Source organism: Eumetopias jubatus, unplaced genomic scaffold (assembly GCF_037043125.1).
Source record: "Eumetopias jubatus isolate StellerSeaLion01/CBP00866 unplaced genomic scaffold, mEumJub1_p1.0 scaffold_7, whole genome shotgun sequence".
NCBI lineage: Eukaryota > Metazoa > Chordata > Mammalia > Carnivora > Otariidae > Eumetopias > Eumetopias jubatus.
In genome coordinates, this window is record NW_028274813.1 from 17,774,705 (window position 1) to 17,918,883 (window position 144,179).

Genomic DNA, 144,179 nt, shown 5'->3' on the forward strand with positions numbered 1-144,179 from the left:
TGCCATAATTATAAATTTCTGAGAAGGCTCATCTCAAATATACTGAAGAAAATCTCTGAGCATAGGTACCAGGTCTCTGCATTTTAACTGAGTCCCTCCTGGGAGTGCTGAGCTTAACCAATGTTTGAGGTAACTTCTAGATGCTAATAGTTACACTAGATGACTTGTGCATACTCTTCTGGATGCCTTTCTTTTGGACTCCACATCCAGATATGCCAGTATATTCAAAACAGATCCAGTCTGAGTCTTTCGCTTTTTCCAATCTACAAGTCAGGCCAAGCCACCATCATCTCCTGCTGCAAGAGATGCAAGCCTCCAAGCTGCTCTCTGGCTTCCATTCTTACTCTACTTCAGTCTGTGTCAACACAACAGAGAGAATGTTTTCTTTTAGAATAAGTTAAGTCATATCCCTCACTGCTCATAGCCCTTCAGGGGCTTCCTGTCTCTCAGAGTGGAGTCAAAGTCATTACAATGGCCCACCAGACCCTTGTGTCCTGGACTCTGTGAACTCCCACCTCCCATCCCCTGTTGCTTGCCCTTTGCACATTGCTCTCCCATTCCACTGCTTCCTTGCTCTTCCTGGATGTGTCAGACTAGCTTCCACCTCCTGGTTCCTTCTCACCCTGGACCGCCCAGCTTGCTCCCTTACTTTCTCCAGATCTTTGTTTAAACTCTTAACAAGGCTTGTCCCGGCTATCCTATTTACAATGGAATTGCTCTACTTCTGGACACTTCTTACCCACCTACTCTATTCTAGGGCTCACCCAAAGATACCACCATTTGCTATTCTGGACATCCCTCCCCCAACTAAAATCCATAATGGCTAGAATTTTTTTTAATTAGTCCAGCCCTTAGAACAGTGGACTATGCCACAGACTCAATAAATATCTGTTGAATGAAGTGAAGAAACCATCTCATCTTAATGGCTCTGGACCATAGGATCTCTTCTCATTATTGACAAACAAGAAAAGCAAGGCTTGTAAAAGAGAAATCAATGACCCACCCAAAGTCACACAACCTGTGCATAGCTGGGTAGAGACTTACACTATGCCAAAGCGTCCGTTCTTTCTGTGAATCCTCAGTGCTTCTTAAGGATCCTCTTGTTCAATTTCTTTGTTCTTCAAATAAAAGAGTGCTTTTAGCCCAAATACCACATTTTCAGAATGAAGGAGAGACCTATACAGCACATGGTTCTAAGTGTCGAGGATAGACAAAGTATTTCCCTGCTTCCTGACCTTTCTCAGACCCTTGCACACCCACCCACAGTCCCTCTCGGAAGTTCCTTGTTGTGTCAGTCTACACAAATCTAGCTGAATCTAAAACACATTTTATTTTATTTTATTTTATTTTATTATTTTTTTGGCTCTTGTTTTTCAGGGGCTGAAATTTGACTTAATTAAACTTATCCATTTATGCCAAATTATCATTGTGGATTCAAGCAAGTGTTTGTCTTACTTGCCTTACCTGTAGTTTTCCCCCTTCATCCCTGACCTCTGCCCCCATTCCTTTCATCCTGTAGACATTTACTACAGTGTTTGATATATGTCTTTAAATACATATGTATCCTTGTAAGAAAAATTAATATGGTGCTGTTGGTGTGTATGTGTTAAATTTACATAAAGGGTATTGTGCTATAAATATTATTTCTCACTTGTTTTAACTAAGTATTGTGTTTTTGAGATATATCTGTTTATTGCTTTCAATATATAGTATTCCATAGCATACATCCTTGACATTTTGTTATTCATTTCCCCAGTTCTATCTTTCAACGCCATGAAGAATATTTATATACCTGGACCCTTACAGACCTCTATGAAGAAGGTGCCTGCAGATCACAGGGTATGTGCTCAATTCATTTCACTAAGTATTAACAGACTGCTTTCCATATGGAGTGTTCTGTTTTACACACTCATGAGTGTATCTCTACACATCCTCTCCAGTACTAAGTTTTGTGATTTAAATGAATATAGAATAGCATCATTAAACTATTAATTTATCTGATTACTTACTAATGAGTTGATAACCCTCATCATAGAATTACTATTTGAAATTTCTCTTTTGTGAATTACTTATTTTAATATTTTTTCCCACTTAAAAATTTTGGATTTATGTCTTTCTTTAAAATGTGGAGTTCTTTGTCTATTACAGATAGTCATAGTATGTTTATTTTAAGACATTTCAAATATCTTTCTCCAGTCTCTTATCTGTCTGTTAACTTCATGTATATATTGTCCTCGATTAGATAGAAATTCTTCTTGTTTAAGTTTTTCTCATTTTTGCTAAGTCAAGAGATATTTACAAAGGTATTCTTAAATATTTTACTTTATTAGCCTTGATTATTTTTTATAATCTTTATGGGGTATGCTTTTGCATTTTATGGAAGGTAGAGGACTGGTGTAATTATTCTCTATACAAGGAGCCTTTTTTCCCAACACTATATATTGAGCAATCCATCTTATCCTCTTTGTTTTGTAGCATCATTTTTATCACACTTTTTTTTGGTATAACATAAGTTTCTTTGTATAAGTAGGTCTGTTTATAAGCTATGTATTCTGTTTCATTGACATTTTTGTTCCTGCTTATATGCCATACTGCTTCTCTTATTATAATCATATAACATATTTTAATATGTGGTGAAATAATTCAAACTAAGTCAACCTTATTTCATTCATTACAAAACTGACATAATTACTTGCAGACCATCATTATTCTATATTAATTATAGAAGGAGTTTTATCAATTTTCTATGAACATCTGCTGAATTTTTTATTGTAATTATTTTGAATTTGTAGAACAGTTTGGGAAGAATTGATGTTACCATGGTATATTGCCTCATCCATATAATTGGTTTCTCATTGTTTATTCAAATTTTCTCCTATGATTTTGTAAATGTCTTCTTCTTTGTATAGTTAGTAGCTAAAAGTTTTGGTGTGATTATGAGAGAATTTATCTTCCAGTTGGTTACTCCTAGGAATAGCTAGTTATTGAAGGGTGGGCAGGACTTGGAATGTTGGAGATAGGCAAAGGACATTCCAGTCAGAGGACAGGCTTTAGTGAAAATCCACAGCCTGCGGACTGGAATATATATTAGGGATGGAAAAGAGTGTCATTTCTCTGGAGCCACAGAGATGTGGAGAAAGCTTTTGAAAAATAAAAAAGCAAGTGGTTGAAGGATATACATGGCACAATAAGAGTTTGGTTTCAGAGGTCATATAGCCTGGTGGTTGGAAACGCAGATTCTGGAGTCAAACTGTCCATATCTTGGCTCTGCTTCTGATTAGCTAAGTGAACTTGGGTCTTTCTGTCCTTCAATTTCATCATCAGTAAAGGAGAATGATGTTATTATTAGCATGTAGTAAAGATTAAGACGTGTAGCACCTGGCCACCTGACTTGGAATAAGTTAAAATGTTAACTTTTATTGTTGTTATTGCTATTATTACTATAAAATAGTAAACCATTAAAATTGTTTATTGATTTGCCCGAGGTCAGAAAACAGGTCAGTAATGTAGCTTCAAATAGAGACTTAGCTCTCCAGATTCCCGCTTTTAAGATTTGAGAAAAGTAAAAAACAGAGATAAAACTGCTCTTAAAGTTTGTAGAAACAAACATTTTTTTTGAAAAAATGGTTATTTTGTGCAATTTTTTAAAGGGTCCACTAATATCAAAACTATAAACAGTATAGTGTTCTCAATAAATGAAATGGCATAATACACCCAAAAACTATCTACATACATTTTTATTTATTTTTAAAGATTTATTTAGTTATTTTAGGGAGAGAGAGAGAGTGCACAGGAGCGTGGCAGGGAGGGGCAGAGGGAGAGGGAGAAAGACAATCTTAAGCAGACTTCCTGCTGAGCATGGAGCCTGATATGGGGCTCCATCTCAGGACCCCAAGATCATATCCTGGGCTGAAATCAAGAGTCGGACACTTAAACAGCTGAGCCACCCAGGTGCCTCATGTCTACATACATCTTTTTTATTTTATTTTATTTTATTTTTATTATGTTATGTTATGTCACCATACAGTACATCATTAGTTTTTGATATAGTGTTCCATGATTCATTGTTTGCGTGTAACACCCAGTGCTCCATGCAGTACCTGCCCTCCTTAATACCCATCACCAGGCTAACCCACCCCTCCATCCCCCTCCCCTCTAGAACCCTCAGTTTGTTTCTCAGAGTCCATTGTCTCTCATGGTTCCTCTCTACATACATTTTAAAACACAAATGATATTTATGTACTCAATAATTGAATATACATAAAATGTCATAAAATAATTTATGTTCTGACAAGTGAAGATGACGCAGGTATACTTTTAAAAATCTATTTAAATATGTCACTGTGTATTATATTATGGAGAAAATGAATTCTTAATCAAATATTTATTTTAACTAGTAAAGATTTCAGTAGTATCTTTAGGAGTTGAGGGCCTCTTGGAAACTGAGAACAGAGTAGTAAAGAAGGATTCAACGTGTGGTTTCTTCACCCGAACAAAATGAGCATGTCATTGAAAATTAAACTCAAATCGGAGACCTTTATAGAAGGTGGCATATCAAGGAAAGCTGACTAGCACTGACTAGCTATAGGACAGGCTTTAGTTTCTTTTTCAAACTAAAAAATATATGTAAATTATTTTAGCTTTTCTAATGAGTACTGTAAATATGAACAAGATGAGCTTATATATCTTTATCATAACACCCCATATCAACTTACATAGGAATTATTTCTGAATTGAGGAATTGATAGTAAGGAAACTTCCTTTGTTTTTTTAAGTCAGCATTACAGTTTGCTCCTTCCTGCCAAACACACACACACACACACACACACACACACACACACACGCATGTGCACACTTTGTTATTTCTTGTGTGTTACATCTGTGTCCCTTGTAGCCTGTAGATGACAGGCCTCTTTGAGGACAGGAAACATGCCTTACAGACCTTGGAATTTCCAGAAGGCCCTGCACAGGATAGTTACATGGTAAATCCTCAATCAAAAAGTAGTGACTTGTGCCAGAGAGGGCCAAGATGATTTGTGCTTAGTTGACTAACTAACGTTTTTGATTGAAGAGGCTTTAATTTAGTTCAAGATCCAGAGAGCTCGGGGACCCATGGAATATTACTTCCTATTGGAGGTCACAGAAAATGTGTGGGTCAGTATAGAGAGTGGTTAGTGACAATTGATATGCAGATTTACCAGACAAGGTTTGGAGTTGTATAAGCCAGATGATAACAACAACTCACTAGGTCTAACATTCTAACACAACCCTGCAACACCAAAACTGTAGTTATCAATTCATCAGTGACCTCTCTTTTGAACTGAGTAGTGACCCTCCCTCCCCAAAAATCATATTCTGAAGCCCTAGCCCACCAATGTATCTTTCTGCTTTGTCTTCAGACCACTAAAATCCCAACTACCCTACCCCCACTCTCCGCACGCAGGCACACACAATCTTAATCCTTTTTTTTTTCCTTCCTTTTTTGGTTGTTCTCCCTAAAACACTGATAAAATAAAGTGTTGAAAGCCTGAATGGCTTGCTTTGAACAGAACAGCACAAATTCATACACAAAAGCTGTTTCCCCTGAATTCCCTCTGGGCCTGATTCTAGGACCTCTATTCTTTGGGTAATAACTCTAATTTGGTTAATAACTAGGATAGAAATAGAAAGAAAGAAAGGAAAAAAAAAACAGTTCAGATAAAGCAACTACCTCCTTACAATGTATCTTTTAATGGATTTCAAATCTGAAGTCCAAGGACAACTTTTCTTATTCCATTCTTTTTTATATTTTACTTCTTTCGTTACTCTCAACAGGAAATGTAAACCATGTGTACACAAAAATATGTATCAATTTGGCCTTTATAGAAAACTTATTTCTCTTGGTCTAATACTCATTTAAATTTTAACTCAAGGTAATAACAAAGGTGTCAAATTTTCCAAACAGCATACCATACTCTTTCAAAGATATATAGAATAAATACTACTGATCACATTTAAACATTTTTCAACTAGCAAATTTATGCCCCAAGCTCTAGAGATTTTAATTACAAGGGTTTTAAAAATGATTCATGTCAAAACCCAAACTGACAAAAAAATACAAAAACCAATTTTGAAGAAATGAGTATCGTCCATTGATAAGTGCTTTTGTTGCAAATGGAGAAAATAGACCTTTCGTCTGCCTTGGCTCTAGTATTTAACAGTTGGCATCTAATTAATGAGTTATCAGGGGTAGAATCACACAGCGTAGCAATTCCCTTTTCTCCTGATTATGGATTGCATTTTGATGGTAAAATTGTTGGTTGTGTCCCTCTTTAGTGACAGATTTTGTGTGATTAATGTCGTAGTGTCTATTTTTCTTTGTTCCCTTCACACAAAAGATGCCAGAAAAATCAGCATCACCAAAGAAAATATAGTTTCTATCCCCTTAAAAAAAATCACCTTCCACCTTCTCTTGCTATGGTTGATCTTCAGCTTAGTGTATTTGAACATGAAGAGCAAAATGAAAGACCACGGAGTTGCTATACCTATTACTGCTAGTTCAAAGTAAATTATGGCTGCATAGTTCTGAGCTTCACTAGCCGTTTTACATAGATGAGATCATTTGTAAAGAGTAGTTCATTAAAGGTTTAACAAAATGCCATTCAACAAGACATTGCTTTCTGCACTTGACCTAAATATGCAACCATTTAACCATGGTTCTCTACATTGTTGTTTGTTGACACCCGTGGATAGATACACCTGATTTCACAAGCATGTGCTCAAATGCATGAGTAAGATCATTTTTTTTACATAGTTAATATAAATATAGCCTCATTGTGCACTTAGCTGATGAGTTTGTATCCTAGCTTGTTTGCAAGGAAGAGCGATCTATTCAAGTTACCTTAAAAACAGTAATTTATAGACAGATTGGTATGTTTAGGAAGCAAGACTTCTCTAGGGACCTTGTTTTATTATCACAGCTTCTGTGCTCTTCTTTTGCTTCAGTTTCATTTCCCTGTGAATTAATTTCCTGTGCACATTGTAGCCCCCATCTTTGCTTTCCCCATGGGCCTTCATTGTCACCTCTAAGTCATTCTCTTCTTAAACTCTATCAGGTAGCTCAAACTCTCAGCTTCCACAAACCAAATGCTCAGGAGAGGACTCTTCCTGGCTCATCTCACTTCCTTAGATGAGGCTCTAGTGATAAGAGGTCAGTCGATATGACTATGGATTTCTCTGCCCTGGAGTTGTGGCTCATTCCTGGTCTAATCAGGCCCAAAAAGAGCATTAACATGTAGAATGCAATATTGCTTTTGTAGCCAACTCTTTAAAGTTGTGTGGGTAAGAGAAGTCCCCTTAGAAGAGGGGTCTTATATGAATGATGCTATCTACTAAATGTTTGTGTTCCCCCACCCTTGCAAATTTATATATTGAAACCTAATTCCCAGTGTGATGATATGTGAAGGTATAGCCTTTGGGATGTGATTAGACCAAAAGGGTGAAGGTCTCATGAACAGGATTGGTGAGAAGAGACCCCAGAGCACTTGCTTCTTCTCTCTCTCTCTGCTTTTTGTCGTGTGAAGATACAATGAGAAAATGGCCATCTGTAGACCAGGAAGGGGGCCTCCCCAAGTACTTAGAGAACCAACAGCTTTGCTGATGGACAGGATCTGAGATGTGAGTAAAATACAATTATTTTGGCTTCAGCAAAATTTGAGTTTTTATTAACTGAAATAGGAAAACTGCAGGTGGGATAGGTTAGTTGAAGAGTAGTGGTTTATCAGAAGGCCAGTTTGGAATATGTTAAATCTGAGTTCCTGTTAAACATTCAGGTGCAAATATCTTGCCAGAAGTTGGGTATAAATTTTAGGTCTGGAGTTCAGGAAAGAGTTACAGGTTGGTGATATAAAGTTTGTAGTCATCAGCATATACGAGGTAACGAAAGCCAGGAGACCAGATGAGATTACCCAGGGACTGTGTTACTTGGTAAAGAGATTGGGTCACTCGATGAGGATGACATCGACATTTAGAAGTAGAGAAATGAGTGTGACATGGACACTGACAAAGAGTTAGTAGAAAGATAAAAGCTTAAAAAACAAAAGAAAAAGCAAGCTAAAAGCTTGTTGATTATGGTGTCCTAAGAGACACAGTTTAAGAGAATGTCAAATGGCATAAAATGCTCCTGATAGGTAAAGTAAGATGCTGACACAGTAAAAACAAAAAACAAACAGAAAACAAACAAAAAAACCTGATGATTGGATTTAGTAACATGGAGGTTATATCAGTCAGCTCCGGCTGCGGTAAGAAAATACCACAGACTAGGTGGATTAAACAACAGGATCTTTTTTTCTTTTTTCCTCACAGTTCTGGAAGCTGGAAGTCTTATTCCAGCTGCTGCCTGGGTTGGTTTCTCATGAGTCCTCTTGCCTTGACTGGTAGATGGTACCTTCTTACCTGTCCTCACAGGGCCTTTCCTTTGTGCTCACACACTCTCTTTCTCATAAAGACACCAGTCCTACTGGACTGGAGCCCCACCCTTATGCATTTAGCCTCAATTGCTTGCTTCAAGTTGTATCACCAAATGCAATCACACTGGGGCCTAGGGCTTCAGAATATGATTTTTGGGGAGGGAGGGTCACTACTCTGTTCATAAGAGAGGTCATTGGTGAATTGATAACTACAGTTTTGGTGTTACAGGGTTGTGTTAGAGAGAATGTGACTTGAATGGCTGCAAAAAAGAATAGGAGGAGAGAATTAAAGGCAGTGGATACAGACAACAACTATAAGGAATTTTGTTAACGGAGGGTAAGAAGTGGGGATGGACATGAGGAGAGAAGACAAAGGGTATATTAATTGTCTTCCTTCCTTCCTTCTTCCTCCCTCCCGTCTTTCTTCCTTCCTTCCTTCCTTTCTTTCTTTTTCTTTCTCTTTCTTTCTTTCTTTCTCTCTTTCTTTCTTTCTTTCTTTTTCTTTCTTTCTTTCTTTCTTTCTTTCTTTCTTTCTTTCTTTCTTTCTTTCTTTCTTTCTCTCTTTCTCTCTTCCTTTCTTTCTTTCTTTCTCTCTTTCTTTCTTTCTCTTTCTCTCTTTCTCTTTCTTTCTTTCTTTCTTTCTTTCTTTCTTTCTTTCTTTCTTTCTTTCTTTCTTTTCTTTCTTTCTTTCTTCTTTCCTTTCCTTTCCTTTCTTTTCTTTTTTCCTTTTTCCTTCCTTCTTTCCTTCCTTCCTTCCTTTTTTTTTCTTTCTTCTTCTACTGGATGGAAAAGATACAGCTTGGTATTTAATTATCTCAAGAGTAAGCTGCCTCTTGCATTGGAGAATTTTCTGCATTTACTTTGTGTTGACATTGAGTGACCAGCAGAGCTGCTGGAGGCTACAGAATGGACATGGGGCTTGAGAGATGGGTGGAGGATAATTGATAGGTTTCATAATTCTTTTGAGTATTTCAAATTTTAGTTATTTACAGGACATTTTAAGATATTAATATAATATACACTTCTGTTAGTTGGTTTATATAAATATAATGCAGCATTTATTCATATAAACATAATCAACAAGACCTTCATCTTATTGAAGATCCCAAAAGATGAACGTTTTTGAAATGCTTGTACAATTTGTTCCCTATAGACACTTCAACTCAAATGTACATAACCACTGTATGTTTAGGTGCTTAAATTGCATTTTGTTTATGATTGGTAATGAGTACATCAATACTTGATTAACTATATATATCCTCAGAAAATTCCAATGTAATAGTAGTATGTGATTTATTTATTTATTTATTTATATTATTTTTAAGATATTTTATTTATGTATTTGACAGAGAATGAGAGAGAACACAAGCAGGGGGAGGAGCAGAGGGAAAGGGTGAAGCAAGTTCCCCACTGAGCAGAGAGCAAGAGCTCGATGCAGGGCTTCATCCCAGGACCCTGGGATCGTGACCCGAGCCAAAGGCAGATGCTCAACCCACCTAGCCACTCAGGTGCCCCTGTGTGTTCCTTTTTATAATCAGAGGAAAAAAGAAGTGTTTACTAACCTGGTGTTGGATACTGACTGTTCCCCATGAGTAGTTCTCTCTAGAGGTAAAATGCTTTTGCAACATGGTTTATTAAAAAGACCTTGGAATTTGAAGTCATCAAACCCAGATCCATGTTTTACTAGCCTTATAAGCTAGCCTGTCTTATTTTATTTCTTCTCTTCAGTTCTACATGTGCACAACAGAGATAGTATTACACGTTACTATACATACTGTTTGAAACTATGTTTATCTGGCCCACACTTATGCCATTTTTTTCCTGAAATGAAACTCAAAGTATGCGGGTCTTAGTATTTTAGATCCTTTTGTCAATAATATGGTCTGAGATTTCCTGTGAGTTACTGCTCATCTTACTAATGTAAACCAAAGGTCTTCAAGATAGAAGTTGCCATTGAAAAGAAAAAGGGAAAGCAAAATTTCAGTGGTTACTCTAGGAATAGGGATCCTATGGGGATCAGAAATTTTAACTGGGGAGTACCAGTAAGGAAATGTGAAAAGGCCAGTCCTGAAATTGATGGTAGACCTATAAAGACAAAGTGAGCTAGAGTCTTCCGCTAATTCTACCACCGTAGGACAACAAATCTGGATGGATTTGCCCTTGGTTTTCCCATCTTACAGAAATACAGTAGCAGATTTAGAAGAAATTGAATGAAATCAATTTCATTTTTTGCTTTTATAGACAGAGATGCTTGGCGGGAGGAAAAAAAAAAAACCTGGGAAAATATCTATAACAAAGAAAACCCCACATTGTGATTTATCCCTCCTTTAGTTTTTGGATATAGATAAAGGTCACTACAGAGAAAAAAGCAGAACATAAATTAGGATCTTTTACAGAATGGTATTATTCCGATTTTCTATTATTCCATCGTTATTTTTAGCTACTTGCAATGTAACAAGTTCCTTAATTATTCAGATAGTGCAAATATATGCTTTATTCTCATATACAGAGTAAACTTCTTTCTGCAAATAATAGGCAAAGCTAATTAGCAACTTATCACTCTTATTTAGGCCAGAAGCCACTTCTATTGAACTCTCTACCTTGGGAATATAGCCTAGCTCTAGGAGTGTTAATTAATCTGTTCTTTCAATAGCCATACACTTTTAAAAGGTAAGGTTAGTGTATTGTCACAGAGCCTAAGGCTTCTTGTTCCTCTTTCTCAAAAGGATTGGAAACGTTGTATTGTATTTCTTTATAGGGTTTTGTTAAAGAACAACTCTGACTTTGAAAGCTGAGAAATTTGGAATGTTTTGAACACCTGAGAAATCTAGAGGTTTCTGGCTTATATGTGAATGACAAGGAAAGAAAATGCCAAATGTTGATGAAAGTTAGAATCTTATGACATAACTAGATAAGTAATTCATCTACGTTCTATTTATGGAACACAATGGAATATATTTTGCACCAGCCATTTGGGGATACAGTGAATATAGTGAATACAATTAATAAAGTGGCATCCATTAAAGCAATGGACTTCAAACCAGTTTCCATGTACCTTGGAGACTTGCAGGCCTTCAGTGTAGATAAGACAGAGTGGAAAGTTCTACAGATATCCATGTCTAGACAGTCTACTTAATCATCACACGTTCCTAAAGTTAATCTGCCTGAGATGGAACTTTCCCACCTTCCCGTTCTCTGTAGCCCTTCTTCTTACAAAACTGTCTCTTAGGTTCTGCCTGGAGAGTTAAAACTTCCCTGACCCATCAATGGTAATAAGAAAATGAATCTAATGACTATGTAACAAATTTCTTTACAAGTCTGGTGGTTTGCAATTATTTGCTTAAAAAAAAAAAGTGGAATCTGATTGAGTTGCTGATGGATTGTAAATATTTTTAGATGGTAGATCATTATGTATTTTTTGCTGTAAAACTCAAATGATGGGTCTATAAGTTGACTCTCCCAAATCTCTCTCATTTCCAAGTACTTATTTATGGTAATAAGGTTTCTCAGTACCGCATCTAAAATCAAAGATAATAATGAAAAATAAGGGGGAAAGCTCAAGGCTGAGCCTGAGTTATTCTATGCATTCATGACACGTGAACCTAGGGAAATAATAGATGAAAATATCCCAGTCCATCTCATTATGGATCTTTTTACAATAAAGTTTTCCTTTTTATTAAATTTTTAAGGTTCAAAAATATTTATTTATAAAAATGCAATGGGTTAGGTTTATGCTGAGAAATGCAGCAATAAATACAGTTGAGGAAAACAGAGCAACTCTGCATTTATATATTGGCACAAACAGGAAGAGCAAACGCATCACACCGACCTAAATGTCTGCAGGTTGATTTTGTACATGCCCTTTAGAAACAGCATTTGGAAAATATCTTGTCAGTTTAGGTAAGAGAATGAGTACACAAGTAATCACAAATGCACACTGATCATGAATTTTTTTAAAATTTGGCAAATAATACTCTAGAGACATTGATATGTAAATTTCTAAAATGTTACATCTTAAATTTAGTTGGCCAAGACCACATTTAGCTATAAGTGTGAGTTTAGTCTTCTATGTAGAAACCAGATACTAACTTGTAAACCAAACAAACAAACAAACAAAAAACCCCCTTATTGTTTGAAAATCCCAATTTAAGTAGGTGGTAAAAATGCATGGGTCTTTAATCAGAGAACTAGCTGTACAAGAGTACTTCCCTTTCACAGTATTTCTTTTTACTTTGTATGTAAGTTATTGCTTATGCTGTAGCATTTAACTATTATAGCACTAAAAGGCAACTATTTAGGGAAGAGTCAGAAAAAAGAAAAGGGAATAAAAAACTTAATAAAAAATTATAAATTAGTCACACTTATAGTCAATTGAACATTAATGATAATTGTAATAATACCTCATTCCAGAAGAAAAATATGTAATATTTGTAAATTTACAGTTATTGGAAATTTTAAAATAAATTTTAATTCATCTATGTATTTTTGTTGTAGGTTAACATCATTGGGCAATGAATAAAAGATTTTGTTCATAAAACATGAGATTGGGATCAAATTCTGCAAGAGAGGAGACTTGGAACTTTGAGTTTAAGGATGAATGATTCAATGATTTAAAATGAATGATGGGGGTTTTCCAATTGCTGTTATTAATTCCAGTGGATACACTTAAAGTAGACATTATAATAAACACATGACACACTTTGCAACTATTTAAATTCATGGTTAGCAATTTTAGATGTCATTTAAAAATTGTGTGAGGTTTATATGGCTTTACAAATTATTTGACTACTGACTTCAAAAGCGATGACCTAAGTTTGATTCTTTTTTTTTTTTCTTATTTATACTTCGTTGTACTTGGAAACATTACATCACATCACTGGGCCTCAGTTTCCTTGTATGTAATAATAGATGTGAATATAATAGGCTTTTGTTGTTGTTGGGTTGCTGTGAGGGTTGAGATAATGAATGTAAGATGTACAGCATATGCCCCATAAGCACACATTATATTTGAATTATTAATATTAACATCATTTGCATGAATATTTTTACTTTTTACTTTTAATCAACAGAGAGCTCTGGCTAAGTAGCAATAGATCTGTAATAAATTCGCTGTGCTTTACTATTATTTTTGATCTATAGACTAGAAGGCCAAATAGCTATTTGAAACTCACTGGTGACCTCCATCTTGATCACTATTGTCTGGTAAGAGGAAAATTATTCTCCTGGGTATTGAGTCTTGTCCTTTTATTTGATCGAATCAAATAGCCAAGGGATTCCTGAACACAGTTCTAGCTGATTTCAGATCCTGCCTGATTCTCTAGTCTCTGCAACCTCCCCTTCCTCACCACTGGGGTGTCTTCATCCCAGTCTCATAAGTAAGTCCTTTCCCCACTTCCAGGATCAATTGGAAACTGAAGTTGACTAAATTTGAAGCAGTTCCAAGCTATTTCCTGGTTCTTCGCCTGGAGCATCCCAATTATTTTTTGATATCCCCAGAGCCTTTCCCCAGAAGACCCGATTTATTCACTTCCATCATATTTACATTGCATGCCCACTGTCTTCCTCCTCATTTCTCATTCTAGGAACTTCTCTAAGTGCCCGCATTTCCCTTTTGGAACTGAGGTTTTGATTCTTGGAAGATTCCTTTTCAGAGTATTTGTATCTTGCTTACGAATTCCAGTGATGTTGGGTAGAGTCCTGCCAGTTGCTAATAGGGTCCCCGTCTCTTTCTACAGGCTATTTGGCCTCTCCTTCTGGGGAGCATTGACTTCCCCAAATTTCTTCATGGCTGTGATTCAGTTGTGTGGGCTGTCACATTGCTCTGGATATTTGTTGTGTACATTTTTGCCAGGACTGATATTTGATTTTGAATCATGTTGTCTAAGTTTGCTCATCTGCAAAATGAAACCAATAATAGTACTTACCTCATAGAATTGACATGAGATTGAAAAGAATTAAAGCACATAAATACTTAGTGGAACATCTGCATAATCAGTGGTCAGTAATGCTCAATAAATAATAGTCATTCTTGTTAGAGCTCTCGGATCAGTGTTTCCAAACTTGTCATTTGAGTCATGTAGTTATTTTACCCATTGTCATACTACCTGTACTATTATTTCTTAATATATTTTTCATAGACTTTTAAAAGAATAAATAAATATAGCCTTCTCCTAAGCAGTTATTAGATCCAGGTTGCTTTGATATATCATCTTATTTCATTGGATCTAAGATGTCACTAATTATAAAACACCATTGTTTTTTGTAACATGAAAAAAAGCACTGTCAATTAATCTAGGATCTTCCATTAATTTCCAGAGGCATTCTGATATCAGAGATGTTAAAATGCTAATATCTATCTTTGGAATCAAGTTATCAGATTTTCCTTAGAATCACACCCCACCAAACTTTTCAGCACTATACATACTATCTCGAGGAGTTCTTAATAACTCCCGCAATTTTATAACCACTTACACACTGATGACTCCCAGCTCTACCTGTCCAGGACGACCTCTGTCTTGAACTTCAGAAAAGCTGTGTTTATCAACCTGCTTGACATCTCTGTGTAGACACCACAAAGACACACCAGATTCAGTATGCGCAAAATTAATTCCTTCTCTTTTCCCTCATCTGTTTCTTGGTCTCTATTCCTTATCTTGATGAATAGCAGCACCAGTGAATAACTACTCCAACCTGAAAGATGGGGCTGGTCTCTGACCCTGTGTCCTCAGTCTGCAGGTACTGTGATGTCATCTCCTTTGCTTGTCTCTGCATCACTCCCTCCATGTCATCATGAGGACAGCTTCGGTTTTGCTCCCGTTCTTCCCTTTTTGGTCTATCTGGGTCCACCTCCTGCCAGAACAACCTGCCTTCAATGTAACTGCCCTCCCCTACCATTTGTCCCACACTGCTGCCAGGTAGCCTTCCCTACCCACGTCGCACATGTGCTCCATTAGATCTTTTTAGAGAGATGCATGGCTCCCCGTTACCTTAAGCATAAAGCCTGACACCCTCAGCGTGCCATCCAAGGCCCATATGATCTTAGTTAGGGCTCCTCTAACCCAGCCCCCCTCTTAATTATTAGCCCTGGCCTCTCCCCCAACCCGCGAATACCCACCACACTCCTCTCTTAGTTAAGCTGACTTCCTCCTCCTCCTCCACCTCTTCGGGAATGAGCCAGGGCCTCTCTTGCATTCCTTGGCAGTAGCTTCTTCTCTCTCCTTCCTTCCTGTGCCTCCTGTTCTCTCCTATCGATCTCCATGCCACCTGATCCCCTCTTCCTTTATCTTACTCTTTCCTTCTTCCCCTTTATCTTTCTCAGCCATTGCCACTTCTAAGTCTGAGGTAGGTGCTGCTCCTTTGTGCTTCCAGAATCTCTTTTGTTAATTATAACTATAACATATACTGAATTTCTAGGTTGTATTTGATTACCATGTGACTGTCTCCCAATAGAGCTGCTTGCAGGTGGATATTTTAGTTTTATATGGCTATATAACAAATCACTTCAAATTTAGTAATTTAAAACAAGCAAGCACTTATTATTATTTCTCATACTTCTGTGGACGGACTGAGCTCAGCTGGAATATGGTCACTTGGCATCTCATTTGGATGAGTCAGATGGCAGTTGGGGCTGGAGTCATCTGGAGACTATTCTGGGCTCATTCCTATCTCTGGTTAGTTGATGGTGGCTACTTGTCTCAGCTGGGTTTGTCTACCAGAGAACCTACCAGTATTCTGACCATATGGCTTGGACTTGTCTCAACATGGCGGCAGGTTCTTAGAGGGCTCCAAGAGTGAGCATTCCAAGAGGCCCAGGCAAGAGCTTCCGGTTCTCCTAAGATCTGGATTCAGAAGTTCAAAGTTCCAGACCTTCTGCTATATTCTATTGGTCAAGGCAGTCACAGAGACTACCTGAGTCCCAGGGGGAAAGAACAGGCTCCAAACATTGATGGGTGTGGCAAGAACACATTGCTACTGAATACGTGGGATGGGAGGTGGTGTTGTGCCCATCTTTGGAAACTCCGTATACCTAAGTGGGGCATTAACTTTGAGCTCTGTCTTTTCAGAGTCAAGCACTTTGCCTGGTACAGAGTTAGTGCTGGCAGTCCCCCAAACAGAACAACATACTGGTTAAAGGCATGGCTTCTGGAGCCAGGTATGCCTGGGTTGGTATCCTGGTGGTCCCGTTTTCCTAGCCCTGAGATCTTTGATGAGGTGTGCCTCAGTGATCACAGCAGTAAAGTGCAGGTAGGCTCTACCTCACAGTACAGTGATGAGGTATGACCAGATTAACATATATAAGTTATATATTAACATATATAAGACAGTGCATGGCACATAAACTCCAAAATTAGCTGCTTTGACAGGGTGGAGGGGGAGAGGAGGGAGATGGTTGTTTCTCCTTCCTCAATCCTTATTCCATACCTTCCACATATTTTCTGTCCCATTGTAGGCCACTGGGCAATACTTGGCTGAGCCCCCAAGTCTCCACTCTAATTAAGTCCCTATGTGTGACACTCCATTTTGGCAATCGAAAGCATACTGAATATTCCTCCAGTGACATACATAATAGTGACAAATATCTCGAGATTTGTTTGGTGTGTGCTGTATTCTCATTAGTTATGCTCTTGTTTCAAAGTTTATCTAGTACTCTCAAACAGCTTTGAACTTCTTCAAGGACTAAGGTTCTGCCTTATGGAGCCTGTGTATGACTGCCTTAGAGTCCAGTACAGTGCCAGAGACACACCAGGTATGGAGGAAATACTTGCCATTAATATATAATATAACTGACATACTGATAATTAAAGAGCATTTATAAAGAAAATTCTACTTATCACAATTTATTAAAGAGATAGTTTCTGGGATTTTCAAAGGGAAAAAGAGGTCATGGGATATCACCCCAGAGTCATGCATTCAGTTCTATTTCCATGGTTTTCAAGTGAGTAATCGTATTGCAGATACACCTGCTCACATCTTGTGCTGGCTCTTTACCAAGAGAATCACTGAGTAGAAACATGTAGCATTTGGCAAGAAGGGTTCCCTCCTGAAATGGCACTCAACCTTAGCTGGAAATCGTTTATATAATTAGTGTGTGAGCCTTTTTTCTTAAACTCAGTTTCTTCAGGAGTTCTGAACACCCTGATATTATATGCCAGACTTTATGTGCATGTGTAAAAACATATTTTTTTCAGAGAAAGCCTATGTTCTTCATGAGGTTCTCTGAGTGATCCCTAAGAAAGAAAAAGTTAAGAACCACCGGTTATGAAAACTTGGGCAGAATTCACTGATCCTTGACACATCCTGGAAGTTGTTTACATCTGACCAAAAATTTACTTAATACTTCTCTCACTTTTAGCATAAAACTGGAGGGTAGCATTTACAAAAATCCCATAAAATCCATTAGTGGTATTTCCCCATCTTAGTGGTCTGGACTGTGGTAAACAGGAATTTATTGCAGTGTAATATTGGTTTAAAATTTGGACCATGGGAATTTATGGGCCGAGTGCATGTCTCTGATTATGCACTTCTCTTTAAAAGAATTTGAGAACATAAAAAACATCAAGAGAGACAACTCCAGACCATATCAATTAAAAAAAAATCTTACCATTTTTCTAATATAAACACAAATACACACACAGACTTCCTTCTTTCTAAAATATAGTTTCTCTCATAAAATGCCACAGAATTATTTGTTATGTTTTTAAAGTATTCTCAGTATGTGCGATTTATCGGAAGACAGATTTATTTAAAAATGATCGGAGGCTCATAAATTCTGTTAACTCACAGAAAAGCTTATAAGTATAACTCTATACCAGAAAACCCTATCTATATTGTCTTCAGAGGTATAATTCCTAGGGATTTTAATGCTTAGTGAGCTTCTCCTGCTCAGGAACCACATATAATTGGAAGTTGGTTCCTGAGAGTTTCCTTTTAATTAAAACCTAATATTTATAATAATAGTATTCATAATTATATTAGTAGGTTTTTATTGAGCATCTATTATGTACCAAGTTCAATGCTAAGCATTTCATATGTATAACATCTAATCCTTTATATATGCCATAATAGCATTCAGAAATTGCTTCCCCAGATTTAGGCAAGAATGGCATTTCATTACTTGCTTTTTAACAAAAGTTGATTGCTAGTATAATAAACACACACACTGATATGGTCATGTCTCCTATGAGTAGTTGAAAACTCCTGTGGTTTCCTCCAGGGACCTTATTTTCTTAACTTTTGTTGAGTATCTACTATCTTTTAGACACTGTATTGCTCTCTAGACTATAAAAGTAAACAAGGTAGGCATTGTCCCTCCTCTCAAGTAGCTTATTTTCTAATCCAGATAGAACACAGCATGAAATGTGAGCATAATTTATGCAAAGCTAAGTCAAATTTATTTGTATCCAGCTCTTCAATGGGCAATAACAAATTGAATTATTTTTCTTTGAACTCCATGACTTTTGGGAGGTATGCTGTTGTCATTTCTTTCATTAAGTATATCAGAAACACATTCAAATTCATGCAGGTGTGATTATAGATGTAGTCACGGTAGACTAGAGTCACTGTGGTTGCAATAAAAAGTTTTGAAGACATAACTGTTCCTTGGCCATTTACACACATTCTCACTCAACACAAAACACATATGTAGGTGTTAGACCTAGGGGGAAAAATCAACATGGTAAGTAGGAGATAGCAAGAGAGCTTGGGTTCTGAAAATTCCTTTTTAAAAGTATCCTGGGTCCTAGCACCGGGTGGCTCAGTGGGTTGAGTATTGGACTCTTGATTTTGGCTCAGGCTCAGGTCATGATCTCAGGTTGTGAGATCAAGCCCTGGGTCAGTCTCAGCAGGGAGTCTGCCTGGGATTCTCTCTCTCTCCCTCTCTCTCTCTGCCCTCCTCCCCCCCATCATGTTCATTCTCTCTCTAAAATAAATAAATAAATATTAAAAAAAAATACCCTGGGCCCTTGATAAAAATGTAGATTTCTATGCCCCATCTAAAATCTACTCAATTTAATCACTGGGTTTCACAATACAAAATATGCATTTTAATTATATTGGTGGCTTCCTAGACTAGGGAAGATGTCAACAACTCAGCATGGTTACAAGAAAACCTCATTGTACTAAGTGTTGAGAGAATTAAATTTTTCGCCCCACATAGGCAGCTAACTAGCAGGATGTCTTTGGGCGAAATCGTTTTAATTATTTGGCATCAGTTTCTTAGTACTCTCCCTCTATATCCTCCAACTCTTCCCATTAAGTTGTATCAAAACATGACACTCTGATAAAAATGTATGAATAATTAAGCAGTGTTATTCACAAACAGGGTCACACGAGGACAGATCCTTCAGCCAATCAATTGGCATCCAGGGATCATATAATGTGGGAGATTTGAGAGATTTATAAGACAAGGTCAGTGTTCTCAAGAGCTTACCATCAGCTTTTTGAAAATAAAATTCATTTAAGCCGGGACAAATAATATAAGGCTGAAATGGTTAATACAGACAAGCACAGTCCTGAGCTAGGATTGTCAGATAAGATATCATCAAAACAGACTTCAGATGACCCTTTAGGGCAACTGAATTTAAAATTGTTGGGAAGTACTGGGCGCCTGGGTGGCTCAGTCATTAAGCGTCTGACTTCGGCTCAGGTCACGATCCCAGGGTCCTGGGATCAAGTCCCACATCGGGCTCCCTGCTTGGCAGGAAGCCTGCTTCTCCCTCTCCCATTCCCCCTGCTTGTGTTTCTGCTCTCGCTGTGTCTCTTTTTCTGTCAAATAAATAAACAAAATAAAATAAAATAAAATTGTTGGGAAGTACTGATTTTCTATTCCATATGAAAATCCAGAAAACTGTCATTCAGTTCTCAAATGAGAAAACACTGTAGCATAGAAAGAACACCCTTAAGTCAGTAGACCACAGTGCTAAAAGGATGCTAGCTGTAGAAACTTTGAAAGACTATTACCTTAACTTGCCTGGTCATTATGTCTGTTAATGGTAAACTATACCAATGACATTTTAACTGGAAGAAATTGTCCTTGGATACCGCTTGTCAGAGAGTCAATATTTACTGGTAGGCAACCAGCAGCAAAAGAGAATAGAAAGGTGTATCTATAGACCGCTGAGGGCCCAGAAGGAGAGTAGAGAGAAGAGTATCCACTTTGGCCTACTCGGAAAGGCTAAGAGTGCCAACATTTCATGCCCTTCCTCTGGATTATGCTGTGGAACTTGGATTGCCAAATGATCACTTTGAATGAGTCCTTTCAAAGATATCATTATAGTCTGGAAGCACACATGGGAACGCAACCTCTGGCAGAAGAGGGATAGATCATGGTATAAGCCATCCATTATCCAGAAAGCTAAAGAACACTGGGCAACCACTTTACGGAAGAAACTAGAAGGTTAGAAGAAGGTAGTATTTTCAGAGATTGATATGAAAACTCTGAACTCCTAAGCAAAATTAGAAATTGGGGACATCTAGGAGCGCCTGGTTGGCTCATTTTGTTAAGCGTCTGACTTTGGCTCAGGTCATGATCTCAGGGTCCTGGGATGGAGCGCTTGTCAGCATCAGGCTCTGGGCTCAGCGGATAGTCTGCTGCTCCATTTTCTTCTCCCTCTGCCCCTCCCTCTGCTCATGCACTCTCTCTCTCTCTCTGTCTGAGTAGAGCCTCCTGTGAGATGCTTAATTCCTAGAAATCCTATCATTTGTTCTTGCAGATTCACTTCTTCCTCACTCCTCTGGCTTCTAAGGAAGGAAGTTTTTCCCTAAGCATTCTTGGCCCCTTGCCCCACTCACGGACTCTTCCCCCAGAGAAGGGAAGTAGTGGTCAGAATGCTGAGTTTGAGTAAGGAAACACATAAGCCCAGGGTAGCCCCTCTCCCTCTGTTCTGCTTGAGAACTAGCCTGCTCACTCAGACAGTGCGTTCCAGTCTTGTCCTCGCGCTCCAGGTTTGACAGGGACAGACCCTGATGTTGGGAAGCCTGGTTTGTCCAGTGCTTTCTGGCCTTGCAGGCATTAGGCTCATTCTGGGATTCATTGGTGACAAATCCATTGCAATCACTTACGTAAGCCACGATTTTCTAGTCCATTTTTTATCAGTATAAAGTGGCTCTTTTCATCCCCACTTGCTTGACTTCATTGTTTATCTCTCAAATGTTTCAAAATTGGGCAGGGAAAATATTGTTGACTGAGCCACAGCTAACTTGGGCTGTAGGAAAAATATGTTTCACATACAGTTTTATATTATTTTACTCATTTTTGTTGTAATTCACTGAGGTCAGATGCATTGGCGATCAACATGTCAAGATGTTTTGGGTGTGGCCTCATAATTACCTGTCCTCTGGAGTCTGTACAAACAGCAGTTTCCTAAAGAAGAAGATTTTGATAGAGATCTGGTGAGGCTGCAGAGCGTTGAAGGCTGAGTGGGCCAGTTTACTAATTTTCTGAGTGATGCAGCCACGGATACTTCCAGAAGTTTTTAAGAAAAGGCTTGAAGATCAAATTCTGATAATTCCTAAGAGATTTAAGGTAGCTTCACTATGATAAACTGAGTCGTAGGTTTGGAAATATTCCCTGATGAGGTGAAATCCCAATTCAGCTATTCACTGAGTATATGACCTTAAGCAGCTCCTTTAACTTCCACTTTGGTGCTTTTCTTTTTAATTTATAAAACTGGAATAATAGTATCTCTTATAGGGAGGTCATCCATGTGAAAGTGAACTGCATGATACATGCTCAGTGTATATTAGTTAAATTAGATGTCGGAAAGGACAGAACCTCAGACCTGGAAGTCTTTAGTGACCATCTGTCCCTCGTTTTAAGGGAGAAAAGAATGATAATCGTGGAGGGGTCTGAGGTTTTATAGCATTATAGAGACTCAGTGCTGGAAGGCACTCGAGAATATTTACTGCAGTGCTCTGTTTTGAGAATCTTAGGTCTATGGATATTGAGCAATTTCTGGTAGTTGCACAAATCAGAAAGTGTGGAAATGGGCCAAGAAGCCAGAATACCCATCCCAGTTTGATGCCCTCCCATGATTTCAGGCTTAAAGCTTTATTCTGTAGTTAAAACAGCAGCGAAGGCACGGAGATGTGACATCTCTGAGGAGTGCGGAAGAATCCCAGAACTCTCGTCCAGAATTTCACTACTGCCAAAGCCAGAGTAAACACATTGTAGAGACTTCTTGGGCTGGACAGAGGAGAACTCCCCCTCCTTAGCGCACTCTGATTTCCAGGTCAAAACACAAATGGACAGCATTGGAAATCAGAGAAATTATTGAATTTACAAGCAGGCTTATTCCTAGAATGTGGATTGTTTTATTTTATAGGATTATACTAGGGACAGTTATACAATAACTTAAAACCATTGGCCTCTACTTTTTCACTAGGAAAACCAAAATGTAGTTCATGGAACATAAACTGATGGAGGTCTTGACATTTTTCAGACCACAGGAGCGTACAGATTTTCAATATAATGTTTTAGATGATTCGCAGAGAGACTTGCATATGACTTTGATGCAAAATCCCTAATATGCTGGTCATAAGGCACATTATTTATATTACCTTTATGTCTCTGGGAACTGTCCATAACTGTAAGACAGTTAGGGGAAACATCCTCACTTATCTGTGGGTGCCAAAAGATTTATGCAGTTCCAAGAACTCGAAACACAGAATCCAGGGTGTTCTCCATCATTGGAGATGGAAGTCATGATAAATGAGTGGCAGTACCCTAACTCCTACCAGATGCTGCATGGTGCTAACCTAATTGTCAGACTCTTCTCTTGGCACCTCTGGGGACTTGAAGTCATCACGTTCTAAATTTCATCTATACAGTCTTCTTCTGTCTTATCCACAATCCTGATAGAAAGTCCACAAGCTAGCAGGAAGGGGCAAGAAGCCATACAGCCAGGCTAAGTACTACAAACGTTTTCTCATCAAACAATTTGGCCGACGGCAAAGGAATAGGATGCCTTTGAAGCTGTCAGCTTCTATCATTCGGCCCCCTGCATTTGCATCTACTCACAGTAACTAGACTTACACTTTTCCCAGGCTTTGTTCATTTTCACATTATTATGTATTGTGACAGGAATACCAGGCATCAGATTTCCAGCCTGTCAGCCCACAACATTTATTTCCAATCTACTGCCCTTTTACCAGCTCTTCCCCACTCCTGGGTGCCAGGCTGCAGATACTATTGACTCATCTATTGACTGAGCATCAGTTTCCTGGAAGCCCTTTTTGTAAAAGTCCTTTGTGAAAGCATGGCTCTTTTTTCTTTTGGGTTTGTGAACCACCGTCTCACTTTGCTAGTTTCTTTGTTTTTGTGATGCTGGAAAACTAACAGCTCTAGGAAAGCCTCTTCAAGAAAGAGCGACTGCCGAACCATCCTTGGAGAAAGGGAGATCTCAGGAGAAAATCGTCCTTGGATTCAGTGGTCATTAGGGGCATCTCAAATTTTCAAAGCTTTTGAAGGTCAAAATGTCACAGCATGATGCCATGCTTGGACATACACAGATAATGATTTCTGCCTACCAAAACACATGATGGACGATGTTATCTAGATGTCCTTGCTACATTTTCATCCCAAATGCAGGTGAAATAAAGCACATTTTCTTGTGAATTAAGCATTCTAAATGAGAGTATACATGGGAAGGTTCTTGATAATTTAATTTCATAAATAAGTAAAAAGATAGATTTAAAATTAACATATAGCTAACTTCACAGTGTATGCATTAGACACCCTGGGAAAGAACACAAGGAACTTTCACCATCACCAGTGTTTCCTAAAAAAGGGACATTTTTACACCAAAAAAGGCAGGAAATACATAATGATAATTCTTTAAATTAAATTCACTTGGCTTTCTGGACATTGTTTTTATTATTCTCATTTTCACTAGGGATGGCTTAAAATTTAGCCATGGAACATAAGCAAACTGTCAAGCTACACATAAGAAACACTGTATATTCTCTCCATTCACAACATAACTCAATTCCAGCCCTCTAAATTGAAACCGAAGTAGCATTTAGAGTGGCCATTTTCATCCGCTTGCTGATCCAAGTGAAAAAAAATAAAGTGGGATTTGTGATTACTTTAATTAACTAGTAAAAAACATATTTGGCACTAAAGGTGTCATTAAAAATTCCCCTCTGCAGTCTAATCTTTTCCAGCACCTACAATTGCTTTTCTGGGTTATCTTTCCTCTCATAAATATGTTTTTTTTTTTTTTTTTTTGAAAAATGAACTTACCTGGCTTAGAAAAATAAAAGAACCACCTAATCAGTTCTTACTCTTTCTACTTAAAAGCAGGTTTATTTTCTGGGGACCAGGGACCCTGGTGTTCCAAATTTGTTTTTCTTTCCTCTAGGGGAATGTAAATTTGGTGTCTAAACAAGCTGGCCAAGCTAATGGCTAATCTTGCTGCTAAAACTTAGCTGAGGGCTTTGAAAGTTCCCTTATCCTAGGTTTTCTCAGTGGGTTGCCACTTCCCCTGCACCATCCAACTTTCTTAGGGACACAACACATGATCTTTCAGGCATTATAGGGCCCAAAGGACTGCAGGTAATTTCTTTTGACTAGAAGAACCTCTTTATAGTCTCTTGACCAGGACCTGTACTTTAAAAAGGAGGAAAAAATAAAAGTCATCTTTTGCAGTATTTCATTTGGTGGAAAATTGCTATTCCAGATTTGTTACAAATTACCCATGGAGATAAACATATTGAGGGCATTTAATTTGAAATGTTGCCTTTCAAGTTTCTCTCCTTAAGCTGGTGCTTACAGGAGACCCTGAGAAATGGATATACAGGCCAACACCCTGGGATGTTTGAACATAAAAAAAAAATGATTTTATTACTCTCAGATCCAGTTCCTTTAAAACACTACCACAGGATCTCAAAATTTGTGGTGAATTCTCTTAAAAATGCCTCAGCCCATGTAAAGTTTCTAGTTTTTCATCTAAAATAAAACAACGGCCAATATACAAAGCGATCAGGTACATTCTCATGTACATTATCATTTGTATATCACATTTACTCCTTGTTACAAAGCAAACTGCCTTAGCTGGTAAAATATTTCATGGCTACCCCTTGTATCTGTGTGTTCTTTGAGAGGTTTTTTTTAAGTGATCTTTGAGGATCTTGAGTTCAGACTCTTATACCCTCTCATAGGTTCTCAGTTAAAAAATAGTCACCTATCAAGTACCTAAATAGGACTTTGTGCTCTTGTTATAACTTAGCATGGTAATTGTAACCCAGGTAGAAGGCGGATAGTGAGTAAAATATGGAATTTCAGTCCCCAGATAGCACACCCCAAATCACATGAACGTGTCCAAGTTAATACCTTTTTTTTTGTCGTAAAGGCTTCATCCATCTTTTCCACTCACTCTGTTCACACTGCTGATAGTTGAAGGTGAAATCCTGCAAACCATCATGTAGGCTGCTCAAGACATCTTTATTCTTGGGAATAAAGTCCATAATTATAATACTGACAGGGTGCATGTATTGAGTGCTTTTTTGGTACCAGGCGCTTGACTCAATTTTGTGCACACATTAAACAAATCGGTCCTCACAATTCCATTATGAATGTCTCCACTTCACAGATAAGGAAACTGAAGTTCGGAGAAGTAACTATCATGGTACTCCCCACCCAGGAGATAGACAAGAAGCAATTTTAAAATATATACTTTTGACTTTCGTGCTCGAGTTGAGGGTCTGAAGAACTTGCATGGTTAAGGACAAATCTACACATGCAGTATTTGGTTCCATGTGTCTTCCTGAATGCTGCCAAGGGCATGGGGAATGGGGGAAATCTAGAGAAATCTGGCCTCAGTGCCCTCAGCACTCAACATCACTGCTCACATGGCTCTGCCTGCCCCCCAGACCCTCCAAGATAGCCAGGTCATCTTCCATACTATCTTCGGGACTTGTCCCAACCTAGCATCCTCCAGGAGACGTCCTTGTCTCACAATCTCAACCCTCTCTCTACATCATCTACATCCTTGTTTGTAGCATAGCCTCAAGCTGCACTTGAAATGTGGCTTCAGAAATGGGTTTTTAATTTAGTTTATGTCATTTCTAGTTTCCCAGTCAGCAAATAGTTTCCTTAAAAGCAGAGTTGAGATGTCCCATGTCCACCCCGTTTTCTTCTCCAACCATTCCCTGCAGTGTTTGGTCCTGGGCTTAGAGTAGTGACTGTGAAATATGTACTTTTGTCCATGTGATTATTCTAAGTCTCAAAGGGAATTTCCTTGAGTTTTAGCAAAATGGATATAAGTTATATCTTCTCCTGAGGAAGTGTAAGGAAACACATGTCTTAGAGTATCTTTTAGAAAAGGCGGTTCTGGGTTGTTCTGAAAAATTCTACCAAAAAGCAGAATACTCTGCATCCAACAAAGAATGAAGGAACACTTGTTTCTTTCCATAAAATTTTCTTGTTCAGAAACCTTTTGAAAAACAACTTGTACATAATCATTATGTCAACACAAATTGGAAGTTTTAGAAACTCCTATGCTTAGGCCTATTACTTTGTGAATTAAAAAAAATACATTACTGTTTTTAATCTTGTGGTTTCATGTTAAAAATCCAAGCAAACTTAATCAACATTCTCCTTTTATCTTTCCCCTGGCCCACTACTAAAAAAAAAAATAAAAATTTAAAAAAAAGTAAGGGAAAACTCTTTGCTATCAGTTTCTGAGCCAACAGAAAAACACTCAAACAAGGAATATCAGCATCATGAAATACTGAAAGAGGGATTTTACATTTTAAGATGAGTGTTAAATCTTATCCTTTACTTCTAAATAAAGCGGAGCCAGGGCTCATATGATTAATCTGCTGAGTTTCCTGAAGATATCCTCTAATATCTGTGGAGAAAAAAAGTATTTCCTGTACCAAAAGCATTTTTAATAGCTCTCCTCGTGAACAAAGAATGGCCACTCTTATTTCCCTGTTCAATGTGCCAAAATTGCTGGGAAAGTTGTTTCTCATTGTTTCAGTATTAAGTTAATATTTGAAAAATTGAGAATTTTTTAAATCAAAGGATTAATATCCAGGTCATGGGTAATAGAAATCTCACCAGCTTTGGTGCATTGGGCTTATGAAATTGAAACAAGTGGTTCTATTCATTATTAATAAAAAATATATGGTTGTGTTTAAACTGAATATCAAAGTCCTGGTTGAGTCTTAGGGACCGAGTGACTCCATGATATAAGGCCCCCTCACTGCCCTTTTATGATTTTCTGCAGAGCTCTTCACACAATTTACAGCCTTGTAATCAGTGGGGTCCTATAGATCAAGGTGTAAGCAGAGTAAAATATGTTTTGTTAAACAAAAATTGTGAAACACTCCATTGTGACTTATAAATTACTATTTCTTCTCTACTTTTCGGCTTTCAGATTTATAACATTTATCTGACAGTTTTTTATACAGAAGAAAATCCAATTACTTACATTTATTTAAAAGAGAGCTGTGGTTTAAAAATATCATTACTGGGATGTTAAATCCATAAACCCAACACTACAGTCATCCTTGAGCAATGTGATGTCTATCGGTTATTAGTACATCAAAAAGTAGTTTTCCTACAATGTATTTGTATAGAAATTGGCAAGGTAATGGGTATCAGTTAGTTAAATACACTACAGAACACGTTAACTTCTTTTTATTGCAAGGAAAACTGGACACTATAAACAACAAACTTTTCACTTGTGAACCTATCATTTTAAAATGCTACACCAGATTAAATAGATAGATAGATGATAGATAATAGATAGATAGATAGATAGATAGATAGATAGATAGATAGATATTCAGACAGATAGACTGACACCAGGTGTAGAAAAATTATTGGTCTAGATTTTCCTATATTTGTCCATCTTTATTTGGAGTCATTGAAAATCTGGTAAATTATTTGCCCAATGCTCTGCATTATTGGATCCAAATGTTTGGAGATGTGATTAATTTTAGGCTTTGCATGTATAAATTATAAAAAAAAATATGTGAAAGGAGTATTTTCCTGTTCATCCTGCGTTCTGGATCTCATCCTAACATGGGATGCTATATTGACATTAACTTGAACGGGTGCCACTGGTTGGAGATTTAGATAAGACACAAGAAAGGGGAAATTGGCAAAGACTTTCAACATGAATTAATATTTAAGAGATGATGAGGAAGAGACAAATCTGTGAGAAAGTAAGAACCCTAACACTCTAAAAAGAATCAAGGTATTCTCAATTGCTTTCAAATCATTTCATGTTGTTCATATTAATACTACAAACTTTAAAGTAACATTTGTTGGGGCGCCTGGGTGGCTTAGTCGTTAAGCGTCTGCCTTCGGCTCAGGTCATGATCCCAGGGTCTTGGGATCGAGCCCCGCATCGGGCTCCCTGCTCAGCGGGAAGTCTGCTTTCCCCTCTCCTGCTGCTTGTGTTCCCTCTCTCACTGTCTCTCTCTCTCTCTGTCAAAATAAATAAATAGAATATTTAAAAAAAATAAAGTAGCATTTGTTAAGTTTGTCTTCTCTGCTAGGACAAGTGATTTACTCACATTATATCATTTAATCCTAGTATAATTCTGTGAAACAAATACGGTTATCCATTTTACAGATGAAGGAACCAGGTCTGAAATTTCTATAAATTAGCCTTAAGTTGCGATAAAAGCCAGAATTGCTTCTCATCAGAGCCTCAGTTAATTTTTATCCTGTAACATCCTTGGCCTCTGAGCTTCATCCCCACACAATCCTGCTGTTTGGCAAGTCCCCCTAAATTTTCTGATAAACAAAAGGGATCTAACTTTTGTTGTTGCTCATAGAAACTCACCTTCGTTTCTTTCTCTCTTTCAATGGGACAAGACTTGTTCATGTTTAACATTAGTTTTCCTCCTTTTCAGAAGACAAGGTATCTCATTGTGGGTTAAAATTTCCAAAACTTGTGCGAGGTCAGTGAAATTATTCTCTAAGTAGCTTGAAGGTAAATTTGACTGAATTGGAATCTCTGGCAGTTGTACAAGAGAGTGCAGGAAGGGACTTGGGATCAATCAATTATTTGTTCTTCTTTAATTCCGGCCACTGTATCATTTAAACTTATATCATTTAAACTTCATGGGAAGCTGGTTAGAAAGGCTTCATTAACGTCATGTAAGAGAAAACTGAGATTCAGAATGAATTCGAAGCTCCCTAGATGAAGCTAAATCTAGCTCATCTGGCAATGAGTGCCCCATCTGTGTCACGCTCTCCTTCAGTGCAAACCCATTGACACGCGTAACTTTGATTATTTGTCTGGTTTTCCCTCAGGCATTTTCAATATCTTGTCAACCCACTCAATATTTTACATGTTGCCATCTTGCTTTCTTAATGGGCAGAGGAAAATATCAGATTTACTACGTGAGAAAGATAATAATGATTGATAACATTAGTATTCAGTAATTAGTTTCACAAAACAAATATGCTCTTTTTGTTTTTAGTTGAAATGTTACCAAACGTCTAAAGACATGGCTGAACAAAGTGTTGGAAAGATTGAGCTATTTTATAATTAAGCCATGATGCTTTGAGTCTACGTTAAATGGTTCAGTGAAAGCTGAAATACACTATGTATCAAAATGGATCTTTTTTCCCCCAATGTGATAACCTCTAATATTTCATGTCCATTTAAGTTTGGGATGTTTAAAGAAGATGAACAGAAATGCAAATACACTCCATAATGATTACGTTTTTCTTTTTCTCCGTATATTCTCTGCTTCTCTGTAAAGACAACATAATTCATTAATTAACACAAATGGTCATAAAAACCACCACTTGCCGTTGTGTTATTCCCATGTAATGTTTCTATATCGTTGCATAACGTGAAATTTTGCACAACACTCCTCGGCTAGCCTGTCAGCAGCTGAATCACCGAGTGTTGGCAGAATCTGTTAAGACCTGATGAATGTAAGTTCTGTGAATAAGATGTGTGAAGCATGCAATAAAAGAACGCTGACCTATCTACAATAAAATACATTTGCTTCTCACTTCTGCTGCGAGTAGTGGTATTTAGCCCGTCTTACAGAGATTTTAAGTAGTACCCTAAGGCACAGAATAATCAGGTATTTCCCTACATTGTAATAAATGGCCCTGGAATATTTGTTGTTGTTGTTCCTTCTGTGGCTTTTGCTATTTTATCTTTTGTGTTAAAGTGAAAGGTACCTGGAAAGGGAGTACGATGGAATGGGTTGGTTCATAGGAAGCCCATAGAGTTCACTTCAGGCATCTCGGATTTATGGGATCACCGTTCCCCGTGTTAGCAAGAGTCCTATTTCCCTCAAATATCATTATCCTCTTTGCCAGGAACTCTGACAAGCTGAATAAATATATAAAGGGGGAATCTTGGAAGTGGGTAGACAGACTGGTGACTCATGACGGGGTCAGAGCCTTTGCTAGTTGCATAGAAACAGATCTCTTTCCCGGGCTGCCATGGGGAGGAAGTGATGATGGAGAACGGTTCGTTCCAGAGCAATGTGGTCCAGGCAGCTGGGAGGTCAGGGGTTAAACATGTGCTATCTCAGCTATGCTGGGTACAATAACAACATCAGGCATCAGGAGAATGATCTATCAGGGCAATTAGTCAAACAGGCCTTGTGGTAGCCCAGATAGGCCGGGCTCTGTTTGCATCTGTTTATCACTTGGAGATAAGAATCCTTGTGAACCTTTTTTGTTACCTTGAGAAAGTAGACACCTAGAAGGTAAACATAAGACAACAGTGTCTCGAAAAGTTGATTTTGAAAAATGACTACAGTTCCCAGATGGGATTAAATCCTCTTTATTTCTGGCTACTAAAAAGAAGACGATGAAGAAGAATTTCTTGGCTTTTTTTTTTTCTTTTTTTTTTACCTACTTCTTGGTCTATTCTCCTATGAGCAGAAATTATAGAATTGGGCTTCTTTTGATCAAGTATGAAACTTGGCCCAGATGCCCTAGGAAGTGGGAAAGATAAATTATTGTGGTTTGCTTTTTGTCCTGAGATTCTCCTATAAATGCCGCATTTTGCCATGGTCCACAAACTGACCTAGATGTTCAAAACATTTGTTTTTCTGGGTTTGCATTGGCCTGATTTAATCTTTCTTTCTTTTCTTTTGATTGCAAACTCCTGGAGGATACTGATACAACCTCTCTTTTGTCCTGATGCCATTGCATTCAGCCACAGAGTCAGAAACTCATGAAGGGGATTTTCCTTAGAACTACCTGTGATAGGGCGCTTGCGTGGCTCAGTTGGTTGGGCGACTGCCTTCGGCTCAGGTCATGATCCTGGAGTCCTGGGATTGAGTCCTGCATCAGGCTCACCGCTCAGTGCGGAGTCTGCCTCTCCCTCTGGCCCTCCCCCCTCTCATGTGCTCTCTCTCTCTCATTCTCACTCTCTCAAATAAATAAGTAAATAAAATCTTTAAAAAAAAAAAGAACTACCTGTGACTAATTTTTTTTTTTTTTTTTTAAGATTTTATTTATTTATTTGACAGAGACACAGCGAGAGAGGGAATACAAGCAGGGGGAGTGCGAGAGGGAGAAGCAGGCTTCCCGCGGAGCAGGGAGCCCGATGTGGGGCTCGATGTGGGGCTCGATCCCAGGACCCCGGGATCATGACCTGAGCCGAAGGCAGACGTTTAACGACTGAGCCACCCAGGCGCCCCTACCTGTGACTAATTTTAATCATAGTAGAAACTCAGGAGTTTTCAAGTTGATAGTTAAAGATTTATTTTGAAGAACAATTTGCTACGCCCTGAATATGCATAATCACATCTTTGGTCATGTGCTTCCCTGTGCCTAGCTTCTACCCACACTGACATAAAACTGCATTTTCCCGAAAGCATAGCCAAGAGCGGAGTCTACCTAGGCTTTCAACGGCAGCAGAAACACTGACGTTTGCATTCCTGTGCATCTTTGCCAACCCAGTTTGAGCTTCCTTCAGGATCTAATGGTTCCATCTGGCATTAGCATTTCTGATTATCTTTATTTTATTTTATTTTATTTTTTAACCTTTCTGGTTATCTTTGAATCTAGTTTCATAAAGTGTACCTACCTTAGGCAGACATTTAACCCACTGAGCCACCCAGGTGCCCAGGAGCAGTTTTAGATCACAGCAAAACTGAGTGGAAGGTACAGAGATCTCCCATGTAACTCCTGCCACTGCAACATCACCCACCAGAGTGGCACGTTTGTTGCAATTGATGAACCTGCAATGACACACCATTATCACCCAAAGTCCATAGTTCACACTGCAGTTCACTCCAGATTAAAATTTTAGGGTGCTGAGTATACTCTCAGTGGTATCCAGTCATTCATTCAATTATTCATTATTGTTTCTACTTAGCAAATTTACTTTTCCCCAAGCTGTGACATTTATTGTGCTAATAAGATATGATCTAGGCCGTAAAGGGCTTATAATCTAGTGTTTATCACTTCTATCTAAAATCTATTATGTTTAATTTATTTTTGTAAAGGGCATGCTATTCTACCACCCATGTGGAACATGCTTCTACCAGCCCCATGTCCTCTGATCGCACACTTACAAGGATTATAACATGCAGGTTTCTGCCAAGATATAAATGAATGTGTTTTCTGAGCCTTACTATTCATCCCCATAGTAAAAAATGAAAGAAGACAATTTAAATCACAACTCTGGTAATTTCCCGTGCAAAGCATTTTAAATAAGACCCTTTAAAAGTTCTTCTAGACAGATGCTTGTCTTCATTTTTAAGTTATTATTAGATTCTAAGAACACATCAAAGACAAGTTATACAATACGATCTGCTTTAGCATAGAATTTGGAATAATCGGACCTGTTTTGGCCCTCAGATTTCCATTCAGAGTTATCTTTCCAGAACAGGCCCTGATATGAAATCCTGCGCTATCAGCTCTACTCTTGAGTGTAATAAAGACCCAAAGATATTGAGGAAGTGAGTCTGGGTGAGGACAGGGCATCAACGTGGATGGACAGCAGTTTTCATGCCCGAAGCTGAACCAACTAGACCAGACTGTCAGAGATCAGGGCCCAGCCTTAGCTCTATGTGGGATACCAGGTCCCCACCTTTTCAGAACAGCTGCCTCTTTTAGGGAGTGGGGTAGAAGTCAGGCAGATGGAATAGAGGCTTGGACAATACAGAATGAATGCCATGACAGCACCACCTTCCTCAACCTTCTTGGCTCCAGCCACTCCGGCTTTCTCAGTGTTCCTCAGGGTGACAGGCTTCCTTCTGCCCTGGAACCCTAGTCATGCTCCATTTTGTCCGCAAAGCAAACCTTTCCTTTAACCTGGTTAAAGAGTTCTCCTTTTCAGTTCTCAAAGGCCAGGAAGGTGCTCCTGATCCTCAGACTAAAGCTGGTATTCCTCTCTTGTTCATAGTTTGTAATAAGGTATTAATGAGATTATTCAACAATTTTTTTTCTTTCGCCCAGTAGGGTAGAGTTCTCATGGCTCAGGTCTTGAATCCCCGTGATGTTTGTATCAATAATACCTGGTTGTGGAATTAATGAGAGAATGTATGTTCTGGTAGCACTAATAGGAAAAAAAAAGGAATTATAAGTCATACTTCTACCGACTTCTCTAAGTACATAAAGTGTTATGTGAATTAACCAAAACTTAGAAATTTCAAGAGTTTTGAATATAATACAAAATGAAATAAAAAAGTGGAAAGGTGGCTTTATTTGTGACAACAAAACAATATTCCACTTCTGATAAATTAACGAGTTTAAAATCAATTTAAGCAATGGTACTTATTCTTTTCATCATAAATGTTTAATTATCTGCCTTTTAAGATTAATAAGCACATTCCCCTTTTGACCTCTATTTATCTTCTTAAAGGAGCCAAGTGAAATCCAAATTTGAATTTGGACTGAGTTTTCAAGAATAACAAATTAAAAGTCTGCAGTATTCTAAATACTTTAAACTTTACCTACAAACTGAGCAAAATACAAGCACATTAATTCTTGCTAATGGTTTATGTTGTAGAGCTATTGAGTCAATAATCTATTTATCAAAAATGACATGCCTTCTGTAAATACTCTATGTTCCCAAAGTGACAATGGAGCAAAAGACAAATAAAAGTTTGAAAACCATAACCATTGGTTACTTTCGGATTTTTTTTTTGCTCAGGTTAGTGAGCATTGAAATGATATAGGAAAAATGAGGAAAATCAAGTTCCATGCTGGTGGGTAAAGAGTGTGTCACCAAAGATTTAGGATCAATCAAATTGTTCAGGAGAGAGAAGATAAGTTAAAGAAATCCTCATCCAAAAATCCTGACTCTGAAATGATTTACCAGGCAGAAAAATCTAAGATACTTTGTGATCTTTATTTTATAGCAGCTGTAGAGTGTACCATATTTTGAGATGAGTTATCACGATTTAACATTTAATTGCGAAGAATTGCCATGCATAGGATGAGTAATGGCAGAAAGTATTGGCTCAAAGGAACATGAACTATTGGTACAGTAAGGTAGGAGGAGAGCAGCAGGTGATGTATGAAGGCTGGGAAGTAAAGTATAGTGGAAGAAACCAATGACAGCATGGATGAGTCAGCTAGTGACCAGAGAGATAGTCAGGTCAGGAAAAACCTAGCAGATATCATGAGTCAGTCCATCAAGGCCAGGAGATGATCCAAAAGGAGAAGGGTAAATGTGACCGCAAACTTTTGGAACAGTGGGTTTTGGGAACAAGTTGCTGACACTCTAACTCATTATCACCTTTTGGCATCTGTTTGACCTTTCAGAAGATTAGTAACCCATATTAATTTCAAATTTGCTATTTGATATAAATAGAGATAGATGATATATAGATAGATAGATAGATAGATAGATAGATAGATAGATAGATGATATAGATATAATATTTTAGGTTAAATGACACAGAGGAGTTTAATCAAGAGTATGTCTTTCAGTGTTGCCCTAAAGATAAAATGCTAGATCTTCTTGTGGTAGATAATTCCAACTCTAATGTATTTCCATGATTTGTAGAAGTGGGGATCATTTTAGTTTTAATATTCCAATTCTCTCAATATTGTTCATGTATTATGTAATCAATATTCTGTAGACAGTTGGCCTTGGTAATCCAAGATTACCAAGTTGTGAAGATGAACTCCCCAAATTAGTACTTAAGTGACTAATATAATTTTTTAATATAACCGAACTTCCCATCCCATAATGTTTTGATTTCTCAGTTTTCAAGGGCACATGCCACTCATAAGAAAAAGATAGATAAACCTCTGTAGATCAAAGTATCTAGGTTATGATAAGAAGCTTATGGTCTAAATAAGATTCTAGGGTTAGAAATTTGCATAAATTCCTATCTAGCTGATCTCATGGGATTCTGTGAAATCTCCAAGGATTGGAACTTAAAATGAATGTACTTTTTTTTCCCCTAGTCCAGTTGAGAAATGAAAACAGTCTTAATTATTTCAAGCCTGTGTAGTAGTGTACAGTGTAATTAACTCTGATGTGTGTTTCACACCCAATTAGAAGATATTTTAGCACCAAGATAATTGGACCCAGCAGCACCTGGGATGTGTAATCAAACAAGTTTATCACCACATATTATAGTCCTATGATCCTCTGCACTTTATGGTAGGCATAAAGAGAATGGTCAAGACATTTGGGCAAATGTTGCTCATTATTGAAACTTTACTAAGATCTAAATCCAGTTCAAGGTATCGCTGTTTATCAAAAAGCCCTTAACTTTTTCCTATGACATCACAATGCTTGTGTTGCTTTTACTAATGAATTCTCCATTGCTAATCAGGTTGATAATAACTATTTGCTTTCCTTGTTAGTCAATGTTTTGTGATATTTTCTTGGTAATGGGGGTAATCTGCTAACATATTTTTCCTTGGATTTCCCGGGGATCAAATACCAAACTGGAGTTGGGGGTATAACCTATATTCTGGAATTTTCAGATGCCACCCACCACAGGTTCAAAGCATCCACACTAGAACCTTGTGTAGAATAGTGTGATCTCTGGACCTGCAGACCAGAAGTTCACTAGAAATGCAGATTTTAGGACCCTGCCCTAGGTCTATTGTCTCTGCACTTTAAGAAGATCCCCAAAAGATTCTTATCTGTTCACATAAAAGTTTGAAAAATATAGTCTAGCTAGTGTAAGAAATCTTCAAGTACTATCTGAACACAGTTGATCTCAAAGTTCACCCCTCTTATCTCGATCCCTGTTCTTTCTAGGCCTGATGTTTCCAATTTGCTGTTGACTCCAGGCTCTTAGAACCTGATATTTAGATCCTTAGTTCAGGCTTGAGCTGTCCTTTGTGAGTCCTGACCCTCTATTATCAACATGAGAGTCACATGACTTTCTGGCTTTAGACAAAGACAAGGCCACAGTCATCATTTTTTTAATGGATTTACCAAAAAGCAATGGCAACTCACTTAATCAAGCATGCTTAGATACAAGCTTTTTCATTTCCTTGGGTTTTTGTTGTTGTTGTTCCTGATTTAAGTGACATGTCATGAGAACATCCTGACAGAAAAGACACTATCCATAAGCAAAAGCTATAGTATTCTTTGCTGCCTCATGCAGGAAAATCTAATTTTTCCATAGCATGGCTTTTACACAAGGGAAACACACCAGAGTCCTGTAAATCCTGGCTTTGTTCCTGTAGGCAAGTAAGACTTCTTTTTCTTTAACACATTTTTTGAAGGAACTATGTAATCACTTATAATTACATTAGAATATTTTGTTATTATATTAGAGCACTTTAAATGATTGTTAATACTAGATTTTGACCCAATTTTAAAACAATCACTGAGCCAACTAATAAAAAGTTTACTAATGCTAATATTAAAGTTAATGGATGCTGAGGAAATGCTTTTAGAATTTATTGCCTTGGCCTATTCATTTGTGATTTTAAGTTCTTGAAAATTAAAAATCTACTGGATGCTGGATAAAAAATACATAAATATAAACAAATATAAGTAAATATAAATACCCATTGGGGTGCCTGGGTGGCTCAGTCCATTAAGCGGCTGACTCTTGGTTTTGGCTCAGGTCATGATCTCAGGGTCATGGGGCCCAGCCATGCACTCAGCGCAGAGTCTGCTTGAGATTCTCTCTCTCTCCCCCCTTCTGCCCCTCCCCCAGCTCTCTCTCTCTCTGAAATAAATAAATAAACCTTAAAAAATAATTACCCATTGGCTTTGAAAACTAACAATATATTTAAGAAAATAAAATGTGAACATAAATTATATAACAAGAACATGATAAGTGTCAAGAGAGACTCTTAGGCCTCAGAAAAACAGGACCACTGCCAGCTGGGTTGGTATGTAAAAGATTCACTTAGGGGGGGACGATGAACCCCAAAAGGTTTTATAGGCAAATACCATAACGTCTTACCCAGAAATTAGGGGAAGAACTTGCTGTGGCCATTTTACACTGGAAAAGTTATTGAGTAAAACATGAGAGCACAGTGATTTCTAAATAGCACAGCCAAGCAACCTCTTTAAAAATCACTATATTCCATCCTTGGACCTTAAGACAGATGTATTGCTAAGAGGTAGGGGGGAAAAAAAAAGAAAAAGACAAATAAAATCTTCTATATTCTTCAATAGATTCAAATGGTCATGGTGATCAGAAAACAAGTCAGCAAGAAATATTTTAAAGATATATTTATTTCAACAAAGTAGCAAAATCTACTTAAAAGAAAAGAAGAAAAGCTTTATTCCGTATGACAGTCAGGGATTGCGTAGGTGCATGGGGGTGTCCATATTTCATATAAAACCCAAATGTCTTTTCTTATTGAAATGCTTACTTTTCCATGGGTGTAGACTCATAGATACGTTTTTGGTGTGTTTTTCACTCTCTAGTCAGTAGCCACATGTTTAGTGTTTGGCAAATTTCCATAGGTGAAGTGTGGGGAAAAGAGTCATGAAGAAGTTCCCCATTATTTGTTTCCTGTTGTTAACTTTACTGGAAGCCAAAATGGGGGTTTCCAAGCAGTAAAGTTTTGTTTTCAATAGCACATTCCATTTCTTAGTAAAAGAAGAAGAGGAAGGAGAAGAAGATAAAGGGGCAAGGGGAGAGGGAGGAAGACCAGGAGAAGGAGAAGAAGGAGAAGGTGAAGTAAGGGAAGGAGGAATGGGAGGGAGAAGAGAGGAAGTAAATAAAAAAGGACTTTCAAAGTTTTGGGCCTCATAGACATTTCCATAAGGAAAACCAACACTTCTAGATATTGATCCTCAGGGTAGAACTTCTAACTCTCGGTCTCAATTTCCCTGTTGAGAGCTTGCTTTTATGCCATCCAAGGCAGATCCTGGCCAGAATGATTTCATATTTAATCACTTCTTTGACGTAGAAAAGTGTTAAAAGCTTATTGAACATCTCCAATTCTTCTACCTTTCTGGATTTGCTTTCCTCTACAACCATAGAGACCTTTGTTGTTGGATCTACAAAGCTTTTGGAAGTTTTTTTTCTTTGACTCTTTTGCCTTCCATGTTCTAGCCACTGTCTCTTGACTTTTCAGATTTGCAACTAGCCAGAAGAGATTTTAAAAACTCAACAGTGCTTGGCCAACATAAACTAATATTCATGGACTATCAACGCACTCAACTATGTGACATATAGTTTCTCTGGGTCTGATATCTTCACTCCCCTTATGTTCATGCTTCAAGGCATAGACTTAATGCTTTGGGGCTTCTGGAATGCCATTTTCAGTAGCAGATGGGCTAATAAATGTACTTAATATCTCAGAATCCAAACAGAGAAGCAGGTTTAATTTTAAAGCCCATTCTCCATGAAAGTATAAAATTTGAAAATCTGACTCAGGGAAAGACTCTTTAGAGTCTTAATCCTTGAAATATTTCCATGTAGGTGTGTGTTAGGAGAAGGTATTACTAGCAATAGAATATTCTAGAATAACATATTCATAGTAGGAAAAGTGTGGGGATCTCAGGTAGTTCTTATCTGAGTGATTATGGTTGTTTAACACAACACAGAACAACAGAGAAACATTTTAAAAACATTGGAAGACAGGTAACTTTCCAACCTTTTTTTTTTTTTTTTTTTTTTTTTAACCAGTGTAGAGATTAAGTATGAAATGTTATGACATTTGGGGCCTGCTCTTAAGAAGGCTCAGTGTTAACAAGGCAAGAGTCTTGGTTCTTCTATCATTTGATATACAGCTGTTTAAATAGAGTAGGCTTAGACTTGTGACCTGAAGGAACATTTGCACTTGAGTTTGCTTCCTCAAAGGTTAAAATGAAAGTTTTACTTTTACAGTAGGGGAAAAGGGCACCAGGAATCTTTCTTCAACAGAGGGAATTGAGGAGAAAAGATAATAACTTTGAACAGATTCAAGCATAGGCTTCCAAAATACATGAATGCCTTTCTTCTGTGCTGCTATCCTTTCATAGCCCACCTGATCCAGCAGGTGCTCTGCTTGCAAAAGTAGAAAATATTTCATCAAATCACCATGAAAATAACCTCCTCTGTCAGACTACCCCTGGCTCCCTTAGATTTTTTTTCCTCCAAGAAAAACATCAACACCTTACTGTGGATCCCTGGAGTTAGTTTCAGTGCGTGCTTTTGTACAGATAGTTGACTTCAACTACAGAGTTGTTTGGGTCAAAACTTTCAGAATGGATAACCATCAAATACAGTTAAATGTAAACATAAGGAGGGGCATCTGGGTGACTCAGTTGGTTAAGCATCTGCCTTTGGCTCAGGTCATGATCCCAAGGTCCTAGGATTGAGCCCCGCATTGGGCTCCCTGCTCAGTGGGGAGTCTGCTTCTCCCTCTCCCTCTGCCCCTCCCCCTGTTTGTGTGCTTTCTCTCTCTCAAATAAATAAATAAAATGTTTAAACAAATAAATAAATAAATAAATGTAAACAGAAGGAGGCAGCACTGTGCAGAGGGTCTTCTTCATCTTCTGCGGGTCTCAGTGTCCATAGACTGCAAAGATTCTGTGTAGGTTTACAATTTTATTCTTTTCCAGTTTCCAATAGACCCTCAGACGACACCTAAAGGAGGCAGACTATCTGTCATGTCCCTTGCTATGTTGTACCTAAATCTCCAGGCTTTTCCTACTTGCCAAAGTCTTTAATTAATCCTTTCCTTGTGTGTGCCCCTTCTTTTTCTGGAAATTTCCATAGTTCTCTGTGCCACCACAAATAATGGGGTGATGTTTTATTCACACACATATTTAGCTGTGTGTTACTGACTTGATAACTACTCTTGTTATCTTCATGCACTGGGGAATACATGAAGGCTGCCAACCTATTCCTTCAAATAAAATATTTGTCTTCAGAAAATAGAAGCTTTAATAACTCTAAGGAAGAATTTGGATTGTAATGGGAGGCTGGCAGAGAGGAAATCTGAGATCACAGTGATGGTTGAGGTATACTGATATAGGCTGCCTCATTCACTGTTGGTAGGAGGGCACATTGTGTGGCCATCCCCAAAGGCAAATGCAGGTCAAGAGTCTTCAAAAGGTTCATTAACTTTGGCCCAATTATTCCACTTCCAACAGCTTATCCTCAGTAAATGATCAAAAGTTCACATAATTATTTATCTGCTAATGATGAAGAAAGAATAATAATATTTTTAATAATGCTAAGAAATAGGGATGCCTGAGTGGCTTAGTCAGTTAAGCATCTGCCTTCAGCTCAGGTCATGATCCCAGAGTCCTGGGATCGAGTCCCGCATCAGGCTCCTTGCTCAGTGGGGAGTCTGTTTCTCCCTCTGCCCCTCCCCCTGCTCATGCTCACGCTCTCTCTCTCTCTCTTTCTCAAATAAATAAATAAAATCTTAAAAAAAATGACGCTAAAAACTAATTTTATTAAGTGTTTACTGTAGACTGCACTGTGAAAAGTACCTGGCATTCCTTATCTAATTTAGTCTTCCCAAAAAGACTCTGAATGATGTATTATTTCTATACTAACATTAACAGTGGGGAAAAGGAGATTTAGGAAGGTTAAAATATCAGATTTAAATTAAAACAACTGGGAAGCTAAGGAGGTAGGTTGTCTGACCTGGGTTTGGAGCTCTTGTGCAGTGCACAAACTACACACTTGTACATGGAAGCCATGGTCTGACTGTAGTGGTCTCACCCTTAACCTCTACAGTCAAACTGCCTTTTCAAGAATGCACGCAGTCACTGGATGAGCTTGGCCTGAAGTGCTGCTACTGCAGCCGCATGTTGCTGGAACACATGGACCTGATCCAGAAGCTGCTCAACTATGCGCCTCTGGAGAAATGACTGAGTTGGAGCCTGCCCACCGACTGTGCTCACCAGAGTCAGTCAGTGTCTTGCCCAGACTTCATCCCAATGAGGTGTGGATAACATGGAGCATGCCCATCCACCACCTATGGTTATGGGTCTTCTGCCCTGAAAGGAACAATCCAGTAAAGGCCTTTGTAGAACCACAAGGAGGTCCAAAAAAAAAAAAAAAAAAAAGTGCACACAGCCACATTTATCCAAGAGTTCCTCTGCATTGTCTGGTTAGATACTGCTTTAAGTCTTAGAAACAGTAAAGGTCTGGGAGAAGCAGAGAACTGGGAAATGGGACAGCAGTGTATTATCTCTCAGACACATAGATGATACTAATAGATTTCTTGGTCCCCTGTGGTTGGTCAAACTCTTGAACATGGGCCTCTGATTTCTTGTCTGCAAATTGCCGCTACTGAGACCTTACCTTATAGGTTTGTTGCTCTGATCAAATGAGATAAAGTACTACACAGAAGATGCTACTAGAGGAGATGCTTTGTTCCTTTGTAATTTCTGTAATTACATCACACATTAGTCAACAAAGCTAGTGGTAATTCAGGGTAGTTTTGCAGTTATTTATGTTTGTAGATATGTTTAAGGCCTGTACATATTTTTATGCTTTTTAACACTGAACATAATAACATGGTACTTTTCTTTCATAAATGATACTTTCTTGAGCTGTAGTAAATAAGAAGAGGAGATTGAGTATCTAGATTAAAAGCTCAAAAGTTGGTGGGCTATTAAGGACCATGGATGGCTTCATGAACATTTGAGTATTATCTGTGACAACAGTTTAATACCAATAAAATCATAGTTAAAATTATTATGATCTGGAGATACTGCATTTTCAAAAGAGAAAACATTTCAGCATTCTATTCAGAAAATTAACTTAATCCATTATTTGAGGGTAGATTTTGCATCTTAGCTGCATTGGTGAGTATATCAGGAAGTTATCCCATTTAGAACTGTGAAGGGATTGAGCTTTCCTTTTAAAAATTCTGTCCAAGATGTTTTTTTCCATTCTTTGATATTGCAGATGGTTAAAGAAACTAAAAGTTGCTTTAAATATAGTTAAACTCAATTCAACAAAATGCCTGTTAGATGTCTAGCATGGGCTATATCCTTTGTTAGGTACCAGAAATTCGAAGTAGAAAAAACAGACAAGCTCTCTGCCTTCAGGGATATTATAGTTTATAAAAGAAAATGGACATTAAACATTTTATTACAAGTGATACAAATCTAAAAAGGGCTATATTTTGCCTGTTATAATGTTTAGGGGTTTCCCCTCCAAGTGGCTACAGGGAAGCCTTTATGCAAATGGGAATATTGGTTCTTTATGGACATATAATTGACATTAACATTGTGTAAGTTTAAGGTGTACAACATGATGATTTTATAAATGTATATATTACAAAATGATTGCCACAATAAGGTTAGTTAGCACATCCATCACCTCATAGTTAAAATTTTTGTGTGTGTGGTGAGAACTTCTTACTCTCTTAGCAACTTTCAAGTATAAATACAGTATTGTTAACTATGGTCACTGTACTGTACATAATATCCCCAGGACATGTTTGTCTTATGACTAGAAGTTTTTACCTTTTGACCAACTTTACCCATTGTATATATCACATTTTTTTTAATCCATTCAGCTGTCAGGGGACAAAGGTTGTTTCCATGTCTTGGCCATTGTGAATAATGCTACAATGAACATAGGGGTGCAAATATCTCTTCAGGATAGTGATTTCATCTCCTTCAGACATATACCCAGAAGTGAGAATGCTGGGTCATAGGGTAGTTCCATTTTTGCATTTTGTGGAAACTTCATATTGTTTTCCATAGTGGCTGTACCAATTTACAGAGAATATTGGTCTTGATTCTCAAATTTCAAAACAAATGTTTAGCTCTCTCTGCTCACCTGTTCCTTAAAACTTATGGATACTACCTTAAGTAGCAATTGAAATAAATATCTTTGCATTGTATGTTATAAAACATTCTTACATTAGAAATTATATTTATTATAGATAATCTTGGGATCATTCTATTTACTTAGCCTTCTAAATATTCTCATGATATCCTTGCATGAAATTAAATAAATAGAAAATTATACAATGGACTTTATTGGCATAGGCCCTAATTCCCTTTTTTGTGCTTCAACATAATGGTATTGGCATTATCAATACACATGTATAGTTTGAATATACGTTACTTTTTTTCTTATACATTATGCTTAAGATACATACTCAGGTTGAGCTTCTGTTTCAGAATAAGACAGTAGAAAATATTTCTTTTAAATAAATGCTATATTAACTTCTATGAGATAAAAATGTATATAATTTATTATATTTCCTTTGTTTCCCCAGCTGCCAGGAGGCTCCAATTCAAAAGTCAACTGGATGATAGTATTACTGCGGTCTTCCCTAGTGGTTGAATCATTTGCATCTCTTTTTAATTTATGACTTTAATCTCTTTAATAAGAATTGTATTATTGAATATGCCTTTTATTGCATATCATCTCTAAACTATTTTATATTGAGAAAAGTTACAAGGCAATTGATGAAATAAAGTTACAGTGTCCTAAACACTTCATTTTGCCATACAGGGGTGTTCAATTTGGTTGTTAACATCTGCCTGGGTTTTTGAAATATTTTAACCCACTGTGTAGTTTAACCTCCAATACCTCAAGGCATCTTAAAATCCAATTAATACCCTATCATTTTGTGAAATAAATAAGGAAAGTCACAACTAAACAGCTTAGACAAAGGTAAGCCAGAGACAAAATTAATTCCTAAAGTGTTACTTTCGCTTGCAATGAAGAAAGAGAAAGTGCCACTGATTTATTAGTAATTGATTTAAAATGACCTAGGGTCGGTTCTGTTGAAGAGGTACATTTCACAAGTAGAAAAGATGAAAGAAATCCTCTCAGGTTTGGATTTATAGCTCAGGCTTTGTAATTCAAAGAAAAAGCATCACAAACTGAGTCACCAGCTGTTTTGTAACCCATGTGGCAATCAATAATTCAGGTAAACATTAACTCAGAGTAAATCCAGTATCTTGGTACTTTCATGTCTACGGTTCTGAAGAGGCCAATCTGCTTCTAGCGAAGACAAGATCTGTTTTTATCAGTGCTCTGAATAAAGTGAAAGCAGCCACCTGAACTGCCTGGCACATTTTCAGTGGAAAGTTATCTGTGTCGCCTCCTGTCCTGACCAGACCACTGAGTTGACCCTGTCCTCCCCCTGAGACCTCTGGGACCCCAGGTACTTAGGATCAACTTTCAACTCTTGAAATAAAATTTCTAACCCTGGAGAAAGTCATGTAGTATATTTCTTGATTGCCACTAATGTGGCAATTTACAGGGGGCTAAACGGAACGATATTTTATTATTCAATAAAGTCTCAAAGATAAGAGTAAAAACATGAATGAAATCATTGGTTTCTTAAAACACACCCTAAATGTCTTTTTTTTTGATATTTTTAAAAACAAAATGAAAACTGCAAAGGTTTTCCATAGTTACTGCATCAGCAGAGTCAGATACACTGCTGTTATTGTCATAATTCAAATCTCAGACTTGCTGTCAGCATCTATCACTCATGGTAACAAGCAGCTACCTATCCCGCTAGCGCAAGTTTCAGCAGACAGAATTAGCCATCTTTTAAATGAATCAAGAATTTGCCAAAATGCCAATAGAAATATCAAATACAAAGAGGATTTGCTGAAATATTTCCTTGAGACTGGTTTTGAAGTAAAATTCTTGGCACAATTAAAACTGGAAGCTTGTTACTGCTCTGATTAGTCATTTGCTAAATGATGCAATTTGAATTTCCTCCTCCTCCTTTTCTTCTTCTATATATATATTTTTCATATGGATCATCTCCATTTGGATTAAAGTTAATTCTGCTATTCAAAGAGGTTAAGGTTTTGCTAAAATCAACCTTGCTTCTAGTAATAACAGTTTCCTTTATTAAGGTTCTTTTCATTGAATGGAACTCATAGCAGTTAGAGGATTACATAAGATCCTAGTCTGTCTTGTTAAAATGCAAAAGACCTTCAACTTCTTTTTGACACACCTACAGCTTTTTCTTGGCACTTCTACTCAGCGAAATGGTGGCAAGTTCCAGATTTCTCAAAACAAGCCCCAAGTTCCCTCCCTACTCACCCTGTTCTTCAATCTGGAAAATGTCCTGATATGAAGTACTTCCTGATTTCTTAAGCCCTAGATGTTTGGTAGCCAAGGAATGTATTACTATTTCTTAAGTAAATAATTGAGTCATCAAAAAAAAAAAAAAGGAAGAAGAAGAAGAAAAAGAAAAGAACAAAACTCTGAAAGAATTAGAGCGATGTAGTACTTGCTTCCATTCCCTTTTTCATACCGGCTCTTTATAGTTTTATGCCTCTTTTTCCCTAAAAAACAAGGGGAGAAGTTTTTTAAAGCAATCATTATTTTTTTCATTTTGCCTCTTTCTTGAGGTATAATTTACATACCACGAAATTCACACATTGTAAGAGCAGAATACATTGATTTTTAATAAATTTAAAGAGTGTGAAACTATCACCACAATCCACTTTTAAAACATTTCCATAATCTTCCAAAATTCCCTACAGCTTATTTGTCATGAACTAACCCCATGCAGCAGGAGGCTAAGGGAAAAAAGAATCTGTTCCTGGTAAGTCAGGCGGCACCATTTTGAGGGCTGTATGATGGCAGAATGAATGCTTGAACAGTGAATTTACAATGAACTTGGAGCAATGGAAGGTATTGTGATGGAGAATTCCTTTGAATTCATAAGTTATCATGCAGACTAAGACTTTGTGGAACACACAGAAGGTAATGAGAACAAATATTCACATAGTGCTAATACTGTACCAGGTACCATTCTAACCACTAATGTAGGTTTCCTTATGTAATATACACAATAATCTTATGAGAATGTACCACTTTACCACTACCATTCCCATTTCTCAGGTTAGGAAACTGAGGCCCAGATAGATAAATTAAAAAAACACATAAAGGATGGAACTTGGGTTCAAACTTAGTCTCACTCTAAATTCTACATGGTCGCTGACTGCTCTATTCTACTCATCAGTGTAAGCTAAGTTATGAAGCCTGGCTAAGCAAAAGGAAAACATTGTCTAAGTTGGAGCCAACCGATTAGCAATAGTTGAGGTTCTGGGACTCAGAAGAAGCAGACCAGGAAGAGGTGTCCTTGTGCATTGCTAAGGCTATTTCAACCTGGCTGCACCACCGGTAACACAAGCAGACATGCTGGTGTCAAGTTCAGTGTTTTGGTGAGAGTGAGAAGGAAGCAGGAAATGGGTAGGAACTAGGCAAGCACACTCGCAACAGCTGTGTCTTGGAACGGGTCTTCTCTGGCATGAGCCTGTGCTCTCCATTTCTGCAAACAAAGCAATATCCGCTAATGACTTTGTGTCCACGTTCAGCTTGATATTTTTCTATTCTCCTTTTTTTCTTGATCTACTCATTAATATCTTCCTTTTTCTAGGCTCCCCCTCCCTACCCAGCCCACCATGCACTCTTTTTCCAGATGCGTGACAACCACTTTTGGTCTCTAAACAGATTTCAGACTAATTTGTTTAATGGGTATGTGTTCTCCATTTTGCTGATACTGGAGGATTTTAGAAATCTAAGGAGACTTCCATGGAAGCTGTTCCATGGTAACTCAAGTTCCAAGTGTGTGAAAATATGTCCTGGCAGCTCTGTGGACTCAAGTACTTCCTGGAGCCCAGGGCCAAAATGGGAAATGCAGATGGGGCAGATGTGCTGGACGTAGAGTTGCCTTCTTGGTTTTAAAAGCTGATTCAGATCGTTTAAGGGTCTCTGCAAAGCTAAGCCAGGTGAAACAAGGGAAGCCGCACCAATAAATTCATTTCCATATACTAACTGCTCTGGGCTGTTAGGATTATTTTGGCAACAGTTTGTGAAATAGCAAGCATATTTGATACCTAGGAAGGAAAAGAGAAAAAAGAAATGAAGATGTAATGTTATAGACAACAACAAATGGACATCCCATTGGAATGACATGCAAGCTTGGCAGATTGAGTTAAGAGAAACAGATTCACCCATAGTAAAATTGTCTACAGGGAGCCTGGGTAGCTCAGTTGGTTAAGCAACTGCCTTCGGCTCAGGTCATGATCCTGGAGTCCCAGGATCCAGTCCCACAGCGGGCTCCCTGCTCAGCAGGGAGTCTGCTTCCCCCTCTGACCCTCTTCCCTCTCGTGCTCTCTATCTCTCATTCTCTCCCTCTCAAATAAATAAAATCTTAAAAAAATAAATAAAAACATCACAGCAAAGGCATATTTTTCAAACACAGACAGGAAAGAATATCCATTCCAGTGGTGTTTCTTTCCAAAGAAGTAAGTACTCATTGCTTGTTAATTTTCATTAATCAAACCACATCATCATAAAATGTTGGGTTTCTGAGACCCCATATAGAGAATTGGATGCTTGCCCATTTAATGTCCGTACAATTCTCTTTTCAGGACATTGCTTCATTTTAGCTCTTATTTTCTAAGATGAAATGTATTTTGTCATTTCTGAAAAACAAAGGTTATAAAAAATGTTTCCCAGGTTTTTGCCTCTTCTTAGCTTTTTAACCACTGTACAAAATTTCCTTAATTGTTGTTGAATAACTGCATAAACCCATGCAAGAGCACTTGCATCGATCACCCATTTCAAACTGTGGCCTTATAGAAAGCATGCTTTAAAATTATATAACAGAACACACAAAATAGCAAATTAAACTAATGTTTATTGGGTATCTTCAGTGTGTGGAGTTACAAAGCTCTCTAGACTGGGTGCGGTAGATCTGGCCTCTAGCTCTGATTCACTTTCTAGTGATGCGGTTGTAAGCAAGCTATATGACTTCCAGTTCCTTGGTTGCTCCATGTGTAGTAAATTTTAGTTTATTAGGGTGCATCTAGATTTGAGCAGAAACTATCTCTGGCTAATGTAAGCAGAAAATAAATGCATTGAAAGTTTGGGGTTAAAGGTGGATCCCAGATCCTTGGGGATGGCCATGGACCTGGTCTTGGAAGTTAAGGAAGAAGAAACAACATTGGCAGTGCTGGGGGTGGGGGGGCAGGCTCAGGGGCTGGCCCCTTGAAGACAGCATTCCACAATCTTTGGGCATGGACTTTACCATCTTGCACCACTGAACCAATCAGAGCTCACTGCTAAAACCACTGTCATTTCTCCTCTGGAAACTGAGTGTGGTCATTACGGCTGCCACTAGACTTATCTGCAAGGATATGGAGCATCCTCTGCTTCTGTGCTCCTGGTCTGGGTTGAGAAGGTCTGACTGAGAGGGCTGAGTTGCCATGCCTATGTCTCAACTGCAGTGGGGTGGGGGGAAGAAGGGATCAAAACAGAGCTCTGCTTTGCTCCCTTCAAAAGATGATGAATGCCCCAAATATAAACAGAGGGTTGCAGTAGTACACAGACAAAAATATTGATGCCACTAAAAGAAACATTTCAAATTCTAGCATCTTCTAGAATACTCATTGTAATCTGGGTGATCGCATTCCTGATAAAGTCCTGATGATTGCGTATTAATGACTGACTGTCATCTTGTTGTGTTTCTTAATAGTATCTTATTTCACTCTCATTTATGTCCTGGTGTATAAGATAAATTTTAAAGTCCACCTACTTATAATGGATAACATCATTTCACATACTAGGAGTATATATTTGCAATTCTTACCATATTCCTATAGGATTTTATTTATCTCACATTGAGTTTGTCGGTAGCAAATTATATTATCCCAGAAATACCCCACAGTGCAGCTAGGGAAGGTCTTAACAGCTCATTTTTATCAGGGAAACCAACAAACAAACCTTGTTACTTGACAAGGGTATGTCAGTGTTCATCTCTGGATAGCAGAGAGGGTGCTAGACCCTGTATCTTCTGATTGCTCCAACCAATGATACCAAACATGCCAGCTTCACAGTTATTAAAGCAGAATATCACCTTTAAATCATGAGGCTTGTCTGAGGAAGGCAGAGTGAAGATGACTGAACAAGTAGAAGGATGACCTGTCATACTCTGTGCTTTGAGCCAGAGCTTCTTATTTTGGGGAGGGGGGATGCCCCTCCATGCTTGGGTGTGGTGGATGGGTGCTCCTTCAGTGGTCCACCTCAAGTGGACAAACTGCCCATTCTTTTTTCTATGGAGCTAGCTGTACGTCCTGATTTGAAAATGCTTGGGAAGTACTCTTCTAAGCAATTGAGCAGAAATACTCTACTCCACTTGAAAGCTATCTCTCACCTGTTTATTCATTCAACACCTGTGTGTTAAGGGTTCTGATATTCCCGATGTGATGTCAGATATGACAAATAAAAGGTGAAAGGACTCAGCTCCTGCCCCTGGCTAGTTTTCTGTCTGTTCTTGCAAGGCAGGCAAGCACAGGGCAAACTCGGATCAATGAGCATGATCACATGGATAGGTGCCGGGTCTGTTGGAGCAATTAGAAGGAGCTCTTAGCCAGGTTTGGCTGCAAGGGGTGCATGGGAGCCTTTTTAGAGTAGATGAGTTTTACTTGAATCCTAAAGTCGTGGAAGGAGTTTTTCAGGCAAAAGAACAACAAGAGAAGAGGAGACTACATTATTCTATGCAGAATGAGCAGCTGTGCAAAAGCTGGAAATGCCTAGAGGCATTCATCTTTGTAGGACGTGCAGACACTGCAACACAGCTGAAGAGCATGTTCAAGGTGTGGAGAGCTCAGAGACCAGGCAAGGAAGTCCCAAGTCATGCATGGCCTTGTAGACCATGAAGGGCCTTCCATGCTAAAGCCACAATTTCTAATCCTATAGTAATATGTAGAAAAATAGAATTTTTCTATTCTGTTTTTAGTAACATTGATGATAATGGTCTAACAGTTGACTCAAGTAGTTCCAGTGAGAGTACAAATAATATCTATTAAGCATTGGCTTTGTGATAAGTACTTTGTAGCTATTCGATAACTTAGGCCTCCAACAATCATCTACAACCATATCGCAAATGAGGAAATTGAGACATAGATATGAGTCTTGCCATAGGTTATGTAGAGCTAGGATTTGAACCCATGTAGTTTCCTTTCCAAATCTTTGCTCTTAGAGATAATACTACAACTTAGTTACAAAATTCCATTTAAGGTATCTCCTTCATGAGAATATGTTTAACTCTGTTATTTATTGAATTATTTAGAATTATTTTTCAGTTATTACTGAATTATTTAGAACTTCAAGCAGTAGAGAAATATTACTCACACTTCAGAGTCATCAGGTTTACTATTATTATAATAAGGCCATCTGATTAGAAAGCATGTCCTTGTCTCCTAAAGGGACTATTTCTCTTATAGCACCTAATCACTCTAAGCTTTAGTTTTTCATCTAAAAAACTAAGACAATAATTGTTGTTAAATGAGACAATTTGGGGACAAGTAACAGGTACAAAGATTAGAATGTGCCACTACATAGTAAAGCATTTGCAACAATCTGATGATGTAAGAAGATGGAATTTTGAATGAAGTTTATTTGTAAAACAATGAAGTAAATATGTTACCTTCTTAACAGTTATTTAGTTTCAAGTTTACTTATTCATTCTTTGATTTTTTTTTTTTTAATTTAATAAACTGGCTTTGAGCTACTCTGTGTCTGCCTCTATCCTGAGTACTAGGGACACAACAGTGAACATTAAAAGGTCCATTTTCTCAGAGGTCTTTCAATCTTGTGGAAGAGTCAGACACAGGCGTACTTAGGAATTACAATGCAATATGCCAGATAGACTGATAGTGCAATGTATGGAGTTAATGGGAGTCCCAGGTAAGGGAACGGAACATAAACCAACCTAGAGCTTCAAGGGAAGAATTCACAGTAAAGGGGAAGCCTCCAGATAGTGTCAGAATAAGTATCAGGAAAACAGTAGTGAAAGCAAGATAGAATTGGTTACTAGAAGAGCAATATATAATCTTTCCCCTTTGCTAATATACTCCTTTGATAAGGCAAGTTGGGGAAGCCAACTCTAGTTCTTATTTTTTTTCTCCCTCTAGCCATATTCTCCAGACCTATTCCTATAACATCTAAAAGCTTGATCAAATTCAGTCTGGAATTGCAGAAGGCCCTGTGTACTTTCCCCAAAACTGTCTTTCCACTGATCATTATCCCCGGTATATGGTTCTTCATTAGTTCCCAATAGTCAACGCAAAGACACTCAGGCCCCTGAATGGGTATGCAATGTCCAACACAAATGCTATCCGAGGTTTCCCAAATCACTTTTTGAAAGCCATTGTTGGACACATGTTGGAATGAGATGAATTTTTTTAAGCTAGCATTTTAACATCCAAATATTCCTCCAGGGGATTTATAGCCCAATGAGGGCTGCTAAGACAGCACTTGTGTTTGGTTTATCAAAAATACTGTTTTAGAAAAATGTGCAAAGAATGAGAAAAGAGTGCAATAATATCTCTTCATCCCGAGGGTTGTGGGGGTACTAGCCTTGTATAGTATTTCCAACAATGATGTTATGGTCATAAAAGTGTACAGTTACCTATAACTGGGCTCTTTTATATTGAGAAGAGATATTTTGAGTAAGTTCCCATTTTATAATTGTCACTCTGAAGCTCACTATTTCCTAAGTTCCAATTGTTTCTGATACTCACTTTGAATTCTTTGGGAAGTTTCTTTGTGGTCTTCCAAAACTGCCAAGTAAATGTAGTCTCTACACTTGGTTTATGCTTGAGATTCCAAATTGCTCTTCTCGGGTTGGTTTTCTCTTTCTTTATGGCCCCGATCTCATCCTCCTTTCATCATGAAGCTTTATCTCTGTTCCTTGTGACTTGGTTTTATGATGCTATCTCTAGTTTATGGGTTCCTTTATGGAGAATAGGCTTTGTGGTCTCCATACATCAGGATAGGTGAAGTTGGTTGTGGGAACCAACAAACCCCCGAATCCCAGAAACTATAAACAAGAGAAATGTGTTTTGTTCCAGTGCTGCTCTGAAGATTAGCAGGGGACTCTCTGGGACTCTGGTTGATAGCGAAGCCCCTGGCTAGAACCTTGCCAGTTGCCAGGGCCAAGGGAAAGAGAACTCTGGAGAGTCTTGGGCCAGCACTTACATACTTTATTCAGGAGAAGGTATGTGTCTCTGTGCTTGCAACTGATTAGCTACTACTAGACCCATGATCCCATCCAACCACAAATGAACAAGGAAGTACCTACCTACCATGTGCCCAGAAGGTAGAGGGCAATAAATATTTGGTAAATTGCACTAGTAACAACCACAGAGCCCTTCAGACTGAGATTTGATTGGGGGCTTTGGCACTCACTAATGATATATCTTAGTCTGGGTAATGGCTTAGCTGCTAAGCTGCTCCATGTCTTAGCTTCCTGTTCCACAGGAGAGAAAGAACCATTATTCTCCAAAGGCTTCTGGTAAGCAGCCATTGACTATAGAACTCATCTCATTTGCTGTTATCCTTTGGTCCTAAAGAGTAACATGAAAGTAACTTATTTCCCCTTTAAGAACATAAGCTTCCTCTCTTGAATTGAGCTTCTGTAACATTAAAGGAACATTAGGTGAAAATAGTTTATTGTCCAAATTGTCAACAAAACTGGCAAATGAAATTTGGCCATGATCTTCGTTCTTTAAGGGAAGAAAGAAAAATTCGAAGGGACGTAGGTTGAATTCTCAGCGCAATCAGAAACTCATCTTTTTGTCTCAGAAAAAAAAAAATTGTCTCATGAGTATCTCATAAAATGTCCCTTACAATTCAGTTTTTTGAAAGGATATTTTGTTTAGTTCCTTCTTCTCAATGAAGTAGCTGTGTATGAGTCAGTGAATGGTGCTGGGTACTATGGGTTTGGTAATCATGTTCCAGTTTCTGCTCGGTCATTTTTAATCGACACCTTAGTTGCGTCTGTTGCTAAAGAACAGATTTATGCACTGTTTGTTTCAGATCGATGAGCATTACAAGCAATCAGGGTGAAGAGTTACAAAGCCCAGTGTTTTTCTTCCCTAGGCATAAAACAGTCAGTCGGCTTCAAGTCGGAACAGGGTAAATTACTCATTTTAATATTGTTGATTTAGGCCCACCTGAAGATATGGCTTTGCCGACCTGCGATAAAACAGGCATGATTAAATATTTCTCCCATCCCCAATATTTCTGCAGTTATTCAGGCTTTTGTGTGCCACAAGCTCAATAATTTTGTATGCATCAAAAGAACAGGCTGGGTCATAAATAGCCATCATTAATTGAAGCTGCTTTCACACTTAGTTTGCAATTTCTCATCTCTATAATTTAGACAATGTGTACTCTGTAACCAGATGTGAAATTTTATTACACTTCATGGGACTACTTAATATTGAGCTTTAATTTTAAATATATTATAGTGCTCTCTGGACTAACACTTGTCTAGCCATCTTTGAGCTGCATATTAAAATATTTTCATCTGCAGGTGAGATTAGTGCACTCCAATATTAGTGTATTTTGGAACCTGTCCAATTAATCATATCCCTTAGACTGAGATGATTTTGACCGGTTGTTTATTGGACTGTTGACCCAATTTGGACAATGAAGTAAGGAGTGTCATCATGCATTTTTTTCTTCCCCACACGTAGTCAGAACTGAGTTATTGGTCCTCAACAAAAGGGACCATCATGGTGCTGTCGAAAAGTAGAAACTGGGAGAAGTTATGGGATCGGTGTTTAATTCTCAGCTTGATTTCCTCACAGCCCCTTTATGTATGCTTCCTAAGCTCTTCACACCTCCCATTAGTTTCCCAAACTCCTCAGGCCATTATGTCTTTGCTTTTCTGCTTCCTCTGTTAAGAATAGCTGATTAACATAACATAAAAAATAGAAACACACACGAAAAATAAAATGAAACATTACAATTTTTCCTATAAAAAAAAAAGAATAGCTGTCTCCATATCCTCTTCTAAGTGAGTCATAAAGTTGCAAAACTCAGCTCCAGCAATACTCCTTCCAGAATGCTCTTCCCAGAACTCCTTATGAGTTCCCAGGTCCATGTTCTAATATATAGCTCAGTAGACAGCACCCACCAGGAATATATGTGTCTGTTCTTCCCACTATAATGCTAGACCTTAGACAAGAGGTCCCTTGAGTTATTCAACTCTTTACAGCCAGCTCTTGGCCATGGTATGGACTTAATAAATATTTATTGAATGAATGAATATTTATTGAATTAAGGCTGAATATCATAGAATCCTGACTTTATTTAAATACTATTTTTATAGGAATAATTAATCACCAGCACATATGGAATATCTGCTATATGCTAGTCACTGTTCTTTGCAGTTTATCTGTTGTAACTCGTTTAAGGTGTACAAAATTCGTACAGAAAAGACACTGTTACTGCCCCATTTCACAGATGAGGAAACTGAAGGACAGAAAGAATAAATAACTTGCCTAATAGCACACCACCGGGAAGTTGCAGAGCCAGCACTCACAACCAGTCTAGCTCCAGAGCTAGTAAACAAAACCACCAAGTTTCCTCCTCACAGTATATATTTCTTTCCTTTTTATTTTCTTTTATTATGTTATGTTAATCACCATACGTTACATCATTAGTTATTGATGTAGTGTTCCATGATTCATTGTTTCCATATAACACCCAGTGCTCCATGCAGAACGTGTCCTCTTTAATACCCATCACCAGGCTAACCCATCCCCCCACCCCCCTCCCCTCTAGAACCCTTGGTTTGTTTCTCAGAGTCCACAGCCTCTCATGGTTCGTCTCCCCCTCCGATTTCCCTCCCTTCATTTTTCCCTTCCTACTATCTTCTTCTTCTTTTTTTTTTTTTAACATATAATGTATTATTTGTTTCAGAGGTACAGGTCTGTGATTCATCAGTCTTACACAATTCACAGCACTCACCATAGCACATACCCTCACCAATGTCTATCACCCAGCCACCCCATCCCTCCCACCCCCCACCACTCCAGCAACCCTCAGTTTGTTTCCTGAGATTAAGAATTCCTCATATCAGTGAGATCACAGTGTACATCTCTAATGGAAAAACACATGAAAACAAAGAAAAAACAAACTGAAAACAAAGTTCCTCCTTCCTGTACTTGCTTATTCCTAATGGCTGCTCTTTTTAGCTCATGTAGAAAATAAAGCAGTAACGTGTTTCTGTATTTATTGTAGCTTTAGTAATTTCAGCTTGTAAATTTGCTTTGAAAGCCCTAGTGTTTAAATATTAATCAAAACTATGGAACCTTCCAAGCAAGTGCTGTCAGAGAAAGATCAACATTAGTTAGAATTTTACTTGCTGACCAGTTAAAAATAAGCTTATAGTAGCTTCCCTACCTCCTGGAAATATGTTGGCTTCTAAACGCATTGTGGGATTCAAAAGGAAATTTTGGCATTCAACTTTAAAACAGATATATAAAATTCAGAGTTGTTTTCAAACACAAGCAATTTGCCCCATGTTTAGATAATTGTATTTAATGGAGATAATTCAGTATACCTCTGTAGTGATTTTCCCTGAAATGTCCTTTTATCTTCTTTTTTTGAGACTCCCAATACATTATAAAATTTATGACCAAGAAGCTTTCTTTAATTGTGGAAAGTTTAAATTTTTCACATGTGTTAAAGAAATGTCTTTAAACATACAAATGCACAGTGATACACCTGTGCTTTTCCCCCAGATAATAACAGGATTTATAAATAAACAAGCTATTCTGCAGCTCACTTTACTATTTACAATATTCTGAGTATGTTATTTGACTTTGAATCAGTTACTTATACTGTCTTTTACTCCTTTTCTTATCTGTAAAACAGGTAATAATATGAAATACTCTATGAAATGAAAATGTGTAAAACAACACCTACCAAGAAAAAAAGTTCAATAGATTCTGCTGTTATTATTGGCTTCAGGCAAGGTGGTTTTATAAATGGGTAAGCATTGGAAGAATGACAAACATCTTCTTTTAATATGTCAGATTAACCTTTGTGATTATAGGTATGTGTTCGTCTGCCTGGGATGTCTTAACAGGATACTACAAGGGGCCTTAAACAACAGAAATTTATTTTCTCACAGTTCTGGAGCCTGGAAGTCCAAGATCAAGATGCCATTAGCGTTGGTTTCTGGTGTGACCTCCTTCCTGATTGGCCACCTTTTTGCTGTGTCCTCACATGGTCTTTCCTGTATGAGCACATACTCCTGCTGTCCGTTTTTTCTAAGGACATCATATTCCTGGGATTAGGATCCCATCCTCATGACCTAACTTAACTTTAATTACCTCCCTAGAGGCCCTATCTCGAAATACAATCACATTAAAGGCTTAGAACTTCTACATATGAATTTTTGGGGAGATACAGTTCAATTCATAACAAGGTAGACCATCATTTGGAAATAAAAATAAAAGTCTAAGTTTGAAGCCCTTTGTATGAGGTCTCGGCCAAATTACCCTCTGCCCACCCCACTGGAGCTTTTTAAGAGGTCATCTCATTGCCATTTTAAATAAATGACTTCAGCTCCCATTCAGAGTACTACTCAGTAATATGCCTTTCTGCTTCCAGCACTGCATCAGTAGAAACTTCCATGGTATTTTCTGTGGATTTTGCTGTATTTTATCTTATTTTATTTCATTTTCTTCAGAGTGATTGGGGGCTTGATTAGTACTTAACACCAGAAACTGAAGGGAATAGGGAAGAGGGCAACATTTGTCTGGGCATGCCGTCAGCTTCCAGCATGTCAAGAATGTTGTTGGAATGGCTCTGCCATAACTGGAATGGTTGTAGGGCCACATATCAGTCCTTCATTTGGGTAAGTGTGACATTCCCAAGGTTTTAAAAATAACAGAATGATGTAATAGGTTCTCATTCTAACAAGCTTAATCTCACCCACAATTATAGTAAATACGATTTGTGTAATGAAGACTTTTAAAATTGAGACTGAAGAGTCTCTGATCAGAAAGCAGGAATGACAAACTTCACATTGTGCAGAATAATCCATTTGTCAGTAAAAAACCCAACTCCCATGCTTAGCTTCCCATCGTTCTTTTTATGATAACTGCCCAGAGACTGTTTAGTTATGATGCCAATTTGTTATTTCATGTAATATTAACAACTCATCACATAAAACGAACAGTGAACTACTTTTCTGAAAGTCTGCAAGTAGATATTGAATTATGGTTAACAACTTATAGTAATTCACTTTCAAAAATTTCCATTTCCCTTTGCAAGTCTGCCAATATTCAAAACAACTTCCATTATCTCCATGTATTTGTGTAAACCTCACATGAAACTATCATTGTATCTTCTTTAATATGGTTAGAGATTCTATTTTTTTTACCTACTGTTATGGTCTAGATAAACTAAGTAATTTATTGGCCTTAATAGTATCTTACCACTAGTTCTGCAGGTAAATTAGACAAAACATTATGTTTTTGCTATTTATAGAAAGTCCCTGGTGGGCCACATTTTCATAAATATTGAAAAAGAACTTCATTGAAATAATACTTTTTGGTCAATTTTATAAAAACAAAGTAAAGATAGACAAAGTGAAACTATAGTTAATAATGGACAAGTGTTACAGCATAGAAATCTAATTAATGCTAACACAGTACTTGAGCATTATCATTAATTGCTCGTTTTTCACAGAGCTTACAGCCTGGCTTTTTACAACATGGGTCCTCTGTTCTTCCTTCCTTTCCCAGATTTGACAGACCCAAGTAAGTAGCAGAGATGTAGTTCCAGAAAGATCATCAGCCAGCACATTTCTGGCAGCTGAATTGTCTGACTGAAGCCTGGGGAAACTGAACCTACATTTGTCTCCAAGAAAAGATGAGTAGGGCCATGGGGGAAGGAATTGTGTGTGAGAAAATTCAAGCAAGTGCTAGCATGAATATGGGCAAGTGTAGTTTGGTATCTCACTGTGGAGTCCTTTTGTTGTTCTTTTTCACTCACAACAACAAACCCAGCAGTCAGGGTGAACTTCTTTGATTATTGGTAGTGTGCTTCCTGGTCTCCTGTGCCTTTTATCACCTCTACCCATAATTAGGTCTTTGTTCCAGTCTCTGCCTTACAATTCTCGCTTCCAAGAAATCACTCACCTTCCCAGCTTTTGGAATCACTGTTTTATGACACAATAGATGGAAAATAATGCATCTGCTTTATGATCCCTGGGAAAAAAAAAAAAAAAAAAAGAAAGAGAAGAATGACCACGGAGGGGGATTGTCTGCTTTTGAGAAGTCATCGCCAGTTGGCAATTGTTAGAGAATGACTCAGCTGTCTGGCTTTACCTTTCAGACAGGTTTAGGTAAACTGGAGACAGATCAACACTAAGACTTATTCACATATCGGCATGCCTGGATAAGCCAAGTAACATCAGTACACAGGAAGGGCAAGTATCTATGGTTGAGTCAGGCAAATCCTCCTTTTTCCCATTTTAAATGCCACGAATTTAAACTTCCCATTGAAACCAAAGACTGTCCAATTATTTTCAAGGTTATAAGGTTAAATAACTAAAATGCACTTCGTTTAACTATGTATTTCTTTATACATTCATTATGTGTTTGTTTGCTTGTTTATTTACTTATTTATTCAATGTCTGAAATGTGACAGATGCAGAGTGAGGCATTTAAGGATGATTTAAGAACACTTATACTCATTTCGGAGATGAGCGAGTAGAATTCTAGAAGGTTAAATGGCTTTTTCCAAGTCATACTGCTATTTTATGCTACAGATGATACTAATCTTCATTACTTAGCCTTTGTTCCTTCATTTTGACTGTAGATTATTTAGTAATATTTAAAAACATTGGTCACCTTCATGTTTTAGGAGCCACTGGTACATCTCTAGTGTCTGAGACAGATTAACACATGCTGTGAATACCAGGGAAGAGGAACAGAAGCTGGTTGGGTCTTTGGGAACAGCACTGAACCTTGAACCAATCCTGACAAAAGTGACTGCCAGGCTCCTGTTATGCATGACATATACATGTCCTTATTGTTTACTGAAATCAGTAGCTTGGCATTCTCTTATTTGTAACAAAAAATTCCTAACTGCTAGACTAAAAGAGTAAAGATGGCATCATGATAAGAGAAGACAAAATGAAAGTTTAAATAAGACTTCCAAAAATAAACCTATGCATGCTGAACAGATTCCAAACAGTAGGACCCAGGTGTGAAGACCCTCTGTTTTGGATTTACACAATAAATGTAAACAATTTATACCAGAAATGCTATGGGACTCATTATAAAATTGTTTACTTTATAACATGATGTCCAGTAGAGGCACTGTAAAACAGTGTGATAAAGGCTCCATGGTGGAGGTGTTATAGACTGCGGATTCTGTCAGTGAGAATATGTAACTCCAGTCGTACCTAGGAGGACATCCTATGACATGACTGCCTTGAGTTTCTAATTTCCCACTCTGAAAGAAGTGGTGCAAGACTAAATCCTATTGCATTTTCTGTATCAGGAAGAGTTTGTAGATATCTGTTTCCAAGGACACCAGCATTGACTCATAAATATTAGACTTGCCCCACAAAGAATTTTCATATAATGCAAAATAAGTTGTGACACTGTATGTAAACCCATCTATTACCACTAACAAAAGCTAAAATTTGTTAAGCACTTACAATTTGCCAAACACTGTGCTAAGTGCTTTCCATGTATTATGGTATTAGAGCCTCACACCCTGGTGAGACAGGACTCTTATTATATACACATATGAGTGTGTGTGTGTGTGTGTGTGTGTGACTTGAAGTGGTTAACCTGTGACTTGGAGTAGTGAAAACACTGGCCCAATACCACTGAGCTAGTAAGTAGAGTTCAGCCAGGATTTGAGCATGGTTGGAGTGACTTAACTCTTTGCTCTCCTGTCAATTATGACCATTGTACCACTTATAAGCATTTTTATATTATTTGTACATCAAACCAATAGTTTCTGTGATGATTGGTTGTTATATATTTTCATATGGTACTGCTAGAACTTGAAGACCAGGGCTATCTTAGAATTGAAAGAAGATAGAGAACACCTTAATCATGACTGAGATGGGAGACAGGATGGAATTAGACATAGGAATATGGCATGGGACAAGTGAGTTTTTCTCCATTCTCTTCCTCACAGGCTACCATGAGTACCTGTGCAAGGTTGGGCAAAAGGGAACGGGAATTAAGAAGAAAAACCAAATTGGTTCTTTTCGTGGCATCTGGCATGTCATCCATGAACATTTGGTCATGTGGGAGGTAGGACAAATTAAATGTTTAGAATTCAATAAAGCAAAGTTTAAATTGCATTCTACCATCTTATAGCTCTTTGCTTCCTTATCTACAAAACTATTTCATAGTGTCATCAAGGGGAGTTATATAAGTTTGTGTTTGTGTATTTATCAAACAAAATGCTTGGCACAGAGATGAAACAGTAAACACTAGTTATAGCTAATATATATACATACGTAATATATATAAAAATATATATTATATACCATTATCTAAGTAACACATACGTAATAATAATAATACAATGGCTTTCTATTAGATATTAGTAGTTATCATTACCTTACTAACTACTAGTTTATTGCCTGATTTTGACTTTCCAATCTCAGACTTGTATGCTTCAGCTCTTAATGACCCCTCTAGGAGTTAAATGATTTTTCTTCCTTCATTTTCAGCTAAGAGAATTTATCAACTGTATCGTCATTATTTGAATTGAAAAATAAATATATTTTAATCAAAGTGCTTCTAAGGTCAACCAATTCATGTTGCTAACATGCTACTAGTTCCCCTTAAATATTACTAATTTTTTTCCTCAAGTTATGGCTAAGAGAAAAGGCTATGCTGTTTATATAAAGCTGTGGCTTATAGTTCTGGTAAAGGGATCCTTTAACCCTTCTAATTTTCCTGGTTGCTACAGCTGACTTAGAGAAACACTGGTTAGCTAGGTTTCATTTTAAGATAGTGTGTTTATACTACTGGGTATTTACCCAAAGAATACAAAAATAGTAATTCAAAGACATACATGCACCATTATATTTATTGCAGCATTATTTACAATAACCAAAAAATAGAAACAGCCCAAGTGTCCATCAGTAAACGAATTGACAAAGATGACATGATATATATATACACACACACACACACACACACACACACACACACACACACAATGGAATATTATTCAGCCATAAAAAAGAATGAAATTTTGTCATTTACAACAACATGGATGGAACTAGAGAATATAATGCTAAAAGAAATAAGTCAAAGAAAGATACCATATGATTTAATTCTCATGTGGAATTTAAGAAACAAAGCAAACAAAGGAAAAAAGAGAGAGAGAGAGACAAACCAAGAAACAGACTTTAATTACAGAAAACAAACTGATGGTAACCAGAGGGGAGTTGGGTGGGGGATTGGTGACTTAGGTGAAGGAGGTTAAGAATACATTTATCCTGATGAACACTGAGTAATGTATAGAATTGCGGAATCACAATATGGTGCACCTGAAACTAATATAACACTATATTTTAACTATACTGGATTCGAAACAAATTATTTTTCAAAATGAATTTGTTTTAAAAGTGTATGCAGGGGTGTCTGGGTGGGTCAGTCAGTTGAGCATCTGACTGTTCGTTTTGGCTTAGGTCGCAATCCTGGGTCCTGAGATGGAGTCCCGCACTGGGCTCCTTATTCAGTGGAGAGTCTGCTTGAGATTCTTTCTCCCTCTCCTTCTACCCCTCCCCCTGCTTCTGTGCTCTCTCTCTAAAATAAATAAATAAATAAATAAATAAATAAATAAATAAATAAATAAAATAAATACTTTTTTAAAAGTATGAAAAGCCCTGATCTAGAGTAACCAATAAACTCAACTCTTTCTTCTACAGAAAAAAAAAAAAAGATGATATGCATATAGAGAAAGGGCTGGACCAAATGATGGCTTACAGGACTTCTATCTTGAAATCCACATCTTCATTCAGTTTAGATAACTGTTCATGGTTCATGAAGATCACTCTCTCATTTGATGTCTGGACAATTAAATAAGACAACACATGTGTAGCATTTAGCATAGAACCTAGTATACAGTAGATGCTATTATATGCTAGCAATTACTAATATCGTTTTCTCTATTGTAGAACCAAGAATATAGCTTTGTAAACTCAAATGATATGTGATGGACACATTAATACAAGTTGTTTTCCTTATGTAGCAGTTAAGAAGCTACAGTCTCTCTAAGTTTCAAATCAATCCCTCTATATTTTGCTTTGTGATTTGGGGACATTTCTTTGCCAGCTGGCTTCTGTTAGGCTTTGCCAACAGGGGTCCCAAGAGGGAGACTGGAAAGGAGGAGGAAAAAGGGACATGCCCATAATCTGTTGTTTTTATGAGGGTCACCCTTGAAGTCCCTCTTTCCATTGGCATTGACAGTAGGTCCCAATAGCTGCAATTGTTCCTGTTTTGCAGATTTTGCGCATCCTAGAAACAATTTCTTAGTGCCTTCTCAGCTATATCAGAACTAGCTAATCTAGGTCCTGACTCTTAGGTGGTCCTTCCTCCTAATTTCTGATGTACCAGCACCACACAGCCAGGGTCCCCCTGCAGAGCTCTGGGTGCAAACTCCACAGGCCCCTCTTCTAAGCTTCTAGATTTTAATAACAACATCCTCTTCCATTCATTCCCTGAACCCCAGAAGTGATCGTTTCTCCCCCCAGTAATTGCTTTTATAAGTCCACAGTGTCTCTCTTTTGTCTCTTATGGCTGTAATACCTGGTTGACAATTATTTAAATTGAATCTTTGTGTTAAAATAACTAGTGATTGCTTCTGACTGATAAACTATCCCATGTCCCGCCCAGGGCATCATGCCCTGAAAGAAAACATTGTGTTAGCTGGTAAAGTCTTTTACTATATGAAAGCCAATTCCAAATAATGCTCTCTAAGGTTACAGAATGTCAGAGTATTTTAACATTAGATCTGTTTTTCTCAGAATGGTGAAGTTCTCAACTTAAGACCTGATAATTCTCTACCACCTAGAAAAGTGCAATATAAAAAAAAAGTTCTTTTGGGTTTACATTACCCAAGAAAACTCTTTGGGTAGGGGGAAGCTATGTGATCTAACTTAACATTTGTCAAGAAAATAAAACTGATGTGATTTTTTTTCTAAAAAAAATTTCACCTAAATTTTATTATGTAATTTCTCAATGAATTTGTGCACTGTTAGTGACTTGGGGTAATATCTGTTATATTTGCACATCGTTTGGAACTTTTCTTTCTCCCCACTCCACCACCTCTCTCCCCATTTAATCTGTAGTCACAATTTTTTTCTTCTTCTTCTTAAACACATACCAGCTATGGGTCCTTGTGTTGTTAGAAACTAAAGACTGAATGCTAATTGGGCAACTCTAACAAAAGTAATGAATTCAGCATTACAATAAAAGCATAGCAAATGTTGGAAAACATTAGGGAAGAGAAAATGAGCCAAAATCTACCATGTTGAGAATGACTGGTCTCAACATAATCAAATAGGCTTCTCTTCTCATAAAATTCAAATAAAACCTTAAAACATAAGGGTTTAAGATTACGCTATGCAGTGCACTCGTTAGTTCGTATTTGAAGAGCTGATGTACAGAATTAGTCAGAAAAAAACAAATCTCTCAGGCTGAGCCAACTATAAGATGGAAATGGACTCTTCATGTTTCATGGATAAAAGTAAATTAGGGATAGGCTGGAGACTTTCACTTAAGTTGATCAGTTTGAGATGTGAATCTAATGTGATAAATATTTGAAAAAATATTTAAAACTAAATCTAGTGGAAAATACCGATGTTTTTTTAAAAGGAAATGAGAGCTGTGATATCAATTACTTTGTTTAAAAAATAAAATATATTTGCACTTAGGTGGGAACCAACTAAAGTACACTTGTAATGGGAAACAGAAATTCTTTCTCATGTGATATCCCAGTTTTAATTTAGAGTAGAGTCAAACAAAATTAATTACAACTACTTGGCAGAGTAAGCAAAGTCACATTCTGTACTCTCTATAGATACTATAAATAATTATTATTCCTTGGGTCCTTTCTGAGTACCTTCATGGAATGCTTGAGTTTGCTAGTTGGATTAATGATTTGGCCTTCAAAATAATTTACCCATTTACTAAACTGATTACTATACTTGCATGTTTCCTTGTATACATTAGGACATTTACTGTGGTTCTCATAATTACCCTATTTTTATTGATTAGATTTTGTAAGAAAAATAGCAAAGTCTAGTAAAAGTACAGAGTTTTTGGATTACAATTTGGGTTCGAGTCATGTTTCCCTCAAGAGAAAGTACAGAATTACTGGGGGTCTCAAATGAGATGATTCTTTAGAATGTAATCTCCATGAGCACAGAGATCTTTGCCCACATTCTATCACAAGAGCCTAGAACAATGCCTGGCACATAGCGGGTGTTTTGACAAATAGTTACTGAATGAATAAATAATGGTTGTAAAACTACATTGTAAATTCTAAAAAATCTATACAAATATTAGTATCTCCTAATATACTATGATATTGAGAATCCATTATTGAGTGCTACTGAAGCAAGATAGAGAATTCCTATCCTTTCTTATAAAATAAATCCTACTTTGGTTTTGAAATCTGCTAGGGTATATGAACATTGCGATCCAAGAAAGAATGTGTTAAGGTGTAAGCAGTGCTTTCCCAAACTAAATCACAATAAAGTACAAAACGTAACTTTGCGTATGTTTGTCCATGTCTCTGTGTGTGGGCACCTGTGCTTGTGAGTGTTTATGTGTTGCTTACTCTTTTGGTCTTAAGTCTCTCAGACAAATGTGAGGCACTGGCTTGTGAGACTGTTTTTGAACTATAGCACTAGCCAGATATATAGGACTTGACTTTGCTAAGTCTTAATTCAGCACTTTCTGAGACCACCTATCATTGAAAGTTTAAAACAGAGGGGGGAAAAAGGGAAGGGAACAAAACTAAAAAAAGATTTGTGCAATAGGTAGAACTGCTTTTATAAACCCTGAGATAATAAAGCAAATTACAAAATGAATTCACTTTGCCTTCTGTTTTTATGGCTTTGCCTTAACTGGGTCTTCTATCTTCTCAAGTTCTTACATGAGACACTGTATTTTGGGAACACCAAACAGCTCCTCAGTCTATGAATCCTCCTTTGTACATTTTGCAAAAGGCTATATATTTTATAAGTCTATGAGTGGGAGGTACTTCTTTCTTTATTTGATCTCTCTCTCATAACTCTGTCTAGAAGCTTAATATGCTACTTTTCATTCAAGTAGGCAGGTGGCTATGAAGGATGACCTCTTCAGAGTCAGGCAGAACCTTCTGAAGACAGATTTAACTCTTTCCTTTCAGCAGGTCTTATTTTAGGAGAATGAATCAGCAATCAGCTGGAAAGACTTGGGATTGGAGTGTGTCTGAGGCTAGAGACCTAAGATGTGACCTAACCAGCAACTTATATAACCCTACACATCATTCTTAGATCCAGCCACCAGATTCAGGGGAGCTTTTTGGTTGGAGTTTAAAGGTTTACCTTAGTCCGAATTCATTTCCAGCTTTCATATTATGACCAGCTCTGCTACCCTGAAGCAAAACAGTCATGGACGCCCAATGTTTATATCACATTACCAATTCATTACTGCATTGTCCTGTTCTCAAGAGTGCCCAGCAGCCTCTGAAAGAGTCTAATATACCCCAGGAAAGGTGTTCCATTTCTGAGAACGTGAGGTTAATTAGAAAATGTACCAAAGCTCTAATTGATGTTAGAGGGGAAGGCAGTAAGATAATACAATTTTTGTGGGAACCTGACAGAAAAGAGTGTGGCTCAGGACATTGCTGCTTTGACATCCCAGGTTTTGATAACTTGTTAATTAATTGGCTATGTCCTTACCCATGCAGCTCTAAAGGTAGAATATTTTATACAAGAAATTCAACACAAAGCCTAACTAATTAAAAAGTCACCACCACCACCACCACCACCACAATGAACCCTCATCTTTTCCATCTCATCCACGCTTACACTCTTATCTTTTAATTTCTGGATGTCTAAGGGCACGCAGAGGTAGATGGTATTCAGAAGTGGGGAACCACTGTTAACGTTTTGGGAACATGACACTCTAAATGTTACAAATCAAATTAGAGCTTTTTTTATCTTCAGTATGTATTTAGATAACCACTTGCTTTCGTATTAGTCTGTTTGGGCTGCGATAACAAAATACCAAAGACTGGGTAGCTCATAAACAGCAGAAATCTCTTTCTCATATTCAAGTCCAAGATCAAGTCATCAGCATGGTCACTTTTTTAGGCAACTGAAGCACCTTCCAAATGCCCCATCTCCTTTTTTTTTTTTTTTTAAGATTTATTTATTTCAGAGAGCGAGAATGAGAGAGGGAGAGTACATGAGAGGGGGGAGGGTCAGAGGGAGAAGCTGGCTCCTTGTCGAGCAGGGAGTCTGATGCGGGACTCGATCCCGGGACTCCAGGATCATGACCTGAGCCGAAGGCAGTCGCTTAACCAACTGAGCCACCCAGGAGCCCGAAATGCCCCATCTCCTAATACCACCATCTTTGGGGAGTGGGATTTCAACATGTGGATTTTGGAGGGATACAAACATTCAGATCATCTGGTAGTAGGTACCATCTGGTGTTTTGACTAATAATTCAGATGCCTGGCCCACAATATATATTGGTAGAATCTGAATTTGGGGGATTCGGACTTTGTAACCTCCATTTTAGCAAGCACTCTAGTAATATGTTCAATAAAATTTGGGGACCACTACTGAATTGTTTATTGCCCTTAAAGCCATTATAGTAAATAAGGAAAGATCACTTGCTTCCTCAGCTCCCAGATCTTCTGCCACCGTGGGGGTGAGAGCTGTATGTCATCCTTCCCCTTTTACCTTTGTACCATCTCCCCCTGTGATTTGAATCAGCGCCCTTAGTCATGATCTTCCAACAAGCTCATGGTATCATGTGGTCAGTTTTTATACCAGGCTCAAAGATCATTTAAAGATGAGAAAGTTAGCTACTCACCTGAAATAAAGAAAAAGGGTCTGCAAACTGAATAGGATAACTCCCCACAGCTGTTGTTGTCACGGTTCATTTGGTTACAGGGAAAAGAAACACATTCAAATGAGCTCAGGTCCAGAAAACAGAGCTTGTAGAAAGAAAATGGGGGCATTACGGCATGCAAGAGCAGGAAGTGTAGCCAGGAGTCTGAGTCCAGAGAATGACCAAGCAAGAAGTTTGCCTCTTGCTCTTCTCCTTCTAGTTCTCTACTCCCTTTCCTTTTACACTCCTTTCCTCCTTTCTTCTTCCTTTGTTTCCTTCTTTCCTGCAACATATTTGTTAAAATCCTTGCCACTGCCCTAGGAACTGAGGATATACCAGTGAACAAAACACAAAACTCACCTCTCATGGAATCTAAATCTTGTGTGTGTGTGTGTGTGTGTGTGTGTGTGTGTGTGTAAATAGTAAATAAATAAATAAATAAATATGTATAACATAAAGTATGGTGGTCACCTAGATTCAAAGGAGAAAAATAAGACAAGGAAGGGAGCTAGAGAGCTCAGAGATGCAGTTGTGAAAAGATATCAGTCTGTCATCTTTACATTTGTGTCATAATTTCTTTGACTCTTAGCATTTGTTTTCCCTTGCTCTATGTCTTCGTTTCTCTCTCCATACTCCCTCTTCTTAATCCCAACCTTGTCTGTGTGTCCTTCTATAAACAAAACTTGTGTCCATTTGGCCCATATGACCTTTTAAGTCAAGTGTCTAACAATAACTACAGATTACCTTTGCTATCTTTTAGTACATGTCCTGAGAAGCTCTGACAGCCTCAGTTGGACTCCATCTGGACAAAGGCCTTTCTACATTGGTATTGGTCCACAGGAGGCTGTTCAGCCAATGGTTGGATTCTCTTGGCTACATATTTTTACCTCATCATGAAGATTTACCTAAGGAGTCTTGGAGGACCTCAATATAGAGTCCTGTACTTTGGACATATACTCATTTTTGCTATGTGTGGAATTTATTGTTTTGGAGAAATGGATTAAAGGTAAAAGACTTTCTTGAGGTGAGCAGGACAAGTAAGTAAGAATCACATTTTTTTTTTTTTTGGTAGGCAAAGATTTGTAGGGGGAAGAAACATAGAATTAATAGTATTTTGAAATACTAATATATGCTATTTCTTTGAAATTTTCTGATACATTTTCATTTTCGGTATATATGTTTAGCAGAAAAACCAAAAGAACAAAGAAGATCAAAACTCGTTTTTTATCATCAAAATCAACTTTAACAACTTATTGTAGAGATAATAGGGAAGATAATTTTTGTTTTTGTTTGCAAGTTTCAAGCTTATTAATATTAAAAATCATGAGCACAACTGACTTGCGTTTTAAGCAATTACATTGGAGGCAAATGTTTTCTCTCTGTTTTTGTCATCACAGAAGAGACAAAATCTGTGTGATTTGGGAAAGGAAAAAAAGAGTCAGTGAGGAAAAGTAGTAAAATGAGTTTGTTGTGTGGATATCTGAGGAAGGGCTCTGAATCTGGCTACATCCTCCCTGTCTGGACCACAACCCAGAGAGCTGGTGAGGACCTAGAGCCAACAGATCATCTACAGACCAGTGCCTTCCTTTCCTGGGTGGAATGTGGGAGGCAGAAGCTGGTTAGACATCACTTCCCCTAACTCCTGCCATCCCAGAGTTATGGGGCACCAATAAGATAGAAAATGCAGCCTGCTCAATCTAGGCAGAGTTCTGTAATGGCCCCCAAGTTGCCATTTACCAGATAGAGCAGGAGAGCTTCTAGGGGTTTCTTGTGATCTCCCACTATGCTGAGAGATATGAAAGTGGCTGAGAAATGGCTGAAGGTGCTAAAGATCCTTTATGGTAGCGATGCCAGTGACACAAAATTGTTTCTGAAATGACAACCAGTAATACCATGGGAAATCAGATGCCTTGCAACAGATGAGAGGAACTCAGGCTGGAAACTGTATGGAGTGATGTGAGCCTTAGTAGATACTGGGTTTTGTAGGTAGGACTGGGAAAAGGAGCTGGATGCTGAGCGAAATCCAAGAAATTTGGATCAACACAGAGAAGTCAGAGCAAAGGCAAACTTTGTACTGAACTGGGTTTACCAAGAACTGCCTTAAAGTTGGGATTTTTGATAACAGGAGAAGTGAAGCTTGCAGACAGAAATTAATAGTAAAAATTTTAAACAGTTTTGTTCTTGGCACACCTGAAATTGTGGCTTGGGAGGTTCATGCCCAACACACGTCTAATTCTAAACCAGCTTCACTTTAAAAAGAAAGCATTTGTTATCTTTTATCAAGGGTGATTCATCACATTTCTCTGAGAAATGGTACATGTTTGATAATCTCCTGCACATGGTCCCACCATAACTAAAGCATAGTAACTAGAGAGAACCTGCATTTCTTTTCAGCCTGATCATTTTCAGAGGATCATACTTTTTATAAACTAATTCTGATTACACAAGTTATTGTAAACAGCTGTTTTAATATCTTAGCCTCTGAGCCTTCAGTGCCGATTCCCACATTACCTTTGATCTACATGTCTACAATTTAGTCTGAGGGTATCCTCTGTGATTAAAGAAAGTGCGTGCCCTTTCTTTCTTCTCTGGCCATCTCTTCTCATTCTGATTTGGTTTTAGCTACAACTAGAATACACCTGCCCAATCAGGTTCACGAGCTAGCTACCTCACATCAAAATTTTAAAACGCTTCATCAACGTTGACACTCTGTAATAAGCCTGTAAACATTTCACCCTCACCCCATCCCACCAAATTCACAAAAGCGGGGAGAGAGAAAGCCACACCCTTTTCTCAGTAATTATGTCCAGACGAGACCTTACATGGCCAGCAGGATACAATGAGAAGAGAAAACAAATGGATTCCAAATTTCTAAAGCATAGTGTACAAAGCATGGAGAGGGAAAGAAAGCGTGTGCTCCATCCCCATACTTTCCCCCTTTTAGCCCCGCCAGACGTTCCCTTTGTTCTATTTTCTATCTCACTGAGATTAAATTGCTGATCTCCCCTTTTTGAAAATGATGTCACTTTTTTTCTTGCCTTGGCAGAGAGCAAGTTCATTACAAATCTGCTGTGTGACTGATGGCTTTGAAGAGATAAGGCAGAGGGGGGAAACACATTTGGGAAAGGTATGAAACTCAAGAGACAGGCTGACAATTAAACTGGCAGTAAGAGAGATGACGAAGGATAAGGAGAAACAGAGGCTGGGTGTAAATATCTCTTCCATATTCTCATTTACAGCAACTGAAATACAGTTTTTATTTCCTTCACAGGTTTATCTCAAAGCAATACCATGGACTAAAATTCATTTTGTGCTGTTCCTGCTGAGATGCATACACTTTTAATGACATTATTTCAGGCAGTCCCTTATGGATGTATTTGATGTTCAGGGTGGGGAAGACATTTCCTTCTGCCATCAAAAAAGGGAAAATATTTGGTACTGAATCTGATTTGCTATAGTTGCTGATCCTTGAACTATGTGGGAGTTTATGTAAGAAGCATTTCAGATGTAAAACCAGGTTGAAAGCATAATACACATTCTAATGTCATTTATGTTGTTTAAAAATTATTAGTGACAGATGCAGAGCTTGGGAATGTAAAGATCTTTCATCCCTCCAGTCCAATCATAGTGGAAGCAATGGGCATACAAGTGGTGCAAAGGCCCAATTATTGAAGTGTTTGACATCCAGAAATTAAATACACACACACACACACACACACACACACACACACACACACACACTGCCCCTAACTCTACAGCGTCTTATGAAAACAACACTGTCATCTTTATACCTCTAATTGGATTTCAGCATTTTTAAAAAATGTCCTCATCTTTCCTATGGATGGTTATTTCTGTACAGATCAAAAGAATTTTTTAAATGTATTTCTGGGTTAGGGATGGAGGTGTGAAGTAAGAGAAGTCAGTGGTGGCTAAAGAGCTGGCAAAGGGACAAGGGAGACAAATGTTGGCCAAACCCGAGCACATGTGAAACAGCATTCTTTCTTTCTCTTCCTCTGTGGAACTTCTGTTCCCTGCTGTCACCCTCACTCACCTCCAACCTTCACTTCTAAGTAATAATAGAAATATGTATGCTTGAACTTTGCATATTTATGAAGGATGGAAAGTATGTGGCAGATGTGCTTTCTATTCTCCACCCCTCATGACTGTAACACATTACCTATCAATCCCACGTTGAAAAATATATGTATTTTCAGGTTTCCCCTTGGTCTTGAAGAAACCCTTCTCAAAAATAGATGTGGGGCGCCTGGGTGGTTCAGTCAGTTAAGCCTCTGATTCTTGATTTCAGCTCAGGTCATGATCTCAGGGTCATGAGATGGAGCCCCATGTTGGACTCTATGTTCTTCCAGGAGTCTGCTTGGGATTCTTTCTCCCCCTCTCCTTCTGCCCCTCCCCCCACTGGCACTCTCTCTGTCTCTCTTTCTAGCTCTTTCTCTCTCTCACTATCAAATAAATAAATAAATTTTTTTTAAAGTAGATGCTATATTGTTATTCCACTGTTCGCACTCCTTCCCCAGTATCTTCCCTAACTCTCCTTTGACTATAAGACTAAATCCCAGATACTTAGGCTTCTACCTCCTGGTTTATTCCAATCCAAACATTTCCATTCGGTGTTCAATTGATTCCTAAAGAATATCTTGTTCCTGAATGTTGTCAGGACCTCTCCTGGAATACTCACGTTTGAATATCTACAGGGTTTCACCTTGCTTGTTGAACTCTTACAACTACTCCATATTCCCCAAGATCCAGATGACCGAGCTTCAGAAAGCATTTTTATGATTTTCAACTCATTGAGGGTCTTATTTATATTTTTTAACTGTGTAAATTTTTTTTCCAAGCCAAGGAAAACATTGGCCATCCAGGAAATTTCCTACAGCTTGGGTATAGTTAGGGTGTTCAACATCACTGTACTTGGAGCTGGAAATATTTTTCAAAGTTATACATAGTAATAATATGTCCTTGTATGTGTTGAAAGGTTTCTATGGTACTAAAAGTTTGTTTTATTTTATCAAAAATTAAATTTTTTAAGGAAATAATTGGACAGTAAAATAAACATTTAAACTAAAAAAAAAAAAAACCTACAATCTACTACAACTACAGTGGTGGTTGTTTCATCCCTTTGTTCGTACTTTTTCCTCCGACAGGGATGGCCTCGTGGCTCTTCCACATCTAATAAATATTTCATTTCCATTTGCTTCCAGTCTGAGCACAAGTGTGACCTCTTCTGTGAAGTGTACCATTATTCAGGAAGAATTGATCACTCTTTCCTTCTGGCCACATTAACCGTCTTCTTATACTTAGAACTGAGCATCATTACTGCATTTAAACAATTTTACATGTCATATTCCAGGCAGTAAGGCATACCAGAAAATATAAACATGACTAGTCAAAAGTTAGGGCTCACTTTATGAATGTTCGATGAACAAATGGATATATACAACCTGGTGTTTGAAGGCAGGCAAAAGGACTTCAGGGTTACATATCTGCTTCCATAGTTTCTTAGTTAAGGTTGTATCCTTTTTCTTAGAAAGTAAAATCCCAACAAAGCTTGTAATTAATAAATATTAATACAAGATAAATAAAAACTCTTTTAGAAGGACCCATATAGGAAGGTTTTGTGGAATACAATGACTTGTGATAACAGCAATCATTTTCTGTGTCAATAATTTCTCTTTTTGTTCACTGTTCATGAATATTATTATACATGACATGTGAGGAAAAGGCCCTTCAGAACTTTTTACCCTGTTTTCTGATTCTGTTAATAAGCATAAATAAAATATGTTAAAGAAAAATAAAAGTGATAATTAAAAAGTCTTCAATGTAACTGAACACATGCATCACTCCCGATTTGGAAAAGATTACCTTATTTGATATTTTAGATATCACCCCTTCCAACTTTGGAGTCTCTTGTTGTCATTGTTGTTTGATATTTTTTGCTTGTTTTTTTTTTTTTTTTTTTTTTTTTTTTTCAGTAGTTGATGGTCCTAGTGTCAGGTTTGAGCTTCAGGCTGATTGTAGTTGAAATTGAGTGCCTCCATGAAGCTGGTGTCTTACACTTGGCAGCTGCATTCTTATCTCCTCTAGGATGAGGTGAATGCTGGGAAGATGTATGCTGTAGAGTAAGTTAGCATACATATATTTTTATATTTCACATTTTTCTCATTCACTCAAGCACTTTGCCTATCCACATGTTTTGGGACTTTCTGACTCTCTGAGCTCAAATTCTATTAGTGCCAGAATCAGCATGTCAATGACTAGGGTCACATGTGGAATTCCAGAAATCAAGGGATCCCTAAATCTTGGAAAATTAAAGAAATAATAGAAATCCTCAGAATGTTGCTGGAGCAATGATAATTATTTGGTGATTCAAGTGAAGAATAACTTAAGGATTTAATATAGGTCGTATGTTTTAATAGATAGCATGTCTTTTGAGTGGTAGAAGGCATCAAAATTCTCATTTGAGACCTACGAAATGGTTTTCAAGTATAGCGGTAAGGTGGAAAAATATTTAGGGCTAGGGAGCACAGACTCTAATTTAAACAATGATCCTAGTTCCATGTTACTCTATAATGTCAAACAACCTTTAATCGATGGCTGTCAGAAAATTTAATCAAGATTAATATTGACAAAGACCTTTCATTATCAAAATAGCAAAGCATTAGCTAACAGCAGGATGGTTGACTAGATTTCGGTACCTTATAAGTGTCTTGGCAGAACTCATTCTAGTCTCCCTAGTTTCTCACCTCCCATTATTATTGCAGAGATGTGCATATCTGATTTAAGGAAACTGGTTAGATACTCAAGCACCTTTTCCATTTTATTATGTTAGAGACACAAAAAGTACATCTCAAGAGTTTTAAAAAAAGCAAACAAACAGGTATTACTGGTAGATAAAAGAGGAACACCATGTCCTCATAGCTCTCAGAAAATATTTTGAGAAATCTGCTATCTGGTCACACCAAGTTGCAAAACAGATCCAGAAAACAAGAATTCAAATGCAAGTTGTTTATTTGGGATGTGGTCCTGGAAATGGTGAATACTGAAGTGAGGAAGTAGAATGGGCAAGGTCATGGAAAGCCAAGAAAACGTGTGTTACAAAGCCAGTTCCCAATGAGATGAGTTGCAATTTCGTCCTGACAGGATTCTCTGGGAGTCAGTGTATCACGTGGGGCTCTGAGTCATCCCAATTGAGGAGTGAGGCAGCCAGAACATTTTATACCAACTCCTGTCAGTCCCTGGATGAGAGCTGTTCCAGGGATTTTTCCTCTCCTGGTGCTGCTGCCTGCCACAGGCAGAGTGGGACAGACAAGAGACAAAGACTGGCAGTTGGAAACTGGCTCTGCAGGTGCTGACCTGCTAAGACCCAAAGACATGTAGGTCTTTGACAGCCTTGTTTCCATCTGCTGTAGAGAAAGCACATTGCATGTTCCCAACAGGGCTTCCAGTAACATCAATAGCAATGTCATCGTCATCACCTCTTAAACAATTCATGGGTGGTTCAAGAGTTATAGTAACAAGTCTGTGGTAAAATACTGTGGAAGGCATTTAATCATGGCCAACGCCCAGCAAGCAAAGTAGCATTCGCATAGCACTCTTCAAAATTCATCAGTGATAATGGAGTCTTTGTAAGTCTTATGATTCATGTTGATGAAAAATACCGGTTGTTGAAAAATACATATTTGTGGAATGAGTTATTATTGTTGTTGTTGTTTACTATTATTATGACCTTTTTTGCAGAATCACACTATACAACTTTTATTCTAGAGAGCCTGGATATGCTTCTTAGGCCGAGCTGGGGTTGCTTTATCTGAATTTATCTGGAAATTTATCAGGAAGTACATATTTGGACTCTGTGATACTGGTAAGGATATTTATAGGTGTGTTATAAGCAGCACTTACGTCTCAATGGGCTCTTTCGAGATTTCTGTGATGCTATGATGAAGTTTCCTGGCCAGAGCCTTTTTCTAAGGTCATTTTCTGTGTCAAATTGTAGTCAGTCTGGAGGTGGTATTTAAGACTGTTAGGAATGTCACAGAGCAAACAAGACAATGCATCCGCCCAGAAATTTTATGAAAATCAGTATGAAGAGATGGTCCCGGAGCATCAGAATGTACAGGAACTTCCCCATGAAGTTGCTGATTTTACTGGAAAATTTTAATCTGACTGCTAACAGATGAAATTGGTGTTAGATGCTTACCCATACATTCCACTTCAGTTTCCCTTGGTCTTGTTTTTCATCTCTTTCATATTTATATTGGTTTTTAAATATGCATTTTTCATAAGCCATGCCAGATCATTGTTTAGAAAGAAATAGTTGATCCAAGAGCTTATTACGGCGAACTTAGGTTTCCAAAGATGCTCATGAGAAAACAAGGCTCGTCGTCTGTGAACTATATTTTCTTACCTTTTAAAGATGAATACCGGGCGAATAAATTCAAAAAACGGATTACACTTTTCAGCATGAACAAAAGTGGTTGTTCTAACCACCCGGTCCATTTATTTTTAAAACACAGGCTGTACATATGGTTTCGCACTAGTTTTTAAGCAGAATTTCACTTTCTGTTCTTTTATAGATTTGTTACAAAATGATGGTAATTTCATCATCCAATGAGAAATTGTTGTTTCTGCTTGATTGTTTTTGTAGCAGGAGAGTAAAGGAAAAGATGAAATATGGTTCCCACAATGTTTTGTTCTGTTGTTGTTGCTCTGAAACTCCTCTGGTGCCCTTGGTCATGAAAGGAACAGAAATGTTTGATATGCGTCTATGATCCTAGCAGGGCAGCTAGGTTCCTGAAGGGGGTTGTACATTTAATTGGCCCATTTCTATCTCCTAAAGGCAAAGAAAAATGAGAGAAATGTCTTGAATGAGGGCCCAGTCCTCAGTTCCCAACTTTTTAAGTCTACCAAAAACAAACAAGCAAGTGAACAAACAAACAAACACGGGTAACATTTTGAATTATCAAGATTGGATAGAAACCAAATTGATAGTACTTTCATGAAATCATCACCTGACACATTCAACTTTCTAATTTGGAATTTTTACTGAATTGAAGAGAGAAATGCATCCATTGTCTACTCTACCAATGACCTGGATGCTAAATGAAACTTTAAAAACAAACAAACAAAAAACATTTGTTTATTTATCCATTCATTCTTTGTATAAACTGATAGATTGGGGCATTCAGATTTTTGAGCATTAATTTAAGAAGCTCCATCTGTAAAATCATGTATTTCAGAGAGAAGGCTTCATTTCTCTTCAATTCATATTTTTGAAATTTCTCACATATGGAAAGTTTCATTTTTCAGTGGAATTCTTATTTATTATCAAAGACAGCTTTTCTGAGGAAAGCAACACATTTTTTTAGACAAACCCAATTTGTTTGCATGTAAAATATAATGTGAAAATTAATATTGTACTGTGTTTGCAACACTGTGAAAATACTGGAATTCTATTTTGACTAATTATACATCTTAACTTACATATAATGAAACATTTAGCTGAGACATACTCTTGCTGTGCACTTTCTTTTAAAGTAGAGGTGTGAGTTTTTCTATCTTGGCTGTGGTCCAATTTGTGCAATAAAATTACATTTTCTTTTAAAAAGTCTTCGGCTTTGAAACTTTCATTTTCTTCTTTAGAGTTCATATTTACTGCAGAGATGGTTGCAAATCATAATAAGATGACATGGGCCACAATGGGCTGTAAAATTCTTTGAAATTAAAAAAATGGTTTATATATATATTTTAAAAGTTACAAACTACGGCCCCATGGGCTATTATGCCCTGAGGACTCTTTCTGATAGCCCTCAAGCTAAGACTAGATTCTACAGTTTTAAGTGATTGACAAAAGACAAATAATATTTCATGAGACATAAAAATTCCATGAAATTCAATTTTCAGCGTCAATAAATAACATTTTATTGGAACACAGTTGTGCTCATTTATGTACATATTGTTTACAACTTTGGTGCTACACACAAAATAGTTGAGTAATTACAACAGAGGCCATATGGCCAGTAAAGCCTAAAATGTGAACTACCTGGCCCTTCACAGAAAAGGTAGGTCAACCCTGATATCTCACTTTTTCCTATACATACATAGTTACAAATAGATCATATATGTGTAGATCTATCATAGATGTATCTATACTTATCTATGATCTGTCATAGAGCTATGAACTCTCCTAGATTATCTAAATCTATAATCTCTCCATCAATAATCTGTCCTAATAACTGTGATCTGTGTATCTATGTTCTAACCATCACAGATCTAGCTATCTACACCTATACATCTATGATCTATCTATGATTCATTTATATCTCTATTTATGATGTGTCTTTTGATAGCTATGTCTTTATATCTATAGGAGAAAAAGAGAAAAGAGAGAGAGGGTTTGACCATTTAATAAAAAAAAAAAATTGAAACTGCCATTTAATCTAAAATGTGTTTGGACATATTTATATGAATATGGAGAATGAAATTTAGAGCAATTGCTATTCTTGTCCTAATTCACACTTCAACTAAAAGTGGCGTATATATTAGCAGACAGGAGACTCCATTGTGTTGCCTTGTGAACACATTCTAGCCCATTTTTGTTCAGGTAGATCTACGGCTTCCAGGCAAAGATGTGGTTTGCACCTTTAGCCAGACTCTGAAGTTTAAATAAACTCCTTTTCAGTGTGCCATTTTTTTTCTAGCTATCACACAGGCTCACACAGGCTCATAAAAAGCTTTAAATTTACTACATTTCTAAAAGGATACAGTTTGTACAGTAGGTAACTGTCATATTCTATATAGACATTGGTGAAATATATTCACAAAGCAAATCAGTTATTCCTCTCCTTTGCCCAGAGATGGAAAATCATTCGATCACCTAAAAACCTTCTGATTTTATTTTATATTTTTATAGCTGAAAATATAAAGTGGCCTGGAGACCCGGGTATTTGTTTCTTTTAAAATGTCCTTCCACTAATTCTAATAGCAAAATAGCAAATATTTATGCATAGAGGACCACTCTTGTTTGTTTCATGGTCGTGATTACTTTCTGAACTGGGAAAATCACACAGAATGGGTGTATTGGGTTCTTGCTGTATGTGCCTGGTAAGTGCTATTTGGGGAATAATCTATTAGAAACATATTTCCTAATTTAATTTATGTGTGGTATGGACTGATATTAAATTGATTTAAATGATTTTAAATGCAACAGTGTTACAGACTTTAAAAGGCATGTTAAATTCTGCTAAAATAAATACCTTTCATTTCTTATTCTGAGATCACCTTGCAGGTAGGCTTATATGATAATAAGGATTCTGAAATCACTATTTGCTCTGTGTGCTATTAATAATCATTTTTCTGTGTTGAATGAATCGAAGATAAAGATCAACTCTTTAGGTCTGAAAGTTAAGTGTAATCTTTCAGGAATGTTGGGAGGCATAAAAGGAAATGGGGGGATTTACATTTCAGAACAGTTCCCAATCCCAGGGAGACAGAAGCCAAAGCAAAGGAAGGAAGGCACTGGGAAGTGGGCCGCCATCCTAAGTTAGAACCGTCCCCCGCTCCAGACTGTCTGTTCAGCTAATCCCATTTGGGGGCCAAGTCTCTCCTTTCTGTACCCACAAACACTTCAGAACAATGTTTATTTGAATATGGTGAAACTGACGCTTGTCTGCAAGCTGCCAGGTCCTTACTGGTGAAGGATTCTGTCCAATAGACAGACTCACTTAATTCATTTCATCGTAGGATATCAAAATAGCTGGAATGCGTTCAGAAGAGATATATTCTGGCATATGAAACAATCCGTTTGGACATTATTCTTGAACTGAAAACAGGTCACACATTTAAAAAGAAATAGGATGAATCTTACAAAAAGTATGTTTTTAGGAGAAAGAATAGTATTTGATTTCTCACAGTATTTGATATCTTAAATGTCCTGTTAAACCTAAAAGGTATCCCCTTATATTTTTTCAAAAACAATTAATTAAAAAAAAGAGAGAGTGCAAACAGGTAAAAATGTTGATTTTAAACATATAGGAAAAAAACTGCCTCTTTTAACTACTTGGATGCATATAAATGTGAATAGAGCATTTGTTTTTCTTCCCAAATCCTGTTGAAGTTGATTTAAAAAAAATAGCCCCTAAACATTATCCTTATTAAGTTTTAGCTATATGTAAATTATACCTATATTTTCTGTCTTGAATTCATCTGTCCTGTGACGCTATACACAACAGCCACATTCTTGTTCAAAATGCTTTGGGATTAAAAGGCAGTCTTCAATTCCAACTTGTGTTTGACCAACAAACTCTTTGGGTTGGTTAGGGCTAAAAGCAACATAGACTTTTAAGATAAATTAGTTTCATTTTTATTTTTATTACTGTATTGCCAGCTTCTCTTCCAAATTACATTTTTAATAAACTTGATCTATAGCCATTTTGAAGGGTGAAAGCCCATAAACACATCTTTCTGCTTTAATTGCCTTTATAAAGCATTTACTCAAAAGGGCAGTTTTTCTTCCCAATTGTGCCACCAGTTTTTATAAGTGAATTTGCCAACCTCTCAGGATTAACTGAAGTTCACTGCTGAAAGTGACTCATGTACTGTAGGGCATTAAGATAGCGACACTTAAATTTGTATTGGAAAGAAAAAAATCACTGCCTTTCAGGGAGGTTGCATGATAACTACAGCTAACATTAATATTCTAATTTCTTTACAGTAACATATATGTTACATTCTACAAATCATGGCCCCGTTGTCAGATCATAGTTGTCTGTAACTTTCAGGTAAAGAATCACATCTTTTGTCATAGCACAAAGGCTTGAGCGAGTTTTCTACTTGTATTTATGTGTACACTCCTCCCCGATGATCTCATCCAGAGTTGTGTGGACATGACTCCCTCGTGTGGCTCTCCACCCTGATCTGCCTCCCACACACAGAGCCCCCTGCTTCTTCTCCTTGCCTGTCTAACTGACACCTCAAATTCAGCATGCCCAAAGTGATACTCCTGAGTCCACTGGCATCCTGTCTTTCCCATCTCAGTCCACAGACACAGCCTTTAACACTCAGTTCCCAAATCTTGGAGGGATATTTGACTCCTTTTTATCTCCTCCTAACTCCTCATTTAATCTATTAATGACTCTGATGGACACCGTTTTCACAGTAGAAACATGTACACAAGGAATCTGACCATGTCAGAACATCTACTCTGCTAACACCGGGACTAAGCCATAGACTTCTCTAACCTGGACTGAAATATGCTACTGACAGATTTCCATACCTCCAGTTAGTTCCCCAAATACCAGTGAGAGTGACATATGATAATACAAATTAGATAAATTCACTCTCTTACTCAAAATCTGCCAATGGTCTCCATCTCACTCAAAATGAAATCTAAGCACTGTGTGCCATCAATACCTACATGAGCAAACCGTTGTCTTTTTCTTGTTGCTCAACTCCTTCCTTCCCCCATCTTATCACATTGCTGTATGCACACTGACCTTCATGCTTTCTGAAAGTAAACCAACCCCATTGCTGCCTTGGGCTGGCTGGGTGCAGTTTAGGGTTTCCCAGGAAGTCCAACAGGGCACAGGTGGAAGCCACAGCATTTTGGCATTGGGTGGGTGGGGGGAAGTAAGTACGGATCCAGTTGGAGGGGAAGGAAGAAGATGGACTGGGATGCCTGGCGCATTAGGAGAAGCTCAGAGGATGACCATATCCTCTGCTGTCTGGACCACTCTTCTCAAAGGAAGCCAGGTCTCTTGGGATCTCAGAACTTCTACTGAACTGGCCAGGGAGTCTTGGGATGTGAAACACTAAATGTCCCAGGTACAAGAGACTCCTCATCCCAAGAGTCTGGCTCATGCCACTTGTCAAGCAAACCCCGATCCTCATGGATGCCCCCCTCCCTCCCAGTTTCTGTTTTTGCTGTCTGAAACACTCTTCCCAAGATTTGCAGATGATGTACTTTCCTACCTCATATTTCAGCTCAAATATCAATTCCCTGGGGAGGACTTTTGTTCTCTAATTTAGCATTCTTACCCCACTTTGGCATTTTATAATCTTACCCTTCTAAATTTTTACTACATAGTTCTTATCACTCTCTGATCTTTTATTATATTCATTTATTTTCCCATTTGTTTATTTATTTATTTTTGCCTGTATCAATAGAATGTTGGCTCCATGAAAGATGGGAGGTAGTCTCTTTTTTTCCCCTCTGTACTCTTTGATCCTTTGAAAGAACAAACTAATCCACTTCGTGTGAGAATATTTGATTCCACTGCCATAGAGATGGCCACTGGACATTGGGCGTGGCAATATAAATTAAACCTAAATTAAACCATACTTCAGTATGAGGTTTAAGATGGCAAAAGTACTTCCTGCCTTGGTCACAATTCTCTCAGGAATTGCAAGGATGCAGAAGGAGAGACTAAGGAAAAAGTAGGAAAAGAAATGTTATTGCATTGGAATTCTGGGGGAGATACTGAGAATATGTGGAGTCAAAAAACAAAAATCAGACATAAACCTCTCCCTTCCACAGGCACATAGGAAAGCAACTGGTTTAAACTGGAAAACGAAGATCTGGAATCCATTGTCTTTTTATTTGTGATTTGCCATACAAACTCAGGAGTTACTATGGACTAAATGTTTGTGTCCCCCTGAAATTCTTTTTTTTTTTTAAAGATTTTATTTATTTATTTGAGAGAGAGAGAATGAGAGACAGCATGAGAGGGAGGAGAGTCAGAGGGAGGAGCAGACTCCCTGCTGAGCAGGGAGCCCGATGTGGGACTCGATCCCGGGACTCCAGGATCATGACCTGAGCCGAAGGCAGTTGCTTAACCAACTGAGCCACCCAGGCGCCCTCCCCCTGAAATTCTTATGCTGAAATCCTAACCCCCAATGTGATTTATATGAGGAGATGGAGGCTTTGGGAGATAATTAGGTCCTGTGGGTGGAGTCCTCATATGGGATTGGTGCCCTTCTACAAGGTCAGAGAGGTAGCTCTCTTTGCCACTGAGTGTGCCTCGAAGAAGTTACCGGCCTGCAACCTAGAAGGGGGTCTTCACCAGGTCTCTACCAGGCTGGCCCTTTGATCTCGAACTTCTAGCCTCCAGAACTGTGAGAAGTAAATTTCTGTTGCTGATAAGCCACTTGTTTATGGTGTGTAGTCATAGCAGCCTGATCTAAGACAAGGACCATATCTTCATAGTTGTCAAAATCCCTGAGAAACATTTTAACAATGCACGCTTTTCACTTCACCTCTGGAATTTAGGTTCTCCAACTCCAGAGAACTCTGATCAGGTGAATATATTTTGTAGTATGCTGACTGGGAGCAATGAGCTCTCTATCGTATTTCAATAGTGAGAGGAGAAATAATCATTTTCTTTAGATGCACAACAACCGAAAAATTATTTTCAACATCATCAGGATTAGTTATTCATGAATGATAAGGCTTAGGAAACATTAATCTTGTCTAATTTATTCAATGTGCTCATAAGGCATTGCTTTTAGGAACTTATTGTTAATTTACATGGATGTTATCAAAACACAGCATTGCCTAAGCCTCTTGGAGAAAATTGGACAATTATAGCATCTACATCACATAATACTCAAAAAGTTAAGTGATATAATACACTTTATATAATAAAGTCAGTAAATATTAGTGATGATTATTATTGATAATTAATATAATTATAAATATTAATATGATCATAATATATTAATAAGATAAATACTTTATATAATTTTTAAAGTTTTGTTCATGTAACTACATTCTTAATTTTTTTACAATAGTCTTTTTCTTGAGGTATTAGCTGTTGTCTAAATTTCCATAAGTTCTGGATTGATTACATACAAAAACATTCTATATTATAAAAATCACTTAAAGTCAACTTCAATTAGTCTAATTTCTGTCTGTAAGAGTGATTTGAAATTAGTATTTATTTTTGAATCCAAGCTGTTAAATTAATATAAATTTATTAACATGTATTAATAAATATTTACTTATATTTATATATTTCATGCATTTTCACCATAGAAAATAAAAAACTATAAAAAGAAAAAATATTTCCTATAATACCATCACGCAACTCCTTAATATGTTCCATGCAAAAATTTCATTTTATTGTATGCATGAAAATTTTACAAAAGTGGCACTGTACAAAAGTAGCATCATGCCTATATTATTTGTTAATTTCTTTCTACTAAAATATATTTTAAAATTCATTCTACCTTAGTTTTATTTTGTCATCATTACTGTTCAATTACATCATATGAAAGTTAAAAGAATAGTAAGCCTTTACAGTCAAAGTATAGGCACAGTTTTCTCAGGGGGGAAAGGAAAGGATGGTGCCATAGGTAAATCCTCTAATGTGACCTTCCAGGACCCCTCGAGGAATGAAAACATTGCAGGTATATCATTCTCAGATTGACTGTGTCAGGACAGTGAGTAGGTCTGAGAGCTGCCCAATGCCATAGTTTAAGGACAACTTCTTTAATTCAACAGATCGGCAGTGATATATTTGAATAGCAGCAAAAGAGAAGTCAGGTAACACTTAATCTAATTTAATTATGTATTATTCAGAAATAATTATTTCCCGAACAAGAACCCTGGCTCTGAATTGTAGCCCCGTGCTTTTAGCTTAAGTGTCTGTCACCCAGCTCAGCTCAGACACACCTCTGTGTGATATTGTGCAGGATTTCTCTTTTAAGTGATACGTGGAAATCATGACATTTTTTACTTTTCCTTTTTTTTTATTTGTTGCAGCCTCCTGCTCTACAGACAATACACCCATCCTTCAACTATACAGCTTCAATGTAATTGTATTTCCCTTTATTTCTCACTTTTATGTCTTTGTTTTGAAAGGCAATGGTGTGTAGATAAAAGCTGAGGAGTAAGATAGACAGTGAATTGAATTTCAGCTCTACCTTTGCTTGCTGTGTGACCTTGGACGAGTTATTTAACCTACCTAATTCTCGAGTTTCTAACGCATAATATGGTGATGATGATACTTTTTATAGTTTAGTTGTGAAATTTGAATAGTAGAAGGCACAAAGATCATCTGTCACCCCATGCAGGCTTAATAAAACTTTCTTTTCTCTCCTTTTATTGTGCTGTACTTTCTCCAGGTTTTGTTGTGAACTTGTCATATATTTTAAATTTTCTTATTCTTTTGCTTTCATTATTTTCAGAATGATCTCAGCTGCATAACATATATGATGAGGCCCATCCAGCTTAGCATTGCCTTTTTTTCATCTTTACATTTATTTTCTCTCAAATCTAACATGTTTTCTCTTTGGAAAAATTCTGAAGATTTCACGTAGAAGTGTATAAAACACAACTTCACTTCAGTCCCTCATCCATTTAATTTCTATTCCACTTTTCCATGATGATAGAAACCTGATAAAGAACGTATTCCTCTGCATTCCCAATTTAACTGACACATCACCTTCCTGCAAGCTTTCCTTGACCTACATTGTGTAAAATCACGTCAGCGATGCTCGCCTTTGTCATGATACCAGAATACAACCCACCAAATACCTCATGACCCAGGACTGTGTGGGCTTCATGACACCTTTTGTTACACTAGTATCTTTTCCAGCAAAACCACTGTAATCAGCACAGCGATGGTTGCCAGTCCTAGTTTCTGATATCTTCTCAAGCATCCTTTAAAAATATCATCAGAAGACTCTTCTTTTTGTGTGTTAGCTGTTTCATTTTCACTCAAAGCATTTTTTAACTGAACCAAGGGGTCCCGGTTAAGATCAGACCACTGAGCCTGGGGACTCCTCTCTTTTCCAGCTCACCGAGTTCCCGGTCTCCAGGTTGTGAGATCTCACATTGAATCAATGAGTTCGTCATGTTTGACTTTCCCGGTGGGAATCCACATACATTTCTGTAAACATCTTTCTTTAAATTGGAAGCAGCTTGATTATCCAATTTCTTTTTCTACATCTTTTTTTGCCCTCCACTTCAATCTCTGAACCCAGCACCCTCTCTTTATGAACATGGTAAGATGTGTGTGTGAGTGTAATAAGTCTGTATTTTTGACTTGACCTTCTTTCCTTCTTTCTTTCTCTTTGAACCTATCAATACAAAATGACCTTCATTTTGCTTTTGGATTTGTGCTCTCATCTCATCTTTGTTTTCTTCCTGCTGCTCTCATTAAATGGATTTGAAACTGGAAATGTCTTCGCTACTACCAATCCTTTGAGTTTCACTCCTTCTTGGGCACTTCCTCCGGACCATTCTTTAACACTCCACTAGACTCTGATGTCCTGACAAAGGATGGGATTTTTTCTCACCGTGATATTTCCTCTTGTATTTGAACCATCTTCCTGTTCTACAGGAAAGCCTTCATCTTTCAAGTACCTTTTCTAGTTTATCCAGCTTTTATTTTTTTTTTAAGATTTTACTTATTTTTTTGAGAGAGAGAGAGAACATGAGAGGGGGGAGGGTCAGAGGGAGAAGCAGACTCCCCGCTGAGCAGGGAGCCCGATGCGGGACTCAATCCCAGGACTCCAGGATCATGACCTGAGCCGAAGTCAGTCGCTCAACCCACTGAGCCACCCAGGTGCCCTAGTTTATCCAGCTTTTAGGGAAGCTATTGGAGTAATGATTGGAAAAGGCAAACTTTTCTATTTTTCTTATACATAAACCTAAACATCGTTGACTCACGCTTTATAAGTATTTTTCCAGGCTTTATGCACGTGAGTACATGCAAACATTTTAAATTCTGTATCCATTTCAGACTAATTTGATATGTTTTCATCCTTTCTTTAGTTTTAGTTATTTCTCATCTTTTTTTTTTTTTTTTTTTTACTAAATGAATCTTATATTCCCTCCAAGTGAAAACCTTTTCCTTCTTTAAGAAAAGGATACGTATAGGGGCGCCTGGGTGGCTCAGTTGGTTAAGCGACTGCCTTCGGCTCAGGTCATGATCCTGGAGTCCCGGGATCGAGTCCCGCATCTGGCTCCCTGCTCAGCGGGGAGTCTGCTTCTCCCTCTGACCCTCTCCCCTCTCATGCTCTCTCTCTATCTCATTCTCTCTCTCAAATAAATAAATAAAATCTTTTAAAAAAAAAGAAAAAAAAAGAAAAGGATACGTATCTTTAAGTAATCTATCCATTTGTATTCCTTGGTACCATCGGCAGGGGCAAGCAGGCAGCTGCTGCATATGCTATGAAGTTGACTCTCTCTTATGTAAACCACAACTTACATCCACAATCATCTGAGATGGAGTTCATGTACCTCTCACAGGTCTTCATGCCCTGTCCAGCTAATGACATGGCTCCAAATATTGTTACTCTTTTGTTTTATTGTTACTTTATTGTTGCATCTATTTCCTAATTCTTAGAGTCAACAGAAAAACAAGTTCATTTACGTTGGGCTCCAAAGGTTTAATTCAGGCTCCTGTTTCAAATACCTGCTCTTGTGGTCTTCGTTTTAGCTGATAAACTCATGTGTCCTACCTGTCCTTCAGGATTTTATACCAAACCTCTTCTCCCCTTTCCATGAATCCTCAGAAACAACAGACTCCTCACATTCATGAAGCATAACATTTCTCCATAATTTCCCCCTTTTTTTCTTTTTTCAGACTTGGGTTTCACTTATTATGGACTTTTTTGGTGTCTTTGGTCATCCTTCCTTTTGTTTATTTAGCCATAAGTTTGTTGTCTCTCTTATTCCCTTTCTTTCCTTTCTCAGTAAACTTTCACACTTTTAAGTGTTTAATGTGTGCATTCTCCTTCCCTCTACGGAAACACTCCCCTTTCTTTCTGTACCTCTTCATCATCACTAGATATTTCATCTGCTTTCCTTTCTCCTTCTTCTTTCACTACTACAACTTGAAATTAGTCTTGTTTAATATTCCCTTCCTCTTGCTGAAGCTAATTTTTTTTACTGCCTTCTCTCTCAAATTGCCCCTGAACAATTTCCCATATCCAATAAGTTCTGGGACTTAGAATATTTTAGTTGTGTACATCTCTGTCTTATTATGATGTGCTTTTAGGAATTTGCATAGACATGTCCCCTTTCATCACAAAGATTATAAAAGGCACAATAACAGCAGAGCTAATATTTATTGAGGGCTTGCCAATATTTATTGAGAGCTTACTATATGCCAGTCCCTCTGCAAAGCATTTTACCTGGCAGAATTCTCTGGCATGTACTATTAGCCCTTCATCTTACAGATGAGAAAAGTGAGTTTTGTAGGTGAAATTGTGCAAGTTAGGGTATAGATTGCCTAAGGTCACATGATGAGCAAGAGGCTGACCTAGGATTCCAGCCAGCCAGTCTGACCTCAGAGCCCCCCAAGAGTGATTTGTTTAAGCAGCACTATGATGCGGGGCAAGACATGAAATTAAAGGCTGACAGAGATCATCCAGGTTAATGTGATAGAGATAGGGAGAGAATGTGGCAGCGTGGAAAGCACACCTATCAAACCTGTGCAGATGCCCTCCTGGTCCAGCCGAGAGCCGACATGTGCTTGTGGAGAGAGCCTCGGTATTTGCCAGAGTTTCTGATTCCTCAAGACAGCGAGAAACCCAAATGTTTTGTGTGTCAGTTTTCCCATTAGAAAAGTTGCTTCTAGGGGCACCTGGGTGGCTCAGTCGTTAAGCGTCTGCCTTCGGCTCAGGTCATGATTCAGGGGCCCTGGGATCAAGCCCCAAGTCAAGCTCCCTGCTCAGCGGGAAGCCTGCTTCTCCCTCTCCCACTCCCCCTGCTTGTGTTCCTTCTCTAGCTGTCTCTCTCTCTGTCAGATAAATAATGTCTTTAAAAAAAAGTTTCTTCTAATTAAAAATGAAAACAAAAAAACCAACAAACAAATAAGCATGATGCGAGGAATCAAAGATATCTGCATGCATGATGTGATCCATAGGATTCTAATTGGAAGCTTTTCATGTAAAAGGAGTGCAGCTGACCACCACACTTAGAGTGCACATCTGCACGTTCCTACCTTGCTCCCACTTTTGATTACATCACAAACATATTTGATGAAAGTAATCTAATTCTTCAAAGATACATGAAGTGAAAAGTAGCACTTCTTTTTCCACCTGTTCACCTGTTCCCCTCTCTACTGTTCTTTCCCACTTTAGATTGCTTCTTTCCTGACATTTTGTTAAATTACATCTACTACACGATATATATAAAATAACATAGGCAATGTAGAGGTAAGACATGAAGCAGAGTAATTAAATACACAATGACGAACTCACATCCCAATTCAAGTGATAGAACTTTACAGAAAACATTTAAGCTACTCCTGTAGCATGCTTTCATTTCATGCTTCCCTAGGATCCACCAAATATACTGTATACCACGTACTGAATTCCATATTTCTTACTTCTTAGTTATGTAAAACCAGTTTTATTATCTATTTATGCCTTGAACATAATAATCTGTCTATTTCTATTAGTATTTATGCTTTATAAAAGTTTTATTCTTCATGCAGACTTCTGTATTGTTTATTTTGCTTTATGCGATGTTTCTGAAGTACATTGATGTTGTTATCACCATAACATTAATTTTCACCTCTGAGTATTATTCTAGTGTGTGAATATACCAGAAAGTTTATTAGTCTATTATTTTGGTGATTGACATTTATTTTATTTCCACATTTTATTTGTACCATGTTGCTAAGAATATTTGCATACCTATTTCCTGGTGTCCACATGCAAGAGTTTTACTCAGGTATGTTCTTAACTGTGAAAATGCTGAATCCTAAGATTATTCAGTGCTTGGGGCGCCTGGGTGGCTCAGTCATTAAGCGTCTGCCTTTGGCTCAGGTCATGATCCCGGGGTCCTGAGATCGAGCCCCACATCGGGCTCTCTGCTCCGCAGGAAGCCTGCTTCTCCCTCTGCCACTCCCCCTGCTTGTGTTCCCTCTCTCGCTGTGTCTCTCTCTGTCAAATAAATAAATAAAATCTAAAAAAAAAAAGATTACTCAGTGCACTTGTCAGTAACTTAAGGTTACTCAGAGAATGGTTCACAGATCAACAATATCCTTATCACCTGGGTACTTGGATAAATGTGAGTTGCATCCCAGATCTCCTGTGTCAGAATCTACATTTTAACCAGATCCAGGATGTCAGGATAGGATACGTTTCCTAAGACAATCTTATTATGTTATAAAATATTTCTATTATAGATATATATAAATATAATTATTATGTTATGTTATGTTATGTTATTTATACAACATAATAGTTCTAGGAGGAACATTATCTACAAAAGCCTTTTTACTGAGAAAATTCACTCTGATTACTTTGAATATTTTGCCATCAAGATGTAAAAGAGGTCATCTGCATTTTTGCTGTTATTGAGTCTTTTAACTGGTACCTCTGGATACTACTAAATAAATGTAAAACATTTTTCCAAATTGACCATTATATTTACATGATATCTTGATCCATGTTTCCAGAAAAACCTGGTCCGTCCCTCATATTAGCCCAAATGAAAAACATATAAAGGAGACTAACTTCATTTTCCATTTGACACATTTTTGTGTTTTTCCCAGAATATATCTCTTGGTCATCAATAAAGCTAATTTTCTTAAAAAAAAAAAAAAAAACAACTTTGAGGAAGTTAGATTGCTATCACTTTTAACTTACACATGGGAAAACCGAGACATAGGAATGTTTATATTGATCCAGGGTCACAAAAGTACATACTGACTGGTCAGAAGTGAGAACTTAATGTCATTACTTATAGTCTATTCTCTTACCAAGATACCATGTTTCTCATTTGTTAGATCATGTTTATACTTACTATATGATAATAATTATTACAATATAAGGTATGAATTGGTTTGAGATCGTTCTCCGCATATTAAACACTAAGCAATCAGGCACGGTGGGATGAATCTGAAACTAATATAACCTACTAGTTTGTGAACTACACCACATTTGTAGTGATGTATTTGCATTATCGATATTGAGACAAATAAAAAATGCTCTCAGAAAACTAAACTGTAAGGCCGCCTGGGTGGCTCAGTCCTTAAGCTTCTGCCTATGGCTCAGGTCATGATCCCAGGGTCCTGGGATCCAGCCCCGCATGGGGCTCCCTGCTGGGTGGGAAGCCTGCTTCTCCCTCTCCCACTCCCCTTGCTTGTGTTCCCTCTCTCACTGTCTCTCTCCCTCTGTCAAAAAATAAATAAAAAAAAAACTTTAAAAAATAAAATAAAAGGAAAATTAAACTCTATCTGCTAATATAAAACTATATATTTGGTAGCAAAAGAGAAGAAAACTGATCTTTTATTATTGAATATTTCTGTCATCTATCTTATCAAAGTTATTAATTATAAGGAATAGAACATGTATATTCATATACGGACATATCAACCTGACATATTGAACTACCATGATTTTTGAGGTTTGATCAAAATGTAATTGTATATTTGTTTCACTCTGTGCCATTAAAATATATTTCAATACTAGGACCCCTGGGTGGCTCAGTCGGTTAAGCATCTGACTCTTGGTTTCGGCTCAGGTCATGATCTCAGGGTCATGAGATGGAGCCCTGAGCTGGCGTACGGGGGTGGGGGGGGGTCCCTGCTCAGCAGGGAGTCTGTTTGAAGATTCTCTCCCTCTCCCTCTGTCTGTCCCTCCCTCCTCTGTCTCTCTCTTAAATAAATAAATAAATAAATAATACATAAATCCTTAAAAAATACATATTTTAATACAATTTACTTATTGATATCCATAGAACAAAAATCAGGAGATGAGATTACTTTTCCGATATTCACTCTTAGAAATAAATAGCTGCATGGTTACTTTAACATAAATACGAAAACAAAACCAAAATGAAACAAAACCACCAAACTAAAAGTTACGTACTTTAAAATGTACAATTGTAGATATGAATAATTTCTTTAGTTTTCATCTTAAAGGAAATCATCTTCCCTTCTGCCATAAGTTGCCACTGCCTCTGCTTTTCTATTACTCTCTTCCATACTCTCAGGTTCAGAGGGAGACGAAAGGAGAGTAAGAAGGGAAAAAGAATGTTTTGCTTTCAAATGAGGTCTTATTATGACTTTCTGTGCCTTGCCCTATGAAAGATGTTAAAATCGACACTCGTTTGTGTTTCGTGAAGTTCTTCCAACACTCAGTTCATGGATATTTGTGATTTCTCACTTTATTTAGCCAGTGGTTTCCTAGAGCTCTATTCCATATGGACCTCTCCCTGTTGGAGAAGATTCAATCTCTGAAGATTCTTCTAGGGCAGAAATAAAAACAGGTCCGTGAAGCTCTCTCTCCCACATCTGGTTCAAAGGCAGTACTCGTGCATCCATTACTTTGACAAACTCTTGGAGTATAGGTTCATCCCTGCTTCCTGCAGCCACTTCCCCTTTGCCTGCCTTCTTTGTCTCCTTGATTTCTAGGATGGGGGCCAGAAAACTGTCCACTGTACCCCCACTCTAAGAGATCTGCAACTCTCCAAGGAATGTGTCAGACTCCCCTCTCCCTAGGATGAGCAGAAGAAGGAAGAACCCCTCCAGGAAGACAAGTAAACTTTCAATAAAGCAGCATCTCTCTTTCCTCAAAAAACAAACAAACAAATAAACAAATAAAACTCTTACACAAGTCCTCTGCATGTCCAAACTCTGCCCCTTTTATATCCTTCTTGGGTGTGAGGATCTCAAGAGATCTGAGGCAAGTTATTAGGAGAATATTTTGAACATCTGAGTCTTGCTCTTGCATTTTATTTTGGTGACCAATATCTGTCATACTGAGGTTGGCATGCTAAGTTGTCAGAGACACCAACTCTTCAATTCCACATCCTTATCCTATACATACAGTCTCCATTTTGTGAGCTTTCTCAACTTTGTAAAAATACATTTTATCCTTTGGAAGGAGCAATGAGAGAAGAGATCAAACGGATAGAGAAATTAGCACTGACTGAACACTTGCTATGTCTCAGGTGTTAAGTATGTTCCCATTTCTTACATATCTTCTTCAGCTGTTCCAACCACCCAGATAAGGAGTCTTTATCACCCCCCCATTGTTTTTCCCTAATGAGTAAACCAAGACTCAGAGTATGTTATTTGAGCAGGGTAATATTTCTAATGAGTAGGAAAGCAAAGATAGGACACCCCCATCTAAGTGACTACTAAGTCTGAGATAAATGATATCTCCTTTATATCATTTTTTTAGAATAAAATAATTTAAACTATGTTTTCCATCACAATTCCCCTCCCACCCCAAGGGTGTGCTCTGGAACCAATTAACTGGCCTCAAATCCAAGCTTTTACACATGACCTTGGGTGAGTTACTTAGCTTCTCTGTGCCTCAGTTCCTCATTTGTAAAAAGAGGAATAATAATAATAATAATGATACTGGCATCACAGTATCATTAAAATTAAAAATAATTTTCACCGGCTTCACTGGAGAGGTTATTGGAGCTATCCTCATGCAATCACGATGGAATTTGATTCTATTACAGAGTTTTTGTGAGGCTTAAATAGGTTGATATTTATATATTTAATAAAATATTCAAAGAGAAGATTAAGAAAAGATCACCAGACTTTGAGTCAAGATCCATGACATCTGAATTGAAGTCCTTTATTCATTAACTGTGACCTTGGGAAAATCACCTAAATGACCCTTTGTGTTCTTATCTATAAAAAAATATTTATTACCCTAATGGGAGCAAAACATCCCATTTCCCCATTTTATTAGCCCAATGTCAACTCCTGAATATGTGCTCTACAGAGTGAGCATCCTGCGTGCAGCCAAAGGCAAGATCAAGTTACAGGACCCCACCCTACTGCTGACACTTCCTGTCATCCCAGTGCTGTACTGTCTTCTCAGTTCATGTCTTCCCAGATAGGGTCTCAGTAAAAGAACAGAAAGTCACAAAGGACATGAGCTCCTGGAGAGCCTTCATATACACTGAGTTCTATAAATGATATGGCTATAAAAGAAGACTGAAGTAGTCCTGGCTGAATATTAATTTAGTTTGGCCATATATAGCGCAGTTTAAAATATAAGAAGGAAAGGCATCCTATTGTCATCTGTGAGTGTTAGAACTCTCTTGCATCAATTAGGAGACACATGGTTTTAGGACAAGCTTTAGCAGACTGCTCCTGAAATTAAAAATCTGGAAAAAATAAACATTTCAACATATTTACCTTAGAGAATGGTGATACTGTTCCATAGGATAGTCCTTGATATTGTTTCAAAATTAATTTTAGAACAACTTCTTTCAGTTTTATTGATCAGAAGCTAGAGTTCTTTCTTTAACTGCGTTAAAGTTTGGAGATTCAGAGAAATCTTGTGGATTTAGGTTCACCAAGGCACCAAGGAATATTCTTAGCAGAGCAGAAAGATAGTGGAGAACCACACTTTATTAGCAAGACCTTCATTTCTCATTCATCAACTTTAGAATTTTGGGAGTCCTTCTCTTTTGGCATTTTTTTTTTTTTGCTTCATATTATAAATAGCGATATATCTGTCATCAGACTGTGATTGCTTCTAGCCAAAAACTCTTTTCCCTTTGAGTTTCTCAGCACTAGCAAATACTATGTCTTTCATGTGGGATAAATATAAATGTTTACCAAATAAATAAAAGTACATTATCTTTTTACATATGTATCAATATCTATATCTATATATATTCATTCTAAGATATTACCTACTTATTTTCCACTGACCCTAATATATGTTTTAGTTCATATCATTCCAGGGTTTTTGCAGAATAGATTGAGCTAAGTAGCATTGATGGGCTAAATGTACATTATTGATCATTAAATAACACAAATTCCCAGAAACTTGATTGTGTACCTATTAGGAAAAGTAATGCTGAACTAAAACCAAGGTTTCCAAGTTGATTTTTTTAAACAAAATTGTCCATAGCAAGCACCATTTCCCTCCAATAGATTTGCCGCCCGTGATGGTAGAACCTATATGCGAGAGACTAGAATAAAAACGTACAGGAAAGTAACAATGAGCAAATACTTTTAAAAGAATCCTGTTTACAATTCTATGGTTACTAATTCTTGCCGATAATTGATTTTGTGCTGAAATCTCACAAGAATGAACAGTTTTTAGCAATTCTTGAAATTCTTAGTGTTTTCAAGGAAGCGATTGTGATCAGTGGATTGGAGCGGACTGAATCTGAGGAATGATTATTCTTTTCAATATGAGAGCCAAAGGAGCTTGATACTATTTGAATGCTTCCTAAACCCTATTTGAACACTTCTCAAATTGAACTCACTATTCTCCTCCAGAAATGTGCTCTTCCTTTAATGTTTCTTGTCTACATCAATACATTACTTTCCCTCTAATCACTAAAACTTGACAGTCCTGAATTAGCGCCGGTTCCTTCTTTCTCGTCACCAGCCACACATAATGGGTCAGTTATACTCTGAAGACTCTTCCATGTCTTGCTGTTCTCACAGCCGCCCCCCCAACCGAGGCCTTTGTCATCTTTCTCTGTTTGCAATAATCTTCTAACTGACCATCCCGTCTCAACTCCTGTTAACTCCTGTTTTCTATATTACCACCGGATTTATCTTTCTAAAATGTTAATGTGCTTACATTGCTTTCCAGATTAAAACAAACGAAAAAATTAATGGACTTTATAGAAAGCACAGGTGTCTCACGATGGCAGTCTTTCTACCAGTGGGTGCATCTGGCCAATAGGCATGTGATTTTTGGTCCGTGGTGTTAAAAAACAAAACAAAAACAAATGCCATTGGCCAACATTTAATAATTTGGAGAGTGAACATCTGATATTCACTGCTTTTCCTGAAAAAGAGAAACTGGCAGCACTGCATTGACATTCTCATGCCGGGCTGATTTGTGTCCCTGCACCAACCTCCAAATGTGAGGTTTCTCCATTTCCCTGTAGTCCTCACTACTTCATAGCGTCTCCACATCTCTGTAGCAATGAGAGAGCGTCCTTCAGGCATCACTTGTCAGGACAGTTTTGCCATAGTTTTTCTTATAGGCAACCCACTTCCTCAACTGTATTCTAATGCCCACCTTCTTTATTCAAGGCCCATATAAGCTGGGTTCATTTTCCTATTCTCATGTCATATCAAGCTGCTCCCTGCTCCTAGGACAGGTCCAACCCAGAGATCTAGAATGCAGAGTAGACTCAGAATGTCTGGGGCCAAATTTATTTCTTACTTTTATTAGTTCTTTTATTTTCAAGAACTTTCTGTGCCTTGGGTTTTTCATTTATAAACTAGAGATAGTAGTGCCTTCCTCAAATGATTACAGTGAGGATTTAAAGAGTTAATACATGTGAATACATATTTTAACACCTGATAAGTGTTCAGCGAATGTTTGTGATTGTTGATTATCCACTAAATTTTTTACTCATTCTTTATTTTACCACCCAAATATCTAGCTGAGTGCTGTACAAATATTCACTCTTCAGAAAAAGTTTGTGACTTAAACAAAAATGAAATTCATAGGTTTTTCTTTGCTGACCCAAGTAATTATGAGCTGAATTAATCTTAAAAAGCATCATGTGCAACCCATTTACTGGAAAAGTAAAAAAAAAAAAAAAAATTGGAAAAATGAAATAATTTTTCTAAGAACAATGAATGTGGCAGAACAAGCCCCAGACTGCCAACACAGTGACCCTGAGCTTGTGCTTCCTGTTTCCCTTGATATATCCATGGGGGACATCTACATTCAAATGCAGTGGGGTCACAGAGGCAAGGCTCCTACGGTAGGTATCTGCGGGGGTTATACTGTGATCATGTAGCCACTACCCCTAAATCACACATAAGAGTGAAGATGGCAGCAACTGCCATATGGCTGGGGACAAGAATTTATAAAATTCAACACCTCTTTTGTGTGAAACATTCAGTAAGTCATCCTTCTTATATTATCTCATATCATCTCCTTATCGCTATCTCATCCTGGGACACTGTCATGGAGTATGCACACAACAAAAATTTGTTGAATGAATAATTAAGTACAAGTCATATGCCTAAAGCCATATAGCCATATGGAACCACTATTTCAATCTAGAACCTTTTGAAATTCCTTCTCGGCATCCTTCACTTCAACACACCTCATGAGGGAGGGCTCCTCATTACTAATCTATGCAGGTGTTCTCCAATTCTACTGAACCACTGACATTTCATTCAGCATCACTTACAATTCTGACCTTACATCTCTTCCTTCATATCTGGAAGTATTTCCTCTGATTTCTATTCATTTTTTTAAAATAGAACTGAAGTGTCTCATCCCCTTCTGCCCCCTCTTTTGGGTTGAGTGCCTTAAGTCTTTGGTCACAGAGCCAACCCCATCTGCATACCTTTCATATGTCCCCCCTTATACTCTGCTTGTATCTCCACTCACAGAACATGGGCTCCTTGGTGGCAAGGAAGCTGTCGCACTGTATTTTGCGGCTCCAGTACCTAGCAGAGTTATCAGTAAATTATCCAAACACAATGGATATTTGTGGCATAAATGTGTGGAATGAAAGACACACAAGTTCCAAGGAGATCTTAGATCATAAGAGAGAGTCAAATTTCCAAACTCATCTAACAACTTATTGTCCAGGACCCATGGTTGCTCGCTCCTAACACTCACCCTCTTGTCTGTACTCCATGCTGGCCCCAACAGACAGAAATGATGTATTCCCAGAAGATTTGTTTTACCTGTGCTCTAGGCTACTTCTTCTACTTTCTATTATATACCTAGTTTGCCACTACTCCCAATTTTCTTTTTTCTAGCTCTGGGCATTGTTTCAAGACCAAAAACTTTCAGTTTAAGTAGACATGTGTAGTTTTTCCCCAAACTAAGAGCCAGCATATGACAACAAGAGGAGGTATGTCAACAGCAGTTGGTCATGAAATAGATGTAATCTTGAGACCACATCAGTATTGTCAGGTGCTCTTGTAGGCATGGGTTGGGAAAAATGCATCTGTGTGGGAGGTATGGATTCAGAAGCCTGGAAGGTGCAAGTTTAGAGGATCTGTGAGGAATGAAAATTTAAAAGAAATTGGAACATCAGGTTTGAGTACAAAACCTATTTTTTTGGAGAAGGGAGGGGAGTATGCTTTTTCATTTCCAGCCTCAGACTATCTCATAAGAAAGCAAACCCAAGACTAAGTGAGAATTGTGTGGCTTCCTTCTGTCAAAACATATTGCTACTTATAGGCTTAGGGATGCTGCCAATAAAACATTTCTTCAACCCTCAAGGTTCTACAAGAATAGACTCTTGGATAAGACTATTGTTAACAGCACAAGTGTTGATATAGCCACAAGTTAATAGCTACTGGCAAACAGCAGCCTTTTTTGTTCTGTATGAATAGTTCTTCCTCCACTGGTCTGCCAAACTAAGCACATTTGGTGTGTTTTCAAAGTGGCACAGAGGAGGTCAATTCATTAATCATTCTCAAATAGTGGGAAACAGAGACTCCTGTCTTGGAAACCACTGGAAATGTAGTCCTTTCTGTTTTCAGTTTTAAGCTAATAGGTGATTTTTCCCCCCTAAAAATTCCTTCCTTCATTTTCTTGCTTCATGGAGGGCTTGTACATGGCTCACTTCTTTATGTTAGAGTTCAAATAACTGCATCACCTTTAAGTAAACAATTGAGTGAGATTGGGAGAAAAGAGAGCACTTTGTTAAAATTATAATTTACTCTATTCACATATAGTGTATGAAATACTTGATTAAAATATATCTTTCCAAATTATTCCCAATTAAGAAAGCCACTTCTCAAATGAAAGAAAGAAAGAAAGAAAGAAAGAAGAAAGAAGAAAGAAAAAGAAAGAAAGAAAGAAAGAAAGAAAAGAAAGAAGAAAGAGAGAGAAAGAAAGAAAGAAAGAAAGAAAGAAAGAAAGAAAGAAAGAAAGAAAGAAAGAAAGAAAGAAAGAAAGAGAAAGAAAAGAAAAAAGAAAAGAAAGAAAACCCTTGTCTGGGTGCACTGGTTTACTCAATGCTTGGTAGCCACTTACCCATCTTAGGGGGTTGGGATGTCAATGAACATAGCTTAAAACTGCCCCCTGGTCGGGACGCCTGGGTGGCTCAGTCATTTGGGCATCTGCCTTCGGCTCAGTTCATGATCCCGGCATCCTTGTATCGAGTCCTGAATCAGGCTTCTTGCTCAGCTGGAAGCCTGCTTCTCCCTCTGCCTGCCGTTCCCACTACTTGTGTTCCCTCTAGCTCTATCTCTCTCTCTGGAAAAACAAAAACAAAAACAAAAACAAAAACAAAAAAACAAAACAAAACAAAACCAAAAAAAAAACAAACCCCTGGTCTTTGAGCTTATCTTGCAAACATGGGCTTTGGTGGCAGATTAACTTGGGTGGGTGGTCTGGCTCTAACTCTTGGTATGAGATGATGGGTAACTTCCATAATTTCTTGAAGTCTTGCCTTCTTCTCTAAAATGCATATAATTGTAGAACCTACCTCCTGTGCAGTTGTGAAGCTAATTTTTTTATTCTACATTTTTAAAAATTTTATTATGTTATGTTAGTCACCATACATTACATCATTAGTTTTTGATGTAGTGTTCCATGATTCACTGTTTGTGTGTAACACCCAGTACTCCATTCAGTATGTGCCCTCTTTAATACCCATCACCAGGCTAATCCATCCCCCCCACACCCCTCCTCTCTAGAACCCCCAGTTTGTTTCTCAGAGTCCATTGTCTCTCATGGTTCGTCTCCCCCTCTGATTTATCCCTCTTCATTTTTCCCTCCCTACTATTTTCTTTTTTTTTTAAAATACATAACGTATTATATTTTTCAGAGGTACAGGTCTATGATTCAACAGTCTTGCACAATTCACAGCGCTCACCATAGCACATACCCTCGCCAATGTCTATCACCCAGCCACCCCATCCCTCCCAACCCCCCACCACTCCAGCATCCCTCAGTTTGTTCCCTGAGATTAAGAAGTCCTCATATCAGTGAGGTCATATGATACATGTCTTTCTCTGATTGACTTATTTCACTCACCATAATACCCTCCAGTTCCATCCACGTCATTGCAAATGGCAAGATTTCATTCCTTTAGATGGCTGCATGATATTCCATAGTATATATATATATATATACAACATCTTCTTTATCCATTCATCTATCGATGGACATCTTGGCTCGTTCCATAGTTTGGCTCTTGGGGACATTGCTGCTATAAACATCAGGGTGCACATACCCCTTCAGATCACGACATTTGTATCTTTGGGGTAAATACTCAGTAGTGTAATTGCTGGGTCATAGGGCAGCTCTATTTTCAACTGTTTGAGGAACCTCCATACTGTTTTCCAGAGGGGTTGCACCAGCTTGCATTCCCACCAACAGTGTAGGAGGGTTCCACTTTCCCCGCATCCCCGCCAACACCTGTCGTTCCCTGACTTGTTAATTTTAGCCATTCTGACGGGTGTGAGGTGGTATCTCATGGAGGTTTTGATTTGGATTTCCCTGATGCCAAGCGATTTTGAGCACTTTTTCATGTGTCTGTTGGCCATTTGGATGTCTTTTTTGGAAAAATGTCTGTTTATGTCTTCTGCCCATTTCTTGACTGGATCATTTGTTCCTTGGGTGTGGCATTTGATAAGTTCTTTATAGATTTCGGATACTAGCCCTTTATCTGATATGTGAAGCTAATTTTGATAATGTATGTAAAATATCTTAGCACAGAAAGGCAATCTCATCTTAATCTTCTCTGTTTTTTCCACCCCAAGTCTTGTTCCTTCCCTCATTATTCTTTTTCTTCCTCTTCCTTCTCTTTTTCTTCTCACCCCCTCTACCACTGTTCTCACTTCCCACACTTGAAACTTGTCCCTTGACTCCACTTATATGAATTTCACTAGGAAACAATACATATTTTAATTTACTGGGGGCTCTAAACAATGGAAGGCAAGGGGCTTTTCTTCTAGCCTGAATACTAATTTTACTGAAAATAAACAATGTTTTTTTAATGATTTTCCTGAGGCTTCTAACAGGAAAGGTCTCTGGTTTGGGATGACAGTAATGCAGCTGGCTCTTTTGTTAGATACAGGAGATCGTATAGCTAAGCGTCTAGTATAATATCAAATGGAATCCTCTCTGCTCTCCAGATCTCTGTAAATGTCCTGATTGTTTTGAAGGTCAGAAAGAGTTGTGGGCAGTAATTGAATGCACAGCATATACTGCTTGCCCACTTAGATTTGAACCTTCCAAAGCTGGTCAGCCAACAGAACTCTGATATTTTGTTTGTTTCATGTGAAAATAAAACTCAAACTTTTAAGTGATTTTGAGCCTCCACAATATATGTGGTCTTATCTTCCTTTATAAGCCTCTCCCTCTTCGACCTTATCTTTTCTCTGAGTGTCCAGTTTTCCAGCTGTCTTCTTCATCCCTTTACCTGAACCCACATGGCCTCTATCTAATTCTAAACACAGTCATTGTTTCAAACAAACAAAACAAAACAAAACAAAACCGTTTGAGGAAAAGTTTTCTTTCATTTAAGTCTGTCCCATTCCAATGCTCCATCCTACAAATATTTGCTTTTTCCAAATTTCCTTGACTCCTCTTATCTTATATATTTGATGCATGGACATATTTCTCAAAGTGTAATTCTGGCTTCTTGTATTTATTTATTTATTTATTTTTATTTATTTTTTTAGATTTTATTTATTTATTTGATAGAGAGAGACATAGGGAGAGAGGGAACATAAGCAGGGGGAGTGGGAGAGGGAGAAGCAGGCTTCCTGTGGAGCAGGGAGCCTGATGCAGGGCTCGATCCCAGGACCCTGGGATCATGACCTGAGCCGAAGGCAGATGCTTAACGACTGAGCCATCCAAGCACCCCTGGCTTCTTTTAATAGCCTTTTTTTTTCCCCAAGAAGAAACTGATATTTTTTCTTGGTTATGTTAGACCTAGTTACTGGACTATATGACCCAAGTCTAGCCTGACCCAGGTACTAAGGATATCACTATTCTTCTTTCTCCATGTGACCATTATACATACTAGGTGTGGCCCATCTTCTAAGCAGAAACTAGGCACCACACAAAACACTTGTCCCCACAGAGACCTGCCAGGTCCATATGAGACCCTAATGTCCTTTCTCACTCTTCAACTGACTCTAGATTTCTCCGAACATTTCTTATATTTGCAATTAGTTATTTTTTCAGACATAATGGACTTTCTTTCTTTTCTCACCATTGTTTTCTAACGCTCTTGTCTTACCAAATCTATCACTTTCTTTTTTATTACTTACGAATATTTATGGCTTATGTTTCTCACAAAGTCAGGTAATAAGAAAACCACTTAAGATCCATTAAAAAATAAGCACAAAAAGAGTGGCAAGCAATGAGTACAGCTCAGTCTAGAAATGAAAAAAGGACTCTTTTGGTGTCTCAATCGATTAAGCGTCTGATTCTTGATTTCAGCTCAGGTCATGATCTCAGGATGGTGAGATCGAACCCCATGTTGGGTTCTGCACTCAGTGGGGAGTCTAAATGAAATCTCTCTGCTCTCCCCATGTGTGTGCTCTCTCTCTCTCTCAAATAAATAAATAAATCTTAAAAAAATAAATTAAATTAAATTAAATTTAAAAAAAGAAAAAGGATTCTTTGATGACACCACACACACTTGGAGCTGGCCTCTAGTCAAATATCCATCTCTCTGCCTAATCCTTACCACAGTGCCAGGCACACAGTGAGAGCTTCGTATCTGAGCAGTGGATGAATGGATGGACTCCTTTTCTTTTCTTAAAGTCAGACCCAGACACAAATACAGAAGGATGTTTGGCATGCCTGTGATGATTTCACATTGGAGCAAGACTGGTTGACTTGGGCCAAATATATTAAGGGTGTTTCTATATTTATGAATTGAATTATACACAACTTTCTATATAATAGTATTCAGATATTTTCATACATTAAGACTAACACTTTAATGAATAGGTTAAAAAAATGTGTCTACACAAGTTTGAGGAATTTCAAAAGTAGTTTCCATGAGAACCGTCAGGTGAAGCAACATGTCCAGTACTGGAAACTTCATCCCATAGATGCTGGTTCTTTTTTAATGCAATGATGCTCATTCAGATATCCTGGATTTTTGGCTCTCACACTTACTAGCTGCAGGAACTTGAGTAAGATCTTTAACCACTTAGGGCCTTAGTTTAGCCATCCATACCATGTTAAGTATGAAAAACTACCTAAACTAGATGATTTATTTGAAAAGTCTTTTGTATGCTAATGATTGATTTATTGAGCTATGGGTTAGCATATGTAAAGCACTTAAAACAAGGCCTGGTAAATAGTAAACTCCTATTAGCCTTTGTCATTATTAGTAGTAGTCTTATTAACATTACTGAGTCAGCTCTATGTGTATGTTGCCCACACAAGCAAAGGTATGCTTTGCAAATATTTGTTGATCAATAATTAAGAAGAGTACCTATTCAGGAAATAAGCACATGACTTTATTCTTCTGGGTCATAGTAATTACATAATGCTTTTGCAAGAGATTGTGTTTTCCATTTCCTATTTTTGTCATTACTTGTTGAGATCAACATAGCTCACGTTTATTCCCCAACACATTCTTCCAAAGAATAAACAATAGCTCCTAAAACTCACTGTGCTCTAGAAAATGCACAGAGACTATATTTTACATAAAAAATATATTTTCTGGGCTCTTCACATGTTTTCTAATAACTGTCTCAAAAATAACTACCAGACTTAAGGACATTCTTGAAGTGGGTGCAGTAGGGGATGAAGCTGGAATGAAAATCTCCAAGTGTTGTTTGCTTTTGTGTGGTCTTTCCTCTCCCTGGGGCCCCACCCTTCTCCTCTATAAGATATGCCAACTGCATTTTACCAAGGAGAAATAATCTCCAGGGTGGCATTTTTCTCCCCAAAATGTGAGAAAAAGCATGCTTTTGAGAGAAGAGTTTCAGGACTGTTACAGTGGGTGATGGGGAGTGATGGTACTTTTTGTCTTCTTATGGTAAATTTTGCAGAAGCATCTTTCCATTCTGGTATTTAGCCAAAGCAGTATGGTAGTGCTAAGAAAGGGTAGCTGCATTCATTCAGCCATTCATCATTTATTGAGAGTTCATTATAGAGTAGGCAATATAGTGGGGGGTGGAGGGGGAAGAATGCGACACAGTCCCTTCCTTTAAAGGTGGTGGGGAAAAGCAGAGCTATATAACTGAAGCACAATAGGTTTTTTTTTTTTTTAATTTATGATATGAGGGGAATGCAGAAGAGTAGTTCCCCTGGTAAGGCAAGGATTATGTGCAAAAGAGGCAAAGTACTTTTAGGCAAAAGAACAACAAATGCCAAGATGAAAAGACTGAAGTAACATAGTTCTTAGGGAACGGATAGTAGAAGCTAAAGGAGGCTGCACACAGATGTGGCTCAGGAGACAGGGCTGAACTGACAGGCAAGAGCCCACTGTGAAGGGGTTCACCTACCATGCTAAAGTGTTTGGAAGTTATTAATATTGTACAATGGGAAACAATTAAAAACTTTTAAATAAGAAAAAGAGTTAATTGGATTTGCAACTTAGAAACATGAGTCTAGCAACAGTTTTAAATCTGGGTTTCCTGTGTGTGTGTTTGTATGTGTTGGGGGAGGGGGCTGGGTAAGTTGAGATGGGTTGACCAAATGGGAGGGTATAACAGTAATTCTACTGAGAAATGATACAGCCCTGAACTATGATACGACACAGAGAATGCAAAGAATAAGATGGTATGGAGTACAAAAAGAGAGTTAAGAATGAACACCTGACAAATTCCTAGAAACACAAAACTTACCAGGACTAAATAGAAAATCTGAATACAACTATAATAAGGAGATTGAATCAGTAGTAAAAAAAAAAAATCTCTGAACAAAGAATTTCCTGGACCTGATGGCTTCACTGACGAATTCTACAGAACATTTAAAGAACTACTATCAATGCTTCTTAAACTTCCCCAAACTCCTTCTATGAAGACAGCATTACCCTAATATCAAACCAGACAGACACTATAAGAAAAGAAAACTACACACCAATATTCCTTATGGGCATTGATACAAAAAACCTCAACAAAATACTAGCAGATGGAATACAGCAACATATTAAAAGGATGATATGCCATGGCCAAGTGAGATTTATTCCTGAATGCAAGGATGGTTCAGTGTATGAAAACAAATACATGATCATCTCCATTAGTGCAGAAAAAGCATTTGGAGAAATTTAACATTCTTTTATGATAAAAGTACTCCACAATATAGGAATTGAAGGAGGCTATCTCAGTGTAATAAAAGTCATATATGAAAAACCCACATCAAACAACATATTCAATTGTAAAAGTCTGAAAGCTTTTCCTCTAAGATCAGGAACAAAACAAAGATGCTCACTTTCACCACTTTTATTGAACATAGTACTGGAAGTCCCAGTCAGAGCAATTACACAAGAAAAAGAAATAAAAGATACCCAAATTGGAAAGGAAGAGGCAAAACTGTCTTGATTCACAGATGATATAATATTACATGTAGAAATCCCTGAAGATAACACACACACACACAATACACACACACACCCAAGAAAAAAAAATGAACAAAACCCATGGGAATTAATAAATGAATTTAACAAAGCAACAGGATTCAATGTAAACTTACAAAAATAAGTTGCATTTCTATACACTAATAATGAACAACCTGAAAAGGAGACTAAGGAAACAATTCTGTTTACAATAGCACCAATAAGAGGAAGACACTTAGGAACTAATTAACAGAGGAGGTGAAAGACTTGTACAATGAAAACTACAAAGCATTGCTGGAAGAAATTAATGAGTTTTTTTCCCCAAAGATTCTATCTATCTATCTATCTATCTATCTATCTATCTATCTATCTCTCTCTCTCTCTCTCTATCTATCTATCTATCTATCTATCTATCTATCTATCTATCTATCTATTTTAGGGAGAGAGCCTGTGTGTGAAGGGGGAAGGGACAGATGGGGAAGGAGAGAGACAAGGCGACTTTGGACTGAGTGTGGAGCCTGTCCTGAGGTTTGATCTCACGAACCTAAGATCATGACCTGATCCAAAATCAAGATGGATGCTTAACCGACTGAGCTATCCAAGTGCCCCAACTGTAATGACCTTTTTAAAATTTTTATTTATTTTATTTATTTTTTAAAGATTTTATTTATTTATTTGACAGATCGAGAACACAAGAAGGCAGAGCAGTAGTCAGAGGGGAAAGGAGAAGCAGGGTCTCCACTGAGCAGGGACCCTAATGTGGAGTTCGATCCCAGGACCCCAGGATCATTACCTGAGCCAAAGGCAGATGCTTACCTGACTGAGCCACCCAGGTGTCCCTATAATGACTTTATTTTAAACAGAAATAGAAAAACCAATCCCAAAATTTATATGGACTCTCAAGGGACCCAAAGTTGTCAAGATAATCTTGAAAAAGAATAACAAATCTGGAGGTCTCATACTTCCTAATTTCAAAATTTACTACAAAGCTAGAATAGTCAAAACAGAAAGCATAAATATCAGCAAAGTAAAAAGGCAGCTCACAAAATGGGAGGAAGTATTTGCACATCATATGTCTTATAAAGGATTAATATCCAAAATGTAGAGGAAGCTCCTAAAATTCAACAGGGCAACAAAAAATCTGATTAAAAAATGCCCAAGGATTGAATAGATATGTCTCCAAAGAAGATATGCAAATTTCCAGTAAATACATGAAAAGATTCTCAATATCACTGATTGTTAGGGAAATGCAAATCAAATCTAGGTGCAATACCACTTCATACCCATTAGGATGGCTATTATAAAACAACAATCACGGGCGCCTGGGTGGCTCAGTTGGTTAAGCGACTGCCTTCGGCTCAGGTCATGATCCTGGAGTCCTGCGATCGAGTCCCACATCGGGCTCCCTGCTCAGCAGGGAGTCTGCTTCTCCCTCTGACCCTCTTCCCTCTCGTGCTCTCTATCTCTCATTCTCTCCCTCTCAAATAAATAAATAAAATCTTAAAAAAAAATAAAACAACAATCACAACAAACACAACAGAAAATAAGTATTGAATAGAATGGGGAGAAATTGGAGCACTTGTACACCATTGATGGGAATGTAGCATAGCAAAGCCATTAGAGAAAACAGTATTGCTTTTCTTCAAAAAATTAAAAATATTATGCAGCCATCAAAAAAAATGAAATCTTGCCATTTGCAATGACGTGGATGGAACTGGAGGGTATTATGCTGAGCGAAATAAGTCAATCAGAGAAAGACATGTATCATATGATCTCACTGATATGAGGAATTCTTAATCTCAGGAAACAAACTGAGGGTTGCTGGAGTGGTGGGGGGTGGGAGGGATGGGGTGGCTGGGTGATAGACATTGGGGAGGGTATGCGCTATGGTGAGCACTGTGAATTGTGCAACACTGATGAATCACAGACCCGTACCTCTGAAACAAGATAGTAGGAAGGGAAAGATGAAGGGAGGGGAGTTGGAGGGGGAGACGAACCATGAGAGACTATGGGCTCTGAGAAACAAACTGAGGATTCTAGAGGGGAGGGGGGTGGGGGGATGGGTTAGCCTGGTGATGGGTATTAAAGAGGGCATGTTCTGCATGGAGCACTGGGTGTTATATACAAACAATGAATCATGGAACACTACATCAAAAACTAATGATGCAATGTATGGTGACTAACAGAACACAATAAAATTAAATTAAATTAAAAAAATAGAATTACCAGATGACCTAACAGTTCTACTTCTAGGTATATACCAAAAAAACTGAAAGCAAGATCTCAAAGAAATATTTGTACACCCATGTTTGTAACAGCATTGTTCACAATAGGTAAGATGTGGAAGCAACCCATGTGCCCATCAACAGATAAATAGATAAGCAAAATTTGTACAAACCTTATTCAGCCTTAAAAAGGAGAGAATTCTGCCCATGTTCCAACATGGACGAAACTTGAGGACATTAAGCTGAGTGAAATAAGCCAGTCATAAGAATACTCGATGATTCCACTTATATAAGATACTTAGAGGAGTCCAAATTATAGAGATAGAAAATAGAATCATGGTTGCCAGATGCTGGAAGGGGAGCTTAAATGGGGAGTTACTGTTTAGTGGGTATAGAGTTCCAGTTTTACAAGCTGAAAAGAGCTATGATGATGGTTGGTAGTAATATTTGCACAAGATTATGAACGTATTTAATACGATTGAGCTATACATTTAAAAGCACATAAGATGATAAATGTAATGTTATGTGTATTTTACAACAATAAAAAAATACTGGAAAAATAAAGAATGATGACCTGGATTCTGACCTTCACTGGAACTTTCATGCAGGCAGTCAGCAGGCTGGAGTTCATAAGAAGGGTTTTTCTTTTTTTTTTTTTTTCTGAATATTGAGTTATCTGAATGGACATAAATGAACCAATCTATGTTTTCAGAATATTGCCACAGTAAAAAGGATCGGGGGATAAATGAAGTTATAATGTAGGCAATGCAGTACAAAGGGGAAAAAAATAGACCCTCGTGCTATACTGTTTGATTTGAATTTCCATCCCCATAATTTATCAGCTATTTAACCTTGAAAAATTATTTAACCTCTCTGAGTCTCTGCATTCTCAACTGTAAAACGGCTCACTAGCTGTATCTACCTTATAGCATTATTATAAAATTTGAATAAATTAATAATTGTAAAGTACTTAGACCACTGGGTGACAAAGTGTTAGTATTATTAGAGATTATGATAACGAATGAGAGACACCAGGAAATGTTTGCAGTGGGAGAAAACAAGAACACTAAGAAGAGAATCCTGGAAAGCCTCAGCATCTAAAAGTAGAAGAATAAGCTGACAAAAAAGTATAAAAGAAAGAGACAGAGAGGAAGAACAAAGAGAATCAGAGTTAACTGTGTTACAGAAGCCAATGGAGCAAACATTCTTTGGTAGTGTTCAATATGGGCTGATGCTGACACATAGTTCATGTATGATTAAAACTCAGGAGTGCCCCTGGATTTGTCAACATTGATATTTTCAGTGGGATTTTCAGATTTTCAGTAAGATGGCCAAGATCAGTGGACTGGGGATGAATAACGAACAAGGATGTGAAAATACTTGATACGTGGTGCTCTCTCAAGAAGTTTGACAATATGAGGAAGAGGGAAGTATTGTTGGAGGGACACACAATGCTGAGAGGGTATTTTTGTTATTGATGATCCTTGTTGTTTTTAATATGGGAGAGTCATAATATGCTTATAAAGCAAGCAGAAATTAAGCTTGAAAATACACGGAAGAAAAGAAATATTATCAAACAAGTTCCTGATAAGAAAGAAATGAGTACTTTTTTTGCTCTCAGTGACACCAGAAAAAATGCCTGAGATATCTGCTTTCCCTAAACTATCCAACCTGACTTCCTATGAGGTCCTAACAGTCTATAGTTTGAGATTTATGTTCTCTTATGAGCAGACATCAAACTGAGGGGAATCTATACATTCTGCCTGTCCCTGTCATCCTATGGTGTTAGTCCATGATATCTAATACAGTAGCCATGAGCCATCTGTGGTTATCTCAGTTAAATTTTAAATTTAATTAAAAATTCAATTTCTCAGGTGCACTAACCCCATTTCAAGACCATGTGTGTCTTGTGGTTCCTGTGTTAGGAAGCATAGATACAGAACACTTCCCTTATCAAAGAAAATTCTTTTGGATGGTGCTGTTCTAGGAGATGAAATAAACCCCATTTCTCTCTGGGGTTTATCACAGAAAGAGGCGATCTTGATGCATCCTCCTGTTGACCTTGAACCCTGTGAGCCTGGTCCTCAATAGTTTGCTCCCACTGTGCTCAATGTCTTTTATTCTCTCTGTGGAATCACTTTGTCTTTTAACCTCTAACAGCACCCCAGGGTACAACTGGTCCTTTTAAAATCCTCTTCATTTGCCACAAGTCCCTCCCTTGACGACTTTGGTAAAGAGTCTCAGCCATTGACTGTGGAAACACTATGCCAATCAGTCCTCTTCTTCTTTGAGCCTTATACTGTACTCCAGCATGCGTCCACACCTCCTGCACAATCTAGCCCTGTGTTCCTTCCATTTTGAGTCAAACTCAGGGTGGCAAAGCAGTTCAGCATGTGGACTTTGGATTCCAATGGACCAGCTGCTGCAGCATTCCACCTGTATAACATAGACAATATTGGTCACCTCATAGTCACTTAGCTCACCAGTGAATGGGGATGAGAACAATGCCTACTTCAGTGGGTTTTATGAGGATTGCATGACCCAAATTTGTCACATTCTTAGTGCAATACATGCCAAATTTCACATTGCCATTCCTGCCTTCCTCCCTTCCCTCCCCCTTTCCTCTCCCCCCACCGGCCTCCATTCTCTCTCTTGCCAGGACTATGTCAGAGGTTATATCTGATTACAAGTCCAGAACCCCTAAGTAAGCAACAGCTTAAGCACACACTGCTTTGTTATTTTCTGTACAACACAGAAGCTAGTGGGAGACAGAGGCTGGCCATGGCCCACTAGCTGAATGACATGGCTTCTATGATTTCTTGGCCTTTCCCTCCTGCTGGCATGAATCCTGCTGTCATTAAGCCTGTCATTCACGCTGAAGAAAGAGGAAGACCTAGCGCTTGTCTAAGCAGGAAAAAGTTTCCCCCAGAAATCCCTGAGGAATGTGGAATGTTGGCTTTCAGCTGGCTAAGTGCCTTCACTGTAGAGAAGGGCAGGCAACACGGGTGAGAGTGGAATGGAGGGAGACCACATGTAGATTCCTCCGCAGGGTAAGAGATAAGCTCCTGTGTGTCCAGTTTTCTTCCCGTGGCTCCTCTGTGACTTCATTTAATAGAAATTCTTACTATTCTTTTAGACGCGTCTAAATGGCTACAGAAATTCAAGAATCCCTTCTCCCAATTGCTTTGTGAACCTCGCTCTACCGCCTTGTATTTTGTGCATTCACTATGTCGGCGCAAAGATACAGATCGGACAACTGGATTTTAGGTATGTTTCCATCCGAATACAATCTTGATTAAAGTCTCTGGGCTTAATAGCTCTTCATGTCTTCTTAAACAATGCAGTCAACAGCCATGTGGTTATTTTCTCTCCATAGTTCTGACTTCGCATACTCGAGTCTGCAGAATTTAGGTGTTGGAGTCAGAATATACTTTTTAACATAGAGCATGGTACAATGACATATAAAGCTCTTGTCTTACATAGAGGATCCATACATTCCATTTTGTAATGATTTGTCCTCTTTAAATCTTTTCCCATTTTTCATATCTGTGGTGTCCATTTTCAGACTAAGACCTGTTTATAACTGTTTTTACTATTTACTTGAACATATATAGGCACATTAGTTGACGTGTGTGTATCATATCTTGGAGACGGTGAATATTCCTGACTATTTTTAACCTTTTCACATTTTATGGTTTTATTTATTCCCACAATTCCTTTGGCATTTAAAAAGAAGAAAATTTAAGAAAAAATATGTATGGATCAGAGAGAGTTTGATACATTAAATGCTTTTTAACTTGGAGATCCTATGAGTCATGTCAAAACTTACAGTCTGTAAATAGTTTCATTGTAATGTTGAACATAAACATTACCCATAAAGTCAAGACTCCTGAGTAAGGCACTCTGAAAAAATGTTCAAAGACCCACAATACTTTTAGCTAAGCAGTACCAATGCTAAACTTACAAACATCTGTTTAGAAGTTTTCCATTAAGGACTGTTTTTTACAAGGAAAAATCTGAAAAAAATGTCACATGCTTACTATTACATCATGCTATAGACTTTCTACACCTCTGTAAAGCCCAAGGTTATATGAGCTCAAAATCCTCCAATAAACTGCCACTGAAAAGCTGCTCCATTTCACACAGTGGACATTCCTGGGGCCGGCCGGTGTTCAAAGGACATCTCAGTCAGACTCATGCAAAGGAAATTTTTTTTTTAAATATAGTTTTAAAACAAAAGCTGTATTTTGTAGGTCTCCACTAAGCAACCTGTTGGGGGCAAGGGAAGACAAAGCAATCAAATCCAAATAAAGCAAAGACAACTCCAAGACAAATATGATTCACAAAGCGCGTGGGAAGGGGAATGATTCTCAGAACCACAAGTCACATATGTTAGGGCTTGTGTTTATTCTTTGCAAGGTTCCGAAATGAGAATTACTCTAGAGCAAAATATTATGCACCCAACCACACCATGTACTAGACATGAGGGCTGTGTCCCTTTCAGTGCAGTATTGGCCTTTTGAGAGAAGAGCCATCTAATCAGTGATATAAGCAAAGTAGAGAATGAGAAAGTTTAGGAGAAAAAACCCAGATTTGGAGTTCTGATTCTGGCACTCTTCATTATGTGACCATTGGCATCACTTAAGCTATCTAAAATCTCAGTTTCATTAATTTAAAAAAATCCACTGTGATATGTCAGTCATGGGATTATTCCACTCTGGCAGAGGCTTACTGAAGTGCTTTGTAAAATGTAAACACTGAAATGATTGTTAATAAATTAATTATGTTAATAAATGAATAAACAATAAATATATTTTTTTAAAGATTTTATTTATTTGATGGAGAGATAGAGGCAGAGAGGCAGGCAGAGGGAGAGGGAGAGGCAGGCTCTCCACTGAGCAGGGAACCCGACTTGGGGCTCAATCTCAGGACCCTGGAATCATGACCGGAGCTGAAGGCAGCCGCTTAACCAACTGAGCCCCTCAGGTGCCCCAAAAATATTAAGTATCTTAAACAGATAGAAATATTAACTAAAATATTAAGATATTTACCACAAGATTTCAAATGCTAGTAGTTTCCCAATGACTAAAAAGTCATCTACATTTTCAATATTCCCTTGTATGGCCTGTTACAACTCAAAATAATTTTCTTTTTTTTGTTTGTTTCATATGGTATCTAAAACTGGGGCTACCCATGTTACAGATTTCCAACTTCTACTCTACAAAATTCCCATACTTCCACTTCAACCACTATTATTTGATAACCTATGGATAGAAAGTACTCGAGAGGCTGGGGTGGGAACTCAGCCCATTGGCTTCCCATCATGAGGCTTTCATCTGGAATACTCCTTTTTAATACAAGAGAAAAGTACTTCAAAGAAACTAAATTAAAGTTACAAATAAAAAGGAAGTCACCGCTTTCCATGTTAAGACTCTATCACCTCTAACTGGATTTCTTTCCGAAAGCTCTGCGGTCATGAGGTCATGTATATTTTTATTCCAAAAAGAGATGACTCTCTTAATTTACCACATTTATTTTATTTTATTTATTTTTTAAAAGATTTTATTTATTGATTTCACAGAGAGAGACAGCGAGAGAGGGAAAACAAGCAGGGGGAGTGGGAGAGGGAGAAGCAGGCTTCCCGCAGAGCAGAGAGCCTGATGCGGGCTTGATCCCAGGATGCTGGGATCATGACCTGAACTGAAGGCAGACGCTTAAGGACTGAGCCACCCAGGCATCCCTACCACAATTATTTTAATGCAGTAGTCCTGTGAGTTATATCTGGCTTGATGCTTTTCTATAATCAAGTGTGTGCTGTCCCATACTCTAGCTGACAGGCACATATGGCTCTTTAAATTAAATTTTAAATTAATTAAAATTAAGTAAAATTTAAAACTCACCTTCTTCAGTCACACTATCAATATTTCATGTGTTCAGCAGCCATTCATATGTGCCTGGAGGGCTGCCGTATTTGTTACTGTTATAGAACATTTTCTTCAGTACAGAAAGTTATATTGGGCAGTGCTTGACCAGCTTCTTTTCACTTGGTCCATGATGACATTATCTTAAAAATGAATAAAGGAAATAGCTATGAAAAAAATCATTCATAGTAACATAAAGTTCTGATCTGGGAAGAACAGGAGAAACTATGGGTTTGGCCTAGATTTCTGCCTTCCTCTGGAGGGGAGATCACGTTATTCTTAGCTCCCAGGTAAAACAACATGGGCGTAGAAATACAGGTGACTGGTTCAAATTCACAGGGAAAGGTGTAAGACAGGGGACTTGAACTCGGGTCCCCTTTTCTTACTGCGATCTTTCTTTTATAATTCCACACTTACCCTTTCCCATTCATCTTGCACCCTTAAAAGACAAAATCCAACAAGCTTCAATTTTATTGACTTTGATGATAATTTGTAAAATTTAAAGCCAGTAAGAACATGCCTATGAAAACACATTCACAATAAAGACATAAACAAAAATACCACCTCACTATCATGTATGATCCGTGAAAAAGCAATTGTTAAAATTAGCATGCGTCTATATTCTACACACAGCAACACATATCTTAAGCAGATCATTTCACTAACACACGTTTCAATAACATATGTGACATAAATTAGCATTATCATGCCAATTTCATAGATGAAGAAATGGAAACTTAAAGAGGTCAGATAGCATCATGCCTAAGACCCCGATGCTAGAAAGAAGCAGACATCCTAAAATTTAAATCCAGGTGTGTTTGACTGTAAAAACCCATTTCCCCAGTCAGAGCCCTCCATAGATAATCCCCTGTGAAAATAAGCTGGGGAAAATATTTTCTAAGTTTTTATCATCTCTAACACTGCATAAGCATTTGTGTGTATGTGTGTGCGTGTGTGTGTGTGTGTGTGTGTGAGAGAGAGAGAGAGAGAGAACGATATTTTTTATACTTGTTATTATATTTCTGCTCAAATTTCCATTCTGACTGACTTATTCCAGCGGAATTAATTCATATGATAAATATAATCAAAGAGGAGGTTAAGGTAAAGATGTAAAAGAACAAGAATTTATCAGTTCATTAAGCATAGATTTATTGGGCGCCTGGGTGGCTCAGTTGGTTAAGCGACTGCCTTCGGCTCAGGTCATGATCCCAGAGTCCTGGGATCGAGTCCATCAGGCTCCCGGCTCAGCAGGGAGCCTTCTTCTCCCTCAGACCCTCTCCCCTCTCATGCTGTTTCTCTCTCTCTCTCTCTCTCTCTCTCAAATAAATAAAATCTTTAAAAAAAAGCATAGACTTATCAAATATAAAAAACAAACAGTTCCTCCCTGCTGTCCCTCCTCCAACTTGTTCTCTCTTTCTATTTTTCTCCATCTCTCTTGCTCATACTCATTCTGAGAAAGTTCAGTTTAAAAGTGTGGGTCATATTTAAACCCAGCAGGAGAGATTTGTCTTATGAATGGGAGTGTGGTTGCGATACTCATTTTTTTCAGTCCAAAACAGAACAATGGAAACAAATTTATTGAGTGTTTCTTATGTTATAGAAATCGTGCCAGGGTTTAGCTATACAAGAGATAAATTCAGCAGCATCTGTGGACTAAGGGGCATATTGAGCTTGGAAGATAAATAATGAATTTAAACAATCCCAAACCAAATGATAACACAGTGAAAACCCTCGAAATAAGAGGCTTTCTGGGACAAGTGTCTGTTGAGAGATTTCGATCACAACATAGATCATCATGCTGTTTGTTAAAATAAATATTCATTCTATTGAAAAGGTTGCTGGTAGTAACAGGAATAAAATGAGGGTTCATTTCTAATATTTGCCTCATTCTATCCTGCTGCATCCTGGGTAAATGGAGGAGAATCTGCATAGAATGTCAGTGCTTTTTCACTTTGCCATCTCTTTCTTACCTATTAACTAATGACGAGTTTCCTTTTAGAACATGAATGATCCAGCTCTTACCTCATCTTATCTTGAAACCCATAATGAAATAGATACATATGTTAACAAGTGTCCAAACATATCATTATTCACAGTATGAAAATGTTAACATAGCATTATGGAAATATTAAGAACTTTGCATATTAATGAAATTCTTTTATATTAAATGTTCACAGGCTGAAAAGTTGTCTCCAGCTTCATTGATTCAAGCAATAAATGGGGCATATGATCTGGAGAAATGTGCCCATCGATATCCTTCTTTCTAGATCATCTGTAAGATGAGCATGTCTGTATTGTTTTCCAGATGACCACCAAAAGAACTCATTCCTTTGAGCTATTTTTCATACTGCTGTATCTTTGAATTGATCAAATGCCGAGAGACTTGATGCTTTCAAACAATGTGGGAGCCATACATTGGCAGGGAGAGATAGAAACGTTCTTTTAGCAGCTGATTAGCAGCCCTTGTTATGGCCTCACACAGTTTGTGCTCAGAGAAAAAGTCAAGAGCTAACATCACTGCCAAACACTTTATTTCTGCATTTTACCTATTAGCTTTTCATAAGCCTGTATTACAACCAAATTTTAACACCAAGTACACAATATTAAATATTAATTTAAAAGAACTTGAGAGAAATCATATCACACCTTCTAGTACATTTAATTTAAAATGCTAAAAGCAAATCTTTTTCCTATATACTGTGTTCGCCTTTTTGGAAACAGGAACATGAATACTGATTTTCATTTTTATTAAGGGACTACCTATAATTGGGGGAGTCTCGGAGAGTCAGAAAGTAAAAGTCACATACCATGGGAAATGGACAAATTCTTAATCCTCAATAATTTATTTTTCCAAGGCTTGCTAATCATTTCACCCAACAACCAATTGAATCTTTTTAAATATAATCTTCCATTGCAATATTTCATGGATTAAAAAAAAAATAGTTCTCAATAGTCTAAGAAAGAAGAAGCAGCATTGAAAATCAGTTAAAGTCATAGCCACATTTTTCCAAAAATGGGGGGGCACTATGAGAAAGCACTGTCATTCCACTTCATTATTTATTTGTTTTTATTTTTTTCCTCAGCACTTTGGTTTGATGATATGCTTTATTGTTTTTTTCCCAGAAATCCTTGGGAGATGCAACTGTATAAATTTTATTTCATGCTTTTTTTTTTTTTTTTTTGTAGGAGACTGTTGGAGAAGTGACAGTAGTCACCATTTCAGTGCGGAGAAGGAAGTGATGAAGAGGTTATGCATCAGAATCCATACCCCCGGCAGATCCAAGGGAGGCTTTAATTTGCTGTCTCTGAATAGCCTGGTCACACAGAGTGTAATCATTTTAGTCATTTCGTTCAAAACCCTCAAACCCTTGGCATACAGACACAGCTTCTTCCTGCTTCGATTGACCACTTGAAATCCCATCCCCCTGCCCTTTCAGTTCTCCAACTGGCCAGTCATGCAGCAACCACCAGTGTGTTCAAATATTATGACCTGGTGAACTAACAGTATCTTTATAGTCATTTGGAATGATCATGCCATTAGGTTAATGATCCTTAGAAGCTTAAATGACCTAGGTTGCCTTAATCTTTGGAATAACTTGGCAATGAAGATCACTCTTTATTAGTTAATGCCTTTATTTGGCCATAGTGTAGGCACTCCCCATCCCCTAATTTTACAATGTTGAAAAGAAAACAGAATTTATGTCAGTCTAAAATGTTGGCAAGGTGATCTATTTGACTTGAAATAACCAAAATGATTTATTCATGTTATTTAACTTCAGCAAATGTTTATTGATCATCTTTATCAGAATATTAAGTTTCTACCAATTAAGTAAATATGGATAAATGAAAATTACAATGATAAATCCATGCAAGGCTAGAGTAGTCGCAAGAAGCTCCTTGTTGAGTTACTATCTTAGATCACAGTTTGATTTTAAATACAGCCTCCAAACCAAGCTCTGTTATAACCCCTACACTAAATGATACTGATTTTTCTTAAAAGAGAAGATATTCAAATTCATATGTATGTGTGAATTAAAATCACATTGGAAATATTTTAGTCATTATGAAATTTTGGCTTACAAAGGGATATATGCAACTCTCTACTCCTCACTTTTCCCATTAGTTCAAGTTTTCATTGCATTTGCAAAACCCTCCTAACTTCTGTCTTTTAAATTTTTTCCCCTATAAATCCCCTTTTCATTACAACACATTGCAACAGAGTGGGCTACCTAAGCTCAATTTAATTTTATCCCCCTGCTTTAAATTCTCTGTTGCCTGTAACAAAGTCCAAGCCCCTTTGCCTGGCCCACAAGACTACTAACAATCTGCTCTCTCCTCTGCCTCAAGTTTTACCATTTGCCAACTCACATAGCTGAACAGTTACTTTCCTACATACACAAACGTACGCATGTACAGGTCTGTACGCACACAGCGTGTTTACGTGCACACACGCACGCACCTGCATGCACACACAATAGATGCAGCCACTCTAACAACTGTTACACCAACCTAATAGAGCTGCCTATTTCAACAGCAAAGATCTGAGCCAGTGCAGTGGCAGTAGCCCGCAGGTGCAGGCTTCTGGTTTATTTTCTGTGAATTTTTTGGTAACCAAAACTGATCTCTTGGCTGATAAAGCTTCCTGAAGGGTTTTTTGGCTTGTTTTTGTTTTTGTTTTAATGCATCATGGAGAAATGGACTAGAGGAATCTAAGGATTGGGAAAGGCCAGTAGATAATTAATTTCATGGGAATATTAAAGATGTGTGGCCTTAATTCGTACTTCAATCTAGTGAAGCTGTGAGAAGAGATTATTTTTTTCTTTGTTTTTTTGTAAGGCTTTCTCAGCTAAATACAACATTTAACACGTGATGACTTTCCAGAATCCTCCGGAGAGAGTGAGAAGACCCCTCTTCTCTCATTTATCTCTTCTGCCTCTTTTCGGTGACTTTATAATTAGACATAATTTAATTGAGTAGGTGTTGATTTGGTAAGTATTAATTTATTTATGTACTTAGATAATTATTTAAGGATTGTGTAAGGATCAGAAAGCTCATTAGTTGATTTATATAAACATATGTGGGGGGATTATAACTGCTTTGCACGATATAGTCTAAAAAGTCAAATGTTATTGATCTGTTGACACATTCAAATGTTAGCTATGAAGAAAAGACAATTGAAATAAAACAGGCACCATATCTTAGGTCTTAGGCTTAAATTAGTCTTAAGTGTGTAAAATAATCAGTTCTTTTTTTTTTTTTTTTTCTTTTAAAAGTCAACTTATTTCCTTTTGTGCTGGGAAAGCTAACATAAAACAAGATGCAGTATTTCAAGCAATAGAAATTTCAAGGTGTTCATTCCCAAGATTTTGCTTGGGAATGAACACCTTGAAATTTCTATTTCAGTATCTCTAATTAAGCTTTCAGATTTAGCAATGAATTTTCTTGGGTCTTCACTTAAAATTATTTTAGAGACATTCTCTGGAATTCATCTCTTCATATACTCATCTGAGGATAGTGACAGCATTTCTTTTCACTATTTCTACATGTATTTATCTTATACCCTAGCTGTTTTCTATTCTTGCTTCAAACTTCTCATTTCATATCCTCCATGGTCCCAGTCAGGCAGCAGTGAAATCAGGGTTCTTCTTGGACACAAGGAGTAATTTGCAAACTAGCTATTTTTCAATGAAATGTAAAGATAGGAAGAATCCACATCAGGACATAGTTGCAAAACAGTTTCAAAATTCATATGTCTTATGAATTTATAACTTTAATACAGGTGACAAAGCTATATATGAGAAATAAATTTTTATTTTTTTATTTTTATTTTTTTTATTTTTTTTTTTAAAGATTTTATTTATTTATTTGAGAGAGAGAGAGGGAATGAGAGATACAGAGCATGAGAAGGAAGAGGGTCAGAGGGAGAAGCAGACTCCCTGCTGAGCGGGGAGCCCGATGCGGGACTCGATCCAGGGACTCCAGGATCATGACCTGAGCCGAAGGCAGTCGCTTAACCAACTGAGCCACCCAGGCGCCCGAGAAATAAATTTTTAAAAGAATGACACTGTATTCGAAATTGGTTGACTAACTTGTGGGACAGTTGTGCAAGTACTAATTCATACTCTTGAAAAGGTTTGGAAAACTCTCCTCTGCAAGAGATATTAGTCTTACCTGTAGCAGGAGAGGCACCAACACCCATCAGGCCAGAAAATATCCATCTGGCCCTATTATAAAGCCTGGTTCCAGGATGAGAACTTTATGCAGATTAAGAAAAATGGTCTCAAATTCTTGTTATTCCATAGGGCCGTATTGGAGTAGTTTGACTTTGTGCTTAAACCAAAATTCTTCAAAAGGATTGTGGTTTTAGGTGTCCAAGACAATAAGAATCCCAAAAAAGGCAAGAACGGCATTCACCAAAAGTCTTATAATATCTTCTGCCCTTTTGAAATCACTTTTTTTTTTCCTCTGAAAGAGAAAGGAGATTGATTTTACATTGTGTGTTTGTGTGTGTGTGTATGTCAATTTTAAGGACAAGATAGTGTTTATGATCCATTTAGATATTGACGTGGATGGGATAAAAGCTGGGAGGTGAGTAGGTTGGTCTAGGAGAGGGAATAATAATTACAACCACCAAAGAACCATTTCCTATCCATTCCCATTTCCCAACTGATGATGCCAAGCATTTTGAGAGTCAGGAACACCAGATTTGTTTTTTTTCTTGTGGAAATTCCCATCTGGATTCCAGAAGAGAATTTAGGAATAAAAAAAAATGCTCATATGAAAGATCTAAGTAACAATGTTTCTATACCACCCAGTCACTTTTGTTGGTGGTATAACAGACACTGCTATTTAAAACCTCTTTTCAGGGCACCTGGGTGGCTCAGTTGGTTAAGTGACTGCCTTCGGCTCAGGTCATGATCCTGGAGTCCCGGGATCGAGTCCCACATCAGACTCCCTGCTCAGCGGGGAGTGTGCTTCTCCATCTGACCCTCCCCCCTCTCATGCTCTCTCTCTCTCATTCTCTCTCTCAAATAAGTAAATAAATTCTTTAAAAAGAACAAACCTCTTTTCAGACAGTCCAGTGAAATAACATCTCCAACCAAACTCTCATCAATTATACTAATACCAATCGATAGTATTTGCAGTTGCTTGTATAGTATACATTTAGACTTCCAATAAAAATGGACGTGTAAAGATTTTAACTTAGGAGAAACCTAGCTGCCTTAATCAAGAGATTAAAAGAGTAATATTTCTGATATATATTTTTTGTTTCTCCTGAGTATTTCTTTCTTTCTTTTTTTTATTTTGGAAAGCCAGATTTGTAGTCCTTTATTACTACAAACAACCTTACAACTATCTAAGAAAAAACTTAAATTTTGTAGGAAATATTAATATGCATTCAACTCTAGAAAACACTTTCTGTACTTATCTTTTTGGAAGACATGGGAAAAATGGAAGATACATTGGGGATTATGTGGGCTCTTAAATTCAGTGAATAGTTGTTTAACAAACTTTTTTCTTTTTTAAATATATTTTTAAATTATTTATTTCACCCATCAAGATATAATTTAAATAAAAACTTTGGAGTTTAAAAACTACTTACTCTTTAAAAAATGTAAAAAAAAATAAAATTAAAAAAAATTGGCTCTAGAAGGCAATTTTGTGTTTTTAAGTATCATTGATAATTTGTGGTTTTTGGTTAAAATATTTATTCAGATTCTCAATGTGAATTTTTAAGAGAGAAACTAGAAAAAGAAACACAAGCAGAATGCTATTTAGAATAGAAAAGCCATGATACTTAAAATATTTTAAATGCTTTTAAAATGTCAAGTGGATTTTCTTTTCAAGAAAAGTAGAAATAAATTGCTGTGCCAAAATTATTACAGTTTAAGTCTTCCCATCTATCACTAAATTCTACACCTGAAACAAACTTTATTTCTGATAAAAATATAAATTATAGTTATTTTTCACATATGAAACATAGTATCAAGACAAATTCATATGTCTTTAAAATATCTAACGCTCCAACAAATAAGTATGAATGATAAGTACTTATGGAGCTAACCTACAAATATGGAAAAATAGAAGAAAATTATTCAAAAAGGATAAAAACTGTTATGAAAATATTGCTGAATGAAAAAATGTGTAGTAACAAAAAATACCGTATTTCATTATCAAACATTCAGCAAATTTTTAAAAAGTTGATAGCCTATAATGGCAAAGAAAGTTAATATTGCATATTTCTGGTAGTGATGTAAATTCTATGGAACTATCTGGAAAGTAATTTGAAGTAATCACTAAAAGCTTAAAAAGAGATTCATATCCTTTAAAACAGTAAGTGTATTTCTAGGAATCTGTATTGAAGAAATGGCTAGAAATGTGAACAAAGATTTATGTAAGGATATATTCTTAATAGAATTATAGTTGTAAAATTTTAGAAACATAATAAATATCCAATAGTGGATAATGACTAATAAATTATTGTGTATCCATATGTTGGATGGTTGGTAGTAAAAAGAATTTAGAAAAAATAATTTAAAAATTAAGCTTGACACATCTATCTTCACAGCTGAAGGCAGTCTCTGAAAGCAAACTGCCACATATGTAATCTCTCTTAAGTCATGGATAGATGATAGATAGATAGCAAGAGAGAAACACACAAGACAGACAGATTCCAGGATGCAATACTTTTCCTGAGGAAGACTATAAAATAATAGTTACAGTTTGATGAAAGAATATTATTCCCAGAGAGAATTCCTGAAGGGAAGGACCTATTTGCACAAGAGGCCAAAGGGGGTTTCTTACAGGAAAGGAATAGAAATCCCAACTTTCCTTCCAGGATTCCAAGATCATGTATTTGCTATCTATATATCCACTGTGCGGAATATTCAGCAATGGTGTCATTTGGCAGAGATAATAATAATAATAATAATAATAATAATAATAATAATAATAAGACAGTGAACTAATCAGACTTTGTAGTTCTTTCTCTCTTCACCTGGCTGGATTGAATAACAACTCCTTCCCTACCACTACTCCAGGTTCTTGGAAATTCAAGCAAGCTAACGATCCTGTGTGAATGATTCTGGACTTCTTGCTAGTAGAGAATGAATAAGAAAGAAAATAAACTGCTAGTATTTATTAAGTGTTCACCAAAATCAGGTACTTTTAAAAATTCCTTAGAAATATTATCTCATTTATTGTTTTGAAAACTCCAGTGAGGTAGATATGATCATATCACCTCTTCTTTATTCATATGTGCACATAGTATACACATATTAAATTATAAGTGTTTCTTCCCACCACATTTCCCATTCCACCATTTTACTGTACTGTATGTAAAAACAGGACTAGGTCTCAGTTCAAGAGACTCATCCTTGTCTTATAAACTGCACATTGGGAATATCTTAACTCACTCCTGTGTACCTGACCAGCCCAGGTCCCCATATTCCCTGAACACAAAGCATCATAATTATTGCAAAGATGTGCTCATTCTTTCATCACTCAGTCTCACGCCCTTGCCAACTGGCACAGTACTGGACAGAGCAGAGGCAGAGGAAACACAGGGAGCTCTGATTGACTGGGACTGTCTAAATATCCAGGCCTTTGTGACACCATTAGTTGCCCCATGCATCCTGTAATGCAAGCACCTGCCTCCTGATTTGATCCCACAGTTCAAAGAGTTATTATGTTTTTTTCAAGCTGTCCCCATAAATCTAAGCCAATGGGTGCATTTGGGGGCCAAATTATCCTCTGTAATATGGAAGAAAGTCGGCTATACTAGCACTCAAGATAGAGAGGCTGTGTGAACTTTGAGGGAAGACATACTGAAATCACAGGGTAAATGCAAAAGTTTATATTTTATTATTGATGTAAGGGATTTAAAAAGCCATTCTAAAATTATACCCCTTTTTGGGGTGGAAGCCTCCTATGAAATATGATACTCCCATTCTACTCTTATTACCAGTAGGAAAGCTGAGGCAGTGAGGAGTTAGCTCACTTTGCTGAGGTCACATAACTCACGAGGGAGGTGGGAGAATTTGAACACATGCAGAGTCTGAGTCCAGAGCCTGCACTCTCTGAAATACATTATTTTTGGAGATGAATTTGACAAGGAATGATGATGGATCAAACGTTGGCCAGAAGACGAAGGAGAGGGAATTGTCAAGATGAATATGCCATGGTAAATTCTCCAAGATGGAAAGGGGCCAGCTTGGGAGGAGAAGGACATGTGGAGTTTGAGATGCCTTTAAGACACTGAGGTGGGCATCAGGAACCCAGAATTTGACACCAGTGAAGTTTTCTTACAAAACCACAGATGTTACACATTTGAATGCCAAAGAAAAGTTTGGAATGACTTTAGTAGTATATCTGGGTTACTCAGAGTTGAACGTATACTTTTTAAGTGCTTAACTTACCTAGGCTTCAAGTTGAACAATTTGTGCAGTTAAACAAGCTCCTTTGTATCATTTGGTCCTTTCTTCAAAGTCGTTCTAGTTAAGGAAGAGGCCAAAACTGCTATTAAATTCTTTTAGTGTGAGGCCTCTGCTGTGATCGAAGTGCCCTTACTTTAGGGGAACTGCACTGTATCCAGTGTGTCCTATTCCCAACATGCACAGCCTCGCCTCCTAACTTCACAGGCTCTTTGCAAGCTATCCAGTGTCCCGTGTTGAATTAGCAAGGGATGGGGAATCCCTTTGAAGATTAGGGACTCTGTGGGTGCCGCTGACTGACAAGAAGCTATCTGAAAAAGAACTGAAAGCATAGAATCCTGCTGACTTTGTGGACAATGTTAGAGAATGAGGAATTGGCCACCACCATGTAAACTATGAATTAAAATTTTCTCTCTTAACCCTTGCACATATCCCAGAGTTGAATTATACTTTGTTCCTTATGAGTGCCTTGCGTGAGAATACCCGTACAACATTTATACTGAAATATTTGAGATACGGAGGTCCAAGTTTGGGCTTTTGTGGGAAAAAGGAAAAGGGAGATCGCTTTGGTGTTTTAAGATTATTTGGGAGGGCCAAGAAAGGATTGCATTAATTAATCATTTTGTCTTCCTCAATATTTTAACTTATTTCATCAGTACATTTTCAAGCCTAACTTAAAGTAAAAGAACCAGGTGAAGTGTTTGAAAGGCCTCACTGAAAACAAAACAAAATAAAACACAAACAAAAAAGTGAAAACAAACCCCTCACAAAACTAATATATATATAACATATATTACAATATATATTATATATATATTTAATATATATAATTAATTACATGATTATTTATGTTACGTGTAATACATAAGTATATATAATATATAATATATGTAATATATAAATAATATATAAGTATGTCATATATATGTAAATATTATATAAATAGATAACATGTTGTATATATATATCCTATATATATTATATACGTATATATTATACCCACTCTTTAATCTTTTCACTAACCCCCCTATACAGGTGCTGATTCCTGATACATTCCTTGTACTCCAAACTCCGTCTCAACATCTGCTTCAAAGAAGTCTACCAGAGACAATATCATATACTGAGGCCTAATATATGATTCCAATCAAATAAAGCTTTGATGCTAAATGCTAAAAAAAAAAAAAAAAAAAAAAAAGGCTTCTGTGGCTAAATCAGGGTGTGGGGCTTCTCCCCTCCCTAGTAAACTATGACAACCAGGTAGCAAGTTTGGAAACCCTTTCTCCATTCTAGTCTCCTCCTGACAAGTAGAAGCAGAGGTCTAGAGGGCGTTAGTCACCCACACTTATGTTGAGCATATGGATAGGGGCTGAGCTCATGCTCTTTATTCCATTTTGGTACTTCAGGGCTGCTCGAGGGTCAATCACATGTAATCTCTCAAATTCACTCAAATTTTAAATCAAAATGATATACAATGAATGTTATAAGTAACATTCAAAATTTGCAAGAAATGTTTTGATTCATTCCCTAAATCCACTTCTCACATGTCTACTTCAATTCCAACGTTAGCCTCCTTAATCGATTTGTGAAGAGAAGTTTTGTAAATTAGATGAAAGCACACTAGCTCTGTCAAATAACAAGGCTCAGCCTGGTTAAATAATCTCTCTTGCAACTTAATAAAACCCATTATGAAGGGACTTTTGGTCTCAACGATAATGAAATTCTCTCAGTGTTTGTGACTGACCAGCAGGTCTTTCAGATGAGCACATATCCTTGATTAAAGGATTTAGGCCATGCTATGGGCTAAGTCCAGGGTCGCTGAGGTTTGCAGCTCAAATGCTCTGGCTCAGAGAGATTTAGGATTTAAAATATTCCAATCCAAAGCAAATTATGTGTGTTCTGCCTAATGCAGCAGTTTTTAACCGAGGGTGATTTTGCACCCAGGAGACATTTGGCAATTTCTGGAGATATTTTGGTTGTCACAACTGGTGGATGCTAATGGAGTCTACTGGGTAGAGGCCAGGGATGTCGCTATACATCCTACCATGCCGAGAACAGATGCCACAATAAATAGTCATCTGACTGAAATTGTCCATAGCATAGCTGTTGAGAAACAGTTTTAATACCATTGCCCTGCTAAACTTTTTTTTTTTAAGAGTTTATTTATGTATTTAACAGAGAGAGACACAGCAAGAGAGGGAACACAAGCAGGGGGAGTGGGAGAGAGAGAAGCAGGCTTCCCGCGGAGCAGGGAGCCCAATGCGGGGCTTGATCCCAGGACCCTGGGACCATGACCTGAGCCGAAGGCAGACACCCAACGACTGAGCCACCCAGGCGCCCCTGCCCTGCTAACTTAACAGAACTGGCAAATGACATTAGAATGAGGCTTGGACCAGGAACCCCTAAAGTGAGTTTTGCTGTCATGTGTGAGTTCCTCTGACAGAGGTTCTAACGAGCATTTTGACTTGATAACTGGGCTTGATTGCTTAGATCTTAATGTTCCTAGCCTCACCTTGGCTAATTAGCTAGAACTCCTGCTCATATAAATGGGTGTTCCATGAGCATAATGGAGAGAGAGGTTGACACCATGATGAAATGAGGCTTGTCAAATTTGTTGTAATTAAAAACAGCTCAGATGTCTGTCCCCTCTTGAAACCTAAATGCTGTTAAAGGAGTATCTATCTGATAAATAAAAACTGCAGCAAATTAACTACTTTATGCTTCTCAGAAAGACTGAAACTAAGCTTTAACTTTTAAACATTGCCTCTTAGTTTCTTTCAGACCTGGTATGTTTTATTAGGCCCTTTACATATTGTTCCCCATTTTATTAGCTGGAAAGAACATTCCACTTTGGCAACATGAGAAGTAACACTTTGACTCCATTTCTATATTCTTCTTCATATTGGAGATTCAACAAAATACAAAGTTATTGTTAGAAAATCATTCATACCCAGATCCTTCTATGTTGTGTATCCTCAAAGAGTCCTTTGGAAAATGGACTTGTATCTTCTAGATAAAGTATGAATAACTGCTGTGATGTTGAAGGTGAGAAAGGAGGTATGAAATCAGAAAAGACCATCCTAACTCAAAGTGGTAAAAAAAAAAAAGCTGCTAAAAGCAGTGATATTTGAGCTGAATTTAGAAAGCTAAATTAATAAGGTAGAACAAGAAAGGGAGGTTGTGTCAATAAGGAGGAATGGATGCAACTCAGCATGTAAGGAAATGCTATAAGATAGACATTTCAACAAAATTTCCAGCTATAGGGGCGCCTGGGTGGCTCAGTTGGTTAAGCGACTGCCTTCTGCTCAGGTCATGATCTTGGAGTCCCGGGATCGAGTCCTGCATCGGGCTCCCTGCTCAGTGGGGAGTCTGCTTCTCCTTCTGACGCTCTTCCCTCTCGTGCTCTCTGGCTCTCATTCTCTCTCTCTCAAATAAATAAATAAAATCTTTAAAAAAAAATTTCCAGCTATATTTTTATTTGGGCTGGCGTTCCAACTTGGATTTAAGTAGAGAAATCGTATAGACTTATCATTGTTCTTGGCTCCTATTAAAAATAAATAAATAAGTAAGTAAATAAATAAAGTCATGTGCTTCCCCCCCTTTTGATTCTCCCAGGCAAAAGTTCTGTTAATACTGAAGTATCTTTTGCTTTTCTGCTTACTTTATATATATATAATATATATATTGTATATATATATCAGGGTGAAATGAGTTTGAACAATATTCCGGAGGATTCAAATTAATAGAAACTAAGGTTCATTTCTGAATTAAAGCTAAACATTCTTATATGTTCACAAAATTTTCAAATATATTTAAATATATTAATCTTTTGAAATGAACTCAGAGAAAAATACTCCATTCACTGAGCTAAAGAACCAGAACCACAGCATATTCTTACAGAAGACCTTCTCCTTAATATTAAGGAGCCACCTAGGAGCTGTTTATTTGCTTCCCTTACAGCCACCCAGCTGTTACTTCCATTTGTGGTCTAAGTGCTAATTGCATAATGTCCCTAATTTATACCTGCTGGTAGATCTGATCACCACATTACCTGGAGGGTAAGCTTTAATTAGAGACATTTCTGAACTAATTGTCTAAAGAGCTTGTTTAGCATGATTAAATGCAAGAGGGTTCCCCCCTCTTTTATTTTTAAGAATGAACACTTACTTTCTACTAAAACTTTGCAGATAAAAAGCAACATTGGTTCTAATTAAGGCCTATCAAATGAGTAGCAGCATTACCCAAGAAAACCGATTGAATTCTGATATGTGCAGCTGAAATATATATGACTCAGTGCTACATTTATTCAACAGCTTTTGGCATTTCTACTTTGCCTCTGTCAGAACTAACAAGGTGAAACGGCAAACTGATTGAAAAAGGATAAACTGTGAAAAGATGATACACTGATGTGCAATGCTAATTCAGCTGTGGCTTATGAAAAGAGATTAGAATCGCATGCATTCTCACCTGTGCATCTCCCGGCACTCGAACAAGCCAACATTAAATTAAACCTTCCATATTGCTAATAGGTAGCAAGATACCATATGAATTAATATGCAATCATTTCACATTCAGCTGAAGTGCAAATGAGATAAATATCCTAATAGGATCAACAAACTTTGAGAATCCGAAAAACAATTAAGGTCAACTTCACTATTTAGGTGGAATACTTTGGCTAAATGTCAGTGCAATAAAATGTATTTGGCTAGGGGAATTTAGAAAGCTCAGTCCCTTCTTTATCAGTCTATGTGAAAGTGTATTATTCTTAATCATCAGCCATTTTTTCTTGATGCCTTCTCTGCTGGATCTCTGTTAGAAAATGCATTAAGTTTAGAAATTGTATTCACTGTTTGAATACACAAGCAGGACATGGTAAAGTGTGATTGATTATCTGATTATTTTGAGTAAACCTTTGAAAAGGACACTTTTTTGGTATCCTTATCACCAACTTTCTTAGTGAATATTAGCACTGGCTGCACATTAAAATCACTTTTTAAAAATGCCAATGCCTCACCCTAGACCAAATAAATCTGATTGTCTAGAGGTTTGTTGTAGACATAAGAATTTTTGAATGATGCTCTTCATAATTCTGATGTACAATGAGGGTTGTAAAACCATCAAACTATATAATCATTGATTAAATTGAAATTTAGGGGTGCCCGGGTGGCTCAGTTGGTTAAATGTCTAACTTTGGCTCAGGTCATGATCCCAGTGTCCTGAGATCGAACCCCACATCAGGTTCCCTGTTCAGTGGGGAGTCTGTTTCTCCCTCTGCCCCTCTCTCACTCGTTCATGTGTGTTCTCTCTCTAAGAAATAAAATCTTTTTTTTAAATTTTTTTAAATTTTATTTTATTTTATTATGTTAGTCACCATACAATACATCATTCGTTTTTGATGTAGTTTTCGTATAACACCCAGTGCTCCATGCAGTACGTGCCCTCTTTGATACCCATCACCAGGCTAACCCATCCCCCCACCCCCCCATCTAAAACCTTCAATTTGTTTCTCAGAGTCCATAGTCTCTCATGGTTCGTCTCCCCCTCTGATTTCCCCCCCTTCATTTTTCCCTTCCTTCTCCTAATGTCCTCCCTGCTATCCCTTATGTTCCACAAATAAGTGAAACCATATGATAATTGACTTTCTCTGCTTGACTTATTTCACTTAGCGTAATCTCCTCCAGTCCTATCCATGTTGATATAAAAGATGGGTATTCATCCTTTCTGATGGCTGAGTAATATTCCATTGTATATGTGGACAACGTCTTTATCCATTCATCTGTTGAAGGGCATCTCGGCTCTTTCCATAGTTTGGCTATTGCGGACATTGCTGCTATGAACATTGGGGTGCATTTGGCCCTTCTTTTCACTACATCTGTGTCTTTGGAGTAAATACCCAGTAGGACAATTTCTGGGTCATAGGGTAGCTAAGAAATAAAATCTTTAAAAAAATAAAATAAATTGCAGTTTAAAGAGCAATCTTTATTTTTTTAAAGATTTATTTATATATTTTAGAGGGGTAGGGGCAGAGGGAGAGAAAGAGAATCTTCAAGCAGACTTCCTGCCCAGTGTAGAGCCACTTGGGGCTCAATCTCATGATCCATAAGAACATGACCCAAGTTGGGTGCCTGGGTGGCTCAGTTGGTTAAGCGACTGCCTTTGGCTCAGGTCATGATCCTGGAGTCCCGGGATCGAGTCCCGCATCGGGCTCCCCACTCAGTGGGGAGTCTGCTTCTCCCTCTGACCCTCTTCCCTCTCGTGCTCTCTATCTCTCATTCTCTCTCTCTCTCTCAAATAAATAAAATCTTAAAAAAAAAAGAACATGACCCAAGCCAAAACCAAGAGTTGGCTCCTCAACTGACTGAGCCACCTAGGTGTTCCTAAATAGCAATCTTTAACTAGAACTCTGGACTTAAAGCTAAAGGACCAAGATTATCATCCCATTTTGACCACTATTTTATGAGGTGATCTCAAGCAAATCACTTAACTTCTTCTGGCTACAATGATGAGGTGATCTCTATGTTTTTATTTAAGCTAAGTAATCTACTTACTTTTATTTTCATTATATGTACTTTACCTCTAGTGGACAGTGCCCCAAACAGTAGAATATACAACTTTCATGTACTCTTGTATCTCTTGTCATTAAGATACAATCTGTTCTGAAGTAAGTGGCAAGTAAAGGGAATCCCGTCCCCTAGGAGCTACCAGGTCAATTACTGTGCCTGAGCTCAGCAGTACTTAATGCAGACTCTGCCTTTACCAGTAAATGGCCTCCTGCCTAGTCCATCATGGAAACATCATGGGTATCAGTGATGTTGCAGTTCTGTGCACCTGGGGATGTAAAAGGACAATTAAATTTAGAATAAACTAGACATGTATGAAAATGAAGTTCATAAATAAATTCTTATTCATCATCTGAGCACTCATTGACTCACTCACAGACTCACTGGTGGTTTGATGAATTCAGTGACTCATTCATTCATTCACGGAAAGCTTAACTCACTCATTCATTAGACAAATTTGTACTTGCCATGTAGCAGGGTAGACGGTAGGCCTACAGCATCAGAGGTCTCCAGTGGGACTGAGCCCTAGCTGCCTATAGTAGTAACCACTCATTTATATCACATTCTTTTAACTGGTTTCATTTTTTTTTTTTTTCCACTTCTCAGCTTTCCCCAAATGAATGGACATCAATTCTAGACCCTTTGGAGGAATACTGGAAAAAAGAAGCTATCCTTCCTCTGGGGTTGCTCCTAAAATTCATGCTAAGCAGCAAGCAGGCATTATGTCACCAGGAAGAAAGTACCTTCTGAAACGGAGTCAATAAAGAGGAAAGCCACACAATAGAAAAAGTAAAACTGACTCTATATGATCCAAGGGTACCTGTAACTACAACTTGTACTTTTCATGTACATGAGCCAATGCATTTTCTTATTTGGCTTAAATAAGTTGATTTATCATTTGCAAATAAAAGAGATGTGATTAATACTACTTTAATATCTTGCCCCTCAAAAAGTTACATCTTTACCATTCTTTGCTTTTCACTAAAAGTTAATCACTCATTCATTGATTCATTCATTCTAACAAGACATAGGTTTAATATAAGATAATGACTTCCTTTAGCACTCATCTGAATAATATAGCAGATCTTAAGATGTTCTATTGGTCAGCTCAGGCTGCCATAACAAAATATTACAGACCAGCTGGCTTAAACAATAGAAATTCATTTCCCAGTTCTGGAGGCTAAGAAGTCCAAGATCAAGGTGCTGGCTCATTCAGTTGAATGAGCCAGTAGGTCAGAGCCCTACTTCTGGCTTGAAGATAGCTGCTTTCTCACCATGCGCTCACATGGCCTTTCCTCAGTGAGTGTGTGTGAAAGAGATCTCTCTTCCTCTTCTTATATGGCCACCAATTCCATCATGAGTTCCCTACCCACATGACCTCATCTAATCCTAATTATCTCCCAAAGATCTTCTCTTCAAATACCATCACATTGGGATTTCAAAACATGAATTTTGAGTGAACACAGCATTTAGTGCATAACAGATACTTAGATAATATCAAACATATGATGAATTTTTAAGCTCAATTTTAAAATTTCTATATCTGGGCATCATGTGATTTATTCTTTTTTTTTAAACATGTCTGCCCTCCCCCTATAAAAAGATAAGTGGTCAAGAAACTATTTTATTTAAAAGAAATTAGGATATCTGGACTCTTTCTGTATATCTAAAACTGGCTTATCTAAAAAATCAGGGTAAATAAATCTTTGGATTTTTTGGATCTTTTATATAATAATAATATAGATGCAATTGCAAGAGGTATGCAATTTTATATTATTTTTACATTTTATATCATAAGATTTATTTTTTTAATTTCAAGATCTTGGTAGTCATTTTAGAAAATTCAAATTTGGTTGATATGCCACTGAACTAATGTGCCAGAGTTTATATCCTTAAGTTATTTTTGAATTTTTTTACAGTTATAACCCTTGTTTAGATTTGTTCATATTCAAGATTATTTGTTTTATTTTACTAATCAAAATATTGCGAGCTTGTTTGAAGGATATATTTATTCTAAAATGTAAACTGATTGATAGTGCAACCAACAGTTTATGTTGTTCTTTATATCATTATATCCTTTCCAGCTCTGGGTGTTATTTGTAAGATTTGCTGATTCTTAAATAATACATATTCATAGTCAATGATGGAAAGAACATAGAAACATATAAAGAATTAAGTAAAATCTTTGTCTTTATACCTTCTCTTATTGCTTTTTATGAATTTGCTTTTATTAAATTGGTATCATACTGAATATACCATATTGACTTAATTTTTTTAAATAACAGTATACCGAAGCTCTTTCTATTAAATCAATTACTTTAAAATCCATCATTAAACTACTACAATTATTAAATTTTGAATTGAATAGTATCATTATGAATGATACTAAAACTAAAAAAAACTTTTATTGGTTAGAGGGTGTTTCTAATTCTAGCTCTCACAAATGTTGCAATGAGAACTTTTTTAATGTATATTTTTAGCAACACATTTTGATTATTTATTAATAATAAATTTTTAGGATTGAATTGTTCTATAGTTGAATACTGATTTCTTGATATATCAAATAGAAATTATCTTTCAAAAAATCTTTTCTTAGTATTTATCTTTTTTTGGAAAATCACAACGAACTCAAGAGCTAGAAGAAGACAGAAAAATACACTTTAGTCACTGTTAAATAAAACACATATATAAACATATATTAAAATGACTTCCCAAAAGTCTTACATTAATACTTTTTTAAAATTTTTTGTTATAAGCTCCAACATTACATGAACAGATGGACATAGCAAAATCATGAAAAATAAACAACAGTAGTTATCAAAACAAAGCATGTCATAAGTGCCTAATTATTTACCCAATAATCAAATTTAGTGGTCATATTAGAACAAGCCATGAAATTTTAGATAGAGCATTTGGTATAAATTTACACACAAATTAACATGAAAATATTTCATATGACAAGATGTCAAATCAAATTGTGTTAAAATAGTCTCCCATTAATCAAAACAGAGCCACTTTCATAGCTAAGCCACTAACTAGGTATTTCATTACATAATGATCTTTTTTTTTTTTAATGCATTCTTTGTTAACAGAAACTATATGCAAACAATTCCAGGCCCTACTTAAAAGTCCCTTAAAAGACATCCAGGATTAATGGGAGAATCAGTTGAGACTTTTTTAGATGCAAGTGACAAACACACCATTTGCGTTTCACGTGAGTGAGAACAATAGTAACGTTGCCAAACACAGGTCTTCCTGCCTCCAAAGGTTCACTTGATGTCACTGGAACCTCTTCTCTCTTTCTCTCTCTCTCCCCAGCCCTCCCTCCCTCTCTCTCTTTCTCTCCTCCTCTCTCTGTGCTCTAATTTCCTTAGTGGAAGCTTCATTCTTTTTTTTTTTTTAATTTTTTATTGTTATGTTAATCACCATATATTACATCATTTGTTTTGGTGTAGTGTTCCATGATTCATTGTTTGTTCATAACACCCAGTGCTCCATGCAGAATGTGCCCTCTTTAATACCCATCACCAGGCTAACCCATCCCCCTACCCTCCTCCCCTCTAGAACCCTCAGTTTGTTTTTCAGAGTCCATCGTCTCTCATGGTTCGTCTCCCCCTCTGACTTACTCCCCTTCATTTGGAAGCTTCATTCTTAAGAGAGTGTTGTTGTCCTTATTGTTTGTTTGTTTTTCCAGCAGTAGTGAAAAAGACAGCTATTGGCTATCTTCATGTGGTCCTTGGTACTCACTGTCTCAGTAAGAAAAGACATAGGGCCTCTTCAGCAATAGCTGTGGCAAGCTGTGACCCACCTAGAGTGCACCAAGCCCTATCTCCATCTCTGTGTATTCTTGTTGAGCACCTCTGAGTCCTCCCCTAACATCCCAAAGGAGGCGAGTTAAGGAGAAGAAAGTGGCAAGGCTACCCCTTAACACATAGATGAAAATGATGGTTTCTAAAAGAAAAAAAAAAAAATTCTCTTTCCAGAAGTGGGAAGGAATGAAACCAAGAAAGCATGCATCCTTATGCAGATGATTGAATGAGAGCAGAAAGGGTGTTTGGGAGATTTTGGCTGGATCAGTAAACGATCCTCACAGCCAAAGGGTGAGGTCATATCTATATATTTTTTAAAGTAATTGTTTAAAAAGTATTTGCTTTTACTCCTACAGTATATAATTAGCCATCCATGATTGTGACATCTTAGAGGAGACTGGGGGGTGTGCACCTGCTTAAGAAATGTCTAGGAAACTTGCTGAATGTTTTAGGCCCCATGGGCTAGTTAGCAGAAAACCACATAATTAACAGGCTCTTCTGGGAGCAAACGACAGGAGCAGTGGTCCCTGAAGAAATACAAAGGAGACCAAAGCAGTCAGGCTCATGAGATCAACATCAAGTAGATCATCATTTTCTGACTGCTAAATTTATCACAGTCACTTTTGAGAAAAAAAAAAAAAAGGCTTAAAAATATAAAAGTTGAGAATAACTTACTGAATCCTATTAGCTCTGTTTTTCTGGAGAACACTGACTAATACACTTAACTAGAATTAAGAGGAGTTTCAAGGAATTGATTGTAAGCCATATATATATTTTACTATTTTCCTGGTAGTGAGAGCCCAAATTTATCTAATGCTAATCACTCAGTAATTCATGAGAAATTACCTAGATGATGAAAGAGAATATAAGAAATTATAAGAAAATACAAGAAATTTAAAAACAGTTTCTCATAATTAGAAAAACATAAGCAAAGCAGACAAAACAAAGTGCTAGGTATTCAGGAGTGTTGACAGGTGACATTAGCTGTGGGAAGGACAGGCCTGCTAAGCTGGTGGAGGGGCTATTAAAGCAACTTGTCAGGGACCCCTTCAAACACATAGAATCTAAAGTGCCAATCCTTTAAAATACTTAAGATAGTTTCTACCTACAGAAACTACATCTATAACAGAATCACCTAACTTTCTGTAAAGTTTTAGGCTTTACATGCCCATAGGCCCCTGTCACAACTCTGCTCTAAGAACTTGAAATCAGCCATAGAAAATATGGAAATGAATGACAACGGCCATGTGCCTGTAAAACTTTATTTACAAAAAACAATCAGCCATCCTCCGGGCCATCAGTTGGCTGACCACTGAACGATGTCAAGACAAAAGTTAGATTAGAAACATCTGCACACGAGAGGGAGAAAATAGTCTGATAAGGCAGAGCTGTGATTCAGGCCAAAAGGTTGGTATATCTGTCTGTCCATTCGAGGTACCCACATGCCCGAGCCTTTTAACGTCTTTAAGGTAATTTTTCATCAATATTTCAAATTATATTTAATTAGCTCAACGTAGTAATTTTTTTTCAGCTTATCAGTATTTAAAGCACAATGTTACATACATTTTTATTTAGAGAGGATTAGCTAGACTTTGACAGTAATAAGTTTCAAGCCCCTCTCTCAAATTTTTCTTTTCTGTCTCATCCTCCCCCACAGCAAACCTAGAAAATACTTTTCAATAAAAGTCACTTTTCCCTATGTTACAGATGCCCCAGATTTGCATTATTCAGCTAATGTTTTCACCTTTTTCTTTTTTCTTTCTTTCTTTCTTTCTTTCTTTCTTTCTTTCTTTCTTTCTTTCTTTCTTTCTTTCTTTCTTCCTTCCTTCCTTCCTTCCTTCCTTCCTTCCTTCCTTCCTTCCTTCCTTCCTTCCTTCCTTCCTTCCTTCCTTCCTTCCTTCCTTTCTTTCTTTCTTTCTTTCTTTCTTTCTTTCTTTCTTTCTTTCTTCCTTCCTTCCTTCCTTCCTTTCTTTCTTTCTTTCTTTTTCTTTCTTTCGTCTACAGGATGACAAAGAAGGAAAAAATAAAACTTTCTGAGAAAGAAGGTGTAAGAAGGCTGAATGGCAAAGAGATCAATGTAGTTTTCCCTAGAGCTTCCCAGGCAAAGCACAGAAAATGCAGATAAGTGGATTTGCTTGTCAGAGAGTGATTCAGATTGTCTCCACACAATGCTATCACAGCTGGGAACACTGGCTTGATTTTTTTTCCACATACTCAAATAACTACTTTGACAAATTTTCCCACTCAATTGACCTTTGTTAGAAGTTGTAAAGATGCAACCTGAAGCACCTTTGAGACCCTTAGTTTTTGATCCATTGCTTTTGTCAAAATGATGGCAGACAATTTAACTAAGTGCTTAATTTATTCTATTTGTCCCCTGTGACTTGTTTTCATGTAGACGTTACAATGTGTTCTACAGGATTCCTTCTCTCTCTTCCAACTGCTACTTCCCCCAAATAGTCTCTCTTGAGATCAGTCATGACTCTGTCTGTGTTAGCCACATTAATTCTTTTATATCCCACTTTATTTTGTTGTTGTTGATTTGCTATTTTTTTCTAAGTGCAGAACATCTGAATAATTAAACCTACTTTCTAGGACTGGGCATTCAGTTTTCTTAATAGTTTTGAAGGTATTGCCAGGTTAAAATGTGTAGGTTATTTGGGATACTGGTGGTTATGCTGAACTTTGCAGATTTAAAAAGTCTATCTATGAAGTTTTGCTATTTAGGGAAGAATATAGTTTAAACCTTCTAAAGTATTATTGACACATTACTTAAATTTTCCATAAAAAGGGCTTAATCTTATTCATGAGCAATATTATTTTTTTCAAATGTTAAATTATTATAAATTAATATACTGTAGATATATGGTCAACCAGAGTAGCATTTTCCCCAGCTACTACATATGGAAAAAGAGTTTTCCTAAAATATATATTTGGTTTTCCACTGGTCCCCTTATTAGCAAGCACATAATATCCTTCCTTGTAGTACCATTTTCTATGTTAATTAAAGAGCTAGTAGCCTTACTCAAGGTCATTATTTTAGACTGACTTCTGATTTTCCCTATTCATCTCTTTCCTTTGTGTTCCCCTTATAATTTAGATATCCATCCTGGCATTTATATTTTAATAATGTGTTTGTGGGTTTCTATACTTTTTAAATGGTGAAGTTTTCAAAAGCCAGGGTCACATTCATTAATTTTTGAAAATTGATGCTTAGAACGTTACCTGGCAACAAGGGCATAATTAATTCCCAAATGCATATATGTCTAGTACAGTGCATTGTTCAGAGTATTGTATAACATTTCCCAGTCTTTGGGGACAGGTACTAGAATTTAGTCATTGGGTTACAATGTAACCTTACCTTTAGATACAGATAGGTAAATGGGAGAAGAGAAGGTATTTCTGTACTGGAAATGTGCTCAGTAGTTGCCATATTGTCACTTGAGATGCTGGGGTTGCCCTAGCTTTATTATTTATTATTTGTTATTTATTTATTATTTATTATTATTTCTGTGCAGATGAGAAGTTGTTCAAATCTTGATCCACTCCACTGCAGGTTGTCAGTGGAGAGCTACAGGTTGAAGCGTTTCTTAACCAGCCTACCATTGACTTAATTCTTGGATACATATAGTGTGAGCTTAATTATCTTGAGACCTATCAAAGGATGCTCACATTCTGATGGAAAACTGCTACTGCTGTACATAACTGACCTTTGGATTGGGAAGAATGCAATTCATATTAGTACTGCATAATTTGCCAACAGATTTACTTATTTTTTAAGGTTTTATTTTACCTCTAGTTAGTCAACATACAGTGTTGTATTAGTTTCAGGTGTACAATATAGTGATTCAACAATTCTACACATCACCCAGTGCTCATCACAACAAGTGCCCTCCTTAATCCTCATCACCTATTACTGGCTACTTAGGTGGAAATATATCTTGGTTGTGAAGAGCATAGGATCAGACAGTCTGAGTTCTGAGTTCAAATCCTAAATCTTACTCTTACCAAGTATGTGCCCACTGGGTGCTGAGTCATCTAAATCAATACCTAGATGATAGGGTATTGTCAAGATTCGATGTGATGTAATCACCAAATAACCATTGAGTACTCCATGTGGATTCAAAGGAACACAAAAAGACAGACAAGGTCTTTCTCATCAGGGAGTCTACATCCTACTGACCCTCTAGAGTTAATATGTCTAAAGACTGAGGATGGTGCCAGGCACAAAGTGATTATTTTGCTGTGATTAGTGTAAATGATTAAATCACCCTGTCTTCCAGCCATGCGTTACACATCACTCTTATATCACAAGTCCCAGATAGTCGATAGAAATCTGCACTGCTCATGTTTTGTATTGTTCTCTGAAAGGGGATGTGCCAGAGGCTCAAAACATCTAGGATTTTAGGCCCAGGAGGGAGTTAGATTGCCCGAAAATATTAGAAAACTCAACCCCCATCCTTTTAACTTACTGACAAGTTTTTCCCTGGTTATGCTGTCTACCTTCCATCTGTACTATCCCCTCAGCAGGTCCTCACCAACCATGATTAAGAGGGCACATACCGCTGAGTTTCTGGTGAGGAGCATGCTCCTCCCATACCACAATTTGTAGGAAGCATGTGGGCCAAGGTGTGGTATTACACTCTCCCGGACCGTAGCCTTTCTTTATTTGGCAGAGAGATTGTTTGCATTTTTGAGGATGATGGGAAGCAATACTTAACTTCATAACCTTGATTCATATTCTTTCTTTTAATGGTTCTAACAGAACAACTGATATGCATACTGCCTGATTGAAAAGAGGCTTTATTTGACCCAGGCAGTAAGTAAGATTTCCAATACTCCCCTAGTGTCCAAGTCATAAATAATTAAATGTCTAGAATGTTTCCCTTACAAAAATAAAAAAAAAAATGTAATAGCTTTTTATTGGTAAACAATCAATAGCCCACTAAAAAATAAACTAGAATATCATTTTCTGATTTTTATAGGAGACAAAGTTTTATTTGGACTTTTAGGATTTTCCAGTAGAGCTGGAATAATTATAGAATAAATTTTAGAAGTAATAAATTCAGGGATAAAATAATGCAATATGCAATAATTCAGCTTGATAAATGGGTTAATTGTAATAATGTTTGGTATATATCCTTTTCCACCAAGACTTTTGAAATTTAGAAAAACTCATAATATTTATGTTTGTCACTTAAAGAATTTAAGGGGATTATTAATATTCAGAAACATGTACTAATTTCCTTCGATGAGAGATAATTTAGTGGCTATAAAATAAGCATTGGCATTGGAACTAGCCAAACTGAGTTTAAATCTGGCTTGTCCACTTACTTGTTATGTGACTTCAGATAAATGATTTAATCTTGACTTTTCTTCTCTGAAAATTAGGGATAATGATACTGAATGCTTTAGTAGTACAATCAAGTGTTCCACAAAGATAATGGAGAACAGAGAAATTAGACTGCATGTAACTGCTGAGAAAATTAAAAAAAAAAAAAATAACAAAATACCTACATCCCCAATACCAGAGATTCTGATGTAATTGGTCTTGGGTGAGGCTGTGACGGCAGTGTTTGCTGTTTGTTTGTTTGTTTGTTTAAATCCATACAGATAGAGTCCCTCTACTGTACGGAATGGGCATCATAGTAGATGATATAGATGATGTAAGTAAATAATTAAATTGAATAGGAGATTTGGAGTCAGACAGACTTACTGTGACTTATACTACCTGGGTGTCCTTGAATAATAATTCGATTTCCCCCAGTCTCAATTTGCACACGTATAAAGTAAGCACTAAAGTGAATGCATTGAAATGAGCACAGTGATTTATGACTGCTGGATAGTAGCTGTCCCCTAATAATATTCTGTATGATTTAAAAACTGTTGCTGCTTCTAGTTTTGCCTCAAAAAGATGCTATAGCTCTGATTCTCTGGGTCTACAAATACCTAACCACCCAGCTCTAATATTTAAAGATGAATAATATAACTCTCAAAGGTTAAGAAAAATCACATTTCTATCTCATCAGTTTTGGGGGCTAAGCAGTTCTAGCCTTCTTTCCCATACCAACTCACTACTACTATTACTGTCTATACATCTTTGTATAAAATATACCCATTAGTCATGGAATTTTAGGTGTTTAGACTTAATCTGTATTTCAGTATACAATGCAGCTAAACAGCATCTTTTTGTCATTTTATTTTTAAATTTATTTTTAAATTTGTGCATGTTTTGGAGTTTCACCTTTGTTTTGTTGTATGTAAGGATGTGTCAGAAATGTTTGGTAAGCTTGGAGAAAAGATGACCCAACAGATGCCTTCATCCACATCAATTTTAATTCAAGTTCTACTTTATTTCAGCCTAACACTTAGAAACCTAGGGGCCACCCTTATAGGCCCCTGGTTCTTAATTAAAATATCCCATGGCCTGGAGGGAAAATCTAATTTTCCATGTTTTTCTCCTTTTATACAGAGTTCCAGAACATTAAGATTATAGCTCTTGGCCTTAGATTTTAACCTTATAAGCAGAGGGTGATTTTCACCATATCAAATCTGGTATTTATCATTTTTGGCAGGTTCCAAATGCAAGTGAAATTTCCTGGAATATTATGAAAGAAAGACATTGGCGTATAAAATGCTTCTGATTTATAGCACCAGACCTCAGTTTTGAAATAATCTTGTGGGACAATTTGGCTTAATTCTTATATTTCTCTTGATTTTATACCTTAATGTAGTTAAAATAAACACATTAATTTGAGCAATCAATTAAAAATTAGGGACGTCTACTCTATATGAAGACAGAATTAAGATACAATTCCTCAGTTCTTTTCCTTTTTCAGCTTCTTTGATTTTGGCCTGAGTCAGAACACAGTTACGAACACTAAAAGAAGCTTCTTTATCATGAAAATATAAGATAGGATTATGGAATATGAAGCCTATTCCCAAAGTTATAAATAAATTCAGAATTGTAACTCACCATCAAGTGAGCTAAGAAAACAGTCCTCCACCCTTGTCTCAGAAATCACGTTCTGCTGACCTAAATTTCATAACGGTGGAAGTTGAGATTTACCAGGTAGGGGTTGACTGATCATATCACCCAGACACCCACTTTTATTTTATTCTCTCCTAGATGAGGGTTTTCCTAAACTATTTTTGGACTGAGGATTATTCTTCCTTGAATACCATTGACCATGTGACTATGATCCTATTCAACCACATTGAATCTAAAATGAACTCGGTATTCTGTGTCATTTAGTCTAAATCATTCGCTCAGTCTCAGCTTTTAGCCCACATGATTTTCGCTTGAGCTAGATGCCCTGAATGTGCTCCATGCATTCCTATTCCCTGCCGTTGCATATATACATCCTTCCCCTTGTCTGGAACAGTACTCCTGCTGCTCTCTACCTAAGCAGACCAGTCAAAATGCCAGATCTTCCACATAGCCTTTTCTGATCATGAACTGCTATAAATTTTCTTGTCCTCTTTTTATTTATTTTTTCTTGTCCTTTTAATTAATCTGTACTGTTTTATTAGTCCAAACTGTTATATTGTTTCATGTGTCTGCTTTATTTCTCTTCAGTTACATTGAAAATTCCTTGAGAGTAGATCTAGCAATACCTTTTCTCCTAAACTCACAAAAACATAAAACCTTTCTTTTTAAACTAACCTTTATCAAGCACTTTCAGGTACTTTTCCAGACATTTGGGATGCATCAGAGAACAAAGTGCGCTTATTTGTAAATATGTAAGAATTGCTGCTTTCTTTTCAGAGTTTGCTAAATTTTAGAAGAATGATGGATTTAGCTAAGTTTTAATAGGCAAGTAATTATGACACACCCAATGAAGTATTCAGTTCATTACTAGTGATTCTTATCAGTTTGGCTTGTTGTTAGAAACCGCTGGAGGGAAGGGGGAAATAAAAGTAATAGTGACAGAACAACACACATTTACGTAGTCCTTTTCATTTAAACGTACAATAAATCTTGAAAGGTACTTAGCCTCTCAGAGATTGCCTTTTAGTAAAGTAAAAAGATAAATGGATCAGAGTGTAGATGGCCTACCAGAAAAATCTTGGTGTGTCTTCCCATATCATTTAAAGTATTTTCTTAATCAGAGGTAAATGACATCTATGTCTTCTGAAGCCAGTTCTAGTTATCTGGAATATCTGGTATGAGGAAGGGGTTTTGATTCAAGTATCTCTCAAATTACCCTTTTAATCAGTTGACCATATTTTTGGTTGAACATTGGTATGTTGTTTTCCAACAATTCTCTCATTCTCTGGTACATCCTGGGAATCCTACATTTTCATTCAATTCTGACACTATCCAGTTAGAGCAGACTCCAGAGGCTAAAGGAGAATTCAATCCCACAAGACTGCCCTTACTTCAAATACCAGCCACAGATGGGGTTTCCCGGCTACCTGTACTTCTGCCTGGCTGACTATAAATTCTGAAGTTCCCATGACCCACTCAACTTTTCCAGGTGTGATAATTCACTAGAATGACTCATAGAACCCGGGAAAGCTCTATACTTACAATTACAGTTTTATTAAGAAGGATGCAACTCAGGAAATGCCAACAAGAAGAAATTTGTAGGGCAAGGCATGTGAATGTGGGCAGGTGTGGGGACATGCAGAGCTTCTATGCCCTCTCATGACATTCTACCCTCCCAGCGAATTAATATATTCACCAACCTAGAAGCCCCTCAGAATTGTTTGTTCAAAAGCTTCTATTGAAGTTTCATGATGTTAGCATGATTGATTGAATCATTAACCATTAGTGACTAAACACAGAATCCAGAGTTCTTCCCTCCTCAGAGTCAGGGCTGATAGTTCCAACCTTCTAATCAGGTGGTTGGGTTTTCTGGCAACCAACCTCCATTCTAAAGTTTTCTGGGGCCCTGCCAATGGTCATCTCATTAGCATAAACCCAGGTATGGTCAAAAAGGAATTCATTATGGATAAAAAAATATATTCCTGTCACTCAAGGAATCCCAAGGGTATTAGGAGATCTGTGCCAGGAACTGGGACAAAGACCAAATATATCTATTTTTTTTAATCATACTATAGTTGGAAATACCAAGGAGCTTATAAACCAATGGCTGGAACTCTCTGCTAAAGGTTTTGATTTTATTGGTCTGCAGTGAAGCCCCATCATGGGCATTTTTTAAAAGATCTCCTGGAAATTCTAATGTACACCTAATGTTGAAAATTATTCTTTAAATAAGGGGGAAGTAGGAGTATTAAATATTTGAAAGATAGTTGATTGTCAAATGTTTGTTGAACTGTGGTCTATATACTATGCTAGTTGCTTAGGAGATAACAGTGAGTAAGCCAGACATGTTCCTTTTCATACAGAGCTTATAGTCCAATAGGGAAGTCAGAAATTGCATACATATGGCAAGTATGATGGAGCTGAGAAGGTGCGGTACAGAGTGCTATAAAACCATATAGCAAGAGGCCCTGGCGCAATGAGGAAGTGAGGGGTAGGGCCAGGAAGGCTTTCTTAAAGAAAGATACTGATGGGAAATCTGAAAAAAATGAATAAGAGTTAGTCAAAGAAAAGCAAGATGATTGTTTTTCTTGGCACTCACTTCTCAAAGTGAGGTTCAAGGGAATAGTAGCATCAGCATCACCTAGGAGTTGTTAAAAATACAGAATATCAAACCCACTGAATCAGAATCTACACTGTTCCCAGATGAGCCCTATGCAAAATCAAGTTTGAGAAGTACAGCTTTTGGTAACTCCGCAAAAGGAACTGCTTATAAATTCTTCAATGAGATCCCTAGGGCAGTTTGCTTCCTGTTCTTAAGAGAACTAATCGTGCAAATATTCCTATAATTCCATAAGCTACCCTAGGAACTTTCCAATAATATCATTTTTGCTTGAACCAGTAAAATTCATATTCTGTTGTCTCTAAGAAAAGTATCCTAAGTAATACACAGAGATTCCATTCCCAAATTGCTAGGAAAAAATGACTAAAACAAATTATGACTCACATTTTTAACCCAATATTCAATACTATATTTCTAGCATTTCAAACATAATCAGAAATATTGTTCCTTTCCTTCATAATTTAACACATATATATCTTAAAGCCAATTAGTTTTTTCATT